Genomic DNA, 114,910 nt, shown 5'->3' on the forward strand with positions numbered 1-114,910 from the left:
GATCCTTTAGTTAAGTAAAAATACAAATACCAAAATGTCAGATATACTCTGTTACAAGTTAAAGTCCTGCATTCACTTAAAGTACTCATTATTCACCATGGCCCCTTCCAGAGTCTTACATTATACATGATATTATTACTCCTACGCATGCGTTAAGCATTTTAATGAGGAGCTAATGTTAACTACTTTTTATAGCGCCGGGCAGTGGAATCTCTCACAGTGAATCATATTTAAGAGGTCATCATATGTTTTTCATGTAAAAACATCTCTGCAAAGTAAGTAGTAACTATAACTGTCAGAAAAAATGTAGAGGAATAAAAAGTACAACATTTCCCTCTGAGCTATGGTGGAGTAGAGGTATGAAGCCAGATTAAATGGGAAGACTCATCTTAGAACTTTATTTTACATTCAGGTCAAGATCGTGAAGTTTTCAAATATTTAATAATGAATTTCAGGGAAATGTGTTTTGAAATGACCTGCGATCCATCAGAAATGTGTAAGTTTAATGGAGCAGTAATAAAAAGAAAAAAAAAAAAGCACTCCCAGGTTTGAATATTTAACTCCACATAAGCATGCTGCTGATTACAAACATCCTACGAGCAAGCAGATTAAGAACGTGCGACCTGGCCGTACAGTGTAGAAAATGTTTCACCCGGAGGAATTTAAGGTTAAGACTTTTAACGGCTGAACTGCGCCAACAATGGAGCATTTCTCTCCACGTTCCCCTCCTGTATAAAACCTGCACGGTCCGACCGAAGCTCAGTCATGCTGTCACCGTTGTGTCAGCCGAAGGCGGCACACCCACAATGAAGCGCCTCGGAACAATGCGTATAATCTCAAGATTTCTGTTCCCCCCGTTAATCCTCTGCAGTCCACCCCCCCCAGCCCCAAACCACCGGCATCCACACAGGGTCAGGATATGCAGAGGAGGCGTGTTGGCTGCGAGACACACGCAGCAGCACCTGGTGTTTCTGAACTGGAAACCCGATCGTCGGCAGGTACAAGAATAGCTCGACGGGTCCGTAAAGGCCGCGCCCCTGGCCTGCTGTGACCTGTCATTGAACTTCTGTCCCCGCTGAGGACGAGACAGTGCCTCATGTATGCGCGAGCGTGTAGGTTTTCTTAACTCAGAGGGTCTTGACCTTCTGACTGCCGATTGTTGTCCTTTAAAAAGTGTCACACGTTGCATTTTAACACCACTAAGTCATCGATGCATTCGTCTAGAGCTGAAGTATGTTTACTGTGGAGCAGCCTCTAATGGCGTCTGTGGTGCATTTTTACTTTGCCATACTGATACTGATACTTCAAGTACATCTGTAGTAGTAGGATACCTTATGGACTTTTACTAGTGCTGGAATGTAACTAAGTACATTTACTCAAGTACTGTACTTCAGTACAAATGTGAGGTACGGGTACTTGTACTTGAGTATTTTCTTTTCTTGCCACTTTATGCTTCTACTGCACTACATTTCAGAGGGAAGCATTGTGATTTTTACTGGACTACATTTGATTTACAGCTTTAGTTACTTTGAAATTCAAGTTTTCTGCAACAAAACCTATGGGGAGCTTATGAAATACGATGCTTTGTTATATCTGTAACTACTTAACAGTGTATATAAGATGAAAAGATTAGTTGCTTAATTGACTGACAGAAAATCAACCACTTTAATTATAATTTAAGTCATTTTAATACAAAAATGCCAAATATTTCACGGTTCCTGTTTCTTATTGTGAGGATTTGTTGTTTTTCTAAAATTTATTTTTAATATTTTTTTTCCCCTCAGTTTTTTCTGCATTGAATACTTTCACTTTTCATACTTTAACTACGTTTTACAGTACAGGGCTTTTATTTTTAATGGATTATTTTTGACAGTGAGGTATGATGTGTGTATGTGTGTGGGTGCTGAGGAAGAAGACTGTGACGCACAAAACCTTCCAGCCACATTAAAATGTGCTTTATTTATTTCTTCTACTAATGATTATTGTTAGGATCGGGTCATAGAGAAACTATTTTGAGTATTCAACAATAATTTTGTTGTGTCGACTTTACATTTGAATCTGGGCTAGCTGGTTAATCAGATTATGTTTGCGGTGGCGCAGGAGTAAGAATGCACACGAGCACGGCTTTAACGCTGATTAATCTTTACATCCAGGTATACTGTGTGTATACTCGTCTGTGTACACGTGTTTCCTTAGCTGCATGCACACTTAAAGGAGTATCCCGGCAATTTGTATTACCGCACCCCCCCTTAAAGTTGGGGGACTCACCAAAAACGGATTACAAAAAGAATGGTAAAAAGCAAAGCAGGTATGAGGTATGAGCACTTTTACTGAAGTAAACGATATGAACACTTCCTCCATCACTGACTTTCACTTTCAATTCACTTTCAATTCAGTTCACTTTTACTTTTAATATGGTATTTTTACAGTAGTAACACTGGTTTTTATTAAAGGAGCTGAATACGTCCTCCAGTTGTGGAAACTAACAAAGTAAATTTACTCAAGCACTGTGTTTAAAAACAATGTTGATGTACTTGTACTTTACTTAAAGAGTTTCTGTTTTTTTATGCTACTTAAAATCCAGAGTGAAATACTTTACTTTCACTCCACTGCATTTATCTGGCAGTGATAGTTGCTGGATACTTTTCAGAATAAGACTCCACATATAATAATTTTACAAAATACAGTTCATTGTTAAAAAAATTAAACTATCGGTTAACAACCATTTTTGGCTGGTGACCTCTTCAGATGCCGGTAAGTTTTTTAGCAACTTCCAACAGCCGATTTCCCCTCTCGACTTCTCAGACAGACATGTAAACAAATGTTCGGGGCAAAAATTGGTAAAATTATATGAATTCTTCAGAAAAAAAAAAAAAAAGGGGGGGGGGTAAATTCCAGAAAGTGACTATAAATATGTGTATGTAGCAGAACTCTGTCTTTTTCTTCTTGGCATCCCTCATTAATCATCTCATGAGCCCCCCTGAGATTTATCTTGTGACCCTTTGGAGGGGCCTGACCCCCAGGTTGGGAACCGCTAGACTTAACTAGTCGATCGCACGGGCTGTTAAGTGGTTAAAAAGTAAATCCACCTTAGGCAGCCACAGCGGTAAAATGCTGCACCAGTATCAACAACCTTATACCACATAAAATAAAATATCACTGACTAGGGACGTGTTTCCGCAGAGTAATAATTTTTTTTCACTTTTAAGTGTATTTTTTTTGCAGAGAATGCCGCTGTACTTTGAGTCAGGTCGGATTGTGACTGTAGGACTTTTGCTCGTCGTGTAGTATTTTTTTTTTTTTTTACATCGGCGCACCGGTACTTGTACCTAAGCGAAGGATCTGGGCACTTCCTCCGGCGCCTCTTATCGGTGACACTTCCCCCCGCGGCTCTTCTACCTATTGCCGCGTTTCCCACATTCCCACCTGCGGACTAACACCTCGCTGCCGCAGTCTTCGTTTAGTCTGAGCAGCCGGGCGGAGCAGGGACCGCGCGAGACCCCGGCGGAGCCCTGGGACCACCACGCGCCCACGAGCGGCCAGTAGGAGGGGCCGTGTGCTGAGGTGTTTGAGAAGGTGATGCCGTAAAAGCGGCCAGTGTGTCGCAAACCAGGTGTTTTTTTTTTTTTTTTCTCGCTGCGGGAAGGTGATGTCGTAAAGCGGACGGGGGAAGGGAGGGGTGAGAAGGGGTGAGGAGGGAGGAGGAGGAGGAGGAGGAGGAAGGATAGACGGGAGGAGGGGGGAGGGAGGAGGTGACTCGCGAGCGGCTGCGTTTCAGACTCAGCGAGAGGATCATGGCGGATGGCCCCAGGTGTAAGCGCAGAAAACAGGCGAACCCGAGAAGGAGCAGCGGTAAGTACAAACTCTTCCGTGACCGCCGCCGGGCGACCCAGGCGGGCCGCCGGCGAGCTTTTCACTCGGTCGAGTCCTTCTGGAGACTTTTCGGGAGTGAGTTGGAGCACGCTCCGCGGAGTTTTGGGGAGTATTAGTGTGTTCATATCCTAGTGTGGTGGTGTACCGTTATACCTGGCTGGCTACTCTCTCCGCCTAGCGGTGCATGGGGCAGCCTGACTGAGTGAACCGTTATCCGTCTGTTATAATAACCCGAGGAGCGCTTCATGCTCGTCTCTATGTTTTGGTTTGTTTTTTTTTTTATTGTTTTTCGCTCTTCTATCACTTTCCCCCGCTGTTTGTTTCTGTACTTTTCTGCCACTTTTCCACCCACGGCAACTCTTGGCGGCAGGTTGCGGGGCTTTCACATAACAACGTGGCCCGTAGAGCGCAGTTTGTAGTTTAGTGTATGAAATTTTTCGGGGCGAGGTTGTTTTTTGCGGGATTAGTTTCATGCTAACTTGCTGCTCTTTCTCGGCCCCGGACGGCTCGCTCTCTCGCTCCCGTTCAGCGTGATTCAACTTCGGCTGTTTGTTTTCGTGGCCGGGCGGTAAATCGCGGTGCTGCGGCGAATGCATGGGATTTTTTCTTTTCTTTTTTTTTTTTTTTTTTTTTTTTTTGCATGGGGCTTTCGGTCGGTTTCACTACTGCTCCGGTGATGGCAAAGAGATGGGATGTTTATTTTGTCTTCACTTCACCCCTCCCTGCTACAACTGCAATACCACATGTTCCCCTTAGTTAAGGTAAGAGCGAGTAGATGTAGATGTGAGTGGATTTAAATAGATGAGGCGATTTTAATTTCATGCTTGCATGCATTTCCTTATTATGCGCACCAGTTTAGCTTTATAAATCCAGCATTTTTGGTTATTCGGCTTGGTTTTTTAATTTTTTTTGTTGATCGTCCTACAAATTGTTCCCTGTTGCTTTTTTTTTTTTTTTTTTGCACCTGTAAAAATCGGGTTTGTAAACCGTTTGCCCCCCTTTTTTTTTTGGCTTCGTTTTTGGGGATCATACGGAGACACATGGACCCACAAAGCACGTCCCCGGTTGTCAGTGTTGACATTACAGCCCATCCTATATCTTACTTAGTGGTATTCCTTTCCGTCGCGATGCAGTTGTGATAATCCTCTAATATCGCCTACAGGGAGTTATGATAATCAGCATAAACATGATCTCAGAGTAGGCATTTGTGTGTGTGTGTGTGTGTGTGGGCCGGGACATGTTTCCAACCAATAAGAGTATTTTTGAGTCCACCTGTTATGAGGTAAAGAATATAAAAATAGATTTTTAAACGTAGGTGGGTGCAATAGCTTTAAATCTAGACAGCCCCTTTTTTTTGTGAGCCAGAGTCCCTCATTGGACGGTTTCTTACCTGTACTACCCCCCCTCTTGCATCGTGTCAACCAATAAAAAAAGTAAACCCATAAATACATATATTTTCGGACACCGTTATGAGGCATGGTGTGTGTGAGTCGAGGGGCTGGAAAGCACCTTTCTTTTTTTTTTTTTTTTTTTTTTTTTTTTTCCTCCTGCTGACGACACGACGGTGACTCTGTGCGTCCGTACAGGAGCCATCATCATCATCACCACCATCACCATCACCATCATCATCATGTTTACCTGAACGCGGATAACGGGGCTTGACAAATGGCCTGGAAATAAACACAAATAGCACCTGCGGCTCTCGACCGTGAACGGAACAGGATCTGCTCGCCGTTTCCTAAAAGGCTCTGCGTCTCGTGAGGAGCCAGGAAAACCGCTCCAAATGTCAACTTGTGCAGGTAGAAATGATTTTTTTTTTTTTTTTTTTTTGGGGGGGGGGTTAGTTTTCTCCGTGTACCGTGCCAGCTTCGCATGGATGCTCGCCTCCCTCCATTCTCGCGGGATTTATCTCTTCGACACGCATTTCTGGCTCACTTTTTGCATGTCTTATCTCTCCTTTTATGTATTTATTTTGTGTGTGTGTGTGTGTGTGTGTGTGTGTGTGGATTGGTTGGCTCGTTTGGTCGAGTGCATCCTGCAGCTCTCTCTCTGTGCGTGTGTGTGTGTGTGTGTGTGTGTCTGTGCCCAGGAAAATGAGCGGTGCATAAGGTGGTCATTTCTCCGTTATCCCCCCCCCCCCCACCGTGTGCAATAACGGCGCCTATGGGGCTCACCGTCAAAACCTCTCCTTTCCATCTATTGTGTTGCGGTAATTCGTGACACAGTTTCCCGAGCGGTGTGCGGAAGGGAATGGCGGTCAGTGCCGTTACTGCAGTGAAGGCGGGGTTGCTGCCTTTTTTTTTTTTTTTTTTTTTTTTTCCTGGACCGGAGACAGCCAGGTACGCAAGGTGATGCAACACCTATGAAGGTGTATTTTTAGGCGCTTTTCCCGGCGGCGTTGTGGCTGTGCGAGGCGCGGACGCTCGACGGGGGTGCTCCCGGGCGTCCCGTTTCGTTCGACGTCTAAAAAATATAACGTTAAAACGAGATTATAACGTGAAAGGGGCGCATCCCGATCCGCGAATCGACGATTCAGTGCGCACTGCCTTCGATCAGCCGCAAGCGAGATTCGTCTGCCTCTCGTTTTCGCTCCACTTTCAACCTGCCTCGCATCAAATGTGATATATAAATATTTTTTTTTATTATTATTGTCACCAGTTTTCATCCACATGACACAGATTGCCCGTTCACAGCCCGTTCACCTCGCTGGATCTCAAAAGAGCGGATGTGCCAAACGGTAGCCTGTGCCAATGCACCGTGACCTCCAGCCTGCCATCGCCACAGATCAGGCTGCCGGTGCTACCTGCCATACCGTCGCAAAAGCTTCAATCTGAGCTTTCCTTAACAGTACATGCGCTCAGGGCACTTGACACTAGGGACTTTGTGTTCCACACATACGACTCATTAACATATAGGCCATTCTAAAAGGCGGACAGACTTTCTGCCATGTATTAGAAAGTGAGTAAACAGACTGTAGATGGACTTATCTTAAATTACATCCCAGCCGACATTCCTCAGGTGAGCTCAGACACATTTCACTTTACACAGTTTAATGCTTTTCGTAATTACGGAGCCCGATAACACTCATTTATTCACCAGTTAACCCACAAATTATTTTTCTCAATAAATCAATGGTAAATGTTTTGTCTGTAAAATGGCCAAGCGCCTAAGACGGCGCATTCAGATTTCTTGTCTGACCAACAGCCCAAAAGCCAAAGTTACCCATTTTACTAATTGTTATATATATTACAAAGGAAAGCACCAAAGCCTCACATCTGAGAAGCCAGAAACAGAGAAAGTTTTGCATTTTTGCTTAGAAAATGACTCAAGCAATTGATTGTCGACATTATCATAGCCAATAAATTCATTATCCATAATCGACTAATCAAGAACTTGTTTAAGCTCTTGTCCTTACTTCTTACATATCCCAGGGACATATGTTGTGTCCTCACTTGAGAGTTTGGCCGAATCTTGTTTGCTGTGGACATTGGGGCTGCACCTAACGATTGTTTTCATTATTGATTGATCGGATGATTATTTGTTTAAGTGATCTTTTTACTGCCTTAAATGTCCACCATTTCCCAAACGTCAGAGTGCTTGTTTTGCATGACAACAATCTTTTAACCATAAAGTTTCCATTCCATTTACAGTGATATAAAACAGAGACAAGTAGCAATCCCTCATATTGGAGATGTTGAAATCGGAGAACAGTGGCAGTTTTTTGCCTGAAAAATGGCTGAAACAATATATCAGTTTATGGGGTTTCCGGTTAATTTTCTGTCGATCGATTAATCATTGCAGCTTATAGTACTGATGGCAGTCTGAGAACGTTAGAGGGCAAAATATTACACGGGCTTTAACAGTTGTACCCAAATTACAGCCCATTGTTCACAGGAATCTGTATGAAGAAACACTGTCAGCTTTACATGGTTAATAACAATTTTACATCTCAGATGATGTGACACTCACCATCACACCCCTCCCTCCAAAGTGTCAAGGTTGTCTCTGAATTTTTTTTGTGGTTGTAGTTGCACAATTCTGCTTTAAGTGAACCGGAACTGTTAAAAAAAAATCCTCATTAGTAGATAGTTATCTGCTTTCTTTGTTTAAACTGGTCAGGAACACACGAAAGTAAAACCTGGATGTGAGCAACAGCTCAGACTGTACCAGAGCATCACTGGCAGCCAGGTGTTGACAACCATCTCTTCATACCCATGAAACCTTGTGTTTTGGAGTCATTGTGATCTCATTCGAATTGAGACACACTGGAGTTTGTTTGAAAGAGGCCTGACACTCATTTTTCTCGTGATTCTATATTGTTCTACCCAAATTCAAAGGTTTTTGTTCCCACCTGTCTCAGCAAACAAACCCTAACCTGCCTGGCACTAATGATAGTTGACAGTCAGTTGGCCTTGCTCCACTTCTTCACAGAGATGAGTCCCCACCAGGCAGCAACTGTAAACATGCCAGTATAAAAGCCAAGCAAATAAGTGTCATCTTGCTATGTGCCTGCAGAGATGCCCAAAAACCTTTACTTCTCCCTGACTGCAATTTTTTTTTTTGCCTAAATAAAATGTCTGCCACACATTAAACTGTAAAATAAAGTGAGCAGTAGCAGTGTGCACAGTACATAAGGCAGGTATTCCTGTGTTTTTAAAGTAGTTATATAGAGATGTCCGTGACCAAAAAGAGCAGGGGAGAAATATGATGTTTTTTTCTAAATCTAACCGCAACCCTAATGATCTCATTCTCAGCCCCACCACATGCCAGGCGTCTGGTAGTTGTACTGTAAATGGCAGGTGTCTGCCCTCCATGCGCACTGCCTGTTGCTGCCGCTTTGGTGACGGCTTCGTCATCCAACGCCTTTCCTGTTGCTTTTAAATGCTCCACGTCTGTGTGTGCGCTCTCAGCTGGGCTGTAATCTAACACCGCAATTTAGGGACTACAGTATTGCAGCCTGGTGTTAACATACCTTGACAGGATAAACACAGCGGCCTGCGCTCAGGCTTAGACCGGTCGTACATACGAGCTAGCAAGGGCTCGGCCTTTAAGCAGTGTCTTTCTGCCTGTCCTGTGGAGGTTTTTTGGAGAAATGGTACTTGGAGTGGGCGGTGAGGTGGGTTGGTTTTAGTTTAGGTTCCCTGTTTTGGTCCCAGTTATGGTTCTAGAGCGGATGCTATGCTACAAATTTTGTTTATTTTCACATTTTATAATAATCCCCAGGCCTGGGCTTATTTCAACGGCAGATTTGTATTTGGTTAAATTAGATGGAGCATGTGATTGGTTTGCATTAACAGACAAGTTTAGTGTTTACAACAGCTTTCAGTGACGTATTATATCAAGTCAGTCTGATAAAAACAAAAACAGACATTTGTTGATATGAAAGTGCTTTGTACTGTTGTTTTAAAGGAATGCTCTCTCTGTTTAGTGATGGGCTCTTTGATCAGATTGCTGTTGTCTGATAGGTAGATGAGTAGCGTGTTCTCTGTGTGTCTCTGTTAGAAAGACTGTGGCCCTTAGACGGGGCTTGTTTCTTCAGATCACTGCTGAATCACCGTGTAAGACTATAAGACCATGACTCTCTGCGGCATGGCTCAGAAACCTCATACTAGGCCCCGTACAGTCACACTCTCTCAGCGTTAAGAGGGTTTAATATGAAAGCTGCAGCATGTTTTATAGGCCTCTTTTGTCTTTATATACGAATGAACCATTTTTCTTGAGGTCACCAGTAGGTGCTCCAGTTACGGCTTTCCAACAGAGCAGGGGAGTCATGTGAGTGTCCTACCTCTGAATTAACACTGAGCATTTACTGTATATGCAGCTAATATGCCTTGACATAGTCTAGATTCATCCTGTTACACTCATTTGATCTGACTGATATGAAATAATAGATGTTATAATATTGTGTAATTGTAATTAGTAAATCCAGCTATCGATGCCTTACCCCGATGGGCATACGCTGTGCTTTACCTTCGGTTTTTTATTACTCAGGTCTAATGCCAACACTTATGCACACGTCCACCTTTGTTGTCTGTTAGTGAGAGCAGCATCACAGGAAAACGGTCCTGAGCGGTATTAGAAGCGGTTGTGGTCAACGGTAGCTGTTACGTGATCCGTGACCACTGGTCATTCATGTTACTCTCTCCTTGTGCGTAAGAGCCTGGGGCTTTGTGTGGGTGTGTGTGTGGCTGTGTGTTTGTGTGGTGTGCTGTTTCCCTTGCACAAATGGGCCTGTGGAATGACAAAGCACTACAGGATGTCTTTAGCAGTCAGCATTAACCCCTCCCATTGCCTCTTATGGTTCAGAGGGGGAGGTGCGTCAGGGCTAGTGATGCTGCCTGTGTGACTAATTGAGTAATGTGCGTGTTTGTTTGTGTGTATGCGTGACAGATATAGCATCAAGGTGGGAAACCGCTACTTTCCTCCGGGCTTTGCATAACAACACAGTCCTACTTGTTTGGATTTACATGCATTAACACGGGGCCTGTGAGGGAAAATCATCCTGCTGAAGCTGCTGTGTTTCAATTAGGTGACGCTGGCTGACAAAGGCACCTTGACAGATGAGACGTGGAAAGTTAAGGCAGATGACTCAATACGGCCAAACACTTAAACGCATCAGGTTTAAATCAGTTTTAAAAATCTAAACCCCCAAGTCACATTTATACAGTGTTTCGGCATTCATAGGAGGATAAATAAAAAAAGGTAGTCAGAGCTGATGATGACTTATACTTTTTTAAATTATACTTCATTAGAATGAGAAGCAAGAACATGGTGGATATAAATGGTAACTTTTAAGCTTATTTCCATCCTGTGAAATCTTCAAACCTCCATGATATCAACTATAATATTTTTGAGTTAAGTAATTTAAAAAAAAAAAAAAAAAAAGGTTTCATAAGCAGAAGATGGGAGTTTGTTTGTTCCTATAGAAACATAATGACAAGGTTCACATCGCAGCACTGATGTACGCTGTACATTAACAGATGTTCATGGTGTGTTTTGGAAAGTTGCTGATGTAATCTATGCAAAACAAAGCAGCCACAATCAGAATCCCTTCATTAGCAATATATTCAGAAAGCTGGCACAATCAAAAGTCAAATGACTAAAAACCTGAAACAGCACAGACTTGCCCTTTTGTCAGGCAGGTGCGATTTGCCCCGGCAAGTAATAAACGCTCAAAATGAGAACTATTTTTAGTGGAGGTGGAAAGGAAATGGTGCACTTCCCTCTGATTTAATACAAAACCGAGAGCAACTAATTTTGTCATTCAGGCTGCCCTGCATTGAGAAGTGTAAATAAATCTGAAACTTGCATGGCAGCGTGGCCTTTGAAACTCAAAACCATAAGTTGTCCCTATCTACAGTGTTGACAACAAATTTTAGAAGGTAGCCCCACCCACCCACCCAGTTCTCCACGTAGGGGGTCATAGGTCAGAGGAGCAGCCCTGGAGCTGTGTCACCACACAAAACACAAGAGCCACATGTGCTGAGAAGCTCTGTGGCAGTGAACAATATGTGGCTGCTCCATAGGGTTTCACTGTTTGGGGAAAAGTACATAAGGACAATATACCATGGCTTATAACATAGCTCTTCTTGTACCAGATTATTACAAAATGCTGTGTAAATTTAGTAGGATGACTAACTGTTTCTCAACCGCACCAATGTCACTTTAATAACACGTTGTTCGGACGCAATTCAAACATGTTTGTTTTGTACATGTTGAACATGAGTCATCGCAGGCCTCAAGTGCTAGTCCATGCACACCTGGATCAGTTTAGGGCTAAGGGACACTTTAATAACATTATGTGTACAAGACCAGAGCTGCAGTACAAACTCACAGGACTGGTGGATTTTGAGGACAACGTTAAGAAAAATAAATTTACTGTAGCTGGCATGACAATCCATTTACTTATTCTATGTCTAGGCCACATAAATGGGTCCTGTCACACCTCCAAAACTCCACTAAAAGTAAAAGATTCACAATAATGTCAAAGCAAAGAAGAGTGCCTCATTTAGATGGCTTTTAAAGTCGGTCAGCAAAATTAGTGTGTTCAAGAGAAATCAAGGATTTAATGTCCGTTCTTCCTGGATAATCAGAAAAAACATTGCTGCCAATCTGATGCTGTAATTTAATGAAAGATATTCAAAGATTAAAGCTGGTGTACCCTTATAAAAATGTAACACGAGAAAGGTGCCATGCCAAGAATGAGGAGCTCAGACGAGTGGTAGAGAAGATCCATTTTCTGTACAGCCTGCCGTGTCCAATCAAAATAAGATTAGAGTAAAGTCAAATCTGGCTCTATACTTACAATGCCGTTTAAAATTGATGTTATGAAGACAAAGTTTGCTCACTGCCACCTACGCTCAAAACAAAGCCAAATGTGGAACCAAAACTGAAATTTACCTCCAGCGCCACCGGTGCATAAAATCTCAGAGGAACTGCCAAACTAGTATCAGCACCTTCTTTTCTTAAAGGTGGCCTAACCGATTTCCACAAGTAACCTGCTTTGCTGATGCCTTTCCTCGTTCTCATTCAACCACCTGAATATTCATGTGTTCAAGAGGCTCCCGTGGCAGCTAACGGCTAAAACTTAAATCTACGCTGTTCTGCCAGCCGAGCCTGAGCTGTGAAGGACAGCCTGTGGTGAAGGGACCCAAGTTTAGTCTACTGCTGCTGCTGCTTCTGACCAGCGTCCCGCCTCGAATAACGCACGTGTGTGATTGTGCGTTAAAATGTCCTTGTATGAGTGCATCTGGGCATCTTAGTGAGTGTTAAATTAGTTTATACACGTGTTGGGGCTCATACGTTTGTGAGTTTGTGCGATTGTGGGGGTTACGTGTGCATGCAGGCCAGTGTGTGTCAAAAGAAAGAGTCCCATTCAAAGTCCTGTGTGTGTGGGAGAGGGGGAGCACTCTTTCACACTCAACTGGTGGGAAACTCCTCTCCCTCTCCTTTGGTGGTGGTACAATTTGCATATTCTGCCATCCTCCATTCTCTTTTTTTTTTTTTTTTTTGCTGCCACCTGAGAAAGCAGAAGAGAGGCTGGCAGCTCCTGGAGCTCAGAGGAAATCAGTGAAAACGCAGCCCAAAGCTGCCGCCTGCCTTCAGGCACAACGCTGAGCCACAGGCGAGGTTGCTGTGCAGTAGAGACTAAGTCAGACCGTAATCCTGCGAATGTGGGTAATTGAAGAGGAATGCCGCTTGCCGGTGATAGGCTACTCGCTTTGATTTGCTTCCATTTAAAACTGGGACACATCTCAAAGGTAAACCAAATAGAAACAGGTGCGGGAAAGTTGAAACGAAAAAGGAATGTGGAGCTGAGACGACAGAAGGAGTGGAGTAATGAAAGGGGTAAATAAAAGAAAACAGTGAAACAGTACAAAGTTAAAGCCGAGCTTATCATTAAATTATGACCCCTGCAGAATCAGACAGAACTGAAACGACTGGTTGGATCACTGATTAGTCAATTGACATAAAAGTAATTTATCAACTATTTGATTGATTAATTGTTTGTAATTTTTCAAGTGAAAATTCTGAACGTTCCATTTTTCCAGCTTTTCAATTGTGAGGATTTTCTGCTTTTCTTTGGCTCATGTGACAGTAAACTGAACATATTTTGATTCTGGATTGTAAGTCGAACAAAATGAGCAATCGGAAGGCGGCACCTCAAGGTCTAGGATATTTAGATGGGCATTTTCACTAATATTCTGACATTGTAAGATTAATCAATTGAGAAAATAATGGTCAGATTACCTGATAATGGAAATAATCATTAGTTGCAGCCCTCAAATCAAATGCTCTTAAAACAGGTAAAATCTTCTCTCAGTAATAACTGACCTTTTAGCTTGTTTTAAGAAAGATGAGCTTTTAAGGTTTTTTAAAATTCTTCTGACTTGGTGAGTTTTCTCTAGTTTCTGCTTTGTTGACAATGACACTATTGGAAAAGTTTTTTTTAATTATTATTATTATTATTTACCTCAAATAGCACTGTATACTTCATAAAGTAATGGAAAATGTTTCTTTAGGCATGCACTATGGCTTGTCCCTTTTGAACTTTTTGAGTTTTTCATGGAAACATGCTTATTTATTACAATAACTTTTAAGAACGACAGTAAGATATTTATGCTGATTTCATATTTTATTACTTTAACAAATAAAAGACAGACAAGGCCACTACCCATACCAAAGAATTATTTTAGGATTCAGGCTTCTTTGTGATTGAATAAAGCTTTAAATAAAAAAAAAAAAAAAAAAGTAAAAGGTAAAACCTACAGTAGGAGCACAAGAGGCAACCTCCCAGCAGCCCCAGTGGTCTCAGGAGACATAAATCATGAGCGGTGGACAGGTGGTTTAGGAGGGGCCCGGACTCACTGAAGACACCCCCGAGACCCCAGAGGGTGAAGCAGCAGGACAGCTGGGAGTTGAATAGGGAATTAGATTTGAAGCGCAGTAGAGTGATGAATTTCTTATCTTTCACACTGCAGCCCTTTTTGTTTCAGATGTGTGCGTATCAAACGGAAGGAGTCACACAGAAATGGCAAAAATTTGACAAAATGTCTTAACACATATTTTCATACCTGCTTGAGGCAGAAAATTAAAGTGGACCTTTCTGAAACTATGTGACATGTTGCCCTGGGTAAAGAGGCATAATCATCTCACTGTTCAAAAACGAGTTGGCTAGCAAGCTATATCAATAAACCTTCCATTCATACCCCTTCTGTTAAATGATAGACGGTGCTAATGTCCCTCTCTAGGGGGTTTTTCTCAAGGCAATTTAGGAAAAGTTTGTTGTTACTAATTTCCTCTTCACACATATGCAAAGAGGGGGTGTCAATTGTTCCAAAAATCGAGTTTAAACGAATTTGAAATGACACGCAGTTCATTTGAATGAATTTGAATGCAAACTGCTGCGTGACGACGTATTTCACTTATGGAGGGATGTGTTTCCATGCATAAATTCTCAGCGACTTTTGAGTCTTTGAGCGCGGAAGGACGCTGCCGACACGATCCACAAGATTCGGTGAACGACGTCCTATACCACCTCAAGTGTTTGGGGCCTGTATGATAGAACAAGGGGTTACTGGCGCAGGAATAGATGAAGCAAGTTGTGACCAGTAAGGCTGAGACAATTAGTCAAATAATTGATTCGTCGATCTTTTTTTAAGCAAAAATGCTGGAAATTTGATAGTCCCAGCTTCTCAAATGTGAAGATTTGCTACTTTGAACATTGTTCATTTTAAATCGGCTTTGAATAAGTGTTTCCTCTACAGTATGTATACACCTATCTGCTAATGATGTACATGATGTAAATGGTGCGCCCCTATACCGTGGTTATTTTTATGCTCTGTAGAAAAGTTTCTCTTATTTATTGTGATGTTGTATTTGTTTTATAGTTGGATGGAGATAGAGCTGCTGTCTCTCTGTTTTCCCTCTCCCACCATGCAGGATGGATGGTGAGTGAACACGCTGAAATGGAACAGAGAATTTGATTAGAAGCTGAGTAGAGATGTGCAATGTGGATTCTCTCTTTGTGTCTGCCCTCCATCATGTGTCCTGTGGGCTTGATTTGCAGTGCGTGGAGCCAGAAGAATTGATATATGGCGCTTGTAAAAGTGAACACTGGGAGGAAGAAGGGAGAGGAGGTGGAAGACACCCCGTGATTTCAAACAAAGAATGCAGATCTATTCAGACCCCTTAATAAACTGTCAGTGTAGATTTAGATTTGCGGGTTGAGGCAGGAGAACGTTAGGAGTCGTCCCTTTTTGATTCATGCAAGCTAATTCACAGTCGAGTGAAAGAGAGAGCTGGAGAGGCTGAAAGAAAGGTAGTGTTGTTATTGAATTACAGGTGATGGTTGCTAATTGGGCCCTCCAGAGGTTGTGTGTGTTTGGTGTGAGTACGTGTGTCTGGCTCTAGGGATGCAGCGTTGATGAAGCTGTTAGGGTAAAGTGCGGGGCCCCAGCGCGCTCCCTGAGTGCTGTGCTTTAGAGGCTGTCCTCTCCCTGCGGAGCAGCGCTAATGGAGGCCACCCGGCCCTGATGAATTACACCCAGACTGGATGGATGGGGGGACGATGGAGCCGGGGGTGATGCTGCTGTAATTGAGGCGGCTGCTGGGCGAGAAGAGTGCTCAGGTTTTGATGAGCTGTGGGCATGAAGCAACACGTTTGCACCAGAGCTGCGACAATAACTGCATTACCACCCCACTGTGTTTCTTGACAGGGTGTCGGCAGTGCCTGAAAGTCATATTACACAAGCTTTTTATCTGATTGCATGTATTTTTACTATCGCTGGTTCATTTGAAACTATAGTGACTCAGCCTATAGCCACTCCATGACGTCGTAAATGTGATGTTAAATGTCATTTTTGTGGGAAAAATCCTCCGTTGTACCATAAAGCAACGTGTTTTATGTTTTTTAGTGTTTATTTATGTTTAATTAACATTTTTCACAACTTCTGGACTTTTTATTAACTAAAACAGCAGCGCCCGCCGCATATTTTCCATCTCTCCATACTCTGCCCACAGCTGGTTAGCTTGTGATTGGCTGATAAAGTTGATCAGTTGTTGGTAGAGAAAGACTGTAAAATATGCAGTGATGGGGCCCTCTAGGACCAGGAGTGAGCACTACAGGAAATCAGGGTGTAAAGAAAGCAACTACAGCTGTGACTGGATTTGAGCCTCCCAGTTTGTGGTACACACTTTTTTTGTTGAGTCATGACAGCGCTCTTCAGTCACTGTGTGTTCATGGAGGTCTTCTGTAAACAATTTTATGATTTGACACCGATGTTTTTCCAGGATTTCAAGGACATTGACACCCAGTTATGATATGTGATATCTGGTGGTTTTTGTGTCCCTCATTTCCTTGTGTAGTTTGGAACTTAAACAATTTATCAGTTAGTTTACTGAGATACGGCAAACATGCCAAACATTGTCGGCATGTCTGGCACCTTCTCAGTTTTCATTCCTAACTGCTCTTTTTTCTAACTTGCACCACCGCACTGTTTTAATATCAAACAGTGTTAATTCACTTAAATGTAACGACAATTTAAATTATGCGACATTGTTGACATCTACTCTGTGCTTGTTCTTGTAATCGTTGTGCTGTCATTATCAGGTAAGCACAAAGTATCTCGTTTACGTGCTTTACACATAGGTGTGTGAATCGACATGGGTATGCAGCGTGCGCAGCGCGAAATAATAAAACGTTAGTTTTCTAAAGAGATAAGACAGCCTCCTCTCCTCTCCTCTCCTCTCCTCTCAAAAAAAAAAAAAGAAATAAATAGATCAGCAGTGGCGGTCACATTTCAGGAGCAGTGTAACGCCAGGGTTAGGTGCATATAGGGGGAAAGTAAATCGATTGTCTTTATCTTTTTGACTGTTTGTCAGAAAAAAAAAAGCAATTTAAAAAACATAATTTTGGGATTTAGGAAATTGTCATTTTTTTCCCAGTTCCTAACATTTATAGACCAAACAATTAGTAGATTAATTGAGAAAATAATTGTTAGGGGCAGCTCTAGCATAGTATCGTGGGTAGTGCATGGTACTCACACCAAACACCAGATTTTTCCTTCCCTTCCCCTTCTCTTTTTAAATGATCATCATTCCCAATTTACTTTCTCTGTGTAATTCTCTTCTCATTTTTGCTGAGCTTTCCAAATATAGGACACTCAGTCTTCTCCGCTGCCACTGAGACTGCCACCGTGCTTATCCACTTTGGTAGATTTTTGTTGATCAAAGCAGTTTTGGCATCAGTGTTGCGGCTGCAGAATGACAGCTGAGGTGTCAGCTGTTCAGTCTAGGAGAGATGTGGAGCAACAGCACTGCAGGCTCTCTCATCTTTTTGTCTTCTGCGTCTGTGTCGCTGCGTCTCAGTACGATTTTGGATCCCTCTACCTTCACTGAGTGAAACCTGCGGGGCGAGGCCAAAGCAGCCTTAAATGTGTGTGTGTGTGCATACGTACTGTACGTGACAGTGTCAAAGCCACTGTCAGCCAGACCGTTTGCATCGCCATACTTGTTGAAAGCTGTGAAGCCTCTCTGTTAAAAGGTTACGGGACTGAAGTTATCAACCATAAACAATTGTCTGTGTGATTGTGTGGCTTGTTTACTTTCAAGAAAGGTGTGTTTGTTATGGCAGGATGTGAGTGATGGGGACTACTGTGTGTCCTTGAAGGCTTTCCTCTGCACTAGCGCTGCAGCAGTGGTCGTTTGGATCATTGTGACTCCGCCGTTTGCCAAACTTCTATTTTGTGTACTTAATTGTCGACAAAAAGCTGATATTTTTAATGTTACACTGCCTTCGCAGCGGTGCCTCTTTTCTCGTTGCACTGCTGCTGACTGAATGTAGGGTAAACTCTGTTATCTTCACACCTGGCAAGGTAAACCGTCATCTTCACTTTGCACTGTGAAGAGTAAACATCGGATGACAAACCACATCACCAGCCAGGATAGGTAACAGTTCATCTGTGTAGGAAAGTGACAGCAGAACCAGCAAAATGTTTGGGAGGGCAGATTTTTTAATAAATGTTGTAGGCCAATACTTTTTAATATGATAAAAGTTTAAGATTTTAACCATGATCTTTAAAAGTGGTCATCAGCCATGTTACTCCAAATGAGCTGTTGACTTTTCAAAACCACCAGTGTTATCGATAAGCTAAAAGTGTAATTTCCTGCCCTCATCAAGTGTAATTTCCTGTCCTCATCCAGTGTGAAACCTAAGCAGAAGTCAAGCTGAGCTGCAGTTTTCCTTTTTGGGTTGTCGTCATAAGAGAATTGGCACAGGTGCAGCTCCCAGAATGCGTTTTTTACGTCTTTACTGGGTTTCATCAACGCTGTTTGTTTTCCCCAGCTAGTCTCATGCAGCAGGCATCTTAATGTGAGCTCAGAGATACTTGGAAGTTAATCTCACCAACCTGCAGTGAGCCTGTGTGGAGGCTCATTAGTCACCAGTCGCTTTGGCCCTAACAGTCTAACAGAGAAGGCAGGCAGAGGCCAAGAGTTCACCAGCAGGACCATTTTTACAGCAAAAGATCAGCGGTATGTGTATGTGTACACTAAACTTCCATATCTTTACTGCCTAACTGCTTGCTCCATGTATAGTCAGTCAACTTTTTGTCTCGTGCTAATGTTGCAGCACTTAATTCCTGCATGCTTGGTGATTCTCATTTAGAGCTGAAACAAACAATCGATCTGTTGCTTACGGACAAAAAAAATTCATCAGCAACTATTTTGCTAAGTGATTAATTTTTTAAGCAAAAATGCTACAATTTCACTGCTTCGACTGTCAACTTGGTCTCTGAGAAATTCGAATGGGCATTTGTTACTATCGGTGAGACTAAAACGATTAATTGACAAAATAACTGGTGCAATAAACGTGCTTATAAAAGTAATGAATCCAGAAGAGGAAAATGTGGAAAATGTTCATGGGATGTGAACTAAAACTCTCTTTACTTCTACCTTGGAAAATCTGTTGAAGCCCTGGTCTTGCCAGCCTATTTTTTCTCCCCAACTTGATCCTTGTCGAGTCCAGTGTATTTAAGTACATATTGCCTTAATCCGATTTCTCTAGCAATACAGGATTTAAAATATAGCTATAGCAACGGTTGAAAATGAGCAAAAACAAGCAAAATCCAGGATTTTCTGCTCGTATGTCTGTGTTTTTGTCTCTCAGTATGTGTGGACGGGTGTGTGTTGATGTGTGTGTGTGTGTGTGATATACACACCCGTCCCAGTGTAGCAGGTGTGCCTGGGCTTCAGCCCCATTACAAGTCTCATAAATACCATCTGACACCGTTACAGCAGGCAGGCTTCGATATAAAACTCTCCTCCTGTGGCGTGAGCATGCAGCCCTCAGCACAATTATATTATACAACACTTCAGGGGAGGAAAGCTACACCCCTGCCCAGTACCTCTTAACAGACCAAGCTGGTCTGAGCACACATAGTGTCTTCTCAAGCTGTGTCTTATGACTTTGAATTTGAGCTGCTATTATTTCTGTACTTAAAGCACTTCTGTCAAACCTCTTTTCTTAAAAGCGCCTCATGAATTAATTTGACTCGCTTCAACCTTAGTTGGCTCCTTTTTAGTTATTTTTCAAAGTGGATCCTTCTCCATGGCTATAATGTGTTATGTCCGTTGCCACACATGTTTATTTGAGAATTTAACCCTGTCCAAAACACACACACACACAGTCACTTAAATACACACACTTTCAGAAGCGTTAAGTTTACATCAAATTTAATGGTGTTAAATGGAAAAACACACTGATCAGGCCTGGCTATTATGGAGTTTAATCTGTCTGTATCCTTTAACTGTCATGGCAAATTGGGCACATTTGTGGCCAGAAGGTGTCGTAATAATAAATATTTGTCTGGCATTCAGTTTGTGTAGATACACCTCTGCAGTGTTTGCCTCTATGCTGCCTCGTCTGGATGACATTTCAGTCGACTGGCGATCTGAACGTGCTTGACATTTTGCTAAACTGCATTCGGAAGGTCCTGCCTGTCCCTGTGTTTTCCTTCCCCCTCCTCCCTGCATTGTGTGACTGGGTAAACAGGCACACACACACACACACACACACACACACACACGTTTATCCTCACAGACTGCCTGTACATCCAGGGAGTTTACTTTGTACGCCTGCAGGTTTAGGATTATGCCTTTGTCTTTTATTGCCTACCACATACAGAACGGCCATGAATTGTTTATTTTTGATGTTTTCCCTAAACACACCTATAAAGGAAAAGTAGGCTAGCATCTCATTATGCTCTCAAAAGAGGCCAGTATTTTCACAGTGTTTTCATGGAGGGTCTCTGCTGCTCAGTCTGTCCTGTGCCCAGACATTAGGAGTTGAAACAAAGTGGGTGGAACTAACATTTTAACGCACCAAATACGACTGTTTGAGCCACTTGCATGCAAGTTAATAGACTAAAGATCATCTTAGATGCCTTGTGGGAGATTTTCCCAGAAAGTGTTATGGGACCACAACTTTTAAATGTATACCAAACACATAATTTTTGTGTAGCGATGTAAAGTTCTTGGAAAATATCATTCCTGTAGCTGTGCCTCATCCAATCAGACCAGCGGTTCAGTGCAACTTTTAATCCAACAGCTTGACGCCCCCCTCGCTGACAGCAGTGCAAAACGAGCTATCTAGCCGTCCAGCATCCATACGGCAGCGGCATGGTCTTCATTCAGCGAGGACAGAACTGCTGTGCCAACCGAGGCTACGTGCCAGAGAGCTGCCCGCAGAGCACGCCACGGCTGCTGCCAACTTCTGACATACAGTAGATGGGCAGTTTTGTGGTGGCTATGCCAAAAAATACAGCGGTCTGATTAAGTAATATGATGTAAGATGGCGGGATGGTGTGAATTAGCCTAGTGGATTTGGAAGATGGAGATATCGTTTGTGGGAATAGGAGGGGGAAGCTGCAGCCCTGTCTGTTCTCCATCTGTGCACTGATTATGAAATAGGGCTGCTGACTGGAAACACAGACCCATTCATAAGGGCTTAATCTTCGAGGAAGTTGGGACTTTGTAGTTACACAGGTGGATTAGTACAGTAACTATAATAAAGTAGTAATGCCATTTTATTGCAGTATTTGGATTGTGTAATATTGTTTATGATGCTTTTCAAGCAGAAGTAGTATAGTTAAAGTAGGGCTGCATCCAAATCTTCTTTTTGCCATTGATAAACCTGCCATATTCCTTTTTTTCTTTAGTCAGAAAACTGTAAAAATGGCCAAGGAGACACCTTCAGATGGTACGTTTTGTCCACCCAACCGTCCCAAACCCAAAGCTACCATCACATAAGACATAGAAAAGCAAAAAATACTCACATCTGAGGAGCTGGAATATGACAGAATTAATCGACAAACAGCTGCTGATGAATTTTCTGTCGATAGACTAGTTGATTAATTATCTTTTAAGCTTGAGTTGAGAGTTCAATTCAATTCTTCCTGTATGTGTGTGCAGTTAAAAGTGCTCTGGCTTATTTATTTAGTTATTTATTTAATAAACCAAATCTAAGTAAACAAGCACAGCTGCTACTACTTAAAGACACAGACTCAGACTATCCTTGGCTTCTGTAATGTTTTATATTTCTGAGAGAGAAACAGAAATGTTCGGGGATAATTATAAGATGGATTTGAACAAATTTCTGAGATTTGATTTGATTGCTCAAAAATTTGTGTGACTTTGCAAGAATGGAGTCTCTGGAGAGCAATAGCAATACAGAGCTGATATAAACACTCCACCCACGCCTCCCCGATGTGGGTTGTTAGAACAGGAAGCGGAGCAGGAGATAAACATTAATAAATGAGACAGAACTAAGCATTTTCATGCAAAATGAAGTTTTTCTTAGCTGATATTCAAACACACACCTCTGACCCATGATTTAGATTCACTAGCCAATACAACACACAAGCTAACTAAGACAAGTGTGGTTTTATTTCATGTTGATATGGTTCTGTATCATGGGAAGGGTTAGCCAATTGCCCACATTTGATTCAAGAAAAGAGAAGTTTTGATATATAAATGCTACTTTTTTGGACATATATTTTATTTATACCAAGAGACACAACAACAGTAATGCAGGGACACAGGAAAATAATTTTAATTTTCTTTTTATTTCACTCTGCCCTTTGGGAATATATATGTCGTGTTTCAGTAGGTAAACTGGCATCAAATTTCTATCCAAGCTTTTTTTCTCATACTCTCATATATTGCTGTAAGTGCAAAGCAAACATTTTGACTTGTGTGACCTTACAAGTTGACCTCAGTTTGTCCAGACAGCCAAGGTCAGCAGTGTTATCCAAGAGCATTTTTGACGTGACAGCTCTAGTAGTAAAATCCCCAGAAATATACTCTGTGTGCTAAGATACATTAAGTATGTTAAAAATATACTCTGTGTGCTAAGATACATTAAGTATGTTAAAAAATATACTCTGTGTGTTACAGTATAGACCAGAATGTATTGGACATTGATCAAATACATTTCAATGATGTTCAAATTCAAATCATTAGGCTAGCAGTGAATAGAAGACGTGTTATGATTAATCTGAGTTAAGAAATGATTGCTATAACACACAGTTTGGAAATATTAAAGTTTTTAAAAAATATAGCCTAAGACGCCTTGGAAAAAAACGGTGTCAGGACATGCCCAGATTCGCCCGGGTAGGCCAGGAGAGTAGGGGGTTTCCAAAGGGTCTGACACCGTTATTTCCAGGTGAATGTGGAGGATGTGACCAACGATGGAAAGTATGACACCATTATTTTCTGAAGATGTGCAGTTCATTTTTTAGAAAAGTAGGTGGAGAACCCACCAGCAAGGAGGAGCGAATGTAGGTCATAAAAGATGATGTCTAGCTATGCTTTCTTCAGTTGGGTGCCGGAGCCAGCTCGGGTTTATCTCTTGTGAAAGAATAAACTCTATTGCATTGAACTCTGATCATCTCTAGTGAGTTTTTTTTTTTTTTTTTTTTAACGTTTTAAGACTCCAGTAACTCATCGCCCTCACTGAAGTTAAGTGTTGGAAAAGAGGTCCAGAAATACACTCTGGCCCTGATCTGGGCATCTTATCCTCCAACGCAGCAACAGTGTGTGTTCCAGCACGTTGACGAGAAAGCTCAAGGCAGACCCACACGAAGCTTGCCTGTTCGAGTGTTAAGCTAAGAGCTTATTATAACGTAGCGTAGCCTAGTGAACCACAGCACAGATACAGAAAATGCTCAGGGCAATACACACTTCCCCCCACAGGCTAGCTTGTGTTGCACAGGCAGCTATCTTTGCACAGACACAGCTAAACACACAGATGCCATGTTTTACACATCACAATGCTCAGCTTTAACTGATGCTAAACTGCTCTTTGTAGCCAGTGAAAGTCTACAGTTCTGCGACCTATTTCCCAGGGAGTTTTCTGCCAGGGAGAGCGCATGTGTGATACGAATACTGAACAGGTGAGAATAGGAGGGAAATGTAGTGGAGCTAGTGGTGAGGAGGAGATCATGACCACAGCTGTGCAGCAGTACCTGCTGGGGCATAAATCAGGCTGACAGAGATTATTATTGATAAGATGGAAGTGTTTTATCCTGTTGAAACTCACAGTGTACAGCCTTCTGACCTACGTAAGGGAGAGGACAGATTCATTCTGCAGGCAGGGATTCCATGCCAAAAGGAGAAACCCACATTTTGTCAAATATTGGCCTAAAAACAAGCCATAGAAAAGAGAGTTTTCTGGCTTAAAATAAACGCACCTATTGAATTTATCAAGTTTTTCTGCTACCCCATCAATTTTTTTGGAAAATGTGTATTTTTGGCGAATAAAACTGTGAATATCTGCGACATGCTTAAGATCCATATGTCCTCATGTCAATCATTCTAGGAGCTTGACAACCATTTGGCAAGAGGCGTTGTAACCTTAACATTTGCATTGCAGAGTCTCCACGGGGACAGATTATTTGGCAAATACGTAGACTAGAGTTTATTGATCTGTTGCAGTATTAGCTGAATGTACGAATGAAAGCATGTCTAGAAAATCAGGGTGTTGGATTGAAACACAAAATGTGTAAGAGGTAACTGAGTCCTCTGCTGTCGTTTGAGTGGCTCATCATGTTTTATGATAATCATTATATTAAAAAATGATTTTTAAGGCTGTGGTAGGGAGTAGAGAGGGTGTTCTGTGTGATTAAAGACTTAATAGGTGAACCTGAATGACATTTCCAGTGCGATAACCCCAGCTGTTTTGTAGGCAAGGTCAGTAGAGACAGTATTAACACGCAGAGCAGAAACCAACTAGAGTGTTTTCATGTCAGCGTCCAACAGTCTCTGTAGCTTTTGCAGGGCAGCTCCTCCGGAGTTTTTTTCTCTCTCTAGCTTGATTCGGCAGTTTCAATCTCAGCACCAACTGATGAAGGAGGCTTGATTGAGAGGATATTAACCTGGTTGCACCTAGAAGAGATCAACCCCACCCCCACTTGCACTGTAGAGTGAAAGGAAAGATGGAAGCAGGAGAAAGGGGGTTGGGCTTTGTGTTAAAAGGTCATAAGGCAGCACTGAACCCACAGAAGAGAGAGTACATGGCACATGCATCAGCCCACTGAGCAGCCTGGACAGATCCTTTCTGTCACTTTGTTTTGTAATATTGTCTAATCTAATACCTGACTGATGCCCGTTAGAGGATTCCTCCACCCGTACACGCAGGTCACAATTGATTAAATTAATTAATTGTTGGTCTAATTTGAATGAGTCAATCCAGAGAAAAATACTTGTCGGCATCAAGTCATTTTTTTAAGCACAAATGCCTAACGTTCCCATGGGCGGTTGACTCTGGAGAACCAATGCATGCTGTTTGAGATTCTGCTCAAATTCTACAAAAGTAACTTATTAGTCAATTAAAACCCTGCTGAGAGTGTGATGCTGCACACATTATTCACCGTCTGATTTCATGGTTGTTCTGGCTCAGCTTTCATATTCTCATCTCTTACACTGTTACACAATTATAACTTTACTCGGTTTATTCAGCACACAAGCTCAGCAGCTACAGCCCGGTTCACATTCATACAGATGGACACATTCAGACCTGGAAACTACCCAGTGTAACCACAGCGATCCGCTTTTTCCCCCCACTCATTGGAGAACTTGAAAAAAGGTTTTCTGAAGAAAGGCATGATCAAGTTTGTGTGGGTTTTTTAACATTTTTTTTAAAAAGGACATGAAAGTTTAAAAAATTGTAAAATATACAGTATCATCTGTTTAGTGGTCGACAGATAGAATTTTTTACAGGGGAATCCTGTATTTTTCACTGCTGCGAGATTGTCTTTCATGCTCATTTTGCTGATTTATTATCACTAGACTGTGAACCTGCCGTCCACTTCAGTGATGAGCTGTTTTCTGAATGGTCTTTTTTGAATGTTTAATATGAAATCTCACTGGGGATGGAAACAAGGAAACAGTGAACTGTGATAATGAGTTGGCAGCCACTGACCAAAAGGTTCCACCTGAGAAGCGTGACACATGAGATGATTTATCAGTTTGTTGCTTGCAGTGTGAATGTATGGATAAGACACCTACACCCGACACCATTTGGAAAACCATTGTGAATTGAAAGTAGTGGGTCAAATACTAATGCTGGGCGTCCACAGCCCGGTGATGACCTAGATTTGCGCCCACCAGTATCAGTCATTCCAGCAAAACAACAAAGGATCCTAAGGGGCTGCAAAAAACAAATGACAAATCCCCAGTACCTTTGAGGCTTTATAAAAGTGTCATCCGCTGCATGTCTGCCTGTTTGTTATTTGTTTTGTTTTGTGCACCGTGCAGCGTCTGTACGGCAGGGAAAGTGTTGCGTAGGCACATTTCACAAGAATCTGGGGCTGGCTAATAAGCTGGTTAGAGGACTTCCTGCTCCAGATGTGCACCAGGTCTGACGGACGGCTGAGACTCAGGAGATGTTTCTGTGTTTTTTTTTTTTTAATTTTTTTTTTTTTAATGGTGGCATTTTGAGCATTTAACTAAATATTCATATTCTGATTGATTTGGGTTATGTTGAAAGAGTAGACTAAATCTGAATTCATGTATCAACAAAAACAGAAAGCAGACTGTTGTGTTACTATCTGAGACAGAATCAGTTTGTTTTGGAAAGTGGAACAAACCGACATGGATTTCTCTCTGTGATTATAGAGATGAGGCCTCTCTGCTGTCCACCAAAGCTCTGCTGGCCTGCGAGGGATTGACCAAAAATTGTATTTAATGGCCAGTAGCAATAAATAGAATTAATGGTTTAATGGCTTGTTAACTATTTTGATTATCAATTAATCATTTCATCTTTCTTTGTTTATCATTTTAGAAGCAAAAACGCTAAAGGTTTGCTGTTTCCAGCTTGTTAAATGTGAGTTTTCTTTTGTTTTACTTTTCTTTGTCGGATATGATAGTAAACTCAATATCTTTGGAATTTGGACTGTTGGTCATTTGATGTTGTCAAAGATGTTATCTTGGATTCTTGGAAACTAATGAGCATTTTTCTGTTTTCTGACATCTCATAGACTAAACAATCAAGAAAATTATTAGCCAATAGATTTTTTCTTGCAAAATTAGCATTTTCTGCTGAGAGTACTAGCAGAACACATCACATTTTATTCTGTTTGGTAGGAACGCCTTTAAGGCAAAGTGACCAACTCAATTTTGAGTACATTGACAGGGAAACTTTATATTAGGCCTTTAAATTAAGAAGTACTGTCAAACTATTAGAGATTATTTCCGTAAATAGGAATGTAACAGCTTTGGAGGCCTTTATTTAACTGTAATCAGGAGAACTTGAATCGTATTGGAGACCGAGGCCGGTATTGGCAGATATATATCTCAATCTAGCAGGAACATGAAGGCAATGGGATGACAGTACAAGACTTAACTGTCAGAGGACAACGTAAGTAGAACCTAACGTAACGACTTTATGAAGTAACGACTTCGTAAAGTATAAACTGCGTTAATATTATTGTACAGATAGACTTTCATGTGAGCAAACAGTCTCATATATTGATATATAACAGAATGCAAGGCGTTCCTTAATGGTTTACAGTACAAATCGTTTCGTCTCCAGTGTAACATTGGTTGATATTTCATCAAAAGCTTTCATGATTAGGCCATTACTGCCAAGTGAGCTGCTTTTATTAGATTTGCGTTGTTCTGAAGCACTTGTGCTCTCTGGCTCAGTGGTCGGTGGTCGGCTAGTTGAATTTTGGCCAGTGTGGTGGGAACACTAAACCAGGAACACTTTAGAAAGCTGCAGTCTGTATATTAACACTAGTACTGTTCAACCCTATACAATATGTGCCAGCGATGAGATGGTCCTTGTTTAACACTTGAAAATGGAGTTTGTTGCTTAAAAATACTGTTTGAGAGTGTGTGGGAGGTTTCCAGCACCTTTTGGCAGGTGAATTCGCTGCACGGGTGGGAATACAAAACCTCATGTAATGCTGCTGTGTAAATTGTGTCTGTGCTGATGCCACCAGGGAAGATTCCCCTGCATCTGCTGCTGGACAAACTGATTTATATTCAAACGAGAGGATTCAGGAGCAACTGCAGTTCTATGCATTGTTGCATTTCAACCCCAAGCTAGCTGCCCTGCTTTCTTTTGTCCTCCAGTGTGTCATGTGATTAAAGGCCATGTGGTCAGAGCCCACCACCACCTGCCTCCTCCTCCTCGTCCGTGAGGTGGCCTCTCCATGCTTTGTCGCTGCTCGTTCCCAGTCAATGGGTGCCGGCGGCCGGGTAGCAACCTTTCCGACCTCTTTAGCACTGATTGGCGTAGCATGGCTCTTGGCTTGGTTGCACTCTCTCCTCTCAGGCTTTTGATCTTACACTGAAACATCACTGCTCACTGGGGGGGGGGTTAGCCATCGGCATGCCGGTCACCAGCTACACTTCATGTTCACTTACTCTGAACAGAATCAGCATTGATGTGTATTAATAGCGCTTGGTATCAAATGATTGCGGTCTTGCCTTCCAGGTTGAAAATTTGTCATGTTCACATTCCTTTGCATTAAAAACCAATTAGACGGGTAAAAGACGGTGGCTTTTGATATATGGCCTCCTTCAGCCACTGCATCCAGTGGGCAACAAAAGTAAAAAGTAAGGAGCACTACATAGATGGCAGAGGATTTAGTATCAACAGTGTAGCTGATGTACATGCATGAAAATGGATTACTTGAGTACTAACAGAAATTGCTGGTAGCAGCACAGAAAAGGAGGACAGGACACAAAGGCAGACTGATGTAGTGAAGTAGCTTTTGATGACAGATAACAGGTTTACAGGCAGAGGGGTTGACAAGCAGGTACAGGCAACAGAAAAATACACGCAGTTAGCAGGTACACGGGAAACCGCACGGGAACATAACAGGAACAAAAGCAGACCATCTGACACTGAGTGGGGACAAAAAAAAAAGGGCTGGTATAAGCAGTGGTTGAGATAATGAGAAACTGGGAACAGGTGCGTGTGTGTGTCTGTCTGTGTGTGTGTGTGGGGGGGGAAGCTCAGGTGATTGCAGGGGCTGATGATAAGTGGGACCAGGTGTGTGCATGGGCTGGGCAGTCAGGTGATTGAGGACAGGGATGGAAAGTCTGAGGACATCTGGTGGGTAGCTGGGGGAAGGCAGGCTTGGGGAGAGGAGGGGAGAAACATGACCTGGGAGCAGTGAGAGGAGGCTGGAGACAGGGGCCGAGGGGAACAGAGGGGCAGATCATGACACAGAGAGCTTGGTTAGGAACTGTTGAACACTAAAGAACACCAGAAATGCATACACTCTAATCAAGACACTGAATATGAGAAGAAACACTGAAATGAGTCTCTTTTTTCAAATGTATCTTTATTTTATATTTATCGATATATATTTGTCTGTGTGCTGCTGTAAACAACACCTTTCTGAGACTCTAAAGCTGCTTGGAAAGAATCGACCTCAGTACCTAAAAAGAAGGTCTTGTGAGTGAATCAAGTAAAATGAGCAGCAGGTCTGACCTTGTTAACCACGTATTGATCTGATCGTACTCGTATTTGGCATTACATATGCAAGACAATCTGTTACTAAGAAAAAAAACCAACAACACCTCTGAACAGGAATTAAGTGGCTGATTCACCACAGAAAACCTTCCATTCCCCGATGTCCCTTACTAATACTAATGATGTCTGAACAGGGCTTTTCTCTGCACCATCCAAATTGTGCAAGCAGCATAAAACAAATGTTGGATAGCGACAGGGCGCAGTGTGGTCTTGCTCCAGTGCTGTGAGGACTCTGTATTCCTTGACCCTGTCCTGCTCCGGGTGCCAGATCTCATCTGCACTGAAGCATAATTAGCCGGGGCTCTGAAACTGTGTTTTCAGTAAACGCATGGAAGCGTCCTCCAGACTGAGACTTGTTTCACTGTAGGGCAAATGAATGCTGCAAAGATGGATATATCTGATTCCACAGTCCTATATGATGGTCTGTACGTACCTTCTTGTGTCCGTCAGTGTGTTAGCCGTACTTGCAATTATGTATTTCAGAGATTCAGTCTTCAGGGTGAGTCAGGCTTTCCAGTAAAGTGAGATGGAAAGAAGTAGAGAGGTCAGAGACTCGCAGTTCTGCGGAGAGCAGGAAAAAACGAAAGACCAAGCGGCAGGAATCGAAGTGTAGAAACGTCGCCACATTATTGCCTAGCACCGTTTAGTCTGCATTGTTACAACCTCTTTTCTATCACTTTTATTTTCCAAAATCCTTTAGTGTCTCAAGTACCAAGTACATTTTATTCTAAAAGCTGAGGTCACATTTGAATTCAGTCCAAGAAAATTTAATCACATTTCAGACTCAAACAAGATCTGACATCACACAGATAGACGTTGTGGTTTTCTAAAGTGATGGCAAGAGACAAGCCCGCCATGAGTTAAAGATAGTTAGCATGTTATCATAGCATGTTGAACAACCCAGGCAAGTTGCAGGCTGTAATACTGCTATTACGGCAAGAAGGAGGAACAGGGAAATGAGTGTTGAGCAGCTTTCTACAAGGAACCTGTTTACTCAAGGTCATCCTGCGCATGCACTGCAGTCTATTTGTGCCCTTAATGAAATCAGAGAATCACATGCAGGTGATGTATGGATAATATATATAGCCTGTCGTGAGCCTAGGCACTGTGAAAGGGCCTGCACGCGCGCACACACACACACACACACACACACTCATTATGCAAGCCAACAAGATTTAATGTCTTAGCCTCGAATCTCATGTCTGCCAAAGTGGAGAACTACATAAAAATTGGATTACAAAAAGAGAGGCAGAAGAAAGGAAAGTGCTAGTATAGTAGTTTTTCTTGGCAGTCCGTCTCTCCCATACACACACACACACACACACACACACACACAGACACACACAAACACACACAGACACACCTCTCTCTCTCTCTCTCTCTGTGTCCCTGAGTAACAGCTGGGCTTCTTAGGTAAATTGAATCAGTCACTCCCTGGTCGGTCAGGCTCTTGTGTGGCCTCTGGCATGGAAACTCAACCTATTGGATTGATTTTCATTCTTTCTCAGTCTACCTCCCCCTTATTCTGCCCACCGTTTCACAGCTGGTCTGACTAGTCGGCCGAGTCCAGCAGAGTTGAAAGCCTGGGAGGCCAGTAAGTGGCCGCCTGCTGGACCGACCACAGCCACAGCTCATCGCCACATCTGCCTCTTTTTGATTCTTCTCACCTGGCTTATGCATGAACTCTGTCACCAGCGGTGCTTGTAGTAAGTCAGCCAGTCTCTCTGTGACTGTGACAGTGGTTGTTAGACTGTATGTGTGAGTGTCTTCTTGGAGCAGAGCTTATGTAACCTCCCTAGTCTTTTATCCCCACGGGTCTGCTTCAGAGACTAGAAGAAAACAGGGTCAGTCCAGCTCATGTTAATCGCTTATTCTTGGCGAAGCAGCCTTGAGACAGCACACACACACAGGCACACACACAGGCACACACACAGGCACGCACACACACACACAGGCACACAGGCACACACATAAGCACGTATCTCCTTGAGCTATTTTCTGCCTGACTTCAGGTCCTGCCCTCAAACCTGTCCTCCATCTAAGCCTTCAGACTCAGAAGGCTATTAAAGAGATATTTCACCAAAAACCAGCCTCTAGTTCCCCAGGCTGTTTGTCAAACTGCAGGGAAGCAGGTCAGACAGGCAGTAAGACTACATCACTGTGATTAGCCTGCTATCCTCTTACTCCTGGGTGACTGATGTTAAGAGACCCATTTTCTCTATCATCAGAGCTGTGTATCTGTATAAATGCTGACGCTGTTTAGGTTGCATGAAGTAAATGTGAGTCTTCTCTGCGTTTAATCAGAATCCCTTCATAGGAAAAATTAGAAATGTTAGAAAAACTGATATTGGGAGTGTTCCCCTGAAATCCTGGGCCTTTTTTTTTTTGTATTTTTGGTGTATGTGTTGTTTTTGCTGTGTGTATGTGGTTTAATGTAAATGATGTTTATTGAACAACATTAATCATCCCAGTCTTTTTTTAAGCAAAAATGCCAAACTTTTTCAGAATTTGGCTTCTCAAATGTGAATATTTGCATTATATTTGTTTTCTCACTCCTTTGTGATTTTAAACTGAATATTTCTTGGGTTTTAAACTATTGTTTGGACAAAACAAGCAATTTAGATATGTCAGCTTTGCCTGTCGAAAACTGCAATGGACGTTTTTCACTATTTTACATTATATAGACTCAACAGTTGATTTAAGCATCAGGTTTAATTTTGGTTCTTCACAATCAAAGAGCAACGGCCTCTTTCTAGATGTGTCATTTTCACTGATGACTTATAACAGGCCTTTTTCGCAGAAGGCATTTTGATATGTCAGAGTAAGTAAAGCACCGGGGTAATTAATGGAATTAATGATGGCTGAATTCCATTTAGTTGCTTTAGTTTCAGGGTCCTGCTGACTCATTGTCACACTGTCATGGCTTAGTGAGACACTTGAATAGAATGGGGCCATCATTAGTGCTATACTACCTTTGCTTTTTGCTGCTATGGCAAGTCAATGTGTCCCTAAAAAGGCTTATCGAACAGGGAGAAATCCACCCTGAAGGAGGCAGAAAGTCCAGTTTCTACATGTTATTAATGATGGATTGAGTAGATTGACTCATTAAGTTGAGTGGGGGTTAGCAGCCAGGATCGTAGACATCCCGGTGTCCCACCCCGAGCTGAGTATACTGTATTACACTCGTTATCCAAAGTAATTCTGGGAGATGCAGGAATTGCTAATTGAAGTCGAAGATAGCAGGATAGGTTGAAAGACAGACGCACATTCGCCGGTTTTCGGCTTCTCAAATGTGAGGATTTAGTGCTTCTCTCGATTTTTAATGAATTTTTATCATTTATTAACAAGTGACGGAAGACATACTCATGAAGACAGACGGCAGGATCCTTCCCCCTTCCCTCTCTAGGTTACAAGACAAGTGCTGCACTACAGTGCCTACAGTATATGAATAAACAAATACAAACACAGGCACACAGATATAAATATGTACACATATAGCATATGTACATAGGAGCTGCAATATTTAGTCAACAAGTCAATTGACAGAAAATTAAAAATCAACTATTTTGGCAATCAAAAAATTGTTTTGGTCATTTTTTAAGCAAAAATGCCAAACATTTGATGGTTCCAGCTTCTTAAATGTGAAGAGTTTATGCGTTCCTTTGTCATATATGATAGTAAACTGAATATCTTTGGGTTCTGAACTGTCTGTCTGCCAAAACAAAACATTTCAAAATGTCACCCTGAGCTGTGGGAAGTTATAGCGAGTATATTTCACTATTTTCTGACATTCTGTAGACAAAATGATTCAACGAAGATAAAAATATTAACTATTTGCAGCCTTCATGTACACATTTACATACGTATATATGCACACACATCCACAAATTTCATAAAAAGGTATCAACTTTATTGCCACTTCAGATATGAACATGAAATTTAATCATTTTATGCCTTTGTCACATGTTTTGTAGCTGTTCCTTGTTTCATAACCAATGTTTTTGAAATACCATATTAGGGCTCTTCGGCTGAACAGAAAGCATTTTTTTTGCTGCTGTCACACATTTAGGACACACTCTTTATTGTATCCATGATAAATTAAGCAGAAAGTCATCATTTAGCAGCTGATTTTTCTCTATTTCATATCATTTTTTTACTGAATATCTTAGGGTTTTGGGCTACCTTTTTTGCTATGTTGTGACAGTCTCTAGACTAAATGATGATAAGTGAAATACAAATAACCCAATGAACATGACAGACTTATACCATCTAAAATTTGTAAGAGAATAGAAACGGTATTTCGAGCGTGCGACGTTATCTGCAGCCGTCTCATCAATTTTGACCTTGTCAGCATTTGTCTGCAGCTCCACTCTGATCACTGACTTACTTGACACACACGAGGTAAAAACCCAGTGAGTTCAGTCTACAAACAGTAGCTGTACACATTAAATCATGCATGATAGATTACTGTATAAAACCCTTTAATCCAGGGGTAGAGCTGGTATGGATGGCCTTTTTGGCAGACAAGATTAGTGTGTGTGTGTGTGTGTGTGTGTGTGTGTGTGTGTCTGTGTGTGTGTCTCTATGCCTCCTGATGCTGCAGATTAATGCATGTACTGTAGTATTAGATTAAAATTAAGGTAGGGCATGAGTTCTCCTCTGCAGCCACTGTGGTGAAGGAAGATGGGAAACGCCCTGCCAGAGAGGTTGTATAAGTGAGGCTGAGCGTGTGTTTCAGAGAGCTAGATTGTGTTTAAGTGGGACGAGAGAGAGCGAGAGCATGAGTGCGTGCATGCGTATGTGAATGGGGGGGGGGTTTATGAGTATGACCGTGCAGGTTATGTGATCAAATGCCTAACTGCCTCATCCCTCACACACCTCTCCATGTACTGCACCCCCGTCACACACACACACACACACACACACACACACTGACAGGCTGCAGGCTGTTAGGTATTTTTGTTTGTACCCTGTGTTTTTGTTTCTCCTCCCATGCATTTAAAAGCACTGGAATGGCAAGTGGTGAGCACCAGTGGCCTGCTGATATTACTGATGTTCTTCTCTCTTCCTAGATGTGAATCAGAAGTGAGCAGGTGACAAATGAGAAAGGAATCTGTCCATTGTTATTTTTTTCTGCTGTTTGCAGGTAAATGCAACTGAAATGAACAGTAATTCTCGCCTTGTAACATGCAATTTGTAACATGCACTCCTTTTCCCAGTTACATGCCAACTGCCAAGCAACATTAGTGTATTCTTCTTCATAATTCAGTCTACTTAACTGTTGATGCTGCATAAAGTAAGAAATTGTATCCAGTCATTGCCACACAGTGTCAAAATTAAATCATAATGTCAGGCTTTTCAAATCCTTCTTGTGACACACCCTTTTTAAAGTGTAATCTATATTATATTGAGATGAAAGTATTGTTGTGTCAGAAAAAAAAAAAAAAAAGTGTCTGTTAATGCCCATTAATCACTGCTGTTTGGAGTGAAGGCCGATCTGTTTTTTAAGCCCAGGAGGGAGCTGCGGGTAGGAGAGGGGGGGAGTTGAGTGTCAGGAGGAGAGAGGGAAGGGTAAAAGGAAAGAGGACACTCACACCCCACTTCCCCATATGTCATTTCCTGTATGTGGACTTGTGCTTACTGTAAGTGTGTTCAGGTTACATTCGTCAAAGAGAAAGCGAGAACACTCACCTCCTGTAACTCAACCAGAGGTGCGTGTGTTGGTGAAGACATGTGACATGTTTTATTATACTCAACTGAGATGTGTAGATATGTGTGTCAATATGTGTTTTATTATTTTATTTAAAGTATAGTATATGAGTGGGATAGTGGGACTAAATTAATACAATAACCTTATGACCCCCAGTTGTTGTTGTTGAGAGTGAGTTAAATCCAGCTGATCATACAGTTGTCTCGCACACACAAACACAGGCACACACACAAACGGTGGATGGAATGTGTGTGTGTGTGTGTGTGTGTGTGTGTGTGTGTGCGTTTTGTCAGGCGGGCAGAGGTAAGCCAGTGTGGCAGGTGAATGCCAAAGATGCATCGAGTTGTTGGATCACTTTTTACAAACGCAGGCTCAGTGGGACTGGGAGAAACTGCAAAAGCAACTCTACCTTTCACCATGAAACTCTGTTCTCAAAAGCAGGGTTTCTTTTGTCTTACATGAACATTTTTATATTCACTATTTAATGCATGGCTGCTTCGTGCAGTGCGGACAGGATTAGTACACAGTATGCATCCTATCTGCCTTACCAAAAAAACAAACTGACTTAATGGACTTAGCCTAAAGTATTAGTATGCTCAAACAGGAAGAGTCAGATTTGAAATTTTAAAATCGGGCAAATATTAAAGCATTGCTTTTGCTCTCTGAAGTCTACAGATACTCGGTGCCGAAAAAAGCCTTGCTCACTGTCGGCGGGGTGGATTCCTGTTGTCTTGAATGCTGCAACGTTAGTGTGAGAAATAGCAGTACTCTTGAAATGTGTTGTACAGAGAATATAGACTGGTTTCATTTTGACATGCTCTAAATAGTTACCTAGAAACTGAGAACTTAAGGTAAACAGTAACAGTAACAAACGTTTAGATAGAGACAACAACAAAACAAACAATTTCTCCAGCCTTTTTCCATACCTGTAACATAGAAATGTCTAGAACATTTTACCTGTTTTCAGCCACCTGACACTATAGTTGACATTACGGAGGCAGAATTGTCCAGGTCCTTTGTTTTTCTGATGTGTTTGCCCACCTGTTTTACCATACTGCACCTACCAGAGTGAAGCAGTGCTGCATTTTGACTTTCTCCATCTTGTAACACCGGTGGCCTTTTTTGATTGTTAGGTGTCTGATTATGATTCATGGACCTTTGTATTCCCTAACTTAAATATCTACAGCAGAGCTGGACCGAGGCTTCGCACAGGCTGATATATCGGCTGACATTAGCTTAATGCAGATACTGTCATGTCGGTTTTGGTGTATATGTCGCACAATGAGTGAAACTTAATTGTAGCGCGGAAATACCAAACTAGGTTTGAGAAACATATTTTGTCCACCAGAGCGGAGAGAAGTTATTGTTTTTGAATTGTAATATGCCCCATTTGGTATGTGTCTTGGTCACAGTTAAAAAAATAAATAAATAAAAACAATAAGGGATCTATATCAAGATCGCTTGTTTGTTTATGTTAAAAAGAATTACTATTTGCCAATATATTGATATTGGATATACTCCAGGATATCAGTATTGGCCTCAAAAATCAGTCTGGCTATAATCTACAGTGGTTCATCGGAGGCTATACACATTTCAGTCAAAGTTGCATCATTAGTGCACATTGTTGGTTTTAATCATGTGCCCTATTCTGGCTGACGGGTGAAGCTTTCTAAGAAAAGCACAACAGAGGAAAGCTTATAATGTCGGTGAAGCTAGCTTTCAGTAAACAGAGCACTCGCCCACTGCTGTTTAGAAGACAGTTTGGATTTCTTTTCTTTAAGGTTTGTTTGACTTGTTCTCACGGAGAAATGCACAGATCTGACACCAGAATTTAATTAGGGCAAAACAAAAAAAACAAAAAAGAATCTCAATTAGAGTTACCTCTTCAACGTGAAGCCCCACATCAAGGAGGCTAATGAGACAAGAGGATTTTTTTTATATAAAGTGCTTGCCTTTAACCAGTTAAGGCGCATACCTCCTCAGCCTTTAGTGTTTATATGACTCACTGATGAGTTCCAGTTTATTAGATGCACTGATTTGACTGCAGAGGTGCAGCGGTTTTTCCAGGCAGCTGTAACAGGACAGAGATCAGAGCTGAGAATGTTATGTAATACCCCTGTGTACTGCCACCCCCCGTAGAGCATGAATTATTACACACACACACACACACACACACACACACACACACACACACACACACACACACACACACACACACACACAGCATTTACCAGTGTGTAAATCCTTAACCTGATACATATTATCACTCTCACAATGGACTGATTGTACACAAAATACGTCAGTCATGTATTAATTTTGTCACTCAGTCTTTGTAATTAATTCAAATGTTGATGACATTAATATTTAACATTTTCTGGCAGCAGCTTCTTAGATGTTAGGCATTGCTACTTTTCTCTGTCATAGGTTATCCTAGAGTGAATATATTCTAGGTTCTGAACTGTTGGGTGGCCAAAACAACAAATCTGAATATGTCACCTTGGACAAATAATTGATTAATCTGTAACTGACAGATTAGTAGACGGTAAAAAATTATCCTTAGTTGCAGCTCTACGAGAGACTGTATACAAACAAATTGTACATTGCGGACGTAAAGGATTAAACAGACTGTGTACTGAACTAGAAAATTATTCCGACAACACATCAATCACACCTCACTGTTTCAACACACCTGTACACACAGACTCTGGCAGTGATGTCTGGAGTTTCTCAGGTGTGGTGTCGTCTTGTGAGTCACGGCCCAGTCAGCCACACTTGCAGTAAATAGGAGCGTGGGGAAAGTGACATCAGCCACAGTGCCGTGGCACCTGTCACCCGTTGATCACCTAATAGTAATGTCTAGGAAGTTTGAAAATGATCCAATAGTCACTGTAGGCCCGTATCCTGCTTGTAAGAGCAGCTTGTGAGAAACTCTGTTCGGATAGTTTTATTTATAAATGTGATATCCACCAATAGGAAACATTAAAATACACTAATTATTGCTGGCATGAAAATAAAGCATAATATAGTGACAATTAAAGTTATGAATCATCTCAAAGGGACCCTGTTATATTGGAATTTACTGTTTCTCTCTGCCTCTCGTATGATTATTGTAGAGATGAAAATTAGATTGGTTGAGTTTAAAGTTACTGCTTTTCCAAATATTACATATATTTTACACTACATCCTCTAGTTTGATGGCAGAAACTGGTGCGGTGGACCACTAACAAGCCAGTGCAGGCTCACAGTAACAGAGTCTCCTGGTTTCCCGACATGATATTTTAAGACCCAGCGTTTTCCCTCGAAATTACTGTCCAGGAGATTTATGCTCAGGTAAATGTAATTCGTTTTTTTTCTGAAGGCTGATGGATCTCAAATTATCGGCTGAAACATTTCTGATCAGAAACAACAGCACGTTACCTCTGATAAAGACTCTTGTAATCAGCAGCTCGTCTGGCACGTAGAGCGACATTCCACGGAGACTGCTATTTATAATCTTAACCACCTTTTAGTTCGTTAGAATAGATTTACTGATACCCTCTCTGTATTTCAATAACTGTTTCAGCTGTTTAGAAAGTATGGTATTAATGCAGTCAAAGTAGATACCTAAATCTAGTAAACAGTTCCTGTTCTGTAGTCTCTCCCCACATTTAGCTATTACAGGCTTTCTTATCTTGAATTTTTTTCACGTTTTGACAAACATCACTACCCACATTTCCACTGAATTTACAAAATATACCCAACAAGTAACAGTAGTAGTGTGTAGTTGAGGAGTATTTAATCTCAACATAATGAAAACTACGTAATACTGAACCGTTAAGACCTCTGTTGTCCCTCGAGAGCGAAATGAAACTTTTAAAGTGAGTCACTCACACTTGACTCTCACGGCAGTGTGCTAAAAAGGTCTAACTTGTGAAAAGAGGATCCTTAATCTCAGTGGGACTAACCTAGATTCATGACGATTCTCTCACACAGTGTCACTTGAAGAGGGCAAAGCAGGATGTCAGTCTGTTAAATCGGCCCCTTTTGGTAACCTGCCAAAGCTAAATAATAGATGAAATACAAAGAATCTGCTGCTGTTTTTACGCAACTGTTAAGTTGTCTTATATGACCAGGTAATGTATAAAACATTCATGCAAAAAAAGATGAAAGAACATGAGAAGTATTCACTTAAATTGTTCAATTTTTCTTATGGCTCTAATTTTTCCTATATAGAGGCGTCTCACCTGTTTCAACAACTGCGTCCGTACAGTGCTTAACCAACCAGACTGCTTTGTTTAGAGTAGTACAATGGGCCAATCAGGAGCTTTTTGTTTTCCTTACAGAGCTTGATGCTTTTTGTTTTTTGTTTTGTTCGTCTTTTTTGTTTGCAGTAGGAGTGGGTCACACGACAATTGTGAGAGGATACACAGTTTAGCCGTACCGTTTATAGTGAGGTGCGGGTAGCTAACCCTTTAAGATCTCTGGGTGCGCCATGCTGAAAATCAAGGAGCGGAGTTGTTTTATGGCACAGGTGGATTTAATACGACTTTTGCAAAGTAGCAGTGAAGCCGTCAGGTATTTAATTTGCTGGATGTGCCGAAAACACACATTCCATATCTCAATAGATTTTTTTTGGGTAATTAACAATATTACCATATACAGTATTTTGATATAGCAATATAAAATTGGATAAACTGTGCTAGGGGATGGTTATTGGGATTATAACAGTGATTATAACAGTAACAAAAAGTAAGGTTGGATGCTCTTTTACAGGGGGTGTCATCTTTGGTATATTAACCTGTCAGGTGCTTCTGGTTCATGGGTTCATGCTTTTTCTTATCTATATTTTTTTGGTTTTTATAAAGACTGCACATTACTCCTAGTGTCCCTTCTTCACTACACCTTATCAACATATAGGAGAAATATATCACTCACTCCCCTGCACATGTAGTCTAAGTTCAGCTCAGCTGCAGGGCAGCTGCCCGACACAATGCTCCTGTGCATGACTCATGTTGAACCTAAAAAAAAAATCTGATTTCCACACAGTCGGAGAAAGTAAAAGATGTCTTGGTCATTGCTCAGTTACGAAATCCTACCGCACCGCAGAGTGTCTGTCCTGCCGTGTTGCTGACAGTTAGTTTTACGACTTTGTCATTTGAACACAAGACTCGGTCTGTGACGTTTAGAGCCCGCCACACTGTTGCTTCGGCATTGCCCTGTGGACTGTGAGGCAGCTTTAAAAAAAAAAAAAAAAAGTGCAGTGAGCTGAGTCGACTTTGCGTATTCTCAAGTGATGCATCGACTGCTAAATCTGTGCTTAATATGAAACTCAGATCCAGGAGGCGATGAGCTGAGCATGAATACCGGAAGCAGTGTCTGAAATCAGCCCTCTTCACTCATTCACTCACTCAATAGTGGGCAGTAAAGTGAGACTACAGACACTCACTAGTCATAATCATTTCGCTTCACCAATGGCAGCTGTAGACTTGCACGACTGTAATTTTTGCATGTGTACAGCTCGGACCATTGCGGTGTAAGACCAGGTACATGTCATGTGCACTTTTTAAATTTTTCCCCCTATTGTGGAATTTTTGAGGGCACTACATGGAGGATCCATTTTCACATTCAGAATTTGGACAATTAAATAAAGTGAAATGATAGTAAATGTAGTGCACTACATAGTAAATGGGTGGTGATTTGGGACAGAGTCCTAGAATCCAGCTGTTTTCCAAAATGCTAAATGATTCCTTTAAGCTACATGACAGACCCTGTAAGTACTCGCCGGTCGACTACGTCCAGTTCAAAGTTCCAGTCTTTTTCTCTCAGTGTAGTTTGCATGCCTTATGCAGAATGTGGAGGCCGTTCCTTTTTTCTGTCATTCCCACTATTCTCTGCTGAGGGGCCAAGCCTGTAAAGAGAGACAGGGAGTGAGAGAGAGAGAGAGAGAGACAGAGACAGAGAGAGAGAGAGAGAGGTCTGATGGGGTCTGATTGAGCACCTGGGCCGAGCAGGAAGCAGCTGGAGAGTCCTGATTACTCTGGACATATACACACACACACACACACACACACACACACACACACACACACACATACACACAATCCTGAGAGACATTATACTTCAGTGACTTACCAGGATGAATTACAAAGATTCTCTGAACAGTTATTAATAACAAATATGCACATAAAGGTTCTTTCGCCCTCTCTCTCTCTCTCTCTCTCTCTCTCTCTCAGTCTCACTAACACACACACACGCATACACACACACACACACACACACATCTGTGAGCACACACGTGGCAGATGCTCTATCTCTTTGGGAGGATGAGGGAGGGGGGGGGAGTCCCTGGTCTCTGGCTTACATTGCTGGCTGCAACCACAGGGGCTTTCCTGTGTGTGTGTGTGTGTGTGTGTGTGTGTGAGCCGGTGCATTTATAGCTCTGCAGTGTCCGTGCTTGTCTAGAGGTTGTCGGTGGTTGTATTAAGGCAAGGTGGGGATGGAAACACGGTGCATTGTGCCAGGGAAATAAGTGACCACACCCCTCCTCTCCTGTCTGTCTGGATGACGCAGCCTCAGTCTTAGCTCATGATGGTGACTTTTAACAGACACCTCAATAAAATTACTCAGTGCTACGTAGTTAACGTCTTACAGTCCTACGGTGAGGTTGCTGTTATTTTGTTTTACCCACTTTTAACCTGGAAGGCACTCATAAACATTCAGCATGTACTGCAGCATTTTAAAAGTGTGAACTTATTGCTCATATAAATAACACAAACAAACGATACCACTGCGGATGGCACCTGCACTGCATTTTACATTTGATGGTCAATTTGATGGTTTCTTGCTGTAAAGCATAAAACAAAAAGAGGAGGCTGTTTCTCCTCCAGAGGTAAAGTTTTCAAAAGGTTGTGGTTGAAGGAGAAAAAAAAAAAATAAATCACTTCAGACTTGGTTATCCTCATCAGGAAAGGAAGAAAGGGGTCAACAGTCCCTTTGCAACAAGAAGCAATGGAGTTTATGGGAAATGTCGTCTGCTTTGTTTTTTTTTGTGCTATTTTTCCCCAATTATTTTCTCAGTTAATTTTGTCTATAAAAAATTGTGAAAAATGTCTGTTAAAATTTCCCAGAGCCCAAGGCAGTCTATTTGGATAACTTGTTTTATCTGACCAACAGTCCAAAACCCGAAAATATTGAGTTCACTGTCATTTATGACAAAGTGAAAGATCCTGAAATTTGAGATGCTGGAACCTGAAACCGTAATTAGTATGACAATTGACTAATGAATTAATCGATTCATTTTTGAAACTCTAAACTTTAGCTAATAACACCACTGGCTTTAGAGACTTTTCTATCTCAACTTTGATCTCAGTTGTTTACAGTGAAGGTTTTAAATTAATGTTTACATTATCGTTGAATTTACAGGCCAATGGATGGTTAAGTTACCAGGGAAAAATGTCAAAAATTTGCAAGTGGCAAAAAATTTGTGAATGGGTATTTTTTCCGTATTCTGAAATGTTATAATTGAAAAAAAAAAAAGATTAATTAAGAGATTAATTAATAATGAAAATAATCTTTTGTTGTCCTAGTTAATATATTTATATTCTACAGAGCTGGACATTTCACCTTTGAGAAGACTTTATAGGAATACAATTCTTACCGTAACATTAGCTAGTTGTCTAATTCGAAGGACAAGAAAATGTGTGACTGTCCCTTTAAGTGGGCCGACTCTCTGTGCAGCTGCTCAGCATGTTAAAGTCTGGTCACATCTAGTAGCAGACAGACAGCTTTAGTGATGTACACTCTTCTGTTTTGTGTGCAACACACACACACACACACACACACACACACACACACACACACACACACACACACACACACACACACTAACACAGTGGGGTAATTGTCTGTTACGGACTTGGCAGTGGTCCCATCCTGCACAGCTGCAGTGGGTCAATACACACACACACACACACACTCACACACACTCATGCACACATACACACACACACACACACACACACACACACACACACACATATCAAGCAAACTCTGTGGTCATGTCATACAGTCGGATGTTTAGCTTACACGTCTTTCTTTAGGACTTTTCACTAACGGATCATAAATAAAGGCGAGGACTCCTTTTCATTCATGTACAGTATAGTGAGTGTTTGTTCAGCCGTTGCAGGTAATCATCAAGTGTTTAAATAGTGACTGATTGCGATGAGTTATTCATTATTTACTGGTTATCTTGCACTTTTAAATATAAAAATATGTCAGGCGAAGCTGATTGATGTTTTTAGCCATGTTGGCCACGTGGCTTCAACAACTATTGGATGGATTGCCATGAAATCTTGTACAGATACTCATGTTTCAGGACGATGTATCCTACTGAGTTTGGGGATATTCTTAGCTTTCGTTTCATGCCACCATGAGGTGGGCACATGTGGTGTTTCCCGTCATGATGAATTGTAACTTTTATGATCCCTTAACTTTTCGTTTAGTACCATCATGAGGTCAAAAAAATGTGTGTCCAGTATTTTGGTTTGGCAAATACCTGCAAAACTAACGGCATTCCCATCAACCTCAGCTTTACTTTTTGTGTAGTACTACTTTGTAGTACTGAAGGAGGAGATTTTAAACATTATACTTGCTCACCATGAGCATGTTAGCATTGTCATTGTGAGCATGTTAGCATTTGGCTCAAAGCACTGCTGTGCCTAAGTACAGCCTCACAGAGCCGGTAGACTCTTAGTCATGTAATTAAGGCCAATATAATCCTGATATATTGTATTGTATCTGCGGACTATTTTTAGCCTGCACACCCTCACTCTCCCTTCCCCCTCTCCCCACTGTATAGCAGCTGACCTTTGACCCAGATACCAGGCCATGTGGTCCAGTCGAGGGTTGTGTTGTGGTGTGTCAGAGACACATGATTTTCCCTGCTGGGTCACATGTCCTGATGGGTCTGGCTCGCCGATGCTAACGCTGAGGAAGTCAGATGTTTTGCTGCTTGCTCAGTGAACTGCTGCTGCTCTGTGCCGCAACCATTTGTAGAAATGATTTATTTTGTCCTCTTTCCATCGTTGAAAGTTTAAAAAGGAAGAGACCATATGAGCAAATCAGTTGATACAGCTGTATGCAGTGCAGGATATTTGCATAGGTGAAGTATGCACGGGGAATGCTTATGTAGAGAGTGACGTTTGGATTTGATTTCTTATTTAACCTTAATTTCAACTGGGTTTTTTGAGGTGACTTTGTTGCTTATCAGTGGTGCTGCGTCGTTGTTAAGGTCTTATTGCATTTCTTTTTAGTAATTTCAGTCGGACTACCTCATTAAATTAAGGTTGGATCAACTGAAGTCAGATGAGGAAGACAGGATATAATGAATTCCATCCTCTGACTTATTGCTCTCACCCTCTCTTTACCGCTTCCTGTGTTTTAATTAAGGGAAAATTTCACCCTGCCAGAAGGGTGCTGTTGGCAGTGCACCTTGCAATTAAAGCACAGACCTTTATTACTTGGTGGTGTGTATTTACTGTTAAAAGACTAACAAAAATGTAAATATAGGCCATCGCATGGCCTTTTTCACATGTACTCAGATGTGCTTGAAAATGTGTCGTGTTATCAGTTTTTGTCTGTGTTTGATTGAGGTGAGAAAAGAAGACAGGTACTACTACATCTACTGCTGAAGTTGTCCAAGGACACTCAAGGTGCACCTGCTGATAATTTTCCTTCTTTACCGTATTTGGAATTGTAATTCATTCAGAAATGAAGTCAATATGAGCTGGTTTAGAAGTTATGGCTGCAAAACTAGTTTGCTCTCCTCAGTATTGTTCTCGTCACTCCTTTGCTTGTAGTATTGCCCCTCTTTAAGCTACTTCAGTTTTGAGAACTGCAGTATACATAACATTTATCTTTGCTGTTTTATCAGGGATCTGAAACGCTCGGCCAGGCCTGCCGAGAGTTTAGTGGTAGTCATAACGAATATTTTCCGACAGATTTCAGAGTTGAAGCGGCAGAAATCCTATCAGTAATAAACTTTAGTTCGGAGTAATAAACGAAAGGGCCTGTTCTGAAACAGATTTCTTAATCAGAGAAATGGATGGCAGGAAGGGAGGAATGCTATCGTCTAGACTTCCCTCTTCCTTTCTTAGCTGCCCTCCCTTCACAGACCTCCAGATGGAGGATTAACAGTTCACTTGACGCATTGTCATGATGATGTGGACAGCTTTGTCTCTCTCTCTCTCTAACACGGTAACTCTCTCAAACTCAAAAACACGCACACACAAAGACATATACACAAGAGAAAAGCTGTTGTAGGACTTGTGTGTGAATATAGTAATATTTACATCACATGTGTTGGGAAGCAGTTATTGTCTTTATGTCTTTTCTGCCTTGCTGAGTGCTGCCCCCTGTCTGCCGTTATGGTAACTGCACTGACAAAGAGAGAAGAGATATCAAGATGCCTTCAGAGCATTAGTTGGACTTGAGATGTACGGTTCTCTGAAAAACTGTGATATGTGAGCCACAGCAGGCCAGTTTTCTTTTTTCAAAACAAGTGCTGAGACATAACTGGCTACAATACCCAGAAATCCTGAATCTAATGTCATTAAACCACACACAGCATGCTCATGTCTTCTCACCTAATCAGTCTGTAATTGAATCCAGACAGACAAGAAATGGAATAGATCTAATGTTGCTGGATTCAGCTTTCGCAGGAGACAGCACTGATTCGCTGCTGTTGTACACAGTTTGTTTCTTTTGTAGGTTTTGCTCTTTGTCACTGTCTTTTCAGGCTAGTGCACTGGTTGTATTTTAACTTTAAAATCTTGCTTAGTGCATTTTTAGTACACTGACACTGACTGATGCAAATTTTTTGGAATAAGCACCAAGATTATTCAGCTTCAGTGATTATTTTTAATCAGAATCTGATTGGTGTTTACACTGTTATGAGTTTCTCCAAACAGATCAGTTTATCTTACAGAGATGTCTCTCTCTTAACGATCTTGAGAGTTTTTGCAGAGATCTGCAAAGTATGTAAAAGTAGAGAGACTATTACGATATTCAAATCTTAAATAGTTTAGGAATTGCAGTGTCAAAGTGTCAAAAAGAATGTAAAATCCAAATTGATTCATTCCAATACACATGGTAAATATATAAAATTAGGATTCTACCCACCAGTACACATGATCTGCTGTAATTCAGTCTGGTCTTGGCAAAGTTAGTTCCATCAGATACAGCACATTGACCAAAATCCTCTAAATCAGTGAAGGAATGACTACAGACTATGTGGGTGTGATGCCTAAGTTTTTACTCAGCGCCTTCTCCAGAATTCAGTTTTAACCGGTGCTCAGCTGATTGCTGCTCCCTCCAGCCAGCACTGTTAAGAATAACAAACTAGTTTGTAGAACAGACACAAACCGTTCATCTGAGAGTTTAGACCTTTATATTATTGGAACTGCCACAAGCCTCTCTGGTTTTTTTGTTGATTTTTAGGAACTAGCGGCCTGCACTAGGGGGGTGTTTGGGCTGACCGCCTGGCATATACAGTCGTCATTTCGTAATTATGCCTCTGTACACCACCACAATGGATTTGAAACAAAGCCATCGAGATGTGACTGAAGTGTAGACTTTCAGCTTTAATTCAGGGGGTTTAGCAAAAATATCGCATTAACCATTTAGGAATTACAGCCATTTTTATACATGGTCCTTCATTTTTAGAGGCTCAGAAGTAATTGGACAATTGACTGACAATCAGTTTCATGGCCAGGTGTGGCCTGTACCCTCATTATTTCATGACAAACGAAGTAGATAAAAGGTCTGGAGTTGATTCCAAGTGTTGAATTATATCTGGTAGGTTTTCATGGGAACTCTCAATACGCTGTCAAGAGAGGTGTTGATGCAAATGAAGGAGTCCATCATTAGGCTGAAAAAACAAAAACAAGCCTATCCGACAGATAGCAGAAACGTTAGGAGTTGCCAAATCAACAATTAGGTACATTCTTAAAAAGAAGGAATGTACTGGACAAGCTCAGCAACAGCAAAAGGCCTGGAAGACCACGCAAGACAACTAAAGTGGATGATCACAGAATTCTTAACTTGGAGAAGAAAAACCTCTTCACAACATTTAGCCAGGTCAAGAACGCTCTGGAGGAGGTAGGCGTATCATTGTCAGAGTCTACAATCAAAACACACCTTCAAGAATGTAAATACAGAGGTTTTACCACAATGTGCAAACCACTGGTAACACTCAAGAACAGAAAGGGCAGATTAGACTTTGCAAGAAAACATTTGAAAAAAGCCTGCCCAGTTCTGGAAGGCCCAGATTCTTTGGAAGGATAAAACCAAGATTAACTTGTACCAGAAGAATGGGAAGAGAAGAGCATGGAGAAGGAAAGGAGCGGCTCATGATCCAAAGCATCCAAAGCAACCACATCATCTGTCAAACATGGTGGAGGCAGTGTTATGGCATGGGCATGTATGGCTGCCGATGGAACTGAGTCACTGGTGTTTACTGATGATGTGACTGCTGATAGAAGTAGCAGGATGAATTCTGAAGTGTACAGGGCTATACTGTCTGCTCAGATTCAGCCAAATACTACAAAATGTATAGGACAGTGCTTCACAGTACAGATGGATAATGACCCAAAACATACTGTGAAACCAACCCAAGAGCTTCTCAAGGCAAAAAAAAAAGACTTCAGCCAGTCATTGACTGCAAAGGATTTTCATCCAAGTATTAAAAATAATCCTTGTATTTATTATTATGTTGGTTTGGCCAATTACTTTTGAGCCCCAGAAAATGAGGGACTATTTATAAAAATGGCTGCAATTCCTAAATGGTAAATGTGATATTGGTCAGGGGTTCATTCTACAGCAAGATAATGACCAAAAACATTAGAAGAATAGTTTTAAGACAGTTGAAACCAAAATTGCAGGTGTTAGACACCCTAGATGACGTACATGTGAATAGGGGCCGGCAATCTCTGCTTGATAACGTGTAGCTGACCCCTTGCAAACAAATTGAACTTGTAGCGGGGGGTTGCAAGTTTTTAGCGGTTATCTGTGTTTTTAGTTTGGTTGACTGTAGAGCTAGAACGATCGCTGAATTGGTTGATTGACAGACAATTTATTGGCGACTATTTTGATAATCAGTTTATCGTTTAAGCAATTTTTAAGCAAAAACGCTAATGAATATCTTTGGATTTTTGAGACCAAAAGTTTAATCTGTTATTCTAGAACGTAATCAGTAGTTTAATCAATAATTAAAAATGATCATTAGTTGCGGTGCCAGTTGACTGCGATCAAATCAGTAGACACACGTAGGATATGATTTTATTCCCCTGCTCCTGCAATCAGTGACAGTATCACTATCAATGTGATACCGCATACAAATGTTGCTATACTGAGTTGGAAAATGAGCCACACACATACACACATCCAAGGATTCAAAACAACCACAAAACACAACCAGCAAAAGTTTTATGTAAAAATCACATTTTTTTATACATCTGGCACCATATGAAATGATAAACTACGGCTCCAGCATGTATAAACCTTGTACTCCTCTCTTTTGCCCCACTCCATGACTCGCCCAGCCTCTTACATCGATCCAGACGTTCATCGATCTCACCCCCCCCACACACACACACACACACACACACACATTTTTGCATTCTGAGCATTCACTCGTCTGTCTGGAGTAGTGACAGAGTCGTCTCCAGATAGCGTCGCATCTCTCCTGAGCAGTGACATACGAGTGTTTGTGTGTGTGTGTGTGTGTGTGTTTTTGCAGAAATCGTGTGTGCTCAGGGTGTTTCATTGATATACGTTGGTTACGGTAGGTGTTCGTCATCTGGTCTGCAGCCTGTGCTTGCAAGGGTGCGTGGCACTAGCTGAAATAGATTCCCATTTCATGAAGAGGTGCAGAACTACACACATACAGAGCTTGTTTTGTGGTTTGGGACCTGTGTGTGTGTGTGTGTGTGTGTGTGTGTGTGTGTGTGTGTGTTTCTGCACCTGTCACCTGTGAATGAGCAGCTCGGGCGTTCCTCCTCATTAGGCATCTTCAGCACCTCCACCAAGACGTACAGCTTCCCTGCAGAGGGCATACACACACACATACAGATGCACACATTCACACCCTTTTGTTCACTCGCCTACAAATACACTCATTAATGGTCACACAGTCATAAGTACACACATGCTGACGGCGAAAAGGCAATTATACTTCCTACAGCGTTGTGCTCATCATCACTTCCATCCCCATATACTCTCTAACATCTACAACTTTCCTGCTAAAAACACACACACACACACACACACACATACACACACCTCTTCCTCTCTCTTCATTCACACTGGTCCAGCTGGTCCATTTTTCACCCTGAGCTCCCATTAAGAAGCAGTGCCCCACAGACAAACTCACCAACTGCAGCACAGTGTAAAGTAGATTTGCTTTCTGAGGCTGATAAACAAGTGATTATTTTTCCCTGTGGCTGTAGTTTGTCCTTTTTATGTCCTCCCTGTGTAGATGAAGAGAGGGAAATTGTGTGTACCTCAAGTCAGAGATTGATTGATCGGATGTGATGGCGGTTATCCTCTGCACAGTTTGGAGCAACTGATAGCAGTGGACCTGGATTGGGAGTCACACTGAGACTGGAATACTTGTTTCAGACTAGTTAAGTAAGTTTGGTAGTTTACTGGGTTTAGGCTAATTTACTGAGTTCTGAGAGTTTTCAGGATGAGAGAACATGCAATTTAATATTGAAACATTACACTGGAGGAACATTTTCTATGATTTTAATTTGCTGCACTTTTTTTTTTTTTTTTGTGGCAACTCCTACATTTCTCTGTTCTGAAGAAGTGAAAAACACTTGTGAACCAAAACTAGAAACTAGAAAAATATGCAGATGCACAATATGACTGGCTGTAATATTGGTAATATATTATGTTTTTTTTTTTTTCCTTTTGGTTTTGGGAGAACTACAGTTTGATTTCCGTTCCTTATTTCAATGATTCTGAGTTTATCTTCAATATGAAAATACAGAAGATCCGACATTAGCAGGTACAGTGCATTTTCTGGTCTGCGACGGCCTACAGTCCTCGTACTATCGGCAAGCAGCAACATGTAGATATATGGAGCACCGGTGCCGAGGAAAATTACTGTAAACATAACAGTTGCATTATGACTGCCATATTTCACACATTTTAATAGTAAATTTTCAGCAGAGGATTTAAGGTTTGAATGGCCAGTGTTGTATTTATTGTTGTGCCATTTAGCTTATTGTGTATAGAACTCAATGAATAGAGCATAACACAAATGCTGTTAGGGTTTAGGGGTTAAGGATTCACTTTTTAGAAGTGCCATCTACACTAGAAGTGATTGAAGGAGAGAAGGGGGGGGGGGGGGACGTCATTGCAATACATTGCAATACTTTTTCCCCCACGCGGATAAATACCAGTCATGTTGGATGTCATTGTTGGCAGTCAGCCATTGCAGATAATTGCCTTTATTCTGCATCCCAGATGTGAATTACAGCAGCAGGGTGCTCCGCAGCGATGGGAATCAGAATGCGTGCGCTGTAAGGTGTAGGTGTGTGTAAAATCTCACACCAAGTGGTACACCTCAAATCACCTCCCGTTTCTTGGTCTCCCCACTACAGTGACAAACTTCAACAATGGCTTGGAGGCCAGTTCAGACTCCGATGATGAGGACAAGCTACACATTGTGGAGGAGGACAGCCTGCAGGAGCCTGAGGTCGCCGATGCTGATAGGACCACACCGCAGGACAGCCATGATGCCACCACGACAGTATTACCCCAGAACGGCTCCTGGAATGGAGGTGAGATGCCGCCGCAGAAACAAGAGGATTATGTGTTTATCGTTATCAGTATGTGGGTTTTCATTCCAGTCATAATCTGTGCAATATTTCTGTTTGAGTAAATGTAGGTCAGCCATGCCTTTGACTTCAGACTGGACTTTTTAGATTGATCTTCTTATTATCTGTTAATCCTGGGAGGGTTCGCCGAGCAGGTTGACTCTTTCTCAGCAGTGCCCTCTTTCAGATCCACACAGCAACACATCCCCAGCTGGGAGCTGCCCAGTACACCCACACAAGATGTCTCCTCACAGCTCTGCTGCAGCAATTGGGAGATAAGTTAAACCTTTAGCCGGCTTCACCTTGCTAGCAGTAGTTCAGGGAGGTAAGAGTGTTATTCACTGTAATCGCAGAGATTTTTCAGCGTGACTGCAGAGTTGAATCAACAAATCTGGACAGAATCCTGTTTTGGCACATTTAGGCCAATAATTAGACAGTGATAGCCAGTAATTTATACAAAATGTCCATATGTCTAGCAATATTCATCTCTATCATAGCTGTAAATTTATCTTACAAGGTACATTAATAATGGAATGAGTCCGCTGAGTGTGCGGTAGTACTCTCATCTTTATATGGTCATGCATTTGGCTCTTCTGTTTCAGTAGATACATTAGAACAGGTGGTGATGTTAATTATCTGCGCAACTGTTACCAAGTGCAACCAAATCAAGACAGAGGCAGACTTGTGTTTACTGTATTGGCTGTGCATCATCGTGTAACAGTCGTACACACACTAAAGCGCATACACAGTGCATTTGTTAACTCCCTGCCTTTTGATTACCTCCGCCAACGAGGTCAGGTTTTCGCCCTTGTCTGTTTGTTGGTTTGTTTGTTGATTTGTTTATTAGTCAGCAGGATTATGCAAAAAGTGCTGAACTGATTTGCACCAAACCTGGTGGAGGGATGGGGCCTGGGCCTGGGCCAGGGAAGAACTAGTTAAATTTTGGTGCATATTCAGTTAAAGGGCAGAATTCAGGAATTCAGATAACTTTCCTTAACATTATGAGATAGGGGATTTTCGCCTTGGCGGAGGTATGCAATCTACTGAGTGCCAGTCTAGTTAAATAATGTTATGACAAGATGCTGCCAGGATAAAAACTAAGCATCCTGCTGCCCCTGTCGTCGTGCAGAAAGCTGGAATCGGATGAACCTGATCATTGCTCAGTATGGTGTGACATTTCAGATCGACAGCGCAGTAAAGAGTGCTCAAAAACCAGAAAAATCTGACCAATGAGAGGACGTGAGAGAGTGAAAATGTGAGGTAGAGAAACAGAAAGAAAAAGAAGGACGGAAAGTAGGCATGTCTGTAGAATCGTGCCAGCAGTCATGCAGAGGTTTGCCTGTATAATCTCCAGCTCTCACATCTAACAGGCCTGGATTAAATCCCATACATCCCCTAAAAGGCTACCACTCCTTTTAAGAATATCGTACTCTGCCCTGGGTCAGTTCTTTACAGGCAGAATTTGCTGCAACGTATGTGTGAAAATTCCTGTCAATGCCAGCCTTCAACAAGCGACACTCTCGTCTGTGATTCTGGTGTGGGCTTTCACACAGCTCATCAGAAACAAAAGAGCAATGTGAGTAAACTTTTACACACACAACAGCAGAGTTTGATCCTGTTACCCAGGTAAACTGCCTGTGTGAAAGGGTTAACCTCAACCTTTTTTCCCCATTTTTTTCTTTTTTATTGTTTGGTATGAGAGTGATACAAGAGGCAACTATTTACATTTAGCGCTCTGCTATGCACAGCATCCACCACAAAGCAAATACGAGAGATGGTCAAATGAGATTACCGAGTCACGGCTCAGATAAAAGTGATGATTTGTGAAGTGAAAATCGGAGTGGAACTTCAATCCATACAAAGCTTTAAAGCAAAGAAGTGAAGCTGCGGGAATAAATAGAATATATACAATTATGTTTTGTCAAATAGCTGTTTGTACATCAGTGTTGATGTAATTTTATAATGGTGGACATACTGTACTTGTATTAAATCTTTCATGTATTGTGCAACCTGCCAGAGGTTTCTTTGTATTTCAGCCTTTGTAGGTCAACTTTTTTTTTCTCCGTATTTTATCTTCTTATGACCCGTGGAAACAACCTGACATCAAACTAAAAGCCACTTAACGTTGTGGGATTTTGGGCTGTCCCAGATGAAAGCAAACACTCGTGATAAAAAAAAAAAAAATTTTTTGGCCATCTATCCAGAACTATGGTCCTTGATTTCACCGTTAGACACATCTGCCAACGGCTGATTTAGAGCTTCGGCGACCAAAGACAGCCTGAGTAAAAAATTCAGACAGTGTCAGGAAATGTAAGACCAAAATCCACACAATGTAACTGCTATGACCCGTATTTACAGACCAACCAAGTGGAATACACCATGAAATTATGCAAATTATACTGGTTGATGAAGCTGCAGTACAGCAGTGCATGCATATTTTTCTCTTCTGGTTTGCTTCTTTTTCCTTGAACTCATCAGATATGCATCACACGAGCTGACATGATTAAAAATGGAGATTGACACAGTTTGCAAACAAGATTTTATTAGATCCATCTCACAGTGGGACCTGCAGCATCACTGTTTTCACTCGGCATTTAGGGCATATCACCACATCCTAAAGGCTAATCTAAACCACAACACGGACACGTGCATCTCATCTTCCTCTGAACTGAAATCTCACCCTCTCTATCTCCCTCTGATAAAAACACTGTGACGAGTTCATCATCATTCCTTGTCATCTCTGTCCTCGGAGTACCTAACTATCAGGGTCCACATGTTCACCTCTATATTTGTTACATTCAGAGGTCCTTTGTTTCTCGTCATTAATATTTGAATTGATGCACAAACACTTACCTTTTTCTAAAATGTAATGCAATAAGTCTCTATTGCAATATCTTTTGAGCAGGGCTGCAACTAGCATTTATTTTTAATTATGGATTAATCTGGCAATTATTTACTGTATTTAAGTAATTGAGTAATTGTTTGGTCTATTAAATGACAGAAAATAGTGAAAAATCACAACATCCCGAATGACATCTCCAGATGTCTTTTTTTTTGCCCGTCAAGCAGTGCGGAATCCAAAGATGATTCATTTACTGTCACATAAAGCAAAGAAAAGCAGAAAATCTTCGCATTTGAGAAGCTGGAAGAGGAGAATTCTTGGTGTATATCGCTTGAAGAATTACCTAATCGAACAGTCAGTAATCAAAGTTGTTGCCGATTCTTTTTCTGTCGATCAACTATTTAATTTCCGCTCTGCATTTGACTGGAAGTTTCCGTGTTGGTGCTCTGTAAAGACAGGTGTGTCGGATGGGTTATTAGCGAAATAATGTTGAATAATGTCAGTTCCCTCATTAGCACTGCTGGGACTGTGTGTTGGTGCAGACAGGTTTTGTTTGTTTATCAACACGTGGACTTGCCCAGTGCAGAGCGGGTTCGGACACGCAGGATGCATCATGTCTGCTTTATTAAGCACAGTTGGACCTTATGTTGGTTATCAGTTTCCTGCTGGCCTTCCTCTTATTCTACCCACTTATAGTTTCAGAAGTTTCACCAGCTGCACGTAGTGAAGCCAGAAACAGATGTTTTGGAAGCTTTATGTCTTTATTTTGTTTTTTTTAAGTTGGTTTTCTTTTCACTTCCAGACAGCCTGGAAAAGCTCTTTGAAACTCTTAAAATGTAAAACCCACCACATACCCCTCAGTAAGTAAGTTTGCAGGATTAGCTATTCAAGGACACTTTCAAAAACACGACACACCTTAGCATACACACCAAACTGCAGAAGTACCACAAGATTTAATGTGCAGAGGCAGAACATGGTCCGCATTCAACAGCAGAGGTTGATTGGTTTGTGTTTACAGCGCTTCTCAATGCCCTTTTAATCCTCCAGTCCCCGCAAACAGCTCAGCCCACGCAAACATCTGCCTTCATCTCAACAGTACTAACTTACAGCCAAGCAGGAAATACTAAAACCATGGAGACAGCAAGAATGTGACACTCAGAGATATTGCTCTCAAGGCTTGTTTCATTGTTGCTGAATAAAGCCTTACATGGTGTGAACAGTGCTCATGAGTGCTGCTCGCTTTCTTTCACTTTGTTTTTCTCCCTCTCTCAGCTCTCTCCTTTCTCCTCTGTGTACTCACTATTTTTCTACAGCCGCTGATCCCTTTTCATCTCTGCATTCTTCTACCTGGCTTTCTTCTTGCCTTTTTGCATTTATTTCCCTCTTTTCTTCTGTTCCTCTCCTGCTAAGTATCCAACTTCAGGTATGTGAGAGCCTCCCCTCAGTGTTTGAAGTGATAGGTTGTGCTCTGCTCGCTTTGGATATTATTAGCTTTTAATTATCCACAAAAGGTTTGCTGAGCTTGTTGTTGTTCAGTAAACCTCAACATTCACCTCGCTTATTTGACTTTTTTGGACAAATTAACAGCTCTGACTTTTATAGGCCTCGTCCTCTCAATGCTGTGGCAGGACATGCAGTGTTTACAGCTGTTAGTAGAGCCCCCAACATCAGCATAACCTGTGAAACTGGCAGACGAGAAAATGCGGCACAAAAATGCAGAGGATACAATACGTTTGAGGTAACACAAGAAACAGTGTCACCATTACGTTTATTTTTCCAGCTGCTTAGTAAATATCTGGGTCATAGTTCTTAGATAACCAAATCTTAGGGATCCTTATTAGAAGTGTTTTTTAACACATAACAGTAAACAAAGAAGATCAGCTGAAATATCACTAGTGGAAATTTTATAATCTCACATATTTTATTAATATAAGGTTCAGCCTCAAATAGCCATTATTGGTATTCTGTATTTGTTTTGCTTTATTGTAACCCCTTTGTAAACTCTTCAGACGATGGCTATACAAATAAATGTGTTATAATTTTTGCTACTGTTAGGTCTGAGGTATGAACTAATAACTTACACTGCAAAATCGACACCATCGAGCTGTCTAACAACTAAAAACTCCTAAAAGAACATAGAGATGAACACACATTCAACCCACACTGTTGATACAAATGTAGGAACAAAGTGCAGTTTTTCCTGCCTTCTTGCAAAATTATTAATAACTTAATATATCTGCAGATAAATACAGTAAGTAAACAGATTTATCATGATGAACCACTGGTGCTGTGAGTGAGTTCCCGATACTGCTTTACATGTTGGTTAAAATACTGTGTGTGGCAAATGAGATTCAAGAGTTATGGCAGCAAAGGAAGTTTTTTAATTGTTGTATTTAGAATGGTCACATATGTGTCTTTTCTTTTTGCTCTTAATTAGCAAGTTACGCATCCATCGGTTCCTTGAACACTGACCAATAAGAGATTACGTTACTTTACGTTGCTGGTTCCGTCCTTCGGAACAGTGCTACAAGAGCTGGTGCGTAGCACTTGAAAAGAAAGCAGTTCCCCTTGATGCCCCATGGACTTTTTACTCTTTGTTGACGGTGTTACTTAGTTGTGGAGCTGTAGTGAAATATGCAGCGTTGAGCAGAGAATGATGGTTTATTTATTATCTGAATGCTGTGTTTTTTGACCCTTGACCGTTACCGTCAGGTGCTTCTCATGGTAACAATGTCGGATGGTAAATCTGGTCGTGCACTTGCGCACCCATTTTAGTTATTCTACAGTACATAAGTTAAGTACATAAAATGTCAATACAATTGCTATTAACAATAACATCCATGTGCACAGACCAACACACTGCAACATATCTGGACAAACACTGAATCTACAAAGATGTAGTGTGGGTGAGGAAAGTCTGCAAATGAGATAAGACTTTTTGGGGGCGTTTAAAGAATCGAATCTCGGCACAGGAGTCTAACATAATGTATTTGACTAGAGTCATATGTCATGGCATTACCTGTTTTTCACCTGCACCTGCAGCAGAAACCAGCCCCTTCACTCCTTTAGAAAAACATTAACAAACCAGGAAGGAGAAAGGTTTCTAGTGTTTGTGGAAGAACTCTGACCATGCTGGAGGGAAGTCATGGAAAAGTCATGAAATGTTTCAGCGCTTTGGAGCCAGTGTGGGAACCCTTCAAAGACTCTGCGTGATATTTTTGGATTGTCTGACTTTGACTCCTTTCTTTCCTCCCCGTCTGAGGCGAGAGGAGAAAGCAGGGAGAGAGCAGCTGGTGTTGAACCGGTCCTCTGGTGGGAGAGATTAAAGTCCACTACTCCCCCTGCAGTCTGGGCCGCACTGCAGCTCCAATCCATCCTGCCTTATAAATTCACCGTGGACTCACAGTGACAGGTTCTGGCAAGGTATAGGAGCGCAGTGTGTGATCATGAATAACTCTGCCAGTGCGTTTGTCTGCGAAAATGTGTCCTATTAAGTGTGTATGTGCACCACATGATTTCCTGTTTTCATTCTATTCTGATATTTCACATGTGTGTTGCGGTATCATGGCGGTCATTACTTTTTGGCTTTTTGCGAGGCATTACGTGTAATTGTAGAACGTGGTGGGAAAATATGCAGAGAGGCGTACCGGAGAAGGGGGAGGAGGGTCTGGAGATGGAGTGATTGAGGGAAATTAAGCAAGCAAGTGAAGGAGAGAGAGGGGGAGGAGGCAGAAACAAAGAGGCAGGAGAGGAAATTTGGAGAAGAGAGACGAAAGGTGCAGAGGCAGATGGAAGTAGAAGTAACGGGATGTGTATGGTGAGGAATTGAAAGTGATGTAGAGGAACAGGGATGGAGAGATAGAAAGAAATTGTGAAAGAGGGAGGAGGAGGGAATTAAAAGAACGGAGAAAGGTTTTTACAGATTGGGAGAAGAATTAAAGAGTGATACCTAATTCACACTTAAGCCCGCAAATTTTGAAAAACACTGTTTACTCGTGAAAACATCCATAGTGTTTTCAGTAGGGCTGTAGTCAACAAGAAAAATCTTGAAAATCCAAGAAAATCTTGGTCGACTGTATCTACCCCTCAAATAAAAATGATTCGTTGTGAGGGGGGGGGTCTGCACATTATCTCTAGATTAACTAAATCAGCCACAGTGCACTGAGTGCTCTCTGCCTGGTAGCCTTATTAGCCTAAATGAATTACAGACATAAAAAGCTCTCATTTGCAGCATAACATGTGAAAATAGCATTGAAATATGCCACTTCTGATCAGTTCACACGCAAAGCCTCAAGTGTTGAACGGGAAAGTTGACGGAGCATCTTAACACAGGCGAGTTAGTCTGCCGTTTTTAGACCAGACGTCCGGTTGGTTGGTGAACTGTGATATGAAAACTGCTAACTGCAAAGTTTACACCGACGACTTCTTTGGCATGGTGTCACTTAGTTTGGAGCCGACCCCGAGTAAATGTTCAACATTAAATGAGGTTGGGCGAGATCAAAGTTTTTCAGAGTTGTGAATTTCGCAAGTAGTCTGTCCCTCCCACCGCCGCAGTAAATGATGGGTTAATCCTGGCAGGCTATTGGTGCGGCGTTTTTTTTTCCCTCGTTATGAAAGTAACACCGGCGATCGTCTGATCAATGAGAATTCGGTCAGACGAGAGCATATCCATTGACCGTGAGACAACAGCCCTGGTTATGTGCGTGAACCATAGGAGAAGAGCTAAATTTCTTCTTCTTTCATCCTATTTCAGTTGGTAAACGACGAAAACTGGCATCTGGTTGCTCTAAACTTTCAGCTGGTTAAACCTCCTGTCATCACCTACTGTGATACCTACTGTTTTACTTGTTTTTATTTCAGGGTTTTAACCAGCATTTTTGTGGGGGCACCACAACTAGCCTGAAACAAGTCGTGGTTGCTCCACTAACATCAGCAGACATTACGTATGAAAAACAATATTAGGCTTATTAAGCTTCAGGAAAAAATGAGCATTAGCACTACATCAGTTGATATTTTTTTGAGCCGCCATATAGTAGAATACATTAATATAGGGACGAGATGCTTCGGGGTCTAAATGTTTCAGCGCAGCAGGTGATTGATCACATCATACGTCCGCTTCGCAGTAATAAATCAGAGCAGCAAATGTCACGGAAAAGGAGAACCTTCTCTGTATTTACATATTTTTCGGTGCCTGTTGTCAGGCAAACAAGCATAAAACAGCGATTTGATTTGCATGTCATATAAGCTGCCTGTTATCTAGGGGAACAGTTCCTGCGATGTTGTGCCTAGATGTCATTCAAATCACTATTTTACGAATGCAGAGTTGTCTGACAAAAATACAGCCCAACGACAACCACTCTCAAATGCACTGGCATTTAAAATTTGTGATCATAGAGGGGGTTAGAGGTGACAGAGAGGTGTCTTCTTAACTGTACCTTTAGCCTCATGTCATCATTTAACAAAAGCACAAGGCTGGCATTTTCAGATTTATCCCTACTTGAGACTATTTTAGTAAAGCTCAGTTTTAAAAAGGTGTCAAAAACACCAGCGTAGTGTGGACGACTGGTCAAAATGGAGAGAAAAAGACGTTTTCTAAGTTAGCCGGCTTAATGTGGACACACTCTGAGAAAGAACTAAGAGAGACAGAGAAATAGAAGAAGGAGACGGAGTGAGATAAAAAAAGACAGGTAGAGATGAGAGTAAGGGGGTAGAGAAAGGAGGAGGCACTAAGACAAAAAAGGGATGAGTAAAGATGTAGAGAAAGAAGCATGAAAGGTAGATGAGTGTGTCTCTGAGGGTAAAGAGATAGTTGGAAAGCTTTTGGATGAGATCATGGGAAGCTAAGATCTGTGCGTTTAAAATGAGGCTTAACAGGGCTCAGCCTGGGCCTGCCTCTTCTTTATAAAGACACAGACACACACACACACACACACACACACACACACACACACACACACACACAGAGACAGAGAACAGCATAGACTCCTCCCTTCCTTTTATGACTGGTTCTGTGATTGCAGATCCTGCAGACTAACACGCACGCGCTCACGCACACACACGCACACGCGCACAGGCGCACACACTCACACACACACACACACACACACACACACACACACACACACACACACACACACACACGCACAGCTGCACCTGTCCCTGACAAGGCTCAGCAGGAAGAGGCGTGGCTTTTGGCACCGGTCCTGCCTGCATTTAAAATGCTTGATCTCCATAGAAACACTGGTCACAGTTTTATCTGGCTGCTTGTTCTTATCAGTGTTTTTAAATGAAGAAAGTGAAGTAACTTCTCTGCCCTAGTTTCTTCACCGTTGTTGTTACAGACATTAATATGACTCAACACCAGATCTTAACAAGGCGAGAGGTGAGAGAGAGAGAGAGAGAGAGAGAGAGAGTAAACAAATGGGATAAGAAGCCAAACACAAAGCTTTGAGACAAATAACTAAGTCATTCATGGTATCAATGAAGTTATGTATCCTCAGCGCATCTCAGATCGGTCTTCAGACTTCACATTCTTAACACGGAGCCTGCTATTGTAAAGTGGAGGAGTGAGTTGGGGTGGGTCTAATGAAAGACGCTTTCCAGTTGCATTATGGGAAATGTAGGATCCTGTGTTTTTGGAGCTTGGTCCATAATAGAGACAAGGTATCTCGGCCTCCGTTGCTTCAGTTTTGACCACTCTCTTAATCTGTCTCTTGTAGGTCCCCCACCTTCATTGAAGTACTAAATCACCTCTTTATAGAGGGATGATGTCTGTATTAGACTACTTTTTCCACCATTGTGCACCTAAAACTCTCCAATTATATTGCAGTCCTGTAAGTGATCATTGATGGACGTCTAAAATAAAAGACAGCGGGGGAATGCATCGGTCTTCGGTTATGCAACACAACAACTTACAGATCATTTTTTCAAAACAAGCGCTGTGATCTGTAAGTTGACATTTTATATAATGTACATCGGTGACTTTGACCTTGTTTGCCATTAGTTGTTTGTAACAGTGATTTCTGTCACTGAAAATCTCGATGTAGTCACAAACCCACTGATTGAATAAAATGCAAATGCAGGAGAGCCTCTTCTCCAAGCCCCGTGATGGACTGGCGACCTGTCCAGGCTGTACCCTGCCCCCCCACCTCCGCCTCTTCTGAGTGTATACGATCCTGTCTTATTGCTACGCGTCTCTTACCTGAGGTTAATTTGATCAGAGAAGTGTGTTCCATTTTAATGAGAGGAAGCTTTGGATAGAGGACAGGCTGCGTCAGTGTCGTACCGCCGTGACATTCCCGGGCCACTTTCCTTTGAAGTGCCACATTAAAATCAAGCCCACCGGTTTAATTATTCTTTCAAAGCAAACCAGCTGTTCCAAGTGAGCTCAAACATCAGTTCAGCTGCTGCCGTGGCATCAGATAACCTGTATGTAACTGAATACAAGTTATTAACTAAATGTTATAAATTAAGAGAAATTTATTCCTGAAGTGCTACTTGGGGGGAAAAAACATTTCAATATCAGCGGAGCTCAGTGCTGGTTCATATTTTAAGAGGTAGTGAGAACATTTTTTTTGATAAATCTTGTCCCACAGGTCAAGGCTCTCTGCACCGTACAGCTATTACTTCAACAGCAATTTTGGTATTTTTCCTTTTAACTTCAGCCCACTGAGTAATATTGCACTTGAAAACGCCAGTGGAACAAGCAGTTTATTTTAATGGAATATTCTCTTGTGGGATTTTGAAAATGTTAACACTTGGTTTTATACAGAAATGAGCTTTGAAGGACTCATGAAAGCTGAATCACTGAAGTGCTTTTAGTTGATGAATTTGAGAAAAGTCAAAGTCAAAAACTCCCGAATCCAAGTTTTGAGACTCTTTTTACTCTGTCCTTAAGGGTGCACTTCCTAATTAATTAAAAACATCCAAATTTCCTCACAGCTCACTGTTGATGTTAAACTGAGCTCTAAACTTTCAGAACATCAAACGTGACATAGCCAGGATTATTAACAATATCGGGGAGTGTACCTTTGTGAAAATTTTTTCAGAACTATTTGGTTAATTTTAGAAATGTCGGAAAAAAAAAAAAATTCCCAGTATTTCCAAACATTGTACTCTCCAGGCTTTTAAAAAATAAAGATATCAATGTCAGACTTTTCTCAGATACTTGAGGTAAAGGGATGATTCAAGAGGAGCATGCGCATCACAAGCGATTATTAAGAAGCCCTGTGGCGCTCTCTAGTGGCGATGATGCGAAACAACTCACATGCAGCTGGTGATTCAGTCATTAGTTTAGTAGAGAGATTCTTCACAGGATGAAAATACAGTATCATCTCTTTATCCAAAAGGGAAGCTATTAAAAAAAAATCAGTTTTCATCTTGTTATCTGTGTATGTCGAAATCTGATGGTAGAGGTTCGCGACATCCAAGGTAAGAATGAGAAGGATGGATAATTGTTCTCCCAGAGGAATACACCCACGCTGTCTTTTACAGGAAAGACTCAACCCGTTGTCCTGCTGCTCCATATACTTCCACTCTTCAGCTGCCAAAATGATCCTAAACTCTTTACACACGTGTGTTTTTTTTTTTTTTTTTTAGTGAAGGAGGAGTGTGCGTCAGAAGAGGAAGATGAGGCAGCGAAGGACGCTCTAGTGGAGGAGATTCTCCAGCAGGGAGACACAACCATCATCTATCCTGAAGCCCCCGAGGACGAGCAGAGTCCGGCGGAGACAGGAGGTGCTGATGAAAACGGTAACGCTGACACACAATCAAAACAACTGCTTACTTATTTCAGCCACTGTGCCGATAACGTTAGCAATGGTGCCGGAGACGTTTTTCTCTGGATGCCCACTCTCCATATGTTTTGTTTAAAGCTTCGCTAGATGAGCTTTTAATGTGAAAATATAACCGTTACGTCAGGCTTGATTCAGATGTTGGAGATTTTCTTCGTTGTTCAGATTGCATTATTTATCCACATAATATTGAAAGTAAAAACCAAAGGAGAAAGTTTGGATTGAGCTTTTTGTCCAGAGAAATCTGGATTTACCAATGAGTAAAAAAAAATAGTCAAGCCATTTGTTGTTTACATTTTCTAATTTATTAAGAAATGATAATGTTCTTGATTCGAACATTAAATCCTACCAAATTCCACCGGTCTGTCCACTGGAGGACAAAGTGGAAGGAAGTGACGGAAGGAGTTTTGATTGTTATTTGTATAAATCACCTTTAAAGATATCTCGGTGGCCATTATTTGGGGCAGTCAGAGACTACAACCAGAAAACACAGAGATACCCTCATAGATTTCAGCTCAATTTACACGTTTACTCTTCAAATGCAACCCTTCTATCAAAGTGAGCCTCCCCTCTTTAGCATGAAGTATTTTAAACAAAGATGGAGATTGAACATGCTCACATATCAAACATGCTGCGGCATAAGGGAGAGTTCCACTAGTAAAAGGCAAAATAATAAAAGTAGCTATGACGATGCATGGTTCCCAAAAAGACTTAAGTGGCAACAGTTGATGCAAATACTGAGCCTTAAGGGCCGTAGACACAGTGCACAGAGGCTGCATACCCACATCACCCTACATGTACCTCTTCCAGGCACGCCAGATTCCTTCTCCCAGTTGCACACGTGCCCCTACTGCTCCCGAGGCTACAAACGCAACGCCTCGCTGAAGGAGCACATCAAGTATCGCCACGAGACCAGCGAGGACAACTACAGCTGCTCACACTGCAGCTACACCTTCACCTACCGCTCGCAGCTGGAGAGGCACATGAGCCACCACAGGGGCACCAGGGAGCAGGTAACTTCAAGGGCCTGAAGGCGTCAACTCCGACAAAGTGCGGGACACGGGTGTTTGATCAATGGCTAATTTGCGCCAGACGGGGATAAATCAGGTCTGATATTGTACTGACCGTGACCTGTTTCACTTGGTTCTTAAAAACGCTTATGTAAATCGAAATAAATTCACAAACCAGGGTTATTTGTATTCTTTGTATACCGTGTACATGTTTTATTTATCCAAGTATCATGTTCCCTGGCAATGAATTTCCTGTGGCCATTGCCGATGGTAACCAATCTGAAATATCCTGGATTTTTCTTAACTTTATTTCTGCTTTAATTCTTCTTTTAAAATGTTTTTTCGTTTTGTTTATTTTACTTTTGGGTCTATTATTATTCCTTCAAATTCAACGTTTAGCTTCAGTCTGGAGATAAAAGCGAAAAGCTAAAAGGTGTCTGCATAGATAATCAATTTTCCTTTTACACCTTTGACCTACAGAACAACTGAAGAAAATGGAAATCTTCACTCCGTTTCTTAAAATCTTTAAAAGCTTTACTCACTGTTCTGTTTGATTTGATTCCACTTTCCCTTTGTATTGGCTCATTTTTTATGTCTTACCCCTATAAATACTGAACAGCTCATTTTAACAATAGAAAAGCGAAAGCTTCCCACTTATTTCTATCTTACGAATGCATCTGGACACATCTCTCTTGCTGCAGTCACTCAGCGCTTTTTCTTGTCGTTTTTTTTATTTGTTTCGGTCTCAGGTTCACGTTTCCCAGTCGACAGGAGGATCAGGAGGAACAGGAGGAAACCGCAAGTTCAAGTGTACCGAATGTTCCAAGGCCTTCAAATACAAGCACCACCTGAAGGAGCACCTGCGCATTCACAGCGGTGAGCTGTTGTCACTGCAACCACCACACACACGCACTCACACATGAAATGTTAAAAATGGAAATTAGACTTAAGATGAAAAATAAGGGAAAAACTGCACAAAAAAACAAAAAAAAAAAACTTTCAACCGAAAAGAAACTGGAACTATCTAAGGTATTGTATGTCATTTTTTTTAGGTTAGAGCGAAAACAATAACTAAGTTATGGTAGTGACACCACGATAATTTTGATAAATTTAAGTTTATAACAGTAAGGTGTTTCTTTCTTTCATTTAACAAATAAAGCCAAAGTTCCTAAATCTTGAACGTTGTCTAAACACAAATATCCGTATAAGACACTGGGCTAAATAAAATGAAGACTAAAATTGGGCAAATTTTTCATTGTTTGAGATGAAGTAACTGAGATTGAAAATCCGACTACGCAGGCAATGCCAGCTTTTCCAACTTCACTATGCTCAGCCCAACCAATGACTAAACTATACAAGAAAAAAGTGGTGCATCAAAACATATGAAACTTTCTGCATTTTTTATTTTTAACAAAAAACTACACACTTTCAAATGCACTTGAACTTCTCTTATAAAAATCATTTCTCTGTGTGCCCCTGTTAGGTGAGAAACCATATGAATGCTCAAACTGCAAGAAGCGGTTCTCCCACTCGGGCTCCTACAGCTCCCACATCAGTAGTAAGAAGTGTGTGGGTGCAGCACCCCCAAATGGCGTCGCACGGACGTCGATCAAGTCCCCACCACCCACCACCCAGACCACACCTGTCGTGATTGCCCCAGCCCGCGTGATTCTTAAAGAGAAGACTGAAAGTAAACCCCTCCAGGAGCAGCTCCCCGTCACCCAGATCAAATCTGAACCCGTGGAGTACGAGTGTAAACCTGTGACGGCAGCACCAGCAACGTCGGCTGGTACCAATGGGGTGGTGAACGGAGGGACTGCTCAGCCAGCTGTGGTCCCAGCTGCAACCCTGCCTCAGGGTGTGGCTATGGTCGTGCCCACAGTGGGCCTGATGTCGCCCATCAGCATCAATCTGAATGACTTGCAGAACGTGCTCAAGGTCGCGATGGACGGAAATGTGCTCAGGCAGGTGCTGGGTTCAGCCAACGGGGTGGTGACGCAGGGGAAGCAGGGGATCGTAGTCCAGCAGCCACAGCAGCAGATCATCAGCCTGCCGGCTTTCGTGGATCACGACGGCACCACGAAGATCATCATCAACTACAGCATCAGCCCTGCAGCCGCCACCACTGCCACTACCCAGCCTGCATCGCTTGTTGTCAAAAACAACGCCCCCGCTCCCGCTGTGACTAGCGCTGCAGCAGCACCTACCCCCACCAAAACAGATAAATCCCCAACGCCAGAGGTGGCCGACCTCACCATCGTCAAGGCAGAGCCAGAGTCAGTGCCCGTCACGGACGTGGAGGCAGAGGCAGCCACAAAGACAGAAATGGAAACTGTTAAAACTTCAGATGTAGCTCAGATGCCAAAAGCCAACAGCACCAGTGCATGTTTACTATGTGATGACTGTCCCGACAACCTGGAGGCATTGCACCTCCTCCAGCATCGTAAAGCGGCCAATGGGGAAGCTGTTGATTCTGCTGCCCTGGACCCCTCATTTGCCGCTTTGCTGAGTGAGGCAGGAGTGACGCTGGAGGAGCCGCCCGTGGACGACCTCCTCTCACTCCTTAAGACCTACTTCGCCTCAAATGCCAATCCCAGCGAGGAAGAGCTGACAAAGATCTCAGAGTCTGTTAGTATTCCCGTGGATGTGGTCAGAAAGTGGTTTGCCAAGATGAACTCTGGGAAAAATGTGCGCAAAAACCGCAGTGACACTACGGCGGTTTCCAAAAAGACTGAAACCACAAATTCCAGCTCAGAGGACACGTCGAATCAGAACGGAGAGGAAGAAGACGACACCACCCAGGAAACCACCAACAAAGTCTCATCAGAATCTGGAAGCACTTCTCCGTCGGACTCCACATCACTAAACCTCAACACCGGGGACCTTGTCATTGTTAAAAGCGAGCCAGAAGACCCAGAGGCCACGGACTCCCAGGCAGAGCCCCTGGACCTCTCCCTTCCTAAACATATCGCTGCAGCATTGGAAACCAAACTGACCACGCCTCCCGCAAAGCAGCAGGAGCAGCCTCTGAACCTGACCTGCCTGAGGAAGGAGCAGCTGGAGGGTCAAACAATCTACGTCACCACACCTCAGACCGGAAGACCTGTCAACATCGTCACTGCCGCGCAGCTGCCCACACTAGTGGCCATTGCTGGTCAGGGCACAGTGGGCTGTCTCAGCGCCATCAACACCACAACGAAGCGGACCATCCTCATCCCCCAGCTCACATACACCTACGCCACTACGGCCGGCAACGCCTCTGGAGCAAAGACTGTCGTACTCAACGGCCATAAGGTTTGTAGAGCTGAACATTAAGTCTTCCAACCAGTCTGTCTTTGTGGGTTACATATTTCTCCTACTGGCTACTCTTTCAGGTAACCAGTCTTCCAAAACTACTCAGAAAACATACATCAAATGGCCTGGAAATTTTTTAATGCATTGGCTGCTGTGACAGGAAAAGAACTGTTTAGTTTTGGGACGTTATTACATTAAACAAATAACAGCAGCAAATCCTCAGAAAGTTGAGAAGCTGAAACTAGTGAATGTGACGCACTGTTACCGTGCAGCATTGAAGCTGGTGAAGTGTTTTCTGAAAAGTCAGGTATCTTAGCATCTATATTTTTTAAGTCATTCAACTGAGCTGACATGACAGTGGACAACCTGAAAATGTCCATTTTAGTTTCCACTATAGTCAATAATGATGTTACCGTACATGCTAGATACCTATTTATTGGAGTCAAGCGTTTCTAGGCAGAACAGGTGCTTACAACAATAAAATAAATGACATGTATTTGAGGTATTTATCTCATGCCATTAACTGGAACTTTGTACTGTTAATTCACGAATGAAATACACTCAAATTCCATATATGACAGCAGATGTATCGACTCTATATACATTTCAAAAACATCCTTACTTCTTAACGTCTCCTGACTGTGTCAGAAAGAACCCAGAATAAGATAGAGCTGCAGCAAATAGTTGATCAGTCAATGAATTGATTGAAAGAAAATTCATCTGCAACAATTTTGACAAATCGATTAATAGTTTCTGTTTTTCAAGCAAAAATTCCACGTATTTTCTGGTCCAAGTTCTTAAAATGTGAGGATTTGCTGCTTTTCTGTGTCACATGTGAGAGTAAATTAAACGTCTCTGGACTGTTTGTCAGGCAGTAATCGGAAAATTATTAAAAATAATCGTGATTTTTGGCAGATTAATTGATAATGAAAGTAATCATTAGTCGTGGTCCTATCTGTGGACTTTGGAGAATGCATTATTCTCTGCTGCTGCAGTGACTCTGTCCAGAACGATGCAGGTGAGGCTGACAAAACCCACTGCAGCAAAGCAACACGGCATTACATCAGTAAATGAGAGCTTGGACTTGGTCTCAGAGATCCGGGAGTCATGCAGGAAGACTTTTAAGCCCCCCGAGGTGCTTTCATCATGAGAAGATGTTTCGCTACCTGACTCTGGCCTCTAAGATAACTGTTCAGAAAACGGCACATATTTATGCCTCTGGTTCCTTTGTGTGGCCAGTTGAATGTTCCACATGAAACCAAAAGTAAATCTTAAATACACATATAAATATTAGGATGACATCTTTTTTTCCCCAACACCACCCTGCCTCATTCTCATTTAGTTACATTACCTTCACACTTTCAGACTTAACCACTTTTTATTGTTCCACTGCAGCAGCCTAAAGGTATCAACTTTAGGGAGAACTCAATCAAAAGGAGATTTTTACTCTGACATTGACCGTGCAGACCTCTCAGACAAACTGGAGATTAAAACTACGATCACTAAGCTTATTTTCCTCACTTTCAGGGTTACTGCCTTCGCTTGACATATGGCATTAAATAATTGAATCCCAATGATTAACGACTTCCCCCCATTTTACAGCAGGAGAAACGCGTGGACAGCAGCTCAGATGCCGTGTCCGCAGTGGAGGAGCAGAACGACTCAGACTCAGCCGGGCTGATGAAGAAGCGACGCCTGGAAAACGGCGTCTACCCCTGCGATCTTTGCTCCAAGGTCTTCCAGAAGGGCAGCTCCCTGCTCAGGCACAAATACGAACACACAGGTAGGCCTTAAAAAGGAAAAGTTCACCGAAACACACGTCCTCAGTTGACTATATGGCGTTCTAAAATAATGCAGCACATCACCAGCGAGGTCATGTGCTGCATTAACACTATTGCGCTAAACTGTTTGTGTCATTACATCTGCCAGTCTCAGTCAAGAACTGCTTTCAAAGATCATTTAACTAAGTCTGGTTTATGTTATTCAGCAGGGGTTCGGTTTTTTTTTTTTCCTTACTGAGTTTCCCAAGGCCGTGATTTTACATGTGACCTCACATCTCATTAAACGCGTTGTACTTTGTGTGATTGCACCTTTTTTTTAACGGGACACCTGGACTATAATCGCACCAGCTCAGAACCTGTGAACATCAGTGTTAACAGAGATGAGACCCCTGAGGTGAATTAACTTGATGGTCTCCCTCAAGCCCCAGCTAGCATCACACGGGAATGTGGTTCAATTAAAATCTGTTAGCAGTTAGCTGTGATCTGCACTACTGTGCACAGGTGTGTGTCGGTTCAGCCATGACACCACACACACACACACACACACCCTTCAGTGCTGTTGTCATATACCACCTATGTTTATTGGAATGCTTCAGGGGATTTTTTTTTTTTTTTTTTAAAGGATATTGCTGATGTTTTTCTCATATGGTCCACAAATCCCTAATCCCGTGGGGAAAACCAACAACTTTCTGAATTCCCTACCTGGTATGTGGCAGTCAGCCACGAGCGCTTTGCTTCCCACTGTAGACATTTTTCCTAGAAACGTGGCACAAATACATAGTTTCAGAGGCCAGAGTCATTTTTAACAGTAAAGTCTTTTTTTTTCCTCTAAATTAGTCATTTTAAAATCATTTTTAATAGTTTTTGGAGGAACAACAGTGGAGCTCTATGGCACAGAGGAATAATATATATATCAGGCTGTGAATACACAGACAGTACTTGAAATTAGGATAAATTCATGAGATTTCTTGACAATAGGAAAAGTGTAGGAAATTGTGGTTTGTCATATGTGAAGGATTTATAGTGTTTTGGGTAGCTACAAGACGTCAGTTACTCTGCTGGGTGTTAATGTTAATTTTCAAAACTCCCCAGCCGTTTTTCCAATTGATCACCCTCTCATAGCTCCATTCTCCATATTTACCCTGCATGAAGCCAGAGAATGGAGCTGTAAGGGGGTGACCAGCATTATTTCACATTTGGTCTATTTAATAAAGTATGTCATAAAGGCCAATTACAGGTAATCACCTCGAAAGCAGTGGTTGCTAGACTTTTTGTTTTGCGACACTGAAAACAAAGCGTTGTCTGCTTGCGTCACGGGTTGCTTACGGCATGTCTACTGGTTTTGACCAGTTCAACCAAAGACATATTATTCCTCGTTTTATTCAGATTATTTGAAGATTTGTGAAGTAATACATTTATCCAGTAATTCATAAGAAAATCTGAAAAAAAAGAAGAAAAAAATTCTCTCTCCTGCTTTTCTATCCTGTTAATCATCTCAGGAGTTTAGATTAATTTTGTGACCCCTTTTGGCTGAGGGCCACTGCCTTAGAGTATAATACCGTAAGTCATAAATTACTTTCATAAACATTTGGTGACAACTTTGAAGCACCGGCACCGACACCATATTTTGCAATTTCCTTAAGCTTTCTCTACCCAGCATTGGTGTCACAGGGAAAAGGCTCCTGCTCTGACTCTTTCTTGTTTCATCTGCAGGAAAACGGCCTCATGAGTGCAACGTCTGCAAGAAGGCTTTCAAACACAAGCACCACCTGATCGAACACTCGAGGCTGCACTCCGGTGAGAAACCCTACCAGTGCGACAAGTGCGGGAAGCGTTTCTCTCACTCCGGCTCGTATTCCCAGCACATGAACCACCGCTACTCCTACTGCAAGAAGGACGGCTCAAACTCGGGCTCGGGCTCTGGTTCGGGGCCGCGCAGGGTTCAGTCGGAGCTCGGCAGCCCCGGCGCCGGGCCGCAGTCGGACAGCCGGACCACCACCCCGCCCTCCCAACTCGACTCGGACGAGAGGGAGAGTGAGGAAGAGGAGGACGAAGACGACGAGGCCATGTGCATGGACGACATCCGGGTCGTGCAGGTGGACGACGGCGAGTGCGAGATCTACGAGGGTAACTTCGATGACGATGAGGAGGACGGAGAGGAGATGGCAGAGGAAGAGACGACAAGAGAAGGAGTGGCGGGAGGGGAAAAGACGGAGAGGGAGTTTGCGTGTGATGTGGTGGAGATCGAGCTGGCGGACGATCGCGTGGAAGACGAAGAGATGGAGGAAAGAACCGAAGACAAGCAGGAAGCAGCAGGTGTGGAAACAGAGGAAATGGCAGACTGTGAAGCAAATACGGACAAAAGCATCAGGGAGGGGTCAGACAGCAGCGAACCCACAGAGGAAGTGGTGACAAACGCCAAATAAAGGAAGGAAAATCTATTCGGGACAGTTCGAATGTGTCAGTCATTAAAGTCGAGTTAATTAAGACAAAAGTCGCATTTTGCCATCGGAAGAAAGTCACGGCGGTTGCCTGATTTAACGGTCCACTACTGTGTACAAAAACCCAGGTGTGCCTGAACTTGAAAAAAGAAAAAAACAAAACAAAAACAGTGACTTTTTTTTTCTTGTGAAAATTAAATATCAGTGTTAAAATTGTTTATAGAAGTACAGATTTTAAAGCAAAACTCACCCATCAACTTGTTAGACTTGTTACTGAGACATCCCAGGTTGTTTTGTTTTGTTTGTTTTTATTTGGTCGATGTTACTAATCTTGTTCTTGTCTGAAACATTTTAACCTGTAAAGATGAGAAAGATTTCTATACCTTTTTATTGCCAATGAAGTTTCCTAAATCAGTATTTTATTGAGTTCTACGAACAAAAACCTCTGCACTACAGTATTCCTGGTTTACCTATGGATACATGCCTCATGCATTGTATGCCCTTCAGTGTTATATGTGTGTACACTAGCTAGCAAGATGTTGTTTGTGTTAGTGTTAGTCTCTGCTAGCTAGCATTTCTTTTGTTTTCAGTTTGACTGTTAGCCTTAAGGAAAACAAAGTATTCTTGGGGAGGGTTGTGGGGTGGGATGGGGAGTCCGGGAAGAGAACGTGGCTTCTGTACGCCATAACCAAATTTGTCCTATCAGGGAAGGTAGAGTCACAACCTCAAAGCCAGCATCGGGCACCTGTGTTTTGCGACCCGGTGCGGCCCCAGCGGGCGTGGGTCACTTTAAGTGAAGATTCAAAAGCAGACTCCGCCCGCCCGGCTTTAGCCGTCGTTCCAAAACACACGCGCCAGTTCTTACCAAGCTTCTCCTTATTTTGGCTTTAGTTCTCAGTCCGTGTTTCAGTGTTATTAGCTTATATATGAAGTCATACTGTACGTGAAGGATCGGGGCTGTTTCCTGCTCCACCCCAATGCCTCCAGCCTTATGCAAGACCTGTGTGCTGTTAAAAGTGCCATTGAACAGTGTTATCATTTCTTCTTCACACATGTAGCCAGTATTATGTCCCTCTGTTACTTAAACAAGACCCATATTGACTAATGTTTGTTGTCTTGCACAGAACAGCAAATTTGCGTCGCAGTAATTGAAAGATAGTCCATGTGAAATTCATGCAAATATTTTGAGGCCTTGAACAGTATTTGAACCACACATGAAAAGCCGGGAAACATAGTATTAGGGCTGCAACTAAGTTATTTTTTTATCATCAGTTAATCTGCCTATTATTTCTGCTTAATAACCGATGCATTGTTTTGTTTACAAAATGTGAGAAACTAACGACTTGTTTTTTTTTTTCTCTGACCAACAGTCCACAACCCAAAGATTTTGAACCTTACAGTGAGATAAAACAGAGAAAAGCATCAACTTGGACAAGCCGGAGGGTCAGAGAATGGTCAGATTTTTGGGGCAAAAAAAACCAAAACTAAAACTGTTTTTTCCTAGTGAGCAGCAAATCCTGACCTTGAAGGTAACAAAACGACCAATCAGTTATCAAAATAGCCGCGGATTATTTTCCTGTCAGTCAACTAATTCACTAATTGTTTCAGCTCTACATAGTATATCTATGTAACGTGATACTTTTGATCCTTAAACCAATTAGTGCATTATTTGTTAGACTTGACTACTCGGCAAAATAAGAAATCGGTTTCAGTTAGTTGAAAGTCCTTGTTGGCCAACAGTGACACAAATCTTCAAATCCCAGTTACAAGGTAAAAGGATTTGAGCAAGAAAAATGTGTGGGAACTCTGTCGGACACCAGGAATCAGAAATTACAGGCCAGACTGAGCTGACTGTGGATGTAAAATGCCTTTTAACCTGGAGATAATCGGTGTCCCGCTGATGTTAAAAGTTTTTAAAAATTAATACGTCGGGCTTTACATCGCAAGTCAAAGTTTTAAAAATGTTTACAGAAGTGCTTAAAAAACAGGAAATGCTCTGCTAATGCAGACTCAAATATCTGAAGCTGACACGCCCCTGAGCTCGTCCTGGCTCGGTAGGAAATAAAAAAAACACAGAGCCGAAATCGGTTTAGGGGGAAGGGGAGACTGACGGATTTTTCAGTAAACAGGTAAATTTTGGTCGACATGCACTTGTTTTTAGCAGAATATAGAAAAGAAAAAAAAAAAAGTGTTGCAAGCTGTCCCGCACTTCAGGTAACAAACGTTAGTGAATGTGGTCTCTGTCGAAGTGTTTTCAGTTGGTTTTACCGAACAGTGTTTATAGTATTAGTCTGTTTTAATTTTTTGTTTTTATGTGTGTCTTCTGTATGTTTTTTTTTTTTTTTCCCCCAACAATGGCAGTATTAGAACCCTTTTCACAGATTAAAAAAATGTACCTGTTTAGTTTTTAGAAGACTTTTTTATATTTATGTGTCTTATTTTTATATTTTCTTTTATGGTTATTTATTACACATTGTAGTGTACATTACTGTAGTATGAATTGATACAATAATATATTTTAGTATGAAAAATAATCTCAAGACAAACAAAAAAAAAAAAATAAATCCCAAAATGTGGTTCTGGGAGCTGAAGTTTGTTTTAACAAAAACACATAAAAAAGATAAAACATGTATTCTGTAAACATGACTTCTGTTTTAAGCTAAAAAAGAAAAAAGACAGGAATGAATTGAGAAATAGAAACTGTTACACGTGCATCCGCTCTTTGCGTCGTTATGAAGCTACTGAATTCTAAAACTCTGTGATTTTAAAAGCATGAGTCGTCACTGTTTTAATGAAGGATCTTGCTATGAAGACGTTACTCCTCCCTTTTTATTTCGAAGCCAAATTTAGATCGTCCCGCCACCCTGTTTTCTGTTCTGTGCCAAATCGCTCCATTGTACTGTCGAAGGCTGCATATTGTTTGTCCTCCACTCACCCTTTGTAAATCCACTGTCCTTTTGTATTGTTTTTACTTTAGTTTTGCTCCATTTTTATGACTCCCCATCACAATAAAATATAAGAAAGCAATACTGGGTTTCTTGTTTTACTTCTCAACTTCCTGCTTTATCAGTCAGCTAGGACGCGGAGGATTTTTGTTTTTCAGATTGTTGTGGTCCAGTTTTACGTGCTTGTACACGGTCGGCGTCGTAAAACGCCCGATGGACAGACATGTAGTAGGAGGCGTACATACAGAGTAGACAAACAATAACAGCAATGGTTGAAACACAATATGGAGAAACAGAAAGACCGTATTTAAATATGCAGTGGCTTCAGGAAGTTTTCAGACCCCTTCACTTTTTGCACACTTTGTGTTGTGCATTTCATTGTAAATGGATAAAAAAAAAATTCCAATCTACACTCAAACGCCCATAATGACAAAGCAAAACATGTTGTTAGACATTTTACAGATTTGCGCAGAACTCTGTAGACCTCCTCTCTCCAATTGTCCCTGGCACTGTGTCTCAAACATGATTGGCGTCCACCGGTGGCCAATTGAATTGACTGGACAGAGTTTAGAAAAACAAACACACACACACCTGTATATACCTGTGTATTTAAGGTCCCACGGTTCAAACTGCTGGTCAGGACAAACACCAAGCCATGAAGTCCAAGGGAGACTCTGCAGACGCCCATGATAAAAAAAAAAAAAAAAACTGTGGCGAGAGCTCCAAGCACTGTGTCTGGTGAACACTATGCAGTGGCTCATCACCTGGCTACTACCATCCAAGAAAATAAATAAATGAATTAATTTTCAGTTTGTCATTATGGGTTAATGAGTCTACATTGATGGGGGACAATGCCACTTTCATCCATTTACAATTAAAAAACACAAAATGTGCGAAAACGTGAAGGGGTCTGAATACTTGCCACTGTATCTAAATGCAAGTGTAGTAAGTTAGAAAGTTTCCGGCCGACTGTCAAAGTGTCTGGAGATAGGAATGTGGATCACCGTGTTCCGGTTGCCGCCGATCACTGGCGTTACCGTGAAAACCTCCCCCAGTACACAAGCGCCAAACGTGGTTGGGACGGTTTCATTTGAACTCAGAAGCATTTAACGCCTCAATAAGCCGGTCAATCGGTCGCTGCCGTTCAACCTCAGGTGGCACCAAATAAAAAAAGCCTTAAAAAAAATAAAAAAATAACATGGTCATTTTTGAGAAACGAGAGAAAGAAGGAGCCCAAATGGCAGCGATGAGGAGAATGAGAGGCAGTGGACATTGATAACCAGCAGTTACCCGTCCCTTGGGATAGATTAGAAATCCAAGCCAGAGATGTAGATTTGGTCTCAAGTCAGACTTGAGGGCCCCCACTTGCTGTTTTTTGTTTGTTTGTTTTAAAAAAGTGTTTCTGGGCATTTTTCCTTTTGTTAGAGAGACAGTGAGCTGATAGGAAATGAAGTAACACAAGATGCAACAAAGAGGTACCCGGCCAGACTCTTATCAGGGGGCGATGCAGTTTCGGAGGCCCCACTTGAGACTCGACTCCCTAAAAGATGCACAGAAGTGAAAAACATTCAAGTCTCAAATTCTAACCTGATAAAACCCTGGAACAATAAACATTTAGGATGGTGACGGTCAGGCCCTGCATAACCACTCAGCTTGAATATTGAAATGACGGCAGGCTTCTGCATCGAAAGGACATGGTCTCAGCTTTGTAAAAATGGCACTGACACAGCCTTGAATGAAAAATGGTAAAAATGCATCAATTGCAATGGTCAGCGAGACCTGAAAGACTTGAATCTTAACTTGGACTTGCCCCCTCAAGTACATCACACTGGCCTTGACAAGAGTTGACACTGGACGTGGACTTGTCTCGAGACACGACTTGGATATAGTCCCAAAGCACTCCGGTCCAAGTGAAGTAGACTTAAGGGGTTAACCCACAGTCTGACAGCTGCTCAGGCTCAGCTTTTTAGTGTCTCTCAGCTGCTTAATACAACAGAAGAAGTCAAAAAAGGAGCAGTCCATCTTTATTACATAAAGATACAGGAGCAGCAAAAGTTTACACTGCATGTTGCTGCGTCTTGTATCCTAAAAACAAAATGAAGACTTGTCACCGGGTGGCGCTAGAAGACCACGCAACAAACACTACCAAGAAGGGGAATAAAGCCTGCAGACCGAGGTGTGTCATGTCAGCGGAAATCAGCACCAATCAGTAATAAATAATTGAGTCAGGAGCCATTAAGTTAGTTTGGAGCTCTATCCAAACATAAAAATCCATGAAATCCAACCATCACTTTTTTCTCTGCCCGAGGCAAGAGGCAGATTATCTGCATGGCTGGTTTCAATATGCAAAGTTATTATGTGCAATTAGAGGGAAAATAAAAAATAAAGGTGGGGGGGTTATAAGGAGACAAGGCAACCAGCCGGCAAAGATTAGCCGAAAAAACCTGACTTAACTTAAATGTTGCCTAACAGCGTTTTAAAAAAGGTCCAAGAGAATAAAAGAGTGGCTTTTCCATTTCTCTGAATATTCCCTGAGGTGATCAGGTGATTTTTTTTTTTTTTTTTGAGTTTACCAATGCACTTTTACCCAGAGCAAACTACAACAACACAAGCAGGATGTTGTAGCGGCTGCTGTGTGTGCGTGTTTTATGAGGGAGCTAAAGACATAAACCATCTTTTTTTTTGATTAAGGGTGAAGCAAGACAGAACACGAGGGGGGACTTAACATGGGCGGACACGACACGACAAACACACAGCGAGACGAGCAGTGCGTTAAACGGGAGGGGGCAGAGGTTGATGTGATGCGTGTAAGGAAAGAGAAAAGAAAGGGGGGAAAAGATAAAGAAAGGAAAGGAAGAAGACAGGAAGGTGGATAGATGTTGTCAGCGCTCGCAAGAAAGGAAAATAAATGAAACAGAAGCAGAGTGGTGCCATCCCCCAGTGGTAAGGCGAGTTTATTTGTATTACACCCTTCAACATCAGGGCAAAGCAAAGTGCCTTACATGAGACGTGAAAGGCATTAAGACGAGATAGAAAAGAAACACGAGACAGTACAGAAAGACAAATATAATTAGGATTTAACGAGAGTAAAATATGAGAGACAGATGCTCCGTGTTCACTGGTAGAGGGCATGGAGTCGTGGAGGGGAGGAGAAATATATTCTGTTTATTTGAGACTGAGGCAGAGCTGCCCCCTGGTTTGGTCCCACCCAGACCCTTAGGACGAGGCTGACCATCGAGAGGCAAGACCCCGTTTTTCCCCAAACCCCTCACGGCTCGAGCAGAGAACGGTGTCAAAGCTGTAACTGTGGGGACGCGGGTTTGATGCCTTTTGACAGCCAGTGTGTGGAGGATCGAAAAAAAAAAAAAAAAAAAAATGCAGGGAGGTGACTTGCAAGCTCTGAATGGAAGCGTCGCCTGATCCAGCCAGAACCATTATCGACTTTTACCTGATTTCATTACCTACCTTCATAACCAGTAGGTGGCAGTGGAGGTCTGACCCTGTGCGGTTATGTCACAGTATGAATTTGTTATTCTGCATGTTTGTGCTGTCGACAGGGTCTGGAAGAGGCGCCCAAATATTTCTCCCCTTTAGACCTTATAGGAATATACTACTGCGGGAGAGGTCGGTGTCCTTCCAATAAAAATGATGTTTTAGTTCAGGACTTCAGAGTGTTGGCACTGAAATATACTAAAGCCTGAAAAAAAACATGCATTTGTTGTGAGGACAAAGCAAAGTGGCTGGTGTTAGAAGTGTTGAAGTGGATTTGGCTGTAGGGTAGAGGTGCCCACCGTCCCAGAGGGGCGGTACCCCGGTACCACCAGTGGGGGGCGCCAAAGTCGGGAAACTTTTTAATCGTAGACCTGTCGCCCCAGGTGAAGCTAAAACGCCTGAGCACTTCACTCAACCTGACTCAAATGCGAGCAGTTCTTCATCACTAAATAAGACCAGTGGCTGTTAATCAAACAAGACCAATGCTATTTACCAGCTGACGACCCGCACGGATTTGAAATGACATTTTATGAAACACACGTCCCTATATTAACATTTACCATCATCATGTCAGACTGAGAGAAACGTGCTCCCGATAATGACACTGGCGTCTCTGAGGGTTGAAACAAATGTTGATCTGTAATATTGAAATGCATTCTCTTGGTTTGAAAAAAAAATCCACTCCTTCCTCACTGGACTTTCCCACAAATTCACAGAGGAGACCAAAGACAGATACGGAGTCACGGCGCTCTGCTCCTCGTCCAAATAGCAGCCCCTTTAACTGATTCTTCTTTCTACCGGTAAAGCCTGTAAAAACACCTGTAGTCCGCCCACACAGTTGTTTTTCACCTGTGCTGCTTGATGGTACCTCTTCCTCGTGGACACACACACACACACACACACACACAGTGTTGTTGACATCTTCCTCACACTCCTGCACCTGCGGCGAGAGAAAACACCTGTGAACATCTGTCTTTGCTCTCTGTGAGGGGAATCACAGTACGTAGAGTTTAGTAAGGCGTGCGTGGTGTTTAATGTTTTGAAATGCGGGCTCCACATTAACCATGTGCCCTTTAAAAAAAAAAAATTTAAATAAATAAGATTTCAAATTATGAATGGGAAACTGCTGGACCACTACCTCGTAACGATTTCACAATATATACACATCTACTTAAACGTCTGATTGATCGTAACCGTCTCTTACAGCTGCAGGTTAACTCAACAACCATAAGCACGGCTGAGTAGTGTATCCGTAGACGGAGGCACACACAGATGGGTCCCCTCACGCCTCGGAGCGCAGATGTTCGGCGGCGCTCACCTTCAGCAGCGACAGCGGCCTCCAACTCATCTGCGAACCAAACGAGCCGGTGCCCGCCGGAGCGAAACGGAGCACAAACACAACGTCGGAGCTGGAATAACCGGCAGTAATTAAAGCTCATTTCACGCCGCGGCAGTTTGTGTTGCTGCGCGCACGCGCATGCGCACACACACACAGCCATTTGTCAAAATTAGCCGGGATTCTCAGACGCGACATCACATCTGTCAATCAATGCACAACCTTTCTGGCCGCGCTGATCAGCAGCACTGATGCCGACGCAGGCTGTGCGGCTGCATCGACTGGAGGGTAATGGACAGGAAAGACACAACTCATTCATCTTTGGAGAGTGCTGTCATGTTTTAATGATGAGAGCGACCATATGCTGTTTTACCTTTTGGTTGTTTTTTTGTTTTTTTGTAGCATCTCACCCCTTCGGTTTCTGCTGTCAACTACGTCTGTCTCGGCGCTCCGGGCAGACCTGATGTCAAATTATGAAAGAAATCGTCAATTGATGATTTTCGGCCTTCAGAATCTCCCCCTTTAGGCCTGGGAAGGTTTTTGAAAGAAGCACTTAAGACTTTAATGTCTGGAATTTCAAATTCACAAAGTATGAATGAACAGTTAACTGAGTAAAGAACAGGTCGTTTGAGGTCTCATTTTAAAGACCTAGCTCTCTGAGGGTGGCGACGGGTGCAATCGTGACTCGCTTCTAAAGAACCCTGGCAGCTCCTGTAGAAGCTGAACGGTAAAAACTGTTGGGGAGTCAAGTGCCTTGCCCAGAGGCCCGTCGCCGGCCGATGCTAATGACGAGGACGAACCTGTCTGTCCGTTCGTTTCCACGGCAAGCGTTCCCCCCCCCCGGACAAAAGATTTGAGGCTTCCCTTCTCAGTCCCACCGGTCTCAACTTCAGGCCGCCCACTGCGCGTTGTGTCTGTTGTGCCGACAGATCTAACGCAGGCTTGATGCTGCATGAAACCGCTGAGTTAGAAAAGATGGTTTTTGCCTGATGAGGTTGGTTGTACACTCGGTGCTCTAGAGTCAGGACGGCGGGGGAAGGAGACGAGACCTTCCATCACCGAAGGGTCACACAACGTCCATTGCCCCACAGTTAATATGTCCATCTTTGTCACAGCTTCCTTCGGGGAAGCACTGAGCTGTTTCCCGAACCAGAGCCGAGACCACAAGCTGCCCCCCCCCCTTGCTGACACCTCTGGGTAATTCAGGGTACAGTGGTCATATAGAGCTGCCGAATATGTAAAAATCCCATGAAATAAAAATAAAAATATACCCAGAACCACCCAGATTGTTATTCTGCAGTATAAATCGACGATTTCAGTTTAATTGTAATCATTTCATAGCTTCATCTCAAGGTAAAACAAAAATGTGCCCCTTATTATTACTCCAGCTAATGGCAACATATCGCGATAGACATGGGAGAAAACAGAAATTAACATTTATCGATTTTGAAAGCCTTTTTTTTTTCCCCTGAGGAGATTTTCTCCTAATTGAAAGACACGAAAAACAAACGTAAGAACTTTAACTTTTTTTTTTTTTTTAAATGGTTTTCACGCAAGAGGCAACGTACACTGTCAATGCTGTCATAAGGGCAGGTCATATTCTTCGACACAAAATCAAAAACCACCTTCGAACCTCCACTAACACACGCCCCTATTGGTCAGAAGACAGACCAAATATGAATTCTTTTTAGGCTTTGGAGCTTTTTCGTGGAGATCGCGTGTCTCGCAGACACGTGCGAAGCGATCGGCCCCGTGTGGCGTCCAAACGATGGCAGGGAGGTCTTCAAGTTCCTGAAGTTATTCGGAGTGACGGCTGAAGATGTTGTCTCAAGTCTCCGGAGGAGACGGCAGTGAAACCTGTTAAGACGTCAGACAGCCGGCAGACAGTTGGAGCAGCGCCATCAGAGGTGGGCGAGAGCTCTTCGTGTGTCAAACTCAAATGCGCCTTCATCAGTCAGGCAGACAGAGACACGCGCGGATCCTCCACCTTCCCCGCCTTGACGCACGAAGGACAAAACGAAGCCTGAAACGTTGACAGCAGAGACTGTAGATCTCGTCAGATTGGTGTTTGTTTACGTGCAGCGCAATCTGGCCGTTACTGTCAGCCCCGTGTTTGAAAAGGTGTAATTTTCATTTCAACTTTCGGGGAAGACATCTGCCGAGAACTGCAATTATAGTCTTCAGCAGCAGCAGCAGCAGCAGCAGCAATGCTTCTGACAGTGCGACAGTATTAATGTGCGTGATGCACTGCATAACACTATAGGGAAATCTCAATTAGCAGTGTACTGGAGCGGGTTAGCTGTCAATCTGATTTACACAGTAGTTCCAACCCATAAATGCATCATTAAATCACTGGTGTGGATAAAATGATGATAAAATAAAGAGAATTAAAAAATAAAAAGAAACAGGTTCAAAGTTCATTATTGAGCTTGGAAACTGCAGTTGACAAAACATTCTGGTTTCAAGGTCCATTTAGAAGCAGTTCTGGAGCTTTCATTTACGTCACTTGATCTTCAGCAGATGAGTGTGCAGTTATCAAATACTTCCAGATGTTCAAATTTCCATTTTTTTTTCCTTTTCTGAGCACTTTAGGGACTTGTCTGCCATGAACATAGTTACCTGGCCAGATGGAAGTTTTTCCAGTGTCTCCTGCCTCTCTCTGTGTCAGCAGACGCTTCGCCCCGTCTTCCAAGTGCGGCCATTTGGAAGAGGCGGGCGCACTTTTGCCATCAGACGGGGTCCGACGTCGTTTGCCTGGTTTGTTCAAAGCACAACCCGGCCTTCACTCCCCCTAGTGTCAGCACCCGTGGGTGCTACTGAGCTAGCCTAGCGACCAAATCCCACTTTGGATGATTTACAAATGTGTGTAGCGGGCGGGGACAAGCTCAAGGGCACGGTTTCATGTACTGTAACAGTAGGGCTTGCCTTTCTTTATCGCTCCGGCTGTGGCGCTTCATTTTGATTTGTTGGTGAAAAAAGTCATTCGGTCCAATAAACCATAAAAACTGAATTTCATCCCCGAGTGAGAGACCCGAAGAGTGGATTGACTGGATGGACATTAGAAGGGGGGTGTGGGCATTTAGCTTATATATTCCCCTGTGTGTGAGTGTGTGCGCGCGCACGTACGTGTGTGTGTGTGTGTCACTGTCCGTCCATGTCCCCTATATCTTTCCTTCATATGCTTTTATTGTGACCACTCACTACTCAGAGATAAAGCTGAGTTTTTTAGTTTTTTTATCCTTGTGCAGCCTTATTCCTATTCAACGACCCCAGGAGAGATTTTCCAGCAGAGAGAGTGTGTGTGTGTGTGTGTGTGTGTGTGTGTGTGTGTGTGTGTGTGTGTGTGTGTGAGAGAGTGTGAGAGATGGTAGATACCTGCTGAGGTTTTGTCCCAGCGATTTGTTTGTCCTGCTGAATGGGTTTGGGCTGTCATTAAAAGCAGCCAAGCAGGGAGAAACAGTCCGTCTGTCATGAAGCCCCTGCGCGGCTCCTCTCGCCTGCCTCTGTCTAACCGAGTCTCTCTTTTGCAGACACCGTCTCTACATGTAACTCTTGGTGTCTAATCGATGTTCTTATGCAAAACAACTCACTCAAGTGGAACGATGAGAAAGGTCTTAAATAAATCTCCAAGCAACAAGCGAGTAGGCAACCAGTACTGCAAGGAGAGCTAAAAACAAAGCAATATATTATCCTTTTATGCCTCGCAAACAGAAGGGCTCAGAGGCAGGCTTTGTAGCTTGTGACATCTTATTACTTCTGCAAACGAAATGTATTTCTCGGCAAGATTGTGAAGTGTAATATAAATGTGGATGTAAGAAACTGTTTTATGATTTCCATAAATCTTTTCATAACCGTACAAAAATAAAAAATAAAAATTGTGTGAACACAGGTTCTCCAGGTTGAGGGGGGAAAGCTGAGGCACACGAGATTTATCCAAAACATCATAATAAGATACAATTATAAAAATAAAATGAACAGTTACAGTTTAACAGCATTGTTTTCTACCAAAATATCTGATCTTGTAGTACAATATCCGCTTTTAGGGACGACATTATTAAACTGTCTTATGGTTATGTTTAGGCACTCTCAGCTCTTTAAGATTAGGGGAAAGATCGTGGTCTGGTTCAATACGGAACAAGTCCACAGCGCGCAGGACACATTTAACCGAAACCACAATCTCTCCCTAACCTCAGCCAAGGCGTGGAACCCCCCTCATGTGTCGAGGCCCTGCGCTCTGTGTCGGACCGTAGCGCTGAGGAGGGAGCGGATCCTGAATTTCGAAATTCGACACGTACCAGTCAAAATACAGAAATCTAACAATGATGTTGATGCGTGAGGCCCAGAAAGGAGCGAGTATATATGAATTTAAAACGATGTCTGAAATGTGTACAGGAAGACGAAGGCTTCGAATCTGGGTTAAAACCATTTTTTTAAAAAAAAGTGCGTCCTGGAGATAGAGTCGATACTGGGACCCTCTGTGGAGGGAATCAACCAGACAGGGGGAAATGCAGGCGAGCAGAAGATCTATAATGCTAAGTCTATAAAATACTGCACTGTATCTAATACTGCTCCACCAACATATATATAATGTATCTACATGGGCCCTCAGCAGAGCCATTATTTGAACAGGACGATGGTGGAGAAGCTGTATCAACAGACAGAGAGACAGAGTGCATATTGGTACGGGCACGATGCGAACGCGAGCGTCAGCGCCTGCGAGCGTTATCTGCGAGCGCACGTGTGCGCTGTCAGCCGTTATCTGAAACCTCCTAGCTCTCCAGACGTTTCTTTTACTGTACACAAGGAAGCCACAGTGTGACAGCTCGGTCTGTATTAAACCTGCGTTTTTTTCCCCCATGCAGCTCTCCGAATAATCCCCGAGCTGCAGCCCGGCTCTCCTCTCCTGCCGACGCCAGACTCGTCTCCCGCGCATTTCAAAACGGTCCTCTCTTTTACGGATGAGATCTGTGAGCCCGTCTGCTGTGACGTGAAGGAAATCCAACGGCGTGTCTCTCTTCCTGTTTGACTCAGATGCATCTTAAAGCTCCAATAATCAATACTTTGATATTAACAATGGATCACATGACTAACGTGAAAGGGGTCACTCGTTGCGACAAACTGACGTCATCCAACGCAGCAGCTACAGATCATTTTAAGTTTCTTTGGCACATTTTCTGCATGGTTGAGGCTCAGCTTTTTCCCGGGCCGAGCCTCAGCTCAGAGACACAAAATGATGCTTTACTAAAGAGCAGAGTGAGGTCACAAGTCAAGTCCAGTTATTGATCACTGGTGCCACTCGTAGACCGATGGAGGAATCCAAGGCTGCACCAAAAGTACCTTCAACCAAATAAAAGACAAGAAGAAGACAACGACATGTAGGAGGTCAGGTACATGAACACAACCTCGTATTCGTGATACATTGTGCAGACACAAACCCAGAGCTGTGGAATATTCCAACACCCCAGAAGTAGAAAAACCTAATTAAAGATGGTACATTTTTCACACTGGGCTTTAGTCCAGTGAAACAGACGATGGATGTCATTACACATAGTGCAGTGGGACTTTGTACTTCATTTCCCTGAGGAGGAAGGGGAAGAAAGCCCCATTTTGCCGATCACATTATGACGACGCCCTCCACATCTGTGTCAGTAAAGATTTCAGAGTTCCTGTTTCGTGGTAGGCACAGAGCTGCACGCACTTTTTCCTGAGAGAAAAATTAAGACTTAACTTGAGAAAAGGAAGCTATGGTACTTTTAAACAGGTTTCGAGCTCCCAGAGCCGGAGAAACGACACTAGATGTGTAATGCGATGGTTCTGACTTGGGTGAGAAAGAAAAATAGTCACAGTTGAGCACGATTTTCCGTGACAGCTGCTGTGACAAGGTCCCCATGTCTCATGGTGTATAAAAACTAATTCAGCATTTTTAACCTTACTCTGGATCATTTACAGTTCTTGGTGTTTTTCATGACTGAGCATTGTACCTGTCGTAAAATAGTTTGTAATGTTTTTAAGACCAAATAATAACCAAAATCTTAAGCCTGCAGTTGATTTGGAAGTCCAATATTCTCTTTTAGCCCTATTTTTCATCTCTACCAACTCCTTGGGGGAACATCTGGATTTTTTTCAGCTGGTAAATGTTCCACAATGTTCACCAGCTAGTTCCCAACTGTGTGTGTCTGCCGTTTCCGATTCTGAGCAGGCAGTGCGCGGTTGGTTTTCAGAGCTCTCTCGCCGAAAACAACTGCTGCTGCAGCCAAAAAAAACAGTAAAGTCGCGGGAACTCAAGAGCTAAAACAACGAGCTTAAACTCGCAATTAAAAAGCTCTGCAAAGCCAAGCGGCGCTTCTAGTAGTGATTTGTAACGGTTCGTTAATAAACTTTGCTGAAAGGGTCGTTAGTGAAAGTTGGTAAAATCTGTCTTTGTCGAAGTCTTTGGTGAGAGCCATTAATGGGAACCTTTAGCCAAAGTTGCAGCCTTTAAAAACTTAACATGTCATTCTATAGTAGAAGTCATTAACCAGTGTGAGTAGAATAAACAGCATTCCGCTTTCCTGCTGTGAAGCTCCAGCTCATTAGCTTCTGCTCCTCTCTTCCTCCACTTCAAGCCTCTTTCATCCTCCCCTCTAACTTTCCTTCATCTGACACCCCTTTGCTTTAACCCTCTATCCTCTCATCCCCCCCCTCCTTCACTTTTTTTCCCTACATCCTCTCTTCTGCCATGGGAAGTCTTTCATTTCCTCCGGCAGACCGACGACGACTTGAATGGACGCCATCGCATTCCCCCCCCCCCCTCAGTAAGCAGCAGGCAGTAATTCGGTCTCGTGAAGCAGTTGGGTGTCAGTCTAATCTCTGCCCTCAGTGTTTGCTGTCAGTGTGTCTTATAACCAGAGGTTTTTCATAGAAGGGGAGAGTAAAATGAGTTTTTGCTGTTTAAGTCTGTCTGGTAAATGGAGTGAAGGTCAGAAGTGGGAGGAAATATATTTCAGTGCCTCAGTCTGAACTCGGTTTCTTGTATCTGCAAAAAAAGGGTTTAATCGAAAGCAGAGTAAAATATTTGAAACATTCACAACTCATCCTGTGACTGAAACCCCCCCTCCTCCCTCCCTTTTTGAATTGCCAGAAGATTACATTAGAAGCTCTGGTGTCCTATTCTCCGCCTTTTGACCCGAGGCAGCATTTGGATTTCGAAGAGAACTTGAATTTAAGAACATGCCTGTGGCGAGAAGTGAAAAGCCAGAGAAGCAGATTTATAAAAATCGATTTGATTGTCAGTGCTGCTGCTTACAAAACTGAAAATCTAATTTAAAGTAATAAATGATTACAAGTTATCCTTGACTAATGAGATACCACGTTCATGTAATGAAACGTGTGGGGCTTGTGGCGGTCATTAAACAAGTGGCTTTGCGTGAAAATGTTTTGAATTAAACCAATTTTTTACACTACCATTTTTTTCCGCCTTGTCACTTATTTATAATTTCCCTTTGTTGTATAAGAGTGTGTGTGTGTTTGAAAGGGAGACAGGAGAATGGGGATTTTTTTTGGTTTCTCATTCTTGCTAGACTTAATAACTACTAAATACTGCAAATAGATACCAGACTAAGAGTCAACAGCCACGTTGGCGGCACTGTGAGGATAAAAAGTTTGGGCCAAAAATAGATTTTTTATATATATAGCAGCTCTGCTAGAGTAGATAAAATTTGTCTGAGGTTGGTGGCAGAATAAAATTCTTTGGCAGTCTCAAGGTTTAATCGTGTCACAAGCGTGATGGTGAGGTGTGTGTGGTAATATTAGAGTTCGTTCAGCTCTTTCGCCAGACAGGAATGTTGATTCTGGATGTACTGTGATGCAGTGTGTTCACTTATGTTTTTTTCATGTTCAGTGCTAACACTTAAAATTTTTGCTTTCTGAAAAATGGGATTTTTTTCGTACCGGTACCTTATCCAACTCTAACAAGGTCCATTGTGAACAGTCAATGTGGAAACTGGGTGTAAATCATGAGACCAGCGTTCTCATGGGCTAGTTTTTTTTTGTATGAGGATCAACATGTTAAGCCCCTTGTGAGATTTCATGATATCACTATAAGATTTTATAATATATTTAGTGTTGGGTGAGAAAATGTAAAAAAACAAAAATAGCTACGTAGTTGTAGGAAATACATTATTTTTCTGAACATTTAGGCATGAATTCTTTTTCATATGGTACTGGTTGTCATTTATTTGCAGTGTCCATCAACCAAAAGTAAAAATAAACTTTCATTTAAGGCTGATGAGAATTAGTTTTGTCATTAGTTTTGAAGGCATTGACATTTGACCTCATGGTGGTGCTAGAGAAAGTCAGGGGGACACCAAAGAAGGTAGGATTCATCCTCTGTGGACCACGAATGTTATGGCAATCCATCCATTAGTTGGTGAGCTATTTCAGTTTGGATCAAAGTGGTAGACTGACTGATATTCACCTCTGGAACCTCAGCTGAAAATAATGAGACACTTCTAATTTAAAAAGGCACCGTGCTGGGGCTGGAATTAGTTTCTCAGAGTGTCTGACCCTTGCTCTTCACCCTGGGAGACCTGTATATTTACCGTCAGCACGTTTCAGTTCACAGCACTCCCGTTCTGGGATCCTTCGACCCTTCCAGTGGAGAGGGAGGAAATGAACGGCGCTGCTGAAGCTTGAAGACGATCAGGCAGAGCTGACAGCACTTGGCCAGTTCAGACTCCTCTACAGCTTAAATCGGGAAGATGACAGCAAGTCCCTCTGCAGGTCAATGAAAAGTGAAAGTTTTTAGACCACGCCAAGGTCTTTCCAATAGCTTGTTGTGAAAGTCCTTTTAAGTACAGTGGATTTAAAATTCTGCGGCCTTTTCTTTTCAGACTCCATCAGACTACTCTTACCCCGGGGCTGTATTTGTCCTCTGACCTTTGCGTCCAGCTCCAGGCTAAATCCTCTGTCCAGTCCCTCTTCACTCATAAATGTCAGTGAGTCTAGTCCCCAGTGTCATCATCCCAAACAAGACTGATGGCGAGCTGCCCTCTCAGGGACATAAACGTACAGCCTGTGGTGCAGAATGACCTTGAAACTTTATATGAAACCTGTAAGAAACTCATGTATTATTGGAGGCACAGGATATCTCCAATAATATACACTTTTTTCCTCTCAATGCAGTTGAATATTTTTGTATAAAAAAAAAAAGTTGCTTCTGCACCTTGTGGGCCATTGTGGGTGATTTGGGAGACCCTGTGTGACAGAAGCAATATTTTTTTCCACAATCTAGATATGAATAATGAAACAGTTTGGTCAGAAAACAAATGTGTGCAGCCTGAAGCTGCGACAAAACTGCTGCATACAATTGTGGTAATGAAAAAAAAAAAAAAAAGCAAATAATGGAGCGTATGATTGATTATCAGCAACACAGAGTGAAAATGCATCATGTTTTTATCTCTAGAAATGAGAAAAAAAAAGTCAAAAAACAGGCCTTAGTGTTTAAAGAGACGCTCTATATTGTTTGCCATCTTGCCGAGAGTTAGATAAGAAGATCGATACCACTCCCATGACCGTGGGAGTGGTATCGATGAAGCTACAGCCAGCAGTTGGTTAGGGTTTCTCAGCGAAACTGAAATCCTGGCTCCGTCCAAATGTACCAAAATGTGTCTGCCAGCACATCTAAAGCTCAGTAATTAATGTTATATCTTGTTCACTAAATCAGCACAAAAACTAGGGTATAAACACATCACTTTGTCAGGTACATAACCCCGTGTAAAACCACAGACTCAGTTTTATGCTTTGGGTTTTTTAAGGAGTAAAAAACAAACAAGATTCAGTATAATGTGTTAATTAGTGAGCTCTAGAGGAGCCGGAGCTTTGGACAGAACCAGGCCAGCTGTGTCCCCGTCTCCGGTCAAGAACAACAAATAAGGACGTTTCTTCAAATGTCAAACTATTCCTTTTGGGTCGTTATTCAGAAAGTTAGTGTTTGGGTTTCACAGTCCAAGAAAAGTGCAGTTGAAAATGATCAAAGAGCTCTGAAAATCAGATCAAGCAGATTATTCTGAAAGAAAAAAAGAAAAAAAAAAGGTAACTTTATTAACTATCCAGAGCCAGAATCATAGCAGGGATACCAACTCCTCTCGATGACTCAAGCTCAGACACCTGAGGGCAGTTTGGGTTCACTGAGAAAATGAAGCCTTAACCCAAAACCTCATTATAACCCATCCCTGGGTCCAGACCAGCCCTTTGGCCCACTTCCACACTTTATCCAAGCCCAGCCTCCACCCGCACACCTGCCCTCAGACCTATCCAGCCCTCTGCCTGGCCCTCTTGCTTCAGTCTGAGCTCGCTCTCTTACCCCTAAACTGTCAGTCACCGGCAGCTGCAGCCGTGGAACCAGCAGGGCCTTCGCTCCGTTTTCCACCTCGGGCAGCAAAACCAATTAGTGTCTCTGATAGCCAGCTGTAGAGCTGCTCCTCAAGTTTCCAGAGTGTTTTTTTTATTTTCTTCTCCCCGTGACCGCAAAACAATCTCGTCCATTGAGCCGTGTCAGCGCAGGTCAGCCAGAGAGGAGTTGCTGCAGAATACGTCAGTGTCGTTGGGATTCATTTGTCCCCATACTGTTCCTGGTCATCCCGGTTTGTGTTTCCAGGAAGGCTGTTTTAAGGTCCGTCTTCTGGTTTATCGCCGCCCTGAAAGCATTTTTGCATCTATCGCCTTAATTTTCACTCAGAAGAAATCCATGAGATGATGTAACATCACAGCAAAGTTTGTGACTTTCCTAAACTGGGACGAGACCAGACACAAATGACCCTTGTGGAACTGTTGAATTGTTCTAGCAGCATGTGCCCATTTTATTTGCATATTAAATCTGTTTTTATTGTTCTGTAATGAGACATCAGCTCCGTGACATTTCGGAAACAAGTATCCACTTCTGATCCCATCTGGCAGACAGGGGCTGCTAGTGTGATTGTGCAATGTGACGCTGGAACAAGCCGACCATGGAGGTGCAAGTATGACGGCATCCATTGTTTTTCTCGGAATCATTTTCCAACGCTTCTTGTTGTCGGGAAAGACAGTAATGAAGCTAAACCTCTGCCTGTGTTTTGTTCAAGCGTCCTAATCACAAAGTCTATGAGAAGCCCTGGAGGGATTTTTCTTATTTAGGAGACTTTTGTTCTATAATGAGATATCGAGTGTATAAAACAACTGATGCATGTGCAAACAAATGGTGCATAGTCCTTAAATGAGTAAATGATGAAGCTCGGATCCTTTATATTTTGTAATATTTTCAGTTAATGGATGGCAGCAATTGAGAAATGATCATTTCCATTTCCAAACTTCCATTCTCTTTCACCTGCTTGTCACTCAGAGAAAGTTGCGTACGTCTGCAGAGCTGGCGCTCCGATAACACTGTACATCGGTGATAGATGAAAGGCAGGATGTTGTTATAGAGCACAAAAAAAAAAGAATAAAATAAACAACGGCAGGTACAAAAATGGGCAAAGAAGAAGAGATGGATGTAGAGATACTTCAGGAAGATGAAGTACGAGTTAAAATTATTTCACCTTGAATGCTTTCCACCGGCTCTCTCATTTGTTTCTCTCTTGCCTTCATCTGCATTCTCATCATTCATCCTCCACGTCTTCCTCCTCTCTTCTCCACACGTCCCACTCAGCTGCCTAAGTGCGCGTAAATAGTGTGATTCCTGTCTTATTGTCTCCACACTCCGCCACACTGGAAACACAGAGCAGCATTTCAACATTTTAAGATAAAAAATAAAAATTGGATTTTCTGAATCCTTACCACTCCTTTCTGTCAGCCCACTCAGTTAGGTGGAATAATAAGCGTGCTATTACAGGAAAAACTGATTATTCACTGTCATTTTGACCCCAATTATAATTACCCACTTTATGCTAAATATTTATTAATGTATTATTTTTTGTCTCTTAATCATTTGAATTTTAAATCATCCTTAACTGATTAAATGCTTTGTTGATACATTTTCCTACTAAACATTCTGATTACTTCAATACAGAAGATGTTCAAGTTCTCCCAATCAGACAGTTCAGTATATGCAATCCCAGAAAACATAATGAAATGGATATATCGTCTCTAAACTACTGTGTTTGAGAGCAGTCTTTAGACTGATTTGGATTTATATTAAACTTGTTTAATGTATTCACGTTCGCGCCATCTCTGCTGATTTTGACTGCGACAGTTTTTCCCTCTTGTCTTTCTCCCCGTCACTTTCTGCCCTTTTCTCTTTTTCGCCATAACAGGCTGCAGTCGGCTGATAGCAGGCCTTCAGTCGGAGCGAACGGAGCTCTGATGTTTCTATCGGGGAACAGAAGAAACGAATGAACTTCTAAACTGTGTCTCTGAAGCCACATCGGCCGCCCTCCTCTTCACCACTCTGCCAACTCACCTCCCTTTCTTTTCTCTGTCCTCGCTCTGCTTTCTGTCAGCAGCACTTTGGCTCATTTTGTCTTCCTGTCTCACTGTGTGACTCCTTTAACTTTTATATAAAACTGTTGCCAGAATGTGTTTTATTCCTGATCTCCTCATTTTGTGTTGCCGAAGCCGTGAAAACAGCTGATTATGAGGCATTTAAGAGTCAGTCAGTCAGTCTTGTTAGGGAATTCATTCCAGCTAAACCTGCTTTAAACTGCTTATCCACACCGCTGGCCAAAACCCTATTTCTGCGGAAATGTTTTGCCGCGTAAACACCCCGGTTCAACAGATAGTTTTTAACTTCTGGGAGAGACGATGACAACCCTGTGCTGGTTCTTATGGTTGTATAAATGTATACATCCAAGACCCCCAGTGTGGGCAGGGTAATCATTTTTTTTGCAGTGAGCCTTCCATGACCAAGTCAGAAACACTAACATTTTACTTTTATATATTTGTTAAAACACCAGACATCATCGGCATCAAGACACACACGTGAGATCATACGCCTGTATCAATCATATGGAGGTATTAAGCACAAACTGATATCACGTGGTGGACAAGCCTTTGTACAACATGAACGTCACCACACTTATTTCTTTTAAAAACATAAGGATACACACAAAAGGTGAGAAATGTACACAAGCGTAAAACGTGACCCGTGTGAAACACATTAGACGTATTATTATAATGAAGAGATCCTGCCACTACATCATTAACATTAGAAAAACTGTCACAATCTTTATGCATTTTTACAACACTAGCCCACCTTCTGTTTGTCTTTACATGACACGAGTTTACTGAACACATTTGACCAATAGGAATTCAAATCAGCACATTCATTTGTGTCATGAGTAACAAGGGTGCATATAAAAAAGGATATCAATCTATTCCTTACCACTGTTTTAAAAAACGGCGGTGGAAAAAAAGTCCACATTTTGTGGTCTTTTTTCTTGTCCTTTTATTCGTTACGTAAAAAAAGATCGGTTTCAACACATTAGATCAAGGGGCACGTGGCACTGACCCACTGGGACACGAGCATCGTTTCTGGGAAGCCGGGCTGAGTGACGTTGGCGCGAACAGATGTACCAAACAGTCTGCAGCCCTTCACTGATAAAACTGCTTTCACCTTCTACGAAGCCGCCACCATGTGCACGCAACGCAACTACCCCTGTATAGTAGTTAACACTAAACACACGCACATACGACCATTCGAATTCTAACTTTTCGGCATCCACAGGCGTAGTAAGACCACGTCTCTTTTTCCGCAGGGCATTACAAACCTCTGTCGACCCATCCACAACCGGGGTACCGACAGGGGATTGACAGGCACCCCCCCTCCCCCCACATCATACCTGAAAGACTGAATGCCATACTGAAGATGAAATTAAAACGGGAGGCTCGAATAAAAACAGCAAACTGCAACACCTGGCGAGGATTCAAGACAAAAATCATGGTAAGATTAACTGACTGGTGTAATAAAACCCGCCTGTCTGTGTCGCAGAGGGTAGAGATGGCCGCTACACCTGTTGACAGTGAAAACCTTTCTTCGGACACGGGAACGTGCGATACCGTCTTTTTTTTTTTACGTAGACGCATAGAGCCATCAGATTTACACTTCTGACGTGGTATATGGTAACGTTGAGGTTTCCACGGTTTGCCTCAGAATGAATCAGATCTCAACACAATGTGCATTTTGACAGTAGTTTCTCTTTTTTTGATAATTTAAGCATGTTAAAACGAGTAAAACCTTGAAATACAGCATATTCCATACACATTCCAACATACATACATAAATCACTTTCTGGCTTCAGGACTGTAAAGAGCTTTTTAATAAGGCCAAATAAAAATCATCATCAGCGGTAATTGTTTGCTCTGACTGAACAGTTAATTAGGACTAAGTGGGAGTGGATTCGGGTTCCTGGCCAGTGAGGCTGACATATCAAACAATGACTAATGATACTTCTGCTTACTCACTGACACTGGATGACAGATTACCCATGAGCCTCTGGGGCCAGGCCAAGGCATGTAGACAGAGTCGTGGGTGGTCCTGCGAGTTGACACAGCGACAAGCCGCGAGCCGGCGGCCTTCTAGGAAGAGGCGGCCATGACAGACTGCAGGCTGGATGAGAAACAAACAAACACACGCGATTAACGGCCGCTGGTGGTTTTACAGCAGAGAAGAATATATGAACTAAACGATGCTGTACTGTAGGAGAAGCAAGAAGCTGGTACTAGAACAGATAAATAACAGGTATTATAGCAGCATCGTTGGAGAAAAATAAATTGAGCTGCAGAATCATTTGTTGATCCATGTGTTTTGGTGTTGGGCCGCAGAGTAATGAGAGGGTCTGAAAGACTGAACAGAAATGGCCCAACAAAAGGGCCGTACTGAGGAGATGTGGGACTCCTGGGAAATCAACATAATGAAACCTTGTCACCTGGAAACACGGACCGCAGAGTGATCGACTTTCATCTGGCCGTCTCGATCAGATGGAAAAATGAGCCGACGACGGTGTGGACAGACACAGAGGCCTCTGAGAGGGGAGGATTTAAGTGGCCTGTAAAGATCTACCAGTGGTGTTGTACGGTGTGTGTTAGACTAACTGCTCTATTGCTTTAGAGAACTGAATACACAGAGGGAATCATTTGCTTAGACATATGTTGGCTGCTATAGAGCAGAGAGATCAGAACAGACTTAAGGAGCAAAAATCCCCCAGCGGTGAAAATGCTTAAGGAGAGACCTGAGCAATGTGATGCTTTGGATCTAAAAGATAATAAATCAGCCATCTTAAAACGGAGTAAGGACCGCCAGATTCACATAAAGTGACCATGCAGGGGCCTGCTGGAGAACTCAGACGTAACACCCGAAACATGGAGCTAGACTTTAAAGGTGGACTATGGCTGGGATCCTGGGTCTTAATTGCAGTTGGTTGCTCTAAACTGCGACAGTAAATGAAATTATTAGCCATGTCATCCAGTTACTGTATGAATTACTAAACAAATGACCGATTTAAGCCATGATGTAAAATCCCATTAAGACTATATAGTAAGCACCTTTCCATGACAGTAGTAGTGGCAGACCCTTTCAGGGCTCTGCCCTGTCTCATTCTTAACTGACAATGCAGAATCCTGTATTTTCCTGCCTCAAAATGCCGTCTCAAACTTTTTAAACATACTGCAGAGAGAAACTTACTAGAGAGAGAGAACGCTACACCATGATTAACAGAAATGAAAACATGTCACACATGTTCACCAAGGTGATTAGTAAGACCAGAGCTGTTCCTGACCTCCCTGGGGCCCCTAAGCAAAATTCTAGTGGGGGGGGCCCTCCTACCGGACCCGTGAGCAATGTAAACCATTTGCCATTGCCACACAGTCACACCTATCCCATTACAGTCCTCCCACCTTTAAAAATTGGGAGATTCTCTCCACATTTGACCTCAACAGGTTGCGATGCTTCCTCCACTGACCAGAACTCCTTCAGCACTTCAGGGGCTGAAACGTCACCCTCTAAAGAACTCCACGCACGGCCCTACTCACCACGGAGATCACCGAGGTCCGGACCTCGGTATTTGTCTCGAGCTGTATATAATAAAAGTCGGGGAAATAGTTCCCTATGTTAGCTAGCTAGCTTACATGAGTTCCATCCATCCAATGTTGGATAAAAACTTTCAACAAAACTTGAAATGCCTTTTTATTTCAGTTTGCATAAAAGGGTTGAAACGCATGTTAAATCGAGGTACCCCAATATATTTTTATTTTCACTGCATGATCATCCCAGCGGAGGCCGGTAACAATTGTGTATAAATATCAATTGACCCTGTGTTTTACTTTCTTTACTGACACAGATGTAAACGAAAAGACTGCATCAAATCAAAGCGCAGCTTTGGGAAGGGAAGAGATGCAGGACAAAATTAGAGTGAGAGAAAAGGGATGGAGAGAAGGCGATGGAGATGAGAGAGGAAGAGCAGGTACCGCCCACTGTGCCCAGGGTGGGATTAGCATTATGACCCCGTGCTGTTCAACATAAAACAAACACTGACTGACCTGATCACATCCAAACAATGTAGCCCTAGGATGTTGCTACAAGTACCATGGAGTTAGTTATGTTCATTCATTCCATTTGAATTTACTTAAAAACTTTGTTTTGCAATATCATATGTGACCATCTAGGCCAAATGCTGCTTCCGTAAATATGCGTAGAAAATGCCATATGTAAAATTGATTCATTAAAAGTTATGAGTTTTGTCATGTACTCTGTTTGAAAACTGACTGTTCATTAGTAGCGGTTTACTCTGTGTAGAAGTGACCTTCACTTACTACAAGTATAGATGAGTGGATGTGTTCTGGCAGATGACTATTTTATCGTGCTGTTCTGTGAAGATGAGACTGTCTTTCATGGAATTATATTCGTGTGTGAGTGTTTGAGTGTGTGAGTGAGAGAGAGATTTTATACTGAATCTAAATTTCCTGGAAATCTGTTCAAATGTAGAGTGAAGAGTTGTGAAATGGGAGCCAGAGTGAGTCTCCCCACCCCCACATCTCTTTCAGGTATGATGTGCGGCTGCTGGGGGTGGACAGGACAGAAATGACATAGTCTGAGCCTCACACCTCCCCCACATTCCTCTTATGTGTGAGTTGTTGTGTGTGGGGGATCTGGGGGGAAGGAAGAAGAAAGGGAGTGAGTTCTTTCAGTTAACTAGTAATGAATGCACAGGCAGCATCTCTCCAGCAGCCACCAGCTCCTCCTCTGCCTGCCACCAGGTCGAGCTGGACCTCGGCACAAGAAGAAAACAAAATGAAACTTGCCACGTGCAACGCACCAGAGAAGAGTTCAGACCTAGGAGGGCCGTCTCTGGGAGATCGGTTTTTGACTGCCCTCATGCCTTAAGGCAAGAATCTCTTACAGTAGCATAACCTTAGTTGGCTTATATGACGATATGTCAAGCTTTGGTGCTGTTAATTAGCCAGACAAGGTTGAGTTATGTTCATTTGTTTATTTAGCGAATGCTAGCGACCACAATTTGGATGAAGCATTAGGTTTTGAACATTATTTCCATGCAGTCTAACCTTAGCTAGCGTACTTGTTATTCCAAATTCCAATCGCATAACATTACAGACATTAAGGCTCTGGGGACGACTTGTTTAACATTGCTAGCGTTACCATTCTGTCAAGGACTAAAACATAAGTTGAGCTCCTCAGCCAAAGTTCCACCCTAACGTTAACCCCGGATGGTTTTTCTTTATGCTAATGTTAGCATGGCTAATACTGTCGTAACCATGACATGATCAAACATTGTTAAAACCTTTTGGACTTGTTTTGGAACATGACACTAATTTATGAGTCACTGGTGTAGACATTTAGCTAAAGTTGGCCTACTTTAAATAAAATAAACCGAAACAAAAAAACAACAACAAACATAAGCCTTGTTTTCCATTTGAGCTACCATATTGTGTTTTTTGCTTTGTTTGATGAACTATTGTATAGTAGATGCAATGCACTTTAATGCTGGACCTGGCTCTGCACTCAATTCCTTTTTTTTGCCTTGAACTGCCTCTTATATTCCTTTACATTAGCAGTAGGATTACATTAATTCTATTGTGAGGTTTTTTTGCCCTATATCCTCATGCTAAAATCCACTGTGAAGCCACATTTTAAAGCTGATATTTTAAAACATTTTCTTCACCCCCTGGCAGGGTTCACACCTTTTTCATCATCCCTAATGAGTTTGAATCCCTACAGATAGCTGCATTTGCTTTGCCTCCAACTTGTCTGCATGGTATTGTGTATAAATAGCACGCCACTTTCAGGGACACTTCATTTGTCATGTCTACGCACTTTAAGCTTTTCGTTTGTCATTTAATGCCATACGGTCCCATGTGTCATTTAACGCCATTAGGTTAGGGGGAGGGTTTAGTCAGAGAAATGACGTGTGAAATGACACACAAAGAAAAAAATGCATTGTGATAAACTCGCAAAATGACGGAAATTGGTGCGTTATTCACACACCATTTCGTGAGACCAGGCTGAATATACAGCTGGAGGGGAATGACTTCTCTCACATGATGAAAAGAGCCACCATCTCCGACTGTGGCGAATGGGAACCAACCAAATGGTGTCGAAACTAATATGGAACAGACGCCATTAGGAATGCAGGTGTTTTCTTTCAACCATGTGTGAATTTATTCACTCTAATTACCATTGTGTGTGTGTGTGTGTGTGTGTGTGTGTGTGTGTGTGTGTGTGTGTGTGTGTGTGTGTGTGTGTGTGTGTGTGTGTGAGATAAGGAGAGATTCCAACATGGTGTTAAAAACATGACACTTTTAATCTGGGCAGAGAAAGCGGTTTGGTGTCAGACGGCTGGTGTTCCTGCCGAATGTGGTTTTCAAATAATATAAATCCAGATCTTTGCCATCTGCTGTGGTGGTTTCACTGGTTTTTATGGATCAGAGGAGGCAGAAATGAACCAGTGGATGAAAAATACTGTTATGAGCATCTGGTATTTCATGCATTGGTGTGGAGGTAAAAAGCGACGTTGCAGTGAGTTATTGCCTCGTTCATTTCGTGGACAACTGTTTGTATGGAACACCATTGTTTCAGACCTTCCTCAGGACAAACAGAATGCAACTGACACACTTCACTTTATAGGCCAGATCACCTCTCACAGGTGTGGTTCCCAATTAGCAATCAGCAGGTGAGGCACCTGACACACTTCCTGTTTCTTCCATATATGGTCACTTTAGAGGTCTTCTTAGATCTACAAAAAATATGTAACATTTATTCAAAGTATTTGAAAATAGAAAGATGTGTTTCTTTTAACACTATCCTCTGATTTGTGTGTGATTAATGGTCAATAAAATGCAAGTCATGATGATAAACTTGATGTATATAGTACTAAAAAGGGAAAAAAGGAAAGCAAAAATATAGCAAAAATATAAGTTGAAATCAATAATAAAAATAAAACCAGATGATTCTGACTTCTACAGTTGGGAGGCCTGTGTTCACCCTTGATAACATTTACTTTTCAGGAAGCAACTCAAACTCAAACCATAAATTTTACATGGCCTCAATAAAGTCAATGCGTGGATCTGAAACATTGCTCAATGCAAGTTTTGTCCATCACCTCCCTTGTTAGCCTTCAAACTTACTTGGTTACTATAAACTTCGAGAGAGCAGCAATGTGGTTGGTTTGGTTTGGTTTTATTCTCTCATAATAACATACACACTTCCACACGCTTGCCCAAATACACACAATACACAGACCAAAAAAACCACGGGTAACCAAAACAAATTGGATTCCAAAGAGCATATTGAAACAAAGTATAAAATGAAATGTAAAGAAATCAAGTAATAAGCTCTAAATACCATAAAAAACAGACTAGTGATGTGTTAATTAAAAGATTAGACTGGCATCGCCAGACCCATTCGCATTTGCAGTTTGTTGTTTGACATAACGAACGTTTGACACGATTTAGTAGCCGACAGCATTTGTGCGTGAGGTGAACTTCATCCGAGACAGTTCTGAAAAAGGTTTTCCTGGAAAACTGTGGACACCAACATGTCTCGCCACTTGCTGTTCAGCAACCAGGGCCCCGCGCTACCAAACAGAAGCTGCCAACGTCCCCTGCTTATTTCTGCCTCATCGTGGACTCCGAACTGCAAGGCTGCGACTCCCAGTTTGGTTGCTTCCCTGATTTGTTCCTCCGCGAGAGCGACCGACAGAGAGACAACAATGGCCACTGGGTTTTCGCTGTGCCCTATCTTTCTGGTGACCAGCGGGGCCAGTTGGTAAATTAAAGTTTTACCAATTCCTGTTGGCAGACCCGTCTGCGAGAGCAAGTAAACATGAGCTCACTGATTGGTCAGGTTTCTGGGCTATTAAAAGGTAACTTATTTCCACAGATTCTGACCTGCCTGCAATCATGGCAACAGCAGAGACTGTTGAATGAAAGCTGTGAGATGATGATTTGATTAAAGGTATTTCACACAATCCCAAATAGTCCATATATTAAAATATTAAATACGTTCACTCATGCCGGCTCTTTCCATTTCCTTTAATAAAAAGTTTTACACCTCGTTTTAAAAACTCCTGTACCTGACATCAGCTGGCAAGCTGTTCTAAATCTTGGCCCCTCACACATTGACAGGATGTAGACCAAACAGAACCATATCTGTGAACTTTCACTATGTCTAGTACCATGGTCTCCAGTACGATAAAACACTCTTCTGTCTCTTCAAAGTACTAAGAAATGTTCATTGCCACTGGCCTTGTTGTCTCCCTGTATATAACCACAGCTGTGGGGCTTTGGAGATTCTGAACAAATGGGAAAAGAAGGACCTCACACAGACTGGACCGTCCATATATTGTATTCTTTATTCAAAAAGCATTCTGCAGTTTTCAGCACATGAAAATATCCATAAATTAAGTAGAAATCTGGATTCACTGCTTTTTAATCAGGAGGTGTTTTGGATACATAAATTAAACATCAGCTTCATCCCAGGTGTTCTCTTTGGATGGTTGTATGCATTTATTTTTTGGCTGTAATACATGATATTGATTTATAGTGTTTATTCTCTAACTGTTTTAGATTTTGTATATAAAACACAAAATAGGAGCTACCGTTTGAATGTCATGAATTGTCAAAAGATAGTACTGATTACTTGCAAGGTGAAGGCAGGTGGAGCTACAGGTGACACAGATGACAGCCTGATTACTGAGGGATGCAATCATCCAATAGGATTCTTTGTTTGTGTTTGGCAAGTCTATATATCAAGTGGTTCATCACTTCAGCTTGAGCTGATGTAGGTTTAGGAGGAAATGCTGGACTTTGTTTTTGTCTAATGGGGGAGGGAGAGACTGAAGATGACAATATAAACAGTCACATTTTGTGTTGTCCTCCTCTAGTTTGTTCAAAGCTGCAAACACAGATCTATCATTGTTTTTTTCATTTGATTAGAGGCACAAGAGTTTGTGCTCAACATGCTGCCAAACAGCTGAGGAGTTTTGGCGGTTTACTCCAATAACCTAACTTTTTTTTTTTTTTTTAAAGGGTGATATTACTCGTGTTTTAGGCCTTTCCCATAAATGCCCAACTTTTAGGCAACTTAACATCACTTTGATGGGGTAGCAATTGATTGTCACATTCTACACAAGTCCAAAATGGTGGACAAATTTTGAGTTTGTCATGTCATAGTACCTTCCATCGGCGCTTTGATCTGTTACTGAACTTTTGAAGTGATCACCTATCCCATCAAAACGTTATTTCTAATGAAGTTAACTGTTACCCACTATGCATTTGGCCGTTTTTCTCCCCACTACCTGAGACTCTCTCAATATCTCCTCAACACAAACCTTGACAACTCCTGGTATATAATGGACATAACTTTTTATGACTTGCAGTCGCTAGACTTGGATGAAATCTCCTACACTTTTTATTTTTTTTTTTTTTATAAAAAGCATGATGTATATGAAGCCGGTTTTTATAAACTGACATGCTTAAACAATGAGATGTGGTTCCTGATTGGGTTTGAGCAAAGGCTAGTGAATGTAAATGTCAAAGGGACACTGATTCTTTAGCAAATCCACTGCCTTCAGGGGCTATAATGAAAGCAAATGTGGAGCAGACGGAAGAGTACATAATGGCCATCTGTCATTATTTGCTTTACAATTCCTTGAATGTGCAGTATCTTAGTCAAAGTTTCAAGGATTAAAAAATGTGTTGCAGACAAATGGGAGGTTGTATGTATTCCTCCCACATTCAGAGCAACAAGGTCATACAATTTTTAAAAGGTGTCCTATTTCATTGACGCACAATGTATATAACCAAAGATGTCACTAAACCTTTATATTTTATTTTATTTATTTTTATTTATTTTATTTATTTATACATTTTTGTTGCACATTCGAGTGGAATACAGCCACACTTTATGCCATTTAAGCTTTAGGCATATTTTAACTGTTTTTTTTTTTTTTTTTTAAGTAGCACCAAAATCTGATGCGACTCAGTCCAGTAGATACTGGTTGTCATATAGGAACCCATGCCATAGTGGCAACAGGTTTCGGTACCCAACCGTAGTACCAGCAGTGATTTTTTTTTTTTTTTTTTTTTTTTGACACATTCCAGCTCAACTGTTTTTTGTAAATGATGATTTTAAAGTGATTTTTGTGTGAAGATTGATTCATCCCACTCAAGAGAACAGGACATTTTTCATTTGCCCACTCTGCTTTTTCAGTGTCAAAGATCTCAGAGGGAAAAACAGCCATTCACTAAAATGTCTCTGAATCATCATGCATTTCAAAGCTTTGTAAACTAATAATCCATCACACTACATCACTGTGCTCTGACCTTGGGGCAACAACTGAATCACTGGTGTGTTTTTACGGGAATACAGATTGAGTAATGAGAGCAGCGGACAACCTTTTTTTTTTTAACAGTGTCTGACGGATTCCCCTGTCAATATGGACAAGTAGAAATGAGAATCCAGGTGGGATCTGAATGTTGCTGATTACAGCTCTGATCACGCAGGAAAAAACAGTGCGATGGACCAGGGACTCTTCACTAGACTCGGTGTTTAATATGGTGCAGTCCGCTGTGTGTTGTGAAGATAATGATAAATCTAATGTAAAAACGATATGGGTGGTGACTGACTTTGAGGAAGCTGTGATGTGTGAAACATCTGAACAGATGGCTTACATACTAATGCAATAATGAAACTGGGACAAACATGGATGGTTTTGACGTACTTTGATTTACTTGTAAGTTGTATGTAGTTATCATGATTATACATTTTATAAAATCCCATAGTAATATTCTTATAATAGGTGTTGCAGTTGATTTGTAGTTTTTCTGCCTTTTGAGACAGTTGAAATGAACTTGTCAACACCATTTTTGCGCCGCACACATTATCGGATCATTGGCAAAATCAAAATGCTCTGTTCTGCAGCAATGTCTGCTCTTCCAAACAAATTGCAATTTTTTTTTTTTTTTTTTGTTTGGTTTACAAACCTACAGGGAATCTGTTGCTCTTCTAGTTTATTAGATGGTGAGGAATAAGGAGACTCCGCTGACACCATCTTGACTGCATATAAAGGTTTATTACAAAGAACTACAGCTTGCAACTGCAGATCTGAGCGTGTGGAGCCAATGAACCACTCCGAAAATCAGCCTTGACCACCGACTGAGTCCATCTTTTTATTTTTATTTTATTTTTTTAAAACATCAGGACTCGCGCGTTCGTTTTAATGAAGTATGCAGGATGCAAAAATTTTATATCCACGTTTATTAAAGTACAGCAAAGTCTTAAAGATTGAGGTTGCTTAGAGCTCTGGACCAGACTATGCATCCCTGACAAGCATACAGCATTCACATCAGTTCACAAAGTCTGAGTGACTATTCTCTCCCCTGGTCCAGCAGATATTGACTTTACACAAAGGAAATAACATTTTGGCGCGGCCATCTTCTCATTGGCTGAGACCTCCGTCACTCCTCTGGCATGTGCCTCCATCGTGCGGACATTTCACTCTGGGCGCGATTTTGACTCTCCCTGCTTCACAACTTGTCTGTAGAAAGAGAGGACGCGGCACAGCACCCAAGGACGGTTTTCAGATTGTCATACCATTGCCATATAAGGGGTTGTTTTTTCACATGTTCACAGCCATATGTCCTTGGGTGCATTCTTTGTAGAATAACACATTTATATCCATTACAAGCACCTAAGTTTAATCACCATAAGCAGGTTTCTTAGCAAAGTAATATATAAAAACCATAAACTCATAAGGCTGTTTTTTTTTTCCTGCAAATCGTCACTAACATGGCTTTAAGTCCAAAGCATTTCCTCACATTCCAGTCTGTAAGGCATCCTCTGAGGTCCTTTTTTTTGACCTAGGGCCTTTGTTTAAACACACGACTTCAGCACTACATATGTAACCTTACCTCATTCCCCCCCCCCCTTTGAGGCTTGCAGAGCCTCAAAAACAAGGCGAGTATTACACAGGCATGTTTACAAATGTAACACGTGACAATTCCTCAGATACTACTTGCTGCAGCTTAACTTCAGCAAGACAACAAATTTGAGTGTGAGAGGAAAAACCTGTCAGGCAGCTTCCTTTCTTACAAGTTTCATCAATCAAGACAGGAAATTCTTCTCACAGTCCTCGCTGCCTTTAAGCGACCGCATATATAGTACTCCCAAGCCAATTATTATTATTTTTTTTATTTAAAAAAAAGAGGATTTGAGAAAAATGTAGATGTGTCTTAAGTAAATACATACTGAAACCTCCCCAGAAAATAAAACCTGAATTTCCAAATTCAGGCTTATCACATTTATGAGATGTGAAATTCACAGTATCATACTTTCACATTATCAAGTTCACATTTCCACCCCCCCCTTTTTTGATTTTATTTATTGCTCACTCTCTCTCAAAAGATTACAAAACTAAATATCAAGAATAAATGCATAGTGTATGAGATTTTATATTCAAAAAGGATATTTCTCAATCAATTTGCATTCTACTACCAGTTCCTCATCTTCGTCGTCTGGGTCAGTCTTATGTAGTAGTGGCATCTGAACCTGATCTCCGGGCATCACGAATCAGCAGCGTACAAAAACAAAACATCAGAGTGATAAGAACTGCTATCAATCTGAATAAACACTGCACCTAACACTCCGAATCTGTCTCGTAACCAAGCATCAGCAAGACCATCCAGCTCCTTGCAATGCGCCAAACTCATCCCTAATGTGCTTCAATGCATCTACAACACTAGTGAGATTATCACAGTTGTCAGGCATCACCAGTTAAGTTCAAAGCCACACACAGGCCACCTTGTTTGGCCAAAATATAATCAAGAGCCATATCATGTTTCAGCAACGTCAGTCTGTGACTCTGAGTATTTGACAAGTATTCAAACCTTTTTTTAATAGTCTCATTTGCAAACCCTGTAAAGTGTAGGTGATATTATCAATATGATCAGACAAATGTTACACCATACCACGGATATATTCCTATACCCCATTTCTCTCAAAGACTAATCCTCCAATGGTAGGACTCCAGATTATGAAAATTGTGCCTTTTTTCTCTTTTCCCTTTTCTTCCTACTACCAGGAACAGCAGTGGATTTGACCTCAGCAGGTGCTTGTCCCTTCTGGACTGCAAGAACTTCATATGGAAGCTTTAACCTTGCTGTAACAGCATCTGGTCCATCCATATGGCAGAACTGACGATGCTTTATCATCACAAACCCACAAAATGTCTAAAATTTCCTATAGTCACATTTTGCAGGCAAAGTTTTTGGTTCTTTACCATCAAAGTTCTACTGTTTGCATTGTGGTGTATGAAAGGTCACTGTATACAATCAATCAAGTCTTTTTGTTCACACCCAAATTAAATTGCATCATTTATCAGTCTGCTATTCCCATAAACATACCAGGGCCATTATGCGTTTCATTCAGAGTCTTCAGCCTTTACAGGTGTCACTTCCAGTCCATCAGGAACTGCTATTGTCACATCCTCATGTTTTGTTAAGTAAATTTTACATATGGTAAGTTTCTCAGCCAAGAGCAGTCAAGTCTAGGTCTAAACAGATGTACTGATTAAAGCCATAACTCCTATCTTCTCCTGACATCTGCCCATACAACAACCACGATAGCGGATAAGTGATACCTAGGAAGCAGCAGTTCTGGTACCGTCTTCATAATTGCAGGCCATGTGCCTGGTGGTGGAACTCTCAAGACACATTTCAATTCATGTCCCTAACCCATCTTAAGGAATGAGTCAACTGTTGAAACCATAAATTTTTACCTGCCCATGGGTCTGAAACTTAACACAGGAGTCAAATCCATATGCCTTCCACTGTAATGCTCCGGTAGGATTCAGTCATGTCGTGTGGTGTCCGATCAAGGTCATTGGTCATGTCTGACAGTCCTCTGGGTTGTTACAGATGAATTTTACATCAGTCTTTACCGAATAGACAGGACCACCATCAATGAACCTGGTCGGAGGGGGTGGTTCGGAGGGAGGAACCAAACGACTGGTCTTGACAGGCTTGATTTGGGAAACATGGAAGGTGGGATGGATCCTCATGGTCCGAGGAAGACGAAGGCGGACAGCAGCAGGGTTGATGATCGGGAAAGGGCCCACAAACCTGGGACCCCGCTTATGACACTCCCCCCGAACTGGCAGGTCTCGAGTGGAGAACCATATTTTCTGGCCCACGTGGTAGCGAGGAGCCGGTGTGCGATGACGATTTAACGGACCTCTCGTATCCAATATTGGTGCGTAGGATGGCTGCCCGAGCCTTCCTACAGGTGAGATGACATCGGCGCACCAGGGCGTGAGCTGCAGGAACAGAGACCTCCCCCTCAAGGTCCTGGAAAAACAGAGGCTGGTACCCGTAGACACACTGGAATGGAGATAGACCAGTAGAAGCCACGGGAAGGGAGTTATGGGCATACTCCACCCAAAGGAGCTGCTGCAACCAACTGGATGGACTTTGGGAGGCGATGCACCGGAGGGCCGTCTCCATCTCATGATTGTACCTCTCCGTCTGGCCATTGGTTTGGGGATGGAAGCCGGAGGAGAGGCTGACAGATGCCCCAAGCAGCCTGCAGAACTTCTTCCAGAAACGTGAGGCGAACTGGGAACCCCGGTCAGACACAACATCCTGAGGAAGACCATGGAGCCGAAACACATGAAACAGGACTGACTCCGCTGTCTCCTTGGCGGAGGGCAGCCTAGGCAGGGCAATAAAGTGAGCCATCTTGGAGAACCGGTCAACGACAGTGAGGATGACCGTCTTGCCCTCAGAGAGGCAACCCAGTGACAAAGTCCATGGACACGAGACCACGGGCGGTGTGGAACCGGCAAAGGCCTGAGTAGACCAGTAGGGGGGCGTTGGCAGACCTTGCTGAGGGCACAAACAGAACAGGCAGAGACAAAATCCCGGGTATCCTCCCTGAGGGAGGGCCATCAGAAGCGTTGAGTTATAAAACTCAATGTTCTACTCATACCCAGGATGACAGCTACGAGGAGAGGAGTGCCCCCATTGCAGGACTCGGGAACGGAGCGGGTCTGGAACAAAGAGCCGACCAGGAGGACAGCCATCAGGAACCTGGGCCTCCGAAAGGGCGTGCTGGACCTCCTGCTCAATGTCCCAGGTCACTGCTGCAACCACACAGTCAGGGGGGAAAATGGGAGCTGCATCCTGAGGACTGTCTCCTGCCTCGAACTGCCTTGAAAGGGCATCTGGTTTGACATTACGAGTTCCAGGGCGATAAGACAGGGTGAAGTTTAAATCTGGTAAAAAACAACGCCCACCTGGCCTGCCTGGAGTTGAGCCTCTTAGCTCCACGGATGTACTCCAGGTTTTTGTGGTCAGTCCAGACTAGGAATGGTTGCTCTGTCCCCTCCAACCAATGCCTCCAATGCCAACTTCACAGCCAGCAGCTCCCCATTCCCCACGTCGTAGTTGTGCTCGGCAGCGGAGAGTTTCCTGGAGAAAAAGGCACAGGGGTGAACCTTTATTGTCCTTGGCAGAGCGTTGCGAGAGAACGACCCCCACATCAGAAGCGTCCACCTCCACGATGAACTGGAGCTTGGAGTCGGGCATCTGCAAAATAGGTGACGAGGAGAACCGGGACAGGAGGGCACGGAAGGCTGCCGCTGCCTCAGGAGACCTTAGATTTTGAGGAGGTGAGGGCATGCAGAGGTGCTGCGACCTGACTGAAGTTCCGGATGAAACGGCGATAAAAGTTGGCAAAACCCAGAAAGCGTTGGAGCTGTTTCCCGTTGGTGGGGACAGGCCAGTTTAAAACAGCCTTGACCTTTTTTTTTCTGGGTCCATCTGGATCAGTCCTGGTGAAATCACAATCAATACAAGGACGGAGGGTCTCATCCTTCTTTTCCACAAAGAAAAACCCAGCTCCTGCAGGGGAAGAGGAAGGACGGATGATCCCCCGCAGACAGCGCCCCCTGGATGTAGTCATCCATGGCCTCTCTCTCTCAGGACAGTAGAGGGAGTACAGACGACCCTTGGGTGGAGCTGCACCAGGGAGGAGCTCTATGGCACAGTCGTATGGGCGATGTGGTGGCAAGGACGTGGCACGAACCTTATTTAAAAACCTCCTTCAGGCACCCTGGACAGGTCTGGAAACTCAGAGGAATCAGCAGGCGGGGAAACCGACAAAGACAAACAGGAAGACTGACAAGTAGGACTCCACTAACACTCTCCCAGTAGACCAATTCACGAGAGGGTTGTGTTTACACAGCCAGGGATAACCCAGGATAAGGGGGTATTGAGGAGAGTCAACAGAGACAGGAGGGGTCTTGTCTGTGACCCAGTTGAGCAGGTGACCATCAAGAGCACTGGCCCGATGTGGCTTGGACAAAGGGAGGAGTTGTAGATTCAGCTGGTGGGCCAGGTTCAGATCCATGAAGTTCTCGTCTGCCCCGGAGTCAATGAAGGCTGTAATGGCCAGGGAATTCTTGGGAGAAGTGATGAGCTGAACAGGGGTCAAGCGTTCTGGTGTAGAGGCAGTCACGGTGTGACTCACCAGTAGGCCTCCGGTTACTGGTGAGCCAGGCCTTTTACCGGGCACTGAGCCAGGAAGTGCCCCATTTCCCCACAGTAGCGGCGCTGGCATTCCTATTGGCTCAGACGGGTACGACCAAGCTGCATAGGTTCCTCCTTGGGACTAAAAGGCGCAGATTCAGGGCCTGTAGCTCCTCTGAGCCGCTCTCGTTCCTGCATCCGGTTGTCAATCTTAATAGCAAGTTCCACCAGACCCTCAAAACTTGTAGGAAGATCAACCATGATAAGTCTGTCCTTTATATCTTCAGAGAGACTCAGGAAAAAAGTGTCTGCAAGTGCTTTGTCGTTCCACTGACTCTCCGCAGCCAGAGTGCGAAATCTGACTGCATGATCAAATACACGGCTTCTACCTTGCTTGAGATGACCAAGTGCACGGGCTGCCTCACGGCCCGAGACAGGTTGACCAAAAACACGACCCAAAGCAGCGGAAAAAGTAGCTACAGAGTCACAGGTAGATGAATGTCTCTGCCAATCAGCCGTGGCCCGCTCGCCCCGTGAGATTAGTGATCATAAAGGCTACTTTAGAACGCTCAGTGGTGAAGGTAAGTGGCTGCAGTTCAAAAAGTCAAAAATGAGTGGCACGTTTCAGGAGTGCCGCCATACCTTTCGATGGGGGGTGCTCTGGGTTCTGAAAAATGAACTGGAGGATCCCTGGGTATTGGAGGTGGAGCAGGAACAACTGGGCCTGTTGTAGCAGAAGACATGGAATCCAGACGAGTAACCACTTGGCAAGTCTGGGCAGCCAGCGCTTGTAGCTGCTCAGACAATGACTGAACTCCCGGTCCCAGGCTGGAAACTGCCCACTCCAAATTGGTGAGACGCTTCCCTTGAGCTCCCAGAGCACGACAAAAATTCTCTCCCTCCGCTGGGTCCGACATGGCCAGATTGTACTGTAAGGGTAGGTGTGTGTGTGTGTGTGTGTGTGTGGATCCAAGTGCGAGAGAGAGTCAGGCAGAAGTGCAATGTCCAAAATCCAAATCTTTAATCCGAGAGACGTAGCAGAGGTCAAAATACCAGGAGTCAGTTAAACCAGGCAACAACGCAGATCAGGAACAGGCAGAATCGAGGGTCACAAAAATACCGGAAAAACAGTTCATACACAGGGAATCAAAATCTTGAGCTTGAACACAAGGGTAACAAAGACAATCTGGCAAGGCATGAGAAAGGAGGCAGGGTTTAAATACACAGGAAACAAGATACAGGTGAAAGACATTAAGGTGGAGACAGTAATCAAAACAGGTGGGCAAAACCAGGAAGTAAAACAAACAGTAACACAACAGAACCAAGACTTCAAAATAAAACAGGAAATGAATACAGATCCTGACAAATTGATTTCCGAATTTCAGATCTCTTACTACTGTTCAGCTAACCTCTATTTGCAACATATGCTTATGAGTCCCATTAACAAATTCCTTAGGTTTCGAAAGTGTCATAACAGGTGTCTGTGTCCTGTGTACAAGCTCAGTCAATGTTTTTATTTGTGGCTGCCCCTGTCACAACCTTACTTGTAGAATTTCCCAAAGCAACAGACGTATGAGTCGTCACCATCATCTTTGTAGTATTTCTCCCCTTCTGAGCTATAACTAAAGTGACGAGAGTTGTCCGGAGCTAAAGTAGTATGTATCATCTGTCCACTATATATCCCCAGGATAGTTGAACAGGAATAAAACTTATCACAATTTTCACTTTTAAAGTCTGGTTCAAAATAAGTGCATGTATATTCCCCTTGATCTTCCCAAGTAGCATTGTTCAAGAAAAGCGGACAATCACCCTCCATTTTAATCCACTTCATGTCATTGTACAACACATACTTCCTTCGATCACGGGGCACAATGTCAACATTAGGGCCCACTAACACTACGTCTTCACTGACTATTTTTCCACTTGGGGGATTATTGCCACCAACTTTCCATTTACCACATTGACATGGAGGATGAGCAGCACTGCCTAAATTTACCCTAATCAGATTTCTAAGAAGTTTGGTGTTGAAGTTGTCCGAGGTGCAACTGTTAAAAGCAATGCATTTGCACTTTTCGTAACCTTCAGGACCGGAAGAATAGGTTTCTGTTTTGTTTTTTTGTTTTTTTTTCCAGTTTCCGGCCGGAGAGTTGACGTTATAGTTGTTGACGCTCTTACTACTTTAACAACTTGGCGTTGTGCTCTTACTTACTTCTATTACTACTAAAGTCACTATCCTAGCTCTAATCCCTCTCTGACCCATAACTCTGAACTTGTGGATCATAAAAATAAAAATAAAGAATAATAAAAATCACCTTGATCCTCTTGCTGAAGCCTACGTACATAAAGGCTACAGTTGCCTTCAATCTTTTATTCTCCTCTGGTCATTAATTAACACATACTTCCATAGTGGTGATGCTACCAACAGATCAAGAACCTTGCCATGGTTATCTTCCCGCTGAACTCTGAATTTCCCTTCACCAGTATTCTCTCTCGTACACTTGACATTGTAAGGGCAGGTGTGTGTGGATCCAAGTGCAAGAGAGAGAGTCAGGCAGAAGTGCAATGTCCAAAATCCAAATCTTTAATCCGAGAGACGTAGCAGAGGTCAAAATACCAGGAGTCAGTTAAACCAGGCAACAAGGCAGATCAGGAACAGGCAGAATCGAGGGTCACAAAAATAGATCATACACAGGGAATCAATCAGGACTAAATGCGAGAGAGCTTGAACACAAGGGTAACAAAGACAATCTGGCAAGGCATGAGAAATGAGGCGGGGTTTAAATACACAGGTGAAAGACATTAAGGTGGAGACAGTAATCAAAACAGGCGGGAAAAACCAGGAAGTAAAACAAACAGTAAATGCCAAGAAAATGAATGCAGATCCTGACAATCATAGCCTTCAAAGGCCCTGTTAGACTAGCATAATCCTCCACCCATGCTGAAGAGTAACAAGCAATAGCAAGAAATGTTGTCATTTCTGACTGCTCTGGGCTTTGGAGCCTTTCGAATGGCTTCTAAATGACTGTCAAATACTTGTCCCTGCGTTTTTTTTTTTTTTTTATTGTTTGACCCATATAAACTACCTTCTGACAATACTGCAACTTTTTCAAAGAAGCCTTATGCTCTTTTTCTGCCAGTATCTGTAGCAATTTAATTGAATCCTTATGACATGTTTCCTTATCCAGTGAACTGATGATTATATCGTCCACATACTGAACAACAGTGCTTGTCAGTATCTGATCTATTCCTTCCAAATCATCCTACAATACTTTATCAAAAATGTGAGGACTATGTTTAAACCCTTGTGGCAATCTCTTGTACTTGTAGAACTGTCCCTTGTACATGAATCCAAATAAACCTTGCGCTTGGTATAGAAAGTCAACACTGAAGAATACCCCACACAGATCTAACAGTGAAATGTGTAGCCTCTGGAGGGATTTGGGCCAACAAAGTATGGAAAATCAGCCACCACTTAAATCATGTACCAAGCGATAAGAGCCATCTGGTTTCTTCACAGGCAATAGAGGCGTATTGCTCAGAGGATTCTGGATTATCTTCAAAACATCTGCTTTCAAGAGTCCTTCAATTTGTGGTTCAATCCCTTGGACTAGTGGTTTGGTTCCTGTTCGGAATTCAACTTTCACTGGTTGGGCTGACTTCACAAGTCCTAGGTCCAGACCACAAATGGTCTTGTCGCAGCATCTCCTATGTGTTTTTATATTCTTCAGATATCAAAGTCATGTGTGGCACTCTTCTCAATGTCACTCTTTTTATCCAAATAATCATTGCTGTTTATAGCTGCTCCTTGTGGTCCCAAAATTTTACAGCAAGAACTGAGCTGGACTTGCTTTGGTTGACGATTCAACCACTCCTCCGGATTTGATTTGGCAGAATCCTTGTAATACTTGGGTGTACAATGAAATGGATGCTCTGGAAGCTTTTGCAACAGGCATGTTTGTTACAATGAACTTCTCACACAGTTTGACTGGCTCCACATGATTCGGACTAAAATTTCCAATCCAAAACACCAAAGAAGTTTCAGTCTCCGTTGTCGTCAATAGTTGGTGAAAAATATCTGGCACTTCCACCGGACAGCCGTCTGGTGTACACCTTTTTGTAATTGTAGTTAAATCTGCACAAAGCATTTCTTCCCAAAAGTGCGATGGGTGTGGTGTGTTCTGACACCAATATTGGTTTTTTTAGTCTTCTGGTTTTTATAGCAGAGCTCAATAGGTTCCATGAGAGGAATCAGCTGTTTCACTTCCTCAAACCCAATTGTCCATATCCATTGACCTGACATTGAGATGTATAGCGTCTTCAGCCCGAACACAGGTGAAAGCAGCTCTGCAATCCACCTTCACTTTCAGCACTATTGTTGGATCTTGCTCCTGCCCTGAAACTACCAGCTGGCACCCCTAGAATCCAGGCTCCAGGCCCCTGTACGGGTACACCGGTCCCCGGGATAGCTTTGATAGGCCATTGAATCCTTTTAAGTTTCTTCCTAAAGTATCCTCTGAAATCTCCTGGCCTGTTGCATTCACGAGCAAAATGTCCAAACTGTCCACATTTACAACATACTTCTGGAGGCTGTTTAAAATTTCCTCCTCTTCCTCTGTGGTGATGGTTAACCAAAGCCTGTTTCTTGTCCTTATTATTCACCAGCTGTATTTGATTAAGTGTTCTTTCTGGTTATGTTCCTTCTTCCGATATAGCGCCACTTGATGTGCAATATGATCCGTGTAGACACCCTTTGCCATGCTTCCAAGACCAACCATCTCTGCCAGTTTGCTCCTCACTGGTAGGGGCAACCCCTTCTGTATTTTCACTTGCAAAATTAATTGCTCCATCTGATTTTAAAGTCTGGGTCATTTTCCTGTGACATTTCTCCACACTTGATGGGCCCTTGACACACAAGCCCTTGGGTTCTCTTCCTGTCCCAGTGGTTCATTAAGAATATTGTCAGGATGTACATTTGTTGGAAATGTGTATCTCAGCGCTCTCCACACACAACCTCTATTTGCAGCAAACAACTCTGGATCGTTCACAGAAGTTCCCACATATCGATTTAAACCCGCTTTCTGTAAAATCTTTCATAGCTGGGACCCCAAGGAGGTTAGCCAAAAGTCTCAATATCTCCCATGGCAGACTGTGTTCCCATCATTATCTCTTCCAACTTTGAAATCCAAGGATGCGCTCCATCTTGAAGAGTAGGTAACTTCTCAAGTATATCTGTATTCTGCCAAGGCTTACACTCCAGATTCTGTCCTCAAATGACCACTGGACACATCTGGTGACTTTCCCCTTCTTGGGCATAACGAATATTTCATAGTGTCCGACTTTTTAGAGTCTTTCTTCCGCAACTCTTTTTCGCTATCTGCAATTCCTGTAATTGATTCTCCAGTGCTTCCCTACTTTTATAGACTGGTAGAATTGGTTGTCAAATAGACATTGATCTATATTTTCCTCGACCTCTCAAAGCCAGCCATTTGTCTTCTCCATATCTGGTACCAGATGCCCTCGGGAAAAACCCTCTGGAAGACGATGGACCCTTGCTCTCCGAGTCTCCAACACTGTTTCCATTCTCACTTTCATTCAGGCTGTCATCTCCTTAGGTCCTTTTTTTTTTTTCTCCTCTCCGCTTTAGCCAGTATCCGTCTGACTGCTGGGTCATATCCGCCCATGATTTCATCCGAATCTCTCTGATCATAATCTCCAAATTCCATCCTCTTGATCCTTAGTCCACCCTTAGTTTCCAAATGAGCCATTTTCTTTTTACTTTTGGTGCTTGGATACATCTTTATGGTTGTTTCCGCTCTTCCCATTTCTATTATTTGCTCATTCTTGTGTAATGTGATAGTTACCCTCCTGAATAATCACTGGAAGTTTCGGGTAAATCTCCTCAAACCTCACCTCCTTCTCATAAGGTGTGGGTTTCTTTTTATTGGGGCCATTTGTGAGAATGGTGTATAAGTTTCTGCCATTCATTTTTGTTTCCTTTTGCTTTCTTTTCTATTTCTTCTGCGCCTTTCTCCCTCTTATCTTGTGCAGCTTCCAATAATTTTCTGTCCCTCATTTTCAAAGAACCGGAGAATGCCAAGCTGTCGGTCCTTTTTTTTTCTTCTTTGCATTTCAGTCCATTTTTACCTTTTTTCTGATCTGCCTTTTATATGTGGATATAAGCACCTGCATTGTTTTTTAATTACATCTGGGTTGAGAGTCCCTTCCACTGGCCAAGGTTGGTCAATTTCAGGCCAACGCTTATGCCACTTTTCCGACATTTTTTTTTTTATACCTTTTTTTTAAATTAGGGGATTACTCTTCTGCACAACATCAACCGGAGTAATTTGCTTTCAAAGTTTTTAGCATCCTTCTGTAAGGGCAGGTGTGTGTGGATCGAAGTGCAATGTCCAAAATCCAAATCTTTAATCCGAGAGACGTAGCAGAGGGTAACACAAGGGTAACAAAGACAATCTGGCAAGGCATGAGAAATGAGGCGGGGTTTAAATACACAGGAAACAAGACACAGGTGAAAGACATTAAGGTGGAGACAGTAATCAAAACAGGAGGAAAAACCAGGAAGTAAAACAAACAGTAACACAACAGAACCAAGACTTCAAAATAAAACAGGAAATGCCAAGAAAATGAATACAGATCCTGACACCTTCTTCGACCATTGTAATGGTTCCCTTTTTTATACTCCCTTTTATTGTAAATAAAATCAAATTTATTAAAGTTTTATTTAGGTTATTCCTCTCTAGTTTCCAATTTAAATTAATTATTAACCACTGTATTGCCACAATCAGTAACAAAGTGAAATAAATTTGCCAACTTCAGCGAATCAAAAGTCTCATTTATTTCATTCTAATATCTTAAATCCAAGTTATTCTACTTTAAATAGACTCATGTCCTTACTTTTTTTCTTCAGAGTCTCTAACAAAGAGGGAAGGGAGGGGGTAGCGCTTTCTCACACACACAGAGAGGCAAAGAGGGAGAAAAACAAAC

The 114,910-nt window shown here is 42.3% G+C and overlaps 1 protein-coding gene across 3 annotated transcripts; it reads left to right on the top strand.

Moving 5' to 3' along the window:
• Positions 1–3,772: 3,772 nt before the first annotated feature.
• LOC120799071 (zinc finger E-box-binding homeobox 1-like) lies at positions 3,773–73,585 on the top strand. Of its 3 annotated transcripts, XM_040143947.1 has the most exons (9): positions 3,802–3,852; positions 15,264–15,323; positions 50,774–50,953; positions 62,430–62,582; positions 63,434–63,636; positions 64,383–64,509; positions 65,117–66,927; positions 68,530–68,710; positions 70,422–73,585. In XM_040143947.1, the coding sequence occupies exons 2-9, from the start codon at positions 15,317–15,319 to the stop codon at positions 71,132–71,134; spliced, it is 3,375 nt and encodes a 1,124-aa protein (XP_039999881.1). In that variant the 5' UTR covers positions 3,802–3,852; positions 15,264–15,316; the 3' UTR covers positions 71,135–73,585. The 3 variants fall into 3 exon arrangements, with proteins under 3 accessions (XP_039999879.1, XP_039999881.1, XP_039999880.1); XM_040143945.1 differs by lacking the exon at positions 15,264–15,323 and having other exon boundaries at positions 3,773–3,852; XM_040143946.1 differs by lacking the exons at positions 3,802–3,852; positions 15,264–15,323 and adding an exon at positions 5,607–5,672.
• Positions 73,586–114,910: the final 41,325 nt, after the last annotated feature.

This window comes from Xiphias gladius, chromosome 14, assembly GCF_016859285.1.
Source record: "Xiphias gladius isolate SHS-SW01 ecotype Sanya breed wild chromosome 14, ASM1685928v1, whole genome shotgun sequence".
Lineage (NCBI taxonomy): Eukaryota > Metazoa > Chordata > Actinopteri > Istiophoriformes > Xiphiidae > Xiphias > Xiphias gladius.

Bases quoted from the DNA above. Each gene is read 5' to 3' on its own strand.
- LOC120799071 (XM_040143945.1), top strand. From the start codon at position 3,795: ATGGCGGATGGCCCCAGGTGTAAGCGCAGAAAACAGGCGAACCCGAGA. The intron at 3,853-50,773 runs GTAAGTACAAAC...TCCCCACTACAG, and splicing joins GAACCCGAGAAGGAGCAGCG to TGACAAACTTCAACAATGGC. The intron at 66,928-68,529 runs GTTTGTAGAGCT...CCCATTTTACAG, and splicing joins TCGTACTCAACGGCCATAAG to CAGGAGAAACGCGTGGACAG.